Source organism: Oncorhynchus clarkii, chromosome 3 (genome assembly GCF_045791955.1).
Source record: "Oncorhynchus clarkii lewisi isolate Uvic-CL-2024 chromosome 3, UVic_Ocla_1.0, whole genome shotgun sequence".
NCBI lineage: Eukaryota > Metazoa > Chordata > Actinopteri > Salmoniformes > Salmonidae > Oncorhynchus > Oncorhynchus clarkii.
In genome coordinates this window covers 53951752-54076536 of record NC_092149.1, presented here as the reverse complement: position 1 = coordinate 54076536, position 124785 = coordinate 53951752, and the positions used below count along the sequence as shown (strand labels likewise).

The following is a 124785-nucleotide window of genomic DNA, read 5'->3' as shown; positions in this document are numbered from 1 at the left end:
ATATGGTTTATTCTAATCAGATTGATAGATTGCCCCATAGGCCTAACATTGGTGTGAACAAGTTGGTGAACTTCTGCCAAAGCCTGGACTTAATTGACATATGGAGAGTTAAAACCCCTGGAGAGAAACAATACACATGGAGTAATAGAGATCGTTCACTACATTCAAGAACTGATTATATATATATATTATATATACAGTGGGGCAAAAAAAGTATTTAGTCAGCCATCAATTGTGCAAGTTCTCCCACTTAAAAAGATGAGAGAATACTTATTTTCCACCATAATTTGCAAATAAATTCATAAAAAATAATTGTTCTCATTTTGTCTGTCATAGTTGAAATGTACCTATGATGAAAATTACAGGCCTCATCTTTTTAAGTGGGCTGACTAAATACTTTTTTGCCCCACTGTATATATATTATATTTGTAATAATGACAATTACAACAATACTGAATGAACAATGAACTATTTGTTCTATTTGGTCTCAAATAAATAATGAAACATGTTCAATTTGGTTTAAATAATGCAAAAACACAGTGTTGGTGAAGAAAGTGAAAGTGCAATATGTGCCATGTAAAAAAGCTAATGATTAAGTTCATTGCTCAGAACATATGGGGTGGCAGGTAGCCTGGTGGTTGGAGCGTTGGACTAGTAACTGAAAGGTTACAAGATCGAATCCCCGAGCTGACAAGGTAAAAAATCTGCCTTGTTCAGGGCAGAACGACAGTTAACCCCCTGTTCCTAGGCCATCATTGAAAATAAGAATTAGTTCTTAACTGACTTAATATATATGAAAGCTGGTTGTTCAATATTCCCAGTTGTAGGAGTTTTGAGGTGTCGACTATTTCTCTCTATACCATTTGTATTTCATATACCTTTGACTATTAGATTTTCTAATAGGCACTTTAGTATTACCAGTCTAATCTCAGGTGTTGATAGGTTTGAAGTCATAAACAGCGCTGTGATTCAAGCATTGCTAAGAGCTGCTGGAAACGCAGTAAAGTTTGAATGAATGCTTACGAGCCTGCTGCTGCCTACCACCACTCGCTATCAAATATCAAATCATAGACTTAATTATAAAAAATAAACACAGAAATACGAGCCTTTGGTCATTAATATGGTCAAATCCGGAAACTATCATTTCGTAAATAAAACGTTTCTTCTTTCAGTGAAATACGGAACCGTTCTGTATTTTATCGAACGAGTTGCAACCCTAAGTCTAAATATTGCTGTTACATTGCACAACCTTCAATGTTATGTCATAATTAAGTCAAATTCTGGCAAATTAGTTCACAACGAGCTAGGCGGCCCAAACTGTTGCATATACCCTGACTCTGCGTGCAATGAACGCAAGAGAAGTGACACAATTTCCCTAGTTAATATTGCCTGCTAACATGAATTTCTTTTAACTAAATATGCAGGTTTAAAAAAATATACTAATGTGTATTAATTTTAAGAAAGGCATTGATGTTTATGGTTAGGTACATTCGTGCAACGATTGCTTTTTTTCGCGAATGCGCTTTTGTTAAATAATCACCCGTTTGGCAAAGTAGGCTGTGATTTGATGATAAATTAACAGGCACCACATTGATTATATACAACGCAGGACAAGATAGTTAACCTAGTAATATCATCAACCATGTGTAGCTAACTAGTGATTATGTGAAGATTTTGGATTTTTGTTTTTTACAAGATAAGCTTAATGCTAGCTAGAAATTTACCATGGCTCCTTGCTGTACTCGCGTAACAGGTGGTCAGCCTGCCACGCAGTTTCTTCTTGGAATGCAATTTAATCGGCCATAATCTGCATCCAAAAATGACGAGTACCGATTGTTATGAATACTTGAAATCGGCCCTAATTCAGTCGTAATAATGTTCGTGTTGAGCCCAGCACTGTAGATGTAAAAATACTGCCTGCAGTCCTGACGGATCATGAAGTCATATGGCTGACTAGAAGAATGTGCAGTAATGGTAAGAAATACTCTGGTGGTTATTGGAAATTAAATAACTAATTGTTATTGCATGATGATTTAAAAAATATGATTAATAATCTAATTTCTGTTTACTGGAATATTTGCCACATCTAATGCAGAATATGGGAAATATTGGGAACTGCAGAAATGTAAAATTCGCTCAGCCTGTGTTACTTATGGAAAACATCTTTATTTAAGAAGGCGATGTGAGGTAGCCAAAATCTCTTAAAACAATTGCGGATATCACAGAGATTGAGCATCTTGAAATTTAATGATTTACAGAATCAACTAGATACATTTTATGAGGAAAAGGCTAGAGGAGCTTTCATAAAATCCAGAAAACAATAGTGTGAAAAAGGTGAAAAGAACAGTAGATACTTTTTTAAATTCGGAAAAGAGGAGAGGGGAACTCCACACACTTCGGAACCTTAAGATCCTCATGGGGTTACCGTCCCAGTGGTAACCCCATGAGGATGGGGTTACCACTGGGACGGCAGGTAGCCTAGTGGTTCGAGCATTGGGCCAGTAACCGAAAGGTTGCTAGATCGAATCCCCGAGCTGACAAGGTAAAAATATTTCGTAGGCCGTCATTGTAAATAAGAAATTGTTCTTACTTGCCTAGTTAAATAAATAAAAGGATAGGGACTTCACCACTAAGTGTTATGATAATCTCTACTCCTTAGATAACAATTTGAGTGACTCTAAGGATCACCTTGATTCTATAGAGGTTAGTGAAGAATTAAATCGGCCTTGTTATCCATTATAGACATCCAATATGGGGTTGCTCAATTAAAAAATAACAAATCTCCAGGTTGTGATGGATTAACCTCTGAATTCTACAAAACCTTCTCTAAAGAAATGGCACAATTTTTACTTGAAACCTTTTGAGGCTATAAAGAAGGAATAACTACCTGCCTCTCTGAAGCAAGGGGATATTACTCTTATACCTAAACCACACAAGGATCTCTTAAATATTGATAATTGCCGTCCAATCACACTCCTAAATAACGACTACAAAATTATAGCCTTAATCTTTGCGAAAAGTCTTGCTTGAAGGATCTGCTTGATGAATGTCAATCAGGGTTTATGAGCGCCATATATCTAATAACCTGAGGCTGGTGTTAGACTTGGTTGAGTATTGTGATCTATTGGATGACTTCCCTGTTATCTTATTTTGGGATTTTCAGAAAGAATTTGATACTGTAAGTCACAATTTTATCTTTGATTGTCTTAAGCATTTGAAGTTTGGTCATTTTTTTGTTGATGCTATTAGAACTTTGTATAATGGTGGCAATAGCTTTATCAAACTCTGTCATGGAACATCCTCAAGGATTAACATTTACAAAGGAATATGACAAGGTTGTCCAATCTCACCTTGTGCTCATTAGTTTATCAAAGTCAATTTGAAGGCATTACGTTCCAGGCCAGAGAGATCAAGATATCCCAACTGGCAGATGACACCTCACTTTTTTTGACAAATGTGTCACAAGCTAGATTAGCATTAGATATTGTGAAGCAGTTCTCCAAAATCTCAGGTTTGGTATTAAATCTTTCCAAATGTGAGATGTTTGTTCTGAAAGGAGCTGTCAACCCAGCAGATTGTAAACATCTCTGAAAAATATACTGTAACCGACCTCGGTGTAAAGATCACCAAAATTCTTAAGGCTGTGAATGATTTTAATTTGAACTCTAACTGAATCTGTCCCCCCAAAAAATGATCTTCATGGTTAGGGAGGGATTTAAGTCTTCGAAGCTGAGGGGCTATTTCGTGCATCCTATCTTTTTTCATCTATTGATATTCCCAAATCCACTTGCTGTACCTTAGATAGGCTATTGTACAAATTCATATGGAAAAACAAGCCACATAATCTCTTTTTATCTTATCACCAACAGGGTTTGGGATGGCGGTCTAAATGTCTTAGACCTCACTAAAAGGTACTTAAAAAATCCTCATATTTTCTGGAATATTATACCTCATTTTGTTTTTCAGAAGCTTGGAGGGCTTAATTTTTTTACTACAATGTCCCTATATTGTTGGTAAACTTCCTGTGAAACTGCTTTTCACAAGCAGGCTTTAATGTGCTGGGCTTTGCTGTATAACCACAACTTTTCACCTCAAATGTTTTATATGGAATAATGGTTCGATATTACATATTAACAAGATGTGATTTTACTGTAACTGGTTCTCAAAAAACATTGTTCTTGTCAGCCAATTAGTTAGTATTAGTGGGAATCTATTTACACAGAGAGAATTTATGAAAATATACAATTTTGAGGTTTCAAGCAAGGAATGACACTATTATAAAAGCTATACCTAGTAGGATAATATCTTTACTTCAGAATAATGCATATTTTGGAATATCTCCTATTGTAAGTGATATCCAGGTGAATGGCATAAGTTTACTATGTAAGAAATTCAAGAATCGTTTATTAAGGGATATTTTCTACAGGAAGTCTTTTCCCTCTTCAATATTTTGTTTAGCTTCATCTTTTGATGTAAACTGGCGCTGTGCTTGGCTCACTCCACACAAATTCATGGTGACCAATAAAGTAAAGAAGATCTTCTTTAAGATTATCCATAGATTCTATCTGTGTAATAGCTTGATTTATAAATATATACCTGATGTTACCAGTGAATTCAGTTTTTGTGAACTAGAAATTAAATCTATTTAACACTTCTGTCATTGTTTACAAGGTGAAGTGTTCTGGACTGATGTAAAAATATATATTGGCAACAAATTGCATACAACCAGTGAAATATCCATTTTTAAGATATTATTTTACTACACTGATTCCACAATTGAACGTGAGTATGTCATAAATCTCTATTTTATTATTAAAATTGTTCATACACAAATCAATTCATAAAGTAAAAGTCCCTTTTCTTAATTTTTTCTGATTTGGAAAACGATTTAGAATCATTAAAACGTATACAAAACAAAATGTAAATTTATTCGCTACATGTCTGTATTTGCATTGATATAATGTGGATTTGTAATTTTTATTCTCTTTCTTTGTTGAATCCCTCTGGCTGTTCTGTTTTGTGTTTTGCATGTTACTGTTTAATTAAAAAAATGATGAAAATAAAAATAAGATATCGAGTTGCAAGTGTGACAGTATAATTTTAGACCGTCACCTCGCGCGAACCAGAGACCCTCTGCACACATCAACAACAGTCACCCACGAAGCATCGTTACCCATCGCTCCACAAAAGCCGCGGCCCTTGCAGAGCAAGGGGAACTACTACTTCAAGGTCTCAGAGCAAGTGACGTCACCGATTGAAATGCTATTTAGCGAGCACCACCAAATCCACTTGGAATTCCAAGTAGGAAACTCGGACATATTTCTAGGGCTCCGACTCGTTTTTTCTCATTCTCATGCCGCGTTCTAGACAACTGAACTGGGCAAATCTCCTACTTCCAAATCCAGTGCGTTCAAAACAACGAGCTCCGATTGGGTAATTTTTATTTGAATGATCATCCAACTCGGGCCTCTATAGAGCTCCCATTTCTGACCTGATGTCATGATTTCACCTCATATTTTTCAGAGTTCCCAGTTGTTTTGAACGCAGCACCAGTTGTTGAAAGCACCATAAATCTACATACATCTCCCACATGAAATGGCATTTTAACCCTATATTTATATATAAACCCTGGATTGCTGATGCTATGTATTGGCCAACGACAGGCTTTGAAGCTACCGGTTGGTCATATTGGCACTCCTCAGAAAAGCAGTCCTCCATAGGAATGATTGGACATTAAAAAATGTCATGACAGGCCTGACGGAAACAGCAAATTTGGTATGCAATGGTATGTAAACTTTCTAAATGTCGACAAAACAAAATATGCTAGATAAGGTGGGATCTTTTTGTCAGTAAAAGGACTTGTGCGAAATGGTGATGGAAAGCCATTTTTTTTTGTGCAAATATTGATATAATAAACATATCGAAGTAAACTTGGAGTCACGCAATGGTATGTTGTGTGGTCCTCCCGCTATGACTCGGGAAAGCATGCAGTTTATTAGGCTACAGATAAACTTAAGTTCTAAACTTCACAAGGTGGTGGAAGTGCATGCGATTGATGCTCCTTTCCAATAAATATAGAGGGTCTTATTCTGCAGACGTGATGATCGATGCTTGGCTACTGTTTGACAAATAAAAATGACCTTGCTCTTTTGTCCATAATAATAATCTCATGTAGGCTATCCTACCTGCACTGTATCTGCAAGTTGTTGGCAGAGCGCACTTGCCAAGACCACATTCGCTATAAACGCAAAAACATTTTTGGGGACAAAACCATCAGTAGAGTTAAATGCGATGGAAATCCATTTAACTTGTATGTTTTATTCGGTACATTGGAATTTAACGGCAAAAGTTATTTATGTGCCCTATTCATCATGCACAGCCTTTTTCCTGCAACAGATCAATTTGATGGAAACATCTCTGGTGGGAAAATGGGCATATTGTTTTTAAAGGTCACGCGCAGTCATCCTGATTCCCAAGAAAAAAATAGCTTTGAAATGACCAAAACATAACCCTTAATATTTTGCTATTAAAATGCTCAGAATAGAAGAAATCGAACTATCAGGAAGCCTGAAAGAACAGGCTGAGTGGGTGGGAAACTTATATTCATGAGCTTGCCTTGACTGACAGCTCTTTGAAAACACCCTTGTGGTCATTGCCAGGTAACAAGGTAAACAATGGGCCACATATACCGTGCCTAAATAGTATGCCTCACCTCATTTTCTCTGCAAAATGCTCTCATGGTCAACAGAGATTACCATAGACTGTTGGATATGGCTGCCTCGCTTCTAGTTCTTAGGAAACTTTGCACAAGCATTTCGCAACATTCGCAATAACATCTTCTAACCATGTGTATGTGATCAATAAAATGTGATATCAGACAAACAGCAGTAATACACAATTGCACTCATCTCCTGTCCGAATGCTTGAAGAAAATAAGAAATAAGACACTCCTCAAGACAGCCTGCTTGGGTTTGCCAAAAGGCACCCAAAGCACCATAAGAAACAAGAGTCTGGTCTGATGAAACCAACATTGAATTCTTTGGCCTGAATGCCAAGCGTCATATCTGGAGGAAACCTGGCACCGTCCCTACGAGGAAGCATGTTAGTGGCAGTATCATGCTGCGGGGTTGTTTTTCAGCAGCAGCGACTGGGAGACTAGTCAGGATTGAGGGAAAGATGAACAGCGCAAAGTACAGAGATCTTTGATGAAATCTTGCTCCAGAGCGCTCAGAACCTCAGACTGGGGTTTAGGTTCACCTTCCAACAGGACAACAACCCTAAGCATACAGCCAAGACAACGCAGGAGTGGCTTCGGGATTCTCTGAATGTCCTTGAGTGGCCTAGCCAGAGCCTGGACTTGAACCTGATCGAACATCTCTGGAGAGACCTGAAAATAGCTCTGCAGCGTCACTCTCCATCCAACCTGACATAGGTTGAGAGGATCTGCAGAGAAGAATGGGAGTAACTCCCCAAATCCAGGTGTGCTAATATTGTTGCATCATAACCAAGACTCGAGGCTGCCAAAGGTGCTTCAACAAACTGAGTAAAGGGTCTGAATACTTAAATATTACATTAACATAAGTTTTTAATTTGTAATATATTTGCCTGGTTTTGCTTTGTCATTATGGGGTAGTGTATATTGAGGGGGGGGAAAAACAATTGAATCCAATTTAAAATAAGGCTGTAACAAAATGTGGGAAAAGTGGTCTGAATACTTTCCGAATCCACTGTATGGCAGCATTTTCCCATTAGCCAAGCTGTAACGTCAACTTCAGAGGCATCCATATCGGCATTACATTTAGATCTGCCAAAACCTTCGCTACTGGCTCTTCCCAATTTGTTGGCATTCCAATTCTTAGACAAAGCCATTTCAATTCCAACAAAATTCCAATCTAACTTTAAAGTAATTTACATTTCTCCTTTAAGCATGTACACCCGTTCTGCCAGTCACATTCTGTTAAATGTACCCAAAACACACACACACATCCCTGGGTCACTAATTTCAGTTTGCTGCAGCTAGCGACTGGAACAAGCTGCAACACACAAACTGGGCAGTTCTAAATCTCTTCATTCAGACTCCTCGCAGGAGGCCTTTTTCCAGGCCGTCGTTGTAAATAAGAGTTTCTACTTAACTGACTAGTCTGGTTAAATAAAATATGCTTTATACAATCCACAACACATGACAAAGGCAAATTGGTTGCAGATTTGGGATGCGGAGTTCTTAACATTGGTGCAGCAATGCTTGATGCAGGGTAAGAAAATAATACTCCACTATAACTTTTCAGTTTTATCTAACCTCTTGCCTTGTTCTTAGTTTGTTTGTTGGGTTTGACATTGACGATACACTGGAGATATTCCAAGACCTGATCCAGTGTAACATGCGTTTCCTGAGAGCCCATGGATATGCCAAGGAATATGACACCGTGATAATGAATGTTTGGTACCAAACACAACCAAGGCAAGTTCTCACTTCAAATATAAAATGTTGAGAAACCTTGATCGCTTTCTAAAATTTTTAAAAAATAAAATAAAGGTTTGGACATGCAGTTTGAGGACCGCTTTAACTATGGAAATGACAGTGGTATATTCCTGTCACAAAACATCAACACGAGATGTAAGTTGTCAGAACACTCAATTGTGGTGTATTACTCCATCAACTTCTGTCACAAGTGGTTGTCCAATTTCTCTTTTTGCAGAATTTCAGCACATACAGAAGAAAGCAAGTGACAAAAGAGTATAACTTGGAATAGCAGGTAACAAATCGATCCTGCCCATGTTTCTCTCCTTGACAGAGCTAAGATGTGACTTGCCCGCGTCCTACAAGTTCCACAAAAATCTACATCGTTAAGGGGCAATGTTAACAAAAGTCTGTCAATTTAAAAATCACATTTTATTGGCTATTCACAAAAGTAAATTAGGAAGGACCTAGATCTGGGCTTTAGGATTGAACAGTATACACGATTAAAATAATTGAGGAAAAATTTAATGGCACTGATTAACAACTTTCTATTGACATGCACGTCTTCGTACAGAGGTGACGAACAAGCATAATACACTCCTGTTGAAATGAAATTATGTTCAGACGCAGTCAACAAATTAAATCCATATTAAATAAGACAAACCCATTAAAAAAAAAAAAAAAATTATGTTCAGGGTAGAAATTTACCGTTTCCATTTGCATTACAAATTGTTTTCTAGGTTGACATCAAGGTGAACTGTCTACAGTTCTCTTGAAGCCTCCACTGGAATGGAATAAAGTTGTTCTATGTTTTCAGTTAGTTTCTTTTCAAATACAATATTTCATTGAGATGTGCAGTAGATATCATTTCTAAGAACCATTTGCAGTTTTGGCAACCTTTGCAGCTGGAGCATCAGCGTCTTTGCCCGCTCCTGCCAGTGCTCGCTTCTTTGGACTAGGAGGCGCTATTGGAGAAATGTAAGTTAAAAGGAAAACATTACATACTCAATTGTTTCAATGTTTATTTTCTCATTGAAGACTGGTAGAGACATTTGTCTCACCAGAATTCTAACATAACTGCTCTTACCGTCATCATTATCGCCATCATCAAATTTGGTCTTTCTGCCTTGGTAGTGTGATTTGCCATCACGTCCACCCCTGTCCCTTCGTCCTCCTCTCCCCCCTCTCCCACCTGATTTTCGGCCACCTGTAAAGAGCGAAAGGAAATGTTCCATCAGATCAGACAGGAAATATCACCCCCCCCCCCCCCCGGAAATCAGTTACCTCTGCCTCTTTGTTTGTTGAGAGATTCCTGTTGATCTTCAATTATCTTTTTCAGAGTTTCCCTCTCAGCATCTCCCTCCACCACCTCCCAAGTAACATCTTTGTCTTTAATTTTCAAGTTTCCTCCATTTGCTTCTTTGGCCTTATCAAAAGCTTCCTTAGCACTCACTCTGAAGAGGATGGTACCCTTTAAAATAATAATTGATCATTATTTCCTATGCCAACTTAATTTGTGTAATTGAAGGGTGGTTCAAATAGTTTATTACATTGCAATTCTTGCCTCTTTGGCACCCCTGATGAAATCAATCCATTTGATTTGACCATGACCTGAGAAAACCTCGTGAAAGTCCTCTCTTGAAACACTGTCAAGATTGCCTGAGAACTTCAGCAGGCATCCGGTCTGCTCGTCCAGAGATTTCTACAATGCAAAATAAAGCAGAGCACCACTAGTGAGCAACTTTAAACCTCCCTGATTTGGGAAGAAAAACAATACAGAAGGGTCCTGTTCAATAGGAACAAACAGGAGAAAAATAATCTTGAATTTGAGGGGGACTACACAAACTAGCCCAATAAGAACAGACGCCAGTTTCAAAATGTTTAGTCCAAATGAAGACGACCCCCTTCAAAACATACAATGATTTAGTATAGCACTTCCATAGATCTTACCATTTCCTCTTCCTCTGCATGTTTTTGTTTTTCGTCCTTGTCTCTATAAAAGTTAATTTTGCACAATTTACTTTACCATAAGACAAAAATAATATTATTAAGTGTCAGTAATGTGCTCACTGTTTAGCTTTAGCCTTTGCCTCCGCTTTGAACTGTTTTCTATCCTCTGCTTTCTTTGCATGGTAGTCCTCTCTGAAAACAAGAGCAGAGTTAATATACATTTTTCACCAGTATCAATAGGTCATCTTAGAGACGTGGCAATGGTAGCTAAGCCTCCACATACCTTGACAGTACAATCATTTCATTTTCTTTGAATGATTTGGTGTCTGTGCGTCCAAGGAACTGCTTTGATACTTCTTCAGTGTCGAAAGTCAGGAACACGGAGCCCTGAAAATGGATGGAGATGCTGTGTGTTTTTATTAAACATTTCCATCTTAACTGAGGAAAAAAATATCTCCTGCCACATTACCTTGAACTTCTTTTGCAAGTTTCGTCTCATCTGAATGTTTTCTATGACTCCTTTCCCTTTCAGCCACCCATCAATTTCATCAAGCGTCGTCTCCAATGGAAAACCTTTCTGGGAGATCATAGAACATGTTTGACACAGAGCTCCAAAACAGCTGCAAGATCTCAAATCAGTGGCATCTCAAATATTGGAAAACCCAACTTACAATGTACACAGATTTGTGTTTGAGGGCATCTTTGTACTCGTCATTCAGTTCTGGTAAAGGCTTGCTTGAAATTCTCCTGATTTTTGTTTTATCCTCACTCATTTCCAAAAGGCCAGTCTTGGATTTTTTCAGAGACTCAACAATTACGTTGGGATCAGTTGTCAAACATTTCAGTCTGAAAATAAAGGGGAGAGTTAGGAATCATGTTATAAGCAAGCAACTACACTAAAAAAACAAAATTTAAAAAACAATGTAGGCTGAATTAAGTCCCAAATTCCAATTGAGCAAATAAAAGTAAATTGCACAAACCTGTTAAACTTCAGCATAGTCTCCAGAGTCACCCAGCCATCATCGAGCTGCAACTGTTCTTTGAGGAACTTGTCTCTTGGAAGGTTGTGATCACCAAAGTAGTACTTTGAAGATCAAGAAAAACATGTCAATCAGGGATGACCAGCATTATCCAGGTTAGCTGTCATTATAAAACCACCAGCTTTGGTTATACAGCTACAGTAGAATACATTTTGCTATGACAATATACCTCAATCTGTCTTGCCACCTTCTTCTCAAGTTCAGACATAGCTTGATTTTCTGCCATGATGTGACTGGAAGAAAAAAAATTCAGACAATTACTAGATCAAAATGTGACAAATCAACAAGCAACAGTAACCAAATGGGAAATGCTTTAGATACAAGTACTAGCCATGTCAGCTAATTACACAACGGACATGTATGCGCAAGACGTATGCATTGAGAAAAGCTTTTGCTTAAGCTCCGAACACACCAGCAGTTTTTTGCGAGAAATAGTACGCAGCATCATATGGATATGTATTTTTTATTTAACTAGGCAAGTCAGTTATGCACGCAACAAAAGTTCAACATTCACATTGTGCTACCATTTCTGTCAAGCCCTCTACGCATAGTTTGACGCATACGTTCGATAAATCCAACATATGCACCACGCCCAACGCACTGCAACGCAAACGCAGCGTTTCATTGGACATTAATAATGTCATTCTGGTGTACCAAAATGCAACAACACTGTCGGTGTGATCGAAGCGTTACCCACGTTCACACTCCTGGCTAAAGACAGTCATGTTACCCAACCTCCCAATCATTATATAATGCCCATACTGTATGAAGTACTTTGGTTTACTAGTAGTTACAGTAACAGCCTCAATTCAAACAAGTACATGCCCTAAAAGGGCAGTTTACACCATGATGCAGTTTACAGTGAGTCCAACGCGTACTTACATCAAAGATGAACTTACACGGACAAGATAGTCAAGTGACAATTCTAACAATGGAAATACATGTCCTCAAATATGGGAGGCAGGCAGGCGGCGATATCAGTTGGGTCCATTCTAGCCAACGAGGGCAGATAGTTCTGCCTGTTGTTCACACGCCTCCGATATAAAGTCGTTTTTCAAAGTTGCCGAAATGCCACGTGCGACCACTTAGATCAGTGGATTATTAACAAACTAAACATTACGAAAATTATATTTGATCAAATATGCCTCGCGTAGTAAAATTACCAATTACATTTGTTGTTGACCAAATTCGACATTCATTGACCTCAACACAAAAATTATTCCTCACTTCGTTGTCTTATTTTCGTGGACCGATTTTAGGCAGAGTAGATGATCTCGCTTCGCCTCTTCCTCTCTGGCTACACGAACTGTGCTAACTCGTTAGCTTGCTAGCAATCAACTCCTTATTTTCTCCACATGCCTCAAAAATACAAGATAGGGCGGTTCTTTACCAAATAAAATGAATTGTATATGAATATCTACCGCTGTTAAATTGTAACAGATTTACTTACTGTGATAAATTGACCTGCTACCTGCAGAGATGCTGGTTCTTCAGAAGACTTTCTACCACACTACTAAATCAAGTTGGCAAGCAAGCACGTTCTACGGAGAATATTGAGGGCCAAAACAAATTGCTTTCTGCACTGCAGCCGGGGCTACAGCGCCGCCTGACTGCTGCGGAAGTATCTTATGGTCAAAGGTTTTGGTAAATATTGTATTTTTATTTACACGTGTTAATTGATTTGTTAGAAAATATTTGGACAGTAGGCAGAATTCACACATCACACTCTACGAAATCAATGAACATACAACCACCGCATCTATGTGCACCATCTTGTAAGATGGACGTTACATTTATCAAGTAAAATCGGGTGCATGAAGCGCATCAATCAGCCACAAAACAGTTGTTTTAGTTCATCATTTTTTTAAACATTCATCATTTTTTTTAACATTCAGAATCCGATGTCACCACATTTGAAAACGGATTAATTGTGCATACCCCAAACCCTAAGATTTAGATGTAAGGTTGATACCCACCTGGTGACATTTGTGCTTCAAGTGTAGAGATTTGTTTAAAAACTGTGCATTTGTGCATATCAGTGCTTTATCAGGTTAACCAGTATAAAAGTACACAAATGGTAGTGTTAAAGTGCATGAGAACCAGTGTTAGAAGCCATTCAATGTAAGTGGATTGAAAATGATGTGCTATTTTTGTAATATTAAACCAGCAGCAGTCATTTGTCACTGAACATTTGTTTTTGGCCAAATGGTTATAAAGATGCTCTAAATAATGTAACTTTTTGTATAAAGATTCTTAGCACCTGTCACACATGATCAGTATGGAACAAAGGACTTGTATCCATGGGATTTAGTTGAGGTTTGTTGTAAAAGTACATTCAAAGACACAACACACTGTAAATCCAAATGCAGCCCTGTGCTTTCTGGGCTGGGGGGGTTTCCCACAACCTCCCAGGTGTCCAGCTCCGGATCATACTTCTCAATGCTCTGCAGATACGTCCCCTTTGAATAGGAATATCCCCCAGTCACATACAGTGCCTTGCGAAAGTATTCGGCCCCCTTGAACTTTGCAACCTTTTGCCACATTTCAGGCTTCAAACATAAAGATATAAAACTGTATTTTTTTGTGAAGAATCAACAACAAGTGGGACACAATCATGAAGTGGAACAACATTTATTGGATATTTCAAACTTTTTTAACAATTCAAAAACTGAAAAATTGGGCGTGCAAAATTATTCAGCCCCTTTACTTTCAGTGCAGCAAACTCTCTCCAGAAGTTCAGTGGAGGATCTCTGAATGATCCAATGTTGACCTAAATGACTAATGATGATAAATACAATCCACCTGTGTGTAATCAAGTCTCCGTATAAATGCACCTGCACTGTGATAGTCTCAGAGGTCCGTTAAAAGCGCAGAGAGCATCATGAAGAACAAGGAACACACCAGGCAGGTCCGAGATACTGTTGTGAAGAAGTTTAAAGCCGGATTTGGATACAAAAAGATTTCCCAAGCTTTAAACATCCCAAGGAGCACTGTGCAAGCGATAATTTTGAAATGGAAGGAGTATCAGACCACTGCACATCTACCAAGACCTGGCCGTCCCTCTAAACTTTCAGCTCATACAAGGAGAAGACTGATCAGAGATGCAGCCAAGAGGCCCATGATCACTCTGGATGAACTGCAGAGATCTACAGCTGAGGTGGGAGACTCTGTACATAGGACAACAATCAGTCGTATATTGCACAAATCTGGCCTTTATGGAAGAGTGGCAAGAAGAAAGCCATTTCTTAAAGATATCCATAAAAAGTGTCGTTTAAAGTTTGCCACAAGCCACCTGGGAGACACACCAAACATGTGGAAGAAGGTGCTCTGGTCAGATGAAACCAAAATTGAACTTTTTGGCAACAATGCAAAACGTTATGTTTGGCGTAAAAGCAACACAGCTGAACACACCATCCCCACTGTCAAACATGGTGGTGGCAGCATCATGGTTTGGGCCTGCTTTTCTTCAGCAGGGACAGGGAAGATGGTTAAAATTGATGGGAAGATGGATGGAGACAAATACAGGACCATTCTGGAAGAAAACCTGATGGAGTCTGCAAAAGACCTGAGACTGGGACGAAGATTTGTCTTCCAACAAGACAATGATCCAAAACATAAAGCAAAATCTACAATGGAATGGTTCAAAAATAAACATATCCAGGTGTTAGAATGGCCAAGTCAAAGTCCAGACCTGAATCCAATCGAGAATCTGTGGAAAGAACTGAAAACTGCTGTTCACAAATGCTCTCCATCCAACCTCACTGAGCTCGAGCTGTTTTGCAAGGAGGAATGGGAAAACATTTCAGTCTCTTGATGTGCAAAACTGATAGAGACATACCCCAAGCGACTTACAGCTGTAATCGCAGCAAAAGGTGGCGCTACAAAGTACTAACTTAAAGGGGCTGAATAATTTTGCACGCCCAATTTTTCCGTTTTTGATTTGTTCAAAAAGTTTGAAATATCCAATAAATGTCGTTCCACTTCATGATTGTGTCCCACTTGTTGTTGATTCTTCACAAAAAAATACAGTTTTATATCTTTATGTTTGAAGCCTGAAATGTGGCAAAAGGTCGCAAAGTTCAAGGGGGCCGAATACTTTCGCAAGGCACTGTAGATGTAGACATTGATCACTACAGCACCACACTCCATCCTCTCCTTCATCATTGACAACTGCCTCCACACATCTCTCTCTGGATCTCATCCTAGTCTGTCCTCCCAAGTACAGCTTGTTGTTCAGAGAAACAGAGCACAGGCCATACTCTGAAAATATAAAGACAGATTTAGATTTCCTGACTAAATATATTCCATACAAATGAAAATATATGTCCATTTCCTTTGAAATGTGTCATACCTAGATGAGGAGTTATTGTGACAATGATCCACTCATTGATGTCTGGCTTGTAGGCCTGAATTTTTTCATAGGTGCTACCTCCTCTGGTTCCATAGTGGCCCCCGGTCACAAATATTGTGCCATTTACGACACAAGCAGTGGCATTTCCTACACCTTTCAAAGAGGAAGCCTTTTATCAAGAAGAGTGAACAGCGGAACACGGCAAAGCAATAATGATTTCATTAGTACTCAGTGAAATATTGTTCATGTTATTTAAATGTGCAGAATAACTTAAATCATTATTTATAGGTCAATGGCTGAGAATCAGTTGCCCAGACAACCATGTAAAACGGACAAATTCAAGACACAATGACAGTGCAATAGAGCAACACAGGCTTACATGTTCACCTAGGAGTCTTCTCATTGTAACAAACTCCTTTCTGTATAGTTGCTCTATTTATGTTTTCATACTTTGAATCATGTTGGCTGTAGGGAATCATTTATTTTTTAAGGGGTCATAGAATTCAGTCTCAAGTTGAAAAACTCCCCCTCTGTACCCTCCTATAGCATAGATACAGCCATGTCAAGCCACAGAACAGTGGTAGTATCTGGCAGTGATCATGGGGCATCCCTCTGTCCACTCATCGAAATCACCATTATAAATCCAAACTGTGTCGAGGGCTTCAATAGTCTGTTTTATAACCCCGTCACAAATATAGCTCTCATCTGGTCTGTCATACATTTTCCTTGTACCCATATGTTGCTTGTTGGATCCCATATGTGGACTTCAGAGTGGATGCCAATAGCTCCCTCCAATAACATACACACTTGACAGGTTTGTTCCTGCCTGTTGAAGTCTCTTTGCGGTTGGTCTTCAAAGCGTGGATAATAAATGACCTTACTTTTCCTTCATTGCCCAGTAAGCATGGTCTCTGTCCATCCAGGGCAGTCTTGAAGTGCATCTCATCCAGCTCAAGATGGATACAACGGAGTAGTTCCTGGATGTGATCAACGTGGTTAAGAAAGTCATGGGTGAGCCATTTGACCACAGCATCCAGGAGAACTTCATCGTTCCATACGTTGACTGAACTCAGCTTGTCGTAGTCCACCTCTAAGAACTTCTCCTGTTGTTGTATGAGCATTACCCTTCGCATTACCCTCCGTGCCTCCCACTCAGGGCAGATGTGCAGCACAGCAAAAGAGTGCATTCCCAGGCAGTTGTCCACATCCAGGAAGCGTATAAGGAAGTCCTTGCAAGCAGTCTTCAGAGTTTAACTGTAGGTCTGCTGCCTCCAGCAGGCTCTGTACATTTGTCTCAGTGATGCTCACCCTGGAAGTGTATACGTAGTTCACCAAAGCACTCAGAGGGTCATCATTAATCCAAGTCAGTTTGAAGAGGTTGTTTGACCGTGCCTTCATGTCAGCTGTGAACATGACTTTAAAAATAAGAGTGGTGAGCTGACAAAGCTGCCTTGTGACAGTGAAAGACTTGTCCTGTGGCCCATTGTAGGGTGATATGTGTGAATGTCACCTATGTAGAATTCTTTCAGCGCATCCAATAGCTCATTCGGCTGCCGCAAAAGTCATAAATATAGCTTTATTTTCCTCTGTCAGACATGATGGCTAGAAAATGAAGAGAACGTCAGCATTTACTTTTGGGGTGTTTATTTCTGGTGTCCCATTAATTCAACAAGCCTGAGAACAAAAAAAACTAAAGTCTTACAGCATTAAGGTTAAAAGGCACATATATATATATATATATATATATAAATAAAATAGTGTGACTGTACAGATGAACGCCTATATATATATATATATATATATATATATAGGCGTTCATCTGTAGTCACACTATTACAAAACATAGGCTAAAACATTAGGGCTATTTATATCTATCCACGCATGAGTAGGCTACGAGGACGGGAAATGAAGTGTCTCATGTCATAATCAGCAGCACACAACTTCATATTCCTAAATAATTCGATTCCAATCATTAATCTTCAACGCAACAGTCCCTCGTTCACGCGTACCTTTCCACCATATAATGGCACTTTCTGTACTAAACCGGCGCTGTGCTTTTGTTTGAGCGCTCTGACGAGGATTCGCAGTTACCTTAAATTAGCTCAGGACGGTGGCAGCATACCTGTCAGATTCTCTTCCCGCTCTTGTGTATCCTGCTCCATATTACTCCAGTCAGCTTCCCAGAAACTAAAGCCGTCTGCTTAGCTTTATTATTAGCATTCCAGTTATTTCCTGGACACGCATTCTCCTACCATGGAGAATGAGCCTAAACACAGCATCGATGCGCACAAGGAGACTCCAATACCACAAGTGAACCAAAAAACGATATGGTTGGCAGCCTATTTAAATTTAATTGACGATTCCCCCCCCACTGCAAATAACCACTTCCCATTGGCAGTTTTAGCCGAATATGGATTTAGATTGCATAGTCTAACACGAGATTGTAGTGGTGCCATGAACAAGCTCGACGTCAAACCTTGACTAACACCAATTGTGGTTTACAACCTCACTACAACGTAGAATCATCTAAGTGATGGAAATTTGACTTCAACCTTCACGGTTTAAAATGTTTTTGTTGTTTAAAAAAAATCTAAATTACTAAGAGGCTGGTAGTCTGTAACATAACATCTGCTGTCTTTATTGCACCCAAGGGAATACCAAATACTAGTAATAGACTAGTCACCATAGAAACCAAGGTTGCACAGCAAATGCATTCGAGTTTATTGGCAGGTTGAGAGGAGTTGTTTTTTGTTTCCCCATTTCAGCTACCCTCCTCCTGGTGTGTTTTCATTGAGAACATTTACCAAAAACAGACAAAAGGAGAATACAACAAAATAGAAACCAGTGTAATAATGTAACAATTTGATTATTTATTACATATAGCCAGCATCGCTACAATAGAAATGACAGAGGTGCATTTTTTGTAACTTCTACGTGTTTGTGTTGTAAACCAAGTATTGCAATGTTAAAACGCCAAGAAACCATTTTGATTAATTAAAATTTTAGACATTGGAATGCGCTACTGGTCCCTCAGCATTGTAACAATGCTCTCACTGCCATTTACACAGAGAGCTGTGCTGCTTCTTTCACCAAAGGTTTTAAAGCACCAAGGTCCTCCAAGAGAGAGGATAACCCCACACAATACCACTGATCTCCACTACGAGTTGCAGGGGCACTGAATGACTCCATTTCCACCCCTGCCGTGGCCAGCAAACCTGAGGAAAGAGTGGGAGAGAGCCTGTTTAAAATAAATTAAGTTATTCTGGTCATCTGCCATTTACAGCTGGAGAGAAGCTTGCTGTCAAGTGCTAGTTCAGTGTAAACACATCCTGATGTGAAAAGACAGAAAAAGTATGGGTTAAGACTGCATACTGAAAATTTGTATCATTCAAGTAGCGAGAAAGGGCTATACCTAGTGCTGCATAGAGGGATTATTACTCCTATGATTTCGATAAGTCAATCGTGAGGTTACAATGTCAAATTAATTTCTCACCGGTTACGGAGGGCAGGAGCTGAGGAGAAGCCGCGGCCTTTAAGAACAGCAGGTTGCCAGTGAGAGAGATAGGCTGTCGGAACACGCTGTGGTTCAGCTCCAACAAGACTGGTGCACCTCCCTGGACTGAACCAGTAGCTCTGTAGCTGGAGCCGTTGACAGAGATCTCAACCTCACATGCACCTTGAGTCAGACCCTCACTGTGATTTCTGGTTACCTGAGATTTAAAAACAGTCAATCTGATAAATAATCTTGTTACTCAAGACATTAATAAATTACTCTATTACACAAGTTATTAACAGAATATGGCCTTTAGCCAAGTGTCAATGCGGGCCATTTGACCTTGATTCCAGATTCCTTGGCCAGGGTCAGTGAATTGACCAGGTTGGGGCAACTCTTGGAAACATCAGTAAGTAATCCAACCATCACTGCTGAAGTCATGTAACCAGAGGAACCTTTCAAGCAGTCTCCTAGTTTGTGATAATAACAAAAAAGAAACCACGTTCAGTTTGATATACAAGATTATACCACAAGGGGGAGACAAACCAAAGAGCACAACACAACCGGCCCCTAATACCTGTATGCCAGAATGGCATCCAAAGTCTCCTTTCCCTTCCAATCACTGATCTGAGAAGACTGGTTATGAAATGTTGACAGGCTTTCCCGCAAAATTTTAATTTATCAAGCCTGTTCAGCAATTTCAGAAAAAAAATTAAGCAATTGAAGAATATAAGGACAGTCTAATGCCTTGCAGTGCTTACCTTGAGTTGTGATTTGGACTTGGCTGAAGGGCTGTTTAGAGGTGGTGCATGATTTCAGCACAACTCCTACGGCCTCTCCAAGTTTGATCCACTGGTGAGACCCAGGGGAGAATGTGCTTGCCAAAACCTGGGCATTCACCTGCACACATACACCACATGTAATGTGACCAATCAAATGTGGTTTGTGCTTCGTTAAGATAATCAAGATCTATTGTATTGAGCTGCATTGTTTTTCCCCTATGAAATTTCACAAGTAAGGCAACCAGTTTTACAACACTTCATGTGGAAAACTATTTGTGTTGCCAAGTATGACTCAATATTGAATATACATTCTTGCAATGAAACCATCAGAATACTTTGAACAATTGAGGGTTACATTGTTTTCAAGGTCAGAAAGCAGTTCTTTTTTTTTTTTAACTCTTGCAACAGTGAAACCATCAAAAGAAAGAACCCATTAGAATCAGTCACCGATAGGCATTTGCTTGACCGTAATAGAAAAGTGTAGAACTCACTGTCACGCCCTGATCGGTTTCACCCGTCTTTGTGATTGTCTGCACTCAACTCCAGGTGTCACCCGTCCCTGGTATTTATTTCAGTGTTCCCCGTTCATCTTCTCAAGCAGCGTGTTTTTCAGTGCTCTTTCGATTCGCTCTTTTGCTAGTCCTCCCGGTTTTTACCCTTGCCTGCCTTGACTCTGAACCCGCCTGCCTGACCATATAGCCTACCCTGACCTCGAGCCTGCCTGCCACTCTGTACCTCCTGGACTCTGACCTGGTTATGATCTTTTACCTGTCCATGACCGTTCTCTTGCCTGCCCCTTAGATTATAATAAATATCAGAGACTTGAACCATCTGCCTCCCGTGTCTACATCTGGGTCTCGCCCTGTGCCCTTATACTCACTGCTCCAACCAAGCCCTTGCCCATCACCATGTCCACAATCTGCAGAGCGATGTCCTGTCCACAGCGTGCCTGGGCCTCCTTTGTACTGGCACCCAAATGAGGACAGCTAATCACATTGGGATGGTTCACCAGGGCACGGTTCTTTGGGGGTTCCTGGGAAAGAATGGAATACCATGATGTTAGTGAATGTCAATACAGGGGTAGACAAGTAATACCAAAATGGAACTTAATGTTTGGGTGGTTTAAGTGATGTGATATTCTTGCCTCAACAAAAACATCAAGGCCAGCCCCTCCACACTGTCCAGACTCCAAAGCTCTGAGGAGAGCATCCTCATCGATGATGCCCCCGCGTGCACAGTTCACGACCTTTACACCTTTCTTGCACTTAGCAAATGAGGTGTCGTTCAGTAGTCCTAGGAGAAACAACTTTACCTCAAGTGGAAAAGCGCTTTTCACCCTCCAGTACCACAACCATGACACTTCTGTAAAACTCACCAGCTGTAGAAGGCATGAGGGGCGTGTGGACGGTGATGTAATCACACTGGGGCCACAGCTGTTCCAGGGACATCTGATCCACCCCCCAGGTAGCAGTCACCTCAGGAGGAGTGATTGGATCATAGCCGATGGTCTGTCGAAAGCAAATTCAGTTAGTATTTAGATGATAATACAACAGTAGGCAGCTTTGAAAGATTCTTTTTACTTTTCACAGGATTTTGAACTGACCTTCATGCCAAAGGACTGCATTCTGGTGGCAACTTCCTTTCCAATTCTTCCAAGTCCAACTATTCCAAGTATTTTGCCATACATCTCTGCACCCATGAACTGCGAAATCATTAACACAACTTTGATCCAGGTCCCTGAGGAGCGTGAGACTACACAGATTTAAAGATCAGATTTGATTAGTGATGACTGGCTGAACACTGGGGTAGACCACGCGACAGTAATTGCTTTGTGTGTCAAATTGAAACTGCTAATGAGGGAAACCAAAATACTCAACCTTTTTACGATCCCAGTTCCCTGCCTTCATGGACATAGCTGCTTGTGGCACATGTCTAGGAAGATAATGATTTTGAATGGAGTTAATCAAATTTTTCTGTAAATGTATGAGAAGGACAATGCATTCGGAAAGTACAGTGGGGCAAAAAAGTATTTAGTCAGCCACCAATTGTGCAAGTTCTCCCATTTAAAAAGATGAGGCCTGTAATTTTCATCATAGTGAACTATGACAGACAAAATTAGAAAAAAAATCCAGAAAATCACATTGTAGGATTTTTATGAATTTATTTGCAAATTAAGGTGGAAAATAAGTATTTGGTCAATACAAAAGTTTCTCAATACTTTGTTATATACCCTTTGTTGGCAATGACAGAGGTCAAACGTTTTCTGTAAGTCTTCACAAGGTTCACACACCTGCTGGTATTTTGGCCCATTCCTCCATGTAGATCTCCTCTAGAGCAGTGATGTTTTGGGGCTGTTGCTGGGCAACACAGACTTTCAACTCCCTCCAAAGATTTTCTATGGGGTTGAGATCTGGAGACTGGCTAGGCCACTCCAGGACCTTGAAATGCTTCTTACGAAGCCTCTCCTTCGTTGCCCGGGCGGTGTGTTTGGGATCATTGTCATGCTGAAAGACCCAGCCACGTTTCATCTTCAATGCCCTTGCTGATGGAAGGAGGGTTTCACTCAAAATCTCACGATACATGGCACCATTCATTCTTTCCTTTACACGGATCAGTCGTCCTGGTCCCTTTGCAGAAAAACAGCCCCAAAGCATGATGTTTCCACCCCCATGCTTCACAGTAGGTATGGTGTTCTTTGGATGCAATTCAGCATTCTTTGTCCTCCAAACACGACGAGTTGAGTTTTTACCAAAACGTTGTATTTTGGTTTCATCTGACCATACGACATTCTCCCAATCTTCTTCTGGATCATCCAAATGCTCTCTAGCAAACTTCAGACGGGCCTGGACATGTACTGGCTTAAGCAGGGGGACACGTCTGGCACTGCAGGATTTGAGTCCCTGGCAGCGTAGTGTGTTACTGATGGTAGGCTTTGTTACTTTAGTCCCAGCTCTCTGCAGGTCATTCACTAGGTCCCCCCGTGTGGTTCTGGGATTTTTTCTCACCGTTCTTGTGATCATTTTGACCCCATGGGGTGAGATCTTGCGTGGAGCCCCAGATCGAGTGAGATTATCAGTGGTCTTGTATGTCTTCCATTTCCTAATAATTGCTCCCACAGTTGATTTCTTCAAACCAAGCTGCTTACCTATTGCAGATTCAGTCTTCCCAGCCTGGTGTAGGTCTACAATTTTGTTTCTGGTGTCCTTTGACAGCTCTTTGGTCTTGGTCATAGTGGAGTTTGGAGTGTGACTGTTTGAGGTTTTGGACAGGTGTCTTTTATACTGATAACAAGTTCAAACAGGTGCCATTAATACAGGTAACGAGTGGAGGACAGAGGAGCCTCTTAAAGAAGAAGTTACAGGTCTGTGAGAGCCAGAAATCTTGCTTGTTTGTAGGTGACCAAATACTTATTTTCCACCATAATTTGCAAATAAATTCATTAAAAATCCTACAATGTGATTTTCTGGATTTTTTTTCTAATTTTGTCTGTCATAGTTGAAGTGTACCTATGATGAAAATTACAGGCCTCTTTTTAAGTGGGATAACTTTCACAATTGGTGGCTGACTAAATACTTTTTTGCCCCACTGTATACAGACCTCTTGACTTATTCCACGTTGTTACATTACAGCTTTTTTTACATGGATAGAACAAAATAATCCCTCAATCTACACACAATACTTCATATTGACAAAGCAAAAACAGGTTTTTAGAAATGTTAGCAAATTTAAATAAGTATGCAGACCCTTTACGCAGTACTTTGTTGAAGCACCTTTGACAGCTATTACAGCTTCAAGTATTGGTTATGACGCTACAAGCTTGGCACACCTGTATATGGAGAGTTTCTCCCATTCCTCTCTGCAGATCCTCTCAAGCTGTCAGGTTGGATGAGGAGCGTCGCAGCACAGCCATTTTCAGGTCTCTCCAGAGATGTTAGATCAGGTTCAAGTCCGGGCTCTGGCTGGGCCACTCAAGCTCATTCAGATACTTGCCCCGAAGCCACTCCTGTGTTGTCTTGGCTGTGTGCTTAGGGTCATTGTCCTGTTGGAAGGTGAACCTTCACCCCAGTCTGAGGTCCTGAGCAGGTTTATCATCAAGGAACCTTGTACTTTGCACCGTTCATCTTTCCCTCTAACCGGACTAGTCTCCTAGTCCCTGCCGCTGAAAAACATCCCCACAGCATGATGCTACCACCACAGTGCTTCAACGTAGGGATGGTGCCAGGTTTCCTCCAAATGAGACGCATGGCATTCAGGCAGAAATAGTTCAATCTTGGTTATATCAGACCAGAGAATCTTGTGGTCAGAGTCTTCAGGTGCCTTTTGGCAAATTCCAAGCGGGCTGTCATTTGCCTTCTGAGGAGTGCCTTCCGTCTGGCCACTCAACCGTAAAGGCCTGATTGGTGGAGTGTTGCAGAGATGGTTGTCCTTCTGGAAGGTTCTCCCATCTCCACAGAGGAACTCTGGAGCTCACTCAGAGTGACCATCGGGTTCTTGGTCAGCTCCCTGGCCCTTCTCCCCCAATTGTTCAGTTTGGCCAGGCAGCCAGCTCTAGGAAGTCTTGGTCATTCTAAACCTCTTCCATTTAAGAATGATGGAGGCCACTCTTCTTGGCCACCTTCAATGCTGCAGACATTTTTTGGTACCCTTACCCAGATGTGTGCCACGACACAATCAAGTCTCGGAGCTCTTCAAACAATTCCTTTGACCTCATGGTTTGGTTTTTGCTCTGACATATACTGTCAACTGTGGGACCTTTATCTAGGACAGGTGTGTAACTTTCCAAATCATGTCCAATCAGTTGAAGTTACCACTGGTGCACTCCAACCAAGTTGAAGAAACATCAAGGATTATCAATGGAAACACGATGCACCTGAGCTCAATTAAGTCTCATAGCAAAGGGTTTGAATACTTATGTAAATAAGGTATGTTTTTTATTTTTAATACATTAGCAAAAATGTCAACCTGTTTTCGGTGTCGTTTAGGGGTATTGTGTGTAGAAAGAAAAAAAGCTACATTTTTAGAATAAGGCTGTAATTTAACAAAATGTGGAAGGAGTCAAGGGGTCAGGATACTTTCTGTATAGTGCAATGAAATGCACAGAGGTATTCTGTTTTCATCTGTTGTAGTGTCTTACCTTGAGAGGCTCATCAAAAGGGTACATGTCAGCTCTGCAGCACTGATGGTGTTGCCACTTGGTGTGCTAAAAAAATATAAATTTACACAATAGTCTAATGTTTAGGGAAAAGCCAGATCTGTGGTGATTTGATTTTAAACAAAACTGCATTGAAACTACACACTGATGCATAAACTCATAATTTATTTTCAATTACACTTACTTCATGACAATGATGCCCTTTTTAGTGGCAGTATCTACATCTACGTTGTCAACGCCAGTCCCAGCTCTTCCAATGATTTGGAGGTTACCAGTAGCATTGATGACATCAGCTGTCACCTTTGTTGCAGATCTAACGACAAGGCCATCATAGTCCTGGAGAGGGAATGAACAGACAAAATGAATTGCATAGTGACATTGCATGACAATCGTCTGTTGTTCATTGGAGTAGTTTGAAGAAGTTATTTATGACCTTACAGTTGTAATTTGTGCATGCATCAAACTCATTGAAATTATTGATTTGGGCATTACATGGTGTCAGATTAGCAGCCTTTGGGCTGATGTAATTGATGTATAGTCCAACTTTTGAAAGTACTAGGTAGAAAAGATAAAAAACCCCGGTCTAAATGTGATCCTGGTGTTTAAATCGGCCAAACGAGGGAAATCTGTAAATCTCTGGCGCAGTTGCATCAGATTCCCAAGAAGGCGGTACTAATGATCGACACCAGATAGGAACGCACAAGCAAGACCTTGCTTTTATCATCTAAACTGCAACGGATTTAAATAATATACTGTTTTCTGAAACGCAGAAATCGTTGCGTGTTACTTCAGAGACACGAGGTTATTCAACCAATGACCAAACGCGATATACTTTTTCCGTATTATAAATTAGATACCAACTGTGAAATGGTTGTTGCACATTTTAGATAGACATTGTGCAACAAAAATGTAATGGATGCAAAATTAGGAAAATATGTAAACCCCTACCTTGATCTCTGCAATCAAGTCATCCTTACTCATGTTTTGCTTCTCCGTAACTTGGATTCCATTTTCTTGCAGGATCTTCTTACAACAAGGATCAACACTTTCACTGATTAAAATGCGTTTAATGGATATTGGGGCCATTTTTTCTGTTCTCAACAGCTACGGACAATTTCACAGATGGGGAACCTTTATGTAAACTGCTGGTAGACAGACACTGAGAAGTTCTCAATTCAGTTGGTTTTGAATGAACATTTCGGATAAGGACTGCCCCATTCAGTAAACCCGCCTCTTCTCATCTCCAGTTTCTGACGTGGATGCTGAAACAACGAGAGGCCATAGATAGAGAAGCATAGATAGGCTACAACAATGGTGGATGAATTAAGATGTCCCACTCAGGCCGTTTACTATTGAAAAAAATTGTCACAGTTCCTGTCTGCTTAAGGGGTGGCACCCATGCATTAGCAGCTGGGTCTGGTCTGCTTAGTTTATTTATATGAACCAGATTTAAACAGCGAGTGAAATGTCTCGCTTCATCTTCAGTCTTTGCTTTAACCACAGAAATGACTTTGATATAACTTGTCGGACCAGAAATACGATACAATCATCAACCGGCAATGTTGTACAGTAGTGATACAATTCTGCTGACTGAGTTTTAAATGAAAATGTTATTCGAAACTGAAGAACAATTTAATTTCTGTGCATGCCTCCCTTTCCTAAACGTGATATAAGCGTAGCTGATTTCTCAAGAATATGAGTTCAAATTTAGTGAGCCAGCTTTCAAAGTCTGTGCTAGTCTAATTGGGGTGTTTGAATGTGTTAAGCCAATCACATGACAGGCCCTTCCTTCTCTGTTCATTACCTCGAATAAAGCTCTAGAGTGAAACACCACGCCTACCTTTACCCAGTCTTTCTATGGCTATGCAGTTAGCCGATCTATGCACTTAGCCGAAATTATTTATCCTAGTGGTCTGTGTATTGTATTGAATGCATATCTAGCTATTTGAATTGTCTATACATGTAGGCAATCATATGAAATACAACGTAACCATCAACAGAAAAAAATAGAAATGACCTCTACAGAAATGTGTGAAACGTAAAACAAATGTAATTAATCTAGGAATTCCACAAGTCACATTTCTCCATCAAAAAAAGTGAAGAAAAACATTTGCCCCAACAGCCACAAGAAATAATAATCAAACGGAATAACATTACACCAAATAACATCTGAGTAGGCTCCAATTCAGAATCCAAAGCCATTCATATTACATCTGTATTGCATCCAGACAATCTTTGCTTTATTTTTCCGCGTAGAAATGACACCATCTGGTGGGAGACAATGGATTTTTTTACTTGACCGTGGTTCTTCGATCACTCGCATTCTGATTGGTCTCTGTGTGTTCCCAGGTCTCCGCTCTACGCAGCTGGTATCGGGCCGCAAAAGCGTTGCTAGGATACATTGCAACAAATGTGTCCATCGTTACTGGATACAGTCCTACAGAAAACATTCCGTCAAAGGCACTTTTTTTTTTTTACACAGCGACGTTGTAAAACTGTCTAGTGACAAGAAAAGTGCCATGCAACTTTCTGTGAGCTCTGAATGCTCTTTTTTAGATTCATACGATTGAAAACAAAATACATTCAGATCAAATGGAAACTGCGACTGTTGTCCGGTTTGGTCGAAGGAGTGGGTCCAGCAAAACAAGTGTGTTTGACTACTTGCATAGCCTATTCGTTTACTTGCTCTCTTGACGCATGTATGGGTTTGTAACGTCACTGTAGTGTAGCTAATATTGCATATTTTGCTCGATGTAAAAATGTTTAAGCAAGATCTATGCATAGCCTACCACAGCATAACATTGTTATACCATAAGCATTGTTGGTATTTTTTCCCATTTCATTTCTCCTATTATCAGCGCTAGCAGTTGAGGAAAAAAAAGCAATGCAACCACCAGATCTTCGACAAGTCACTGTTTTGCCCAAAGCCGAATGGCTCCGAATTCAAGGTAGTTTGAATCAAGGGAATAAATACAACGAGAGTCTAAAGGAAGCAACCAAACAACGAGAAGCTATGCACCTGAGGTCCAAGGAGGTGGTAAAATTCTGGTCTAACACAATAGCTGTAAGTATCTTTGTTGGTTTGTTTTTACCATAATGCATAATGGTAGTTATTATACATGTCTTACTCTGTGCATGTGCCCACAGGCAGCCTCAGGATCACAGTCTCATACAAAACATTAGGCTAAAAAAAATACAAGGAAAGGGGATATACCTAGACAGTTGTACAACTGAAAGCGTTCAACTGAAATGTGTCTTCCGCATTTAACCCAATCTCTCTACACAACCCACTTGAGTAAAATGTGCCATTCACTTCATAGGGACAAAGACAAAAGAAACTGGAGGCAAAGAGGATTCGGGAGGAACTTGAAGAAGATGAGAAGAAACAGATGGATATTGAGGAGGCTAAATATCAGGCGCAAAAGAGGAAAGATGCTATTGAAAAGGCCAAAACTCAACAGTACTACGAGACTGATCGTGTGAAAGGATTTCATGTTTGTATTTTTTACAAGTTAAAATTGTCTTCTGCAATAATTTTTTTCATCTGAAGACATGCTGTGTTCTTTATAATATGCATTTCTGAGTTAAATTGAATAAATGCAATATTGTTATTTCTTCCAGCGTGCACTCTTGCTGACAGAAGTCCTGAAGGAAAGGGAGGCCCAGATAGAACTGAAGCAGAGAAAGCAGGATACCTCCAAAGATGTGGACAAGGAAATCATGGCTATCATTAAGTGTAGAGAGGATGAAGCTTTGCAAAAGGAGCAGCAGAAAGCTTTGCAGAGGAAGCTTGACATCCAGGCCACAGCAGAAGACTTAAAACAGCAGTAAGTCTCACTGAAACCTAACAACCTGGCAGCAGTTATCGAATAGAATATCTATACCATCGACTACCATATACTCTACCATGGAGTCAAATTAATTTAAATGTAGTCCAAATAGAATAGACTGAATGCTCTCAATGGTTTAGTATGATGAATGGTCTCTTCCCCTTATTAGGGCAAAGGAACATGAGATGAATAGAGAACGGGAGAAACTGGAAAACAAGAAAGAGGCAGAGGAACTCCAGCGACTAAAAGAGCTTTTTCTGTGGGAGCAATGCATGCAGGAGCAAAAGAAAGAGGAGCAGAAGAGAAATACCATGAAAGCTCACATGGTAAGGTATTTGGATGTTATCAATGTTCAAATGTCTCACTCACTAAAGCAATATTACAAGATTTCATGGGGGTGTGTTAATTAATCCTGCATTTGTATTTAAAAAGGAGCATCTCTCTAACAGAGATATCATTAGAGCAATAGAGGCACAAAAGCAAGAGATGGAAGAGGAGCGCAGGAGGCTTTTTGCAAATGCAAAACAGAAAATGGTGAAGTTGAGGAAAGACAAAGAGGAAGAGATGTTCCGGTAAGTAGACATATTAGGAGAAAGTAAACAGTTCGATAAAACATTTGAAGTCCCACAATAAGAAATGAGTATAGCTGTGGCATCACTAGTCAACAGTAGTCTTACAATTCTGGAAGTCTCATGGACATAGATTTTCTAAACCGTTTTCCCCTCCTAAGAGAGGTCCAAATGCACAGGGGGGGGATCATGAATGAACTGGCTGCAAAACAGCAGGAGCAGACGGACAATGAGGAACTCATCGCCAAGGCTATTGCTCAACAGGATGCCAGACAGGCACAGCAGCAGAAGGAGAAAGATGACAAGAGGATGGCTATGCTGGACTCAATTGCCTCACACAGAGAAGCCATGGTATGGCATGTGCACCCTACCACAAGCAAAGAGACAATCGGAAGCTCAAAATATTATTCTCACAAAATTAAACTCAGAATTAATATTTATCAATGAATATGCCAGCCTATATGTGACAAAAAATGTCTTATCACAATGACACTGGCTTGGTTTTTTTCCCCAGAAAGAAGAACAGGAGCAGAAGGAAAGAGAACACAACGAGAGAGCTATTGACATGCTTTATGCCAAGAAAGAAGCAGACAGAATATTTATTGAAAAACAACACCTGAAGGCACTGAAAATGAAAGAGGATGGAAGAACTTTACAAGACGTCTACATTCATCAAATGGTGAGCTTGGATTTGATTTGCACTTTCCGTGATTACAATTCTTGATCATTTTTGGTATGTCAACTATTTTCGCAATGACACGTAGTGGAATGTGTCAGCAACAGCAACACTTCTAATGAAGCAACATAAGATTTCATTTAACATTTGAAATCTTGCTGTTTAGGCTGAAAAACGTGCCAAGGAACAGCACATAAGAAAGCAACAACAGGACTTTGAGACCAAAAATGCAGAGCTCATTGCTGTGGAGGAGAAGCAGTTCCAGCAGTATGCAAACAATGTGATCGATACAGCCACCGAGGCCAAGAGAAATATTCACCCACTCCGCAAAGCTGCCAGGGAGGGAATTGGAGGTGGTCTTGGCCCCATCTTTGGAGGAGTGAGGCCAAGTTACTTGGTTCAAGATGACACTGGTGTCCAGATGCCCAATTACGTCGGCAGTAGATCTCAGGACGTCAAAGAGCTGAATGAGACACGTGATATTCAGCAATCCAAGAAAAGACTTGGATTCACATGGTAAACGTCTGTTGAAAAGAGTAACATGGTCAGGTGAAGCATGATTAGAAAAACAATAAACCAATGGAATTCAGCATTTCCTAAGCATTTATGATATACCCCCTATTATGTCATTTATTTCACACTCAAAAAACCCACACTTGATAGGCAAGTACTTGACTGACCTAGTGGGATGATTGCAGTCTTTTCAGCGCTCAAAGATGATTCATCTCAGAAATATGGAAATGTAGAGTGTATAACTGTCTCTGAAATTAGATTTTTAGTTTTGTTATTTTACATAATATACATACACACAATTCAATTAAAACTAGTGCACAAATTGGGAAACTGCTGATAATTTCTAGCCTGGTCCTAGATCTGTACCTACATGACCAAGATAGTCAAGAGTTGGCTAAAGCACAGATCTGGGACCAGGACATATAGTGCAACGGTTTCATTTGAATACATAAGATTCACCCAGATTAAAATGTGACGTGTCAATGTTATCTTTATATCTATTGTATCAGTTGTCACTCTTCTGTGAAACATTATAATAAACAATCTATAGGCAATAAAACAAACATTTTAACCATATCCTTTTATTTTAAAACATGGTTCATTGGGGAATATTGAATTCGGCCCGTTTTTACAAAGCCAGTGGTTTTCATTTATAGTTTAAAGGAAAGTCATGCCCAGGAATTTAACACCTAGTATGAACTAACATGGAACTTCACAGCAATGTATTTACACATTGCTCTGGTGAGGAATTTTAAACATTTTGAAAGATGTAATGGGTGAAAATCAGAACATAAAATACTAACAAAAATGGATAGTTATACAAAACTAATTTGAGACTGAGGTCAAGATAAAAAGTTCTGGTTCCCTGAAACAGGTAAAAAAAAAAAAAGAACTAAACGGTATACGCATCTAACACCCCAATCATTTCACAAAATGTCTGCACTCTTACCTGTCTTTCAAGTCAAATTGAGCCTTCTGACATCTCCACTTAAATATCAGCATACTAAAAAGGAAAGTGTTTTTTTTTTTTTTTTTTTTACAAAACCATTTTATATGTTTCACTTACAGTATGTTCTGTCACAATGAGACTGTTGGTAATTTAAACAATCAAAATGTTGAAAATAACCATATGATTAGTCATACATGTAATATTACTTGAGTCAGGCATATAGCCCAGAAAGACAAACTCATCCCTTCCATTATAATTATCACAATGGAATCACGTCCCCTCAGTACGAGACCAGACTGAAAGAGAACATTTTTAATAAAACCTGACAAAAATGTTCCTTCCAACACTCACCTGTTCAGTCACTTCCTTACTCGACCATTAATAAACATTACATTCCCAACATTTGTCAAATTAGTCTGACAGCGGAAAAAAAATAACTAAAACATAAAATGGCTTTTAGCCGCTGTCAAAGCTTATGAAATCTTAATTTGTACAAATATTCCAGAATTGGATCTGTTGTGATATCTAACAAGTGTCTAAAATAGGTCTACAGCAGAACCTCACACATTATTAGGCATCAGCGCATTAATTTGTATGTTCAAGGATGGACAGGAATGAACATTTAGTGGACTAATCACTACCAGAACTGGACTTCTTTTTCTTGCTGTGGTTTTTATCCTTCTCTTGGCTCTTTGACTTTTGATTCCGCTCAGGGTTTTTCCCTGCATCTTTGGACTTGTGAGAGGACTCCTTTTCTGGGCTGCCATCCCTTTTCTTCTTGGAGATGGGGCTCTTTCTACTTCTGTCCTTCCCTTTATTCTCCGAGTTGCTGCTCTTGGACCGCCTTCGTCTGTGAGTGTCTTCACTGTCTTTGTTCTTCCTCTGATGAGATGAACCGTCTTTGCTATGGTCTCTATTGTTGCTCTTACTCCTGGAGCGCCTGCCTCTACGCGAGTCCCTGCTCTTATTCTTGTCTGGACTCCTTGTCCGTTCTCTGCTCTTGGATCTACCTCTCCTCTTGTCCTCCCTCTCTCTGTGGTGCTGTCTTTCCATGCTCTTACTGCGCTCCCTACCTCGCTCTCTGTCCCGTGCTTGCTCTTTGTCTCGAGATGAGGCAAGTCTCCCCCTGTCCCTGCTTCTGCTGTTAGATCGGTTTCGGTTCTTTCCAGAGTTCCTCTCCTTGCTTCTAGACTTTGTCCTCAGCTTCTCACCATTTCTTCCTTTTGTCTCCTTTCTGTTCTTAATGTCAGCCTCAGTGGGTTTAGCGCGTTCTTTACTTCTATCACAGTCATGAGTTCCAGACTCTGTGGCTCTCTCTTTATTTAGGTTTCTGTCCTTGCTTCTTGATCGGCCCCTCTTATCATCACTTTTGCCATGTTTCTGATCCCTCTCTCTGCTTTTGGACCTACAACTTTTCTCTTTGCTCCTACTGCGGCTTCGAGATTTGGCCTTCTTTGCCTTGTGTTTGTTATGCTTGTCTTCAGTTTTATTAGGGTCCTTTTCTTTGCTCTTGGATCTATGAGAGCGACCTTTCTTCTCCTTCTCTCTGTTTTGATTGGAGTTTTCAGCAGTGTTTTCATGCTTGGTTTCAGAAGTCTTCCTCCCTCTTCCTCTTGGAGCTTTGCCACTCTCATTCCTGCTCTCTGTCATGTCACCCCTACAACAAAAATACAGAGAAATGTCACCCCTACAGGAAACACAGAGTCCAAGTTAACTCTTTGAATAAAACTTAAATAACTGGCCCTTGGCTGATGATCCCTTTTGACAATAGGATAAATTAGGAAATACTTGAGAAGCCATGTAATTAGATCAGGCTGTTAAAGGTAAGATCAGGCTGTTAAAGGTAAAATCAGCTTATCAGTCCAGCACTGACCGTTCGAATATTAACAATAAAAACAGGTAAGACTTACTTGTCACCCTTGATCCAGCGGTCTCCACTGGATGCTCTTGGTGCCCTTTGTACACGCTGCATCTCCTGGCGCCAGTGTGGAGGAGTCTCGCTGCGTCGGAAACGATCCCTTGACCTTGACCTGGAGTGTGACGGAGTTCGGTACCGCTGCAAGTAAAAGATTAAATTGACATTCACTTTCTAGATCCTTGTTTTGCAGAAATGGTATGATAGTACTGTACTTGTTCTATAGTGCACTTACTCTTGGACCTCTGCCTTTAATCGTCCTGCCTGATCTTGTCATCAGAAGTCTCCTCTTATATGTTGACTGACAATTAAACATTCTGCAACAAAACAAAAATGTATCTAAATGAATATAGTTCCCAGTTGTAAAGGTTCAGAATGAAATGTTGTTCTGTCTTGTCCATGAACTCACCTCTCCCTAGGCTTTTCCCTCTCCCTAGCCTTTTCCCGCTCCTTTCCAGCCTCAGCCTCTTCTTTTTGCTGCTGAGGACTTCTCCTCATAAGGAACTTATTTTCTGGGATAGGAGGGATTTCCTCTGGTCGTACCGTAGACGTAACCTCTTCCTCTTTCTCATCACCACTGCCGGGCTCAGACCTACAGACATTACAGACCAGACTTCAAACCTATGCTTTAATGAAGGTGGTTGTGGGAGAACAATTAAAACAGTTCTCAGTACAAACCCTTTCTTATCTTTCTTCTTCTGTTTCTTGTCCTTCTTCTTGGACTCTTTCTTGTGCCTCTTCTTCCGTTTCTTGGATTCTTTATCAGAGTCACTCGCAGATTCAGAAGAGACGTCAGAACTGTCAGAGTCACTTGAGCTGTCGCTGCCACTGGAGATGGCCTTTTGTCTTCTCTTCTCTTCTTTTTTTGCTGTAAATAGTAGAGGACACTTAACCAGCGCTAAGGATACCTTTAAAAGCTTTGATCCTGGCGATAAGACAGTCCAAGACCTACAATCTAAAGCAATAACAAGCTTAAAACAACTTGCCAAATTTCTTTGAATCGTACAAACCTTTTGATTTTGGAATGAGCTCGCCACAGTTCATAACTTTCACCTCAGCGTATGGTCTACTGCCGGCATCTGTCTTTTGACTCTCCATTGTCTGAACGACCTCTTGTCCAGAGATCACTTGGCCAAAAACCACATGGACACTAGAATAAAATAAGCAAGTTATGACAGGTGATAACAACGAAGAACAGATCACCATTTATATAACATGCTCTTATTATGAAAATACAATTCAAGCAGATACAAATGGTCAACTAAGTTGCAATACTTGTCCAAATGTTATACTTACCCATCTAAGTGTGGTGTGGGTTTTGTTGTTCTGTAGACCAATAAAAAAAAAATGGAGCAGAAGATTAGAATGAGAGTAAAACATATTTTTGTAAGTTAGGTTCACTCAAGATGTTAAATTCATGAATGACCAACTTATTCTAGCTAGGCCAATTAAAAATTAAAACATTGATAGACTTACATGAAAAACTGTGATCCATTGGTATCTTTGCCCCTGTTTGCCATTGACAGGAGGTACTCCTTGTTATGTTTGACAGAGAAGCTTTCATCTGAGACACAGACATGACATTAGTTCTTGAGGATGGTTTTGATTAGAATATTTAACAAAATTATCTGTAAAATAGTCATACCTTCAAAGAATCCACCATAGATAGATTCCCCTCCCTTTCCATTGCCTGATTTACAGAAGGAATATAGATATTAGAATATCATCAACAACAACAAAAAAATTCCACTGTTGTCTTTGGTTAAGGCATATTTCATATACCTTCACTGAAGTCTCCTCCTTGAATCATGAAGTCCTTCACAATTCTGTGGAATAGGCATCCTTTGTAATGCAGAGGTTTTTGTGTACCTTTTCCAATTCCTTTCTCGCCTACACAGAAAGCAATGTTTAAGTCAAAACAGAGATGACAATATGTACAGAATCTAAATATGGTACACCAATGTCAGACCAAGGCAAGAAAAAGTAAATTACCTGTGCAGAGGCATCGAAAGTTCTCACATGTTTTGGGACAGACATCAGAAAACAATTCTACCACAACTCTGCCAACTGCAAAATAAACCATGTTCATGTCAGTGCATATTTTAGTAAAGCGTCTCTAAGCTACATTTCAGAGATATGATAAACGGGATGGTAAGACCAAATTAAAACCTAAGCCTTCTTACCCAGCACGTTACTGATGCCAATGTCAAAGAAGCAGCGTGGACGCTGAACCTTGATTCCCATGATCAAACTTCTATAGCTGAAACAAGTATTTTTTTTGCTGTTAGTTAGCTAGTTAGCGTAGGCCGCTAGTTGTTTACAAATGCAACCATAGTACCCATCTCTACAGGCTAATATAGCGTATTAGCCAATTCATTGGCAGAAAAACCAGGCTGCGCAAAATCTGGGCAAGATAAAGGAAAGAAAAACTAGCTAGCTTTATCAACATGAATGAATAACGTTAATATTTAGTTAGAGTAAACACAATACAAACTGAAATGTCCACGCTAACTAGCAAGCTTGCTAGGCAATGACTTGTGCTCATGCGAATTGTGGCCTGCTAGCTAACAGCAGTAGCTCGCTAACGTAATTAACTGTTTGATAGATTTCAGTCTTCCCTTTCATTCAACGTTATTTAAAATATACATAATGTACAATAGCGTAGACATTATAGAGTTGACCTACACAAATTAGCTCAGTTGGCCAATATCTCACGCTAGTTATTCTCAACAAGGTGAAATCGAGTTTCATTTGGCTACCGCTTCTTCCACAATGTTTTCTAAAGATGGCGCGACGGGAAACGTCAAAGCATTTTGGGTAAAAATATGCGCAGAAGACGACATTTCACACCTGCTGACAGTCTACTGGTACATCTGGCTGGATTTTGGGTGTTATGATGATTGCTTATAACACTAAAAACGTATAAAATATCATATTTTTCTTCAGTTACTGTTTATCTGCTGCTTGTGTAGAGTACATACAATATAGACTACTAGGGGAGAAAATGATTACATGTTATTTATATGAGGGACTTGATCATGGATTACGGTAAAAGGTAGTCACAGACACAACAAACAGATATTTCACCGGATGCAGTGGCTTCAATTTTATGTTACTTTGTAACTATAACATTGATAAGATATCTACAAAATGATCTGCTTTTTATAGACAAGTATTCTTAGCGTGGTCGTTAGCGTGGTCGTTAATATATAAACATAATTTCCCCCCACATAGGTATTTCATTTGAAACAATAAGGATATTTTGTATAGAAACAAGTTCAAAACAAGTTCAAATCCCCGAGCTGACAAGGTACAAATCTGTCGTTCTGCCCCTGAACAGGCAGTTAACCCACTGTTCCTAGGCCGTCATTGAAATTAAGAATTAGTTCTTAACTGACTTGCCTAGTTAAATAAAGGTAAAAAGAAAAATATTCAAAGGGATATTGTATTCATTCCTTTTGTCACACCTTACTGAAATACATTTGTCAATAATATCTGTTGGAAAAAAGTCTGGTTATTACCACACAAATACCTGCTTGTTAACAAGGTCAAGAGGTCTCTTTCAGAAAGATCCATAAGTATTGCCCTGCGAATCATTACCCGAAGAAACTCAAAAAAGACATTAACATTAACTGTACTTTTTGTGTTGAGCATCCAGAAACAGTTTAGCATTTATTTTGGCATTGTCTACATGTAAAGAAATTATGGAAAGATATTCATAGTTTTATATTTGTTAATATTCTTGATTACTTTTAATTTTTTTATGGAAGAATGTGCTGCTATAATAAGGAAAAATAAAAACAATTTTACCTCATGAATCTAATTGTGCTTATGGCAAAATGTAATATTCATCAATGTAAATGTAATAATAATAAAAAAACACTCTTCCGTATTTTCTATACGGAATTCGAGCAGTACATTAAGACCATTCTGCATTCTTCGAATAAGAAAGCTGCTAAAACAATCAAGATGTGTGTTTCTTTTAAATTTATGTATAATCTGTAATTTGTTGTACCACCTAGCATATGTTATCATTGTCTGTGTGTATACTTATTGTGTGTATACTGTTTAAAACAAAATAAATAAAATAAACACAATTTTAAAAAAATTAAATCACCGGATGCATAAATGTGAAGCTTCCGTTTGGCGTCTCAACAAAGTAGTGAGAGGGATAGTGGGAAGCCCAGTGGGATAAGCTGGAACGAGATGGTTTTGGCCTAAATTCGGCTAATTTCCTCACTGGTGAAACCTTTGATCTCAATGCAGTTTTCTGTTCCCAAAACTAGAATCTGTTAAGAACAGAGTGGACTAAGTTTTGCAGTCGTTACTCTTTGCCAAAAATTGCGTTGATTAGGAGTGCAAAGGCGAATTTAGTTATTGCGCACATGCATTTCAGAGTATGTGTTCCCTAACGAAACTATGCAAATTCACAATTTGATCAAACGGAAACGAAAATAGATTTACACCAGTTAACACTTGGAACACACCGACACTGCTTTTTTGTACACCATAATTACTTTAATTTCCAATGAAACGCTGCGTTTGCCTTGCAGCATTGCGTTGCAGTGCGAAACTGTAAACGGCTTAACAGAAATGGTAGCAGAAGGTGAATGTTGAACTTTTGTTGCATACATTTCCAGATGAAGCTGCATACTATTTTGCACAATAACGCTATCGGTGTGTTCGAAAAGTAACGCTTAAACGGCAAGATGTTTTCGTAACAGGACGGACGTTGACATTGTCCTCACGTGAATAGCATGACACACTTTTAATGTCAATGCTAAGGCTAGCCGACTAAACTTAACTCTATGAAGATACGATGAAGTTGGGCAGCGAATAGTGTGGGCGAATTGGAGCTCCGAAGTCATATTAAATTACGTGTTTATATTTAATAAACTATATTTTAGATAGAACAATGTCGTGTGTAATTTCGGGCTATTCTTTGGGTACTGAAATCAGTAGGTTTTGATAAAAACGTAATTTGATGTGACGTCTGTGCTCTAGTTCGCCCACACGAATGGCCTCTCAACTCTGTCGTAAATCGTGTCGTTGCGTTTAATCGTCTAAGTCAAAACCACGATTTTCCAATGATGAGGGATAAGAATTTGCCAAGAAAATTATTTTGTAATATTATAATTATACTGTATAGACATGCTGGTTAGATATGAATAAGGACACCATCACTGTCAGTCATGTTTTTGTGACATTGTTGCTGGATGCATGAATGAATGGTTTAGGTATGTACTTAATTTCACATTATTCGTTTTTTATGGAGATATGTATTTATCTTTGCTATCATTTGCATGATGCTCTCTTTTTATAGATGTTTCACCAAAGGAATATGCAGGCATTTCTCCTTCCCTGTGGATTCTAAGTTATGTTGGCCTGATCTTGGCAGTGGTTACTGTCTGAAGATGTGGCATTCCATTCTCACTTGAACTAGGCCCCATGGCCTTGTTTTGGCTCCAAGCTGTGACTGGGAGCTTCTACTTTTGCAGGTTTCTGCATGGGGGGTGCAGTGAACCGGGACCAGGTTCTAGAGCAGCTTGGCACCTGCTAAGGTGAAGACCAAGTGTTGGAGGTGGTGGGCAAGAACAAGGCTAAGCTGACTGTGAACCATGTTGGCTGTGCCATGGGCATGCTCTGGCAGTTCCAGTGAGAGAAGCAACAGATGCTGAGAACGTTTTGAGTTCTTTAAAAGCCACCCTGAGTTCCTGACTCTCCGGGTGCTGGCTGGGAACTAAATTGAGCTCGTGGATGATTTGACATTGGTGGACATGCTCTAAAATGTTCTCAGGTACAGATGTTGGCTAGGTGGGTATGCCTATATCAGTCCTGAAATGTTTTTTAAAAAACGTTTTCACATCAACCTTGTATCTTTGAAGGCTCAATGTGGAACCATATGATTATCTTGTTCATCATTTGGTCTCAGAGGCTTGGCTTAGATTATACAGGTAAAATATATATATATATTTGCCATTAAATACAGCAGAATCATTGAGGGGTGTGAGCTGGTGTACAGATGTAAATTCACTGTTTTGCAGATTTCTGATGTCTTCACTGTCTAAGTTTGCTGTCTGCCTAAGTGATCAACATCTGCAGAACAGTCCTCTGATGGGTCAGATCACTGACATTTTGAATAAAAAATTCTCCACAATTGATGATGTGAGGTACACAAAAAAGATCACTTCCAGTAATCTATAAGTCCTTGATATTACATAAAAATAATTATGGACATGTCTCTGCAGGATCCTCTACCAGTCACTCCATTTCTACAACTGTGACTTACCCTGGCTGCAAAACATAGTCTAGTGGAACTAGTGAACTCAAGCATAGACCCTTTCTCCTTCACCAAGCTGTTTGTTTCTCTTGGCCCTATGGCAGGGCAGAACACCAACTCATTGATAAGTAATTCTCTTTCAGGCTGGAGAGTACAACACTGCTTTAGGCAGAGGAGTTTAATGCCAGCGGGCCCTGGCTGTGGCAGAGACACTGGAGGAGATTCAGCGTAGAAACCTGCAGCTGATCCAAAGTCAGTTAATTCTCTGTTACAGCCTTGTCTGAAAGTTGCATTTAGACAATACAACTGAAGCAAGTTATCTCTTTACAGGATTGTGTCAGTAGTCCACAAGAACCTACATGTTTTCAAGCCCATTGAGATATCCAGGATCACACAAACCCTGATCCTGCTGCATTACCAGAGTCCAGAGCTCTTCACTAAATTAAGGAACATCCTAGTTCAGTGAGTGGTTATTCTAAAGATCTATCTCTGCCCACTATGATCCTGTATGACAGGTCACTCTTATTGCATACTATACAAAGTAGGCCTATACAACTTTTTCTCACTGCTACTTGCAGGACAGTGTCTACCCATATGAGGTGACCATGCTACCTGGACTCGACGAAGGCGTAATTTCATGGGTGGAGGCAGTGCTGCTCCAGTGTAATCTGAATGAACCTTTGCAATGGCTGTCGCTAAGTGGGTGAGCAATGACCCGTCCTACCGACACAACACTCCCAGCAAGTATGTGCGTCTGCTGCAGACACTGAACCGCTGCGTGCATGAGCGCCTGCGCAAGGCTGAGTGCCTGGACCTGATGTTGGAGGAGCTCAAGTACATGTCAGGGGAATGGTTTGAGGAGATTCTGCTGGAGGAGACCATGGTTACGCTCCGGAGGCTGGAGAAGCAGATATCTGGGCCAATGTGCCCGAGATGGCCCTTTTTCTGACCATGACTAGTCACCTCTGTACTCCATTAATGGACCGCGTAGCTAGCATGGCCATGGAGCACATCAACAAGGTACTTTGAGACATTACATTTTATTTCACATCAGGGAACACTGTTCTTTTGCCTGTATATATGTAGAGACGGATAGAATGAGTCCATACCAGAACAATGTTTTTCTTTTCAGTACTCAGCAACTTCATGCCACCGTGCTGCCCTTTGCTGTACTGAATTATAATCCAGCAAGGGTGGATGAGCTGTTTGACATCTGCATTCAGCACTTCATACCTCACATCAGTAAGTGATTGTGGTTTATGTTACATTTTTGTATTTGGAACTCATCAAAAGGGCCAGACAAATTGATTGATCTTCTTCCTCCAGGTCTCTTTGACCTCAATCTGCTGGTACTTGATCCCATCTGCTGCCTGTGGCTGATTTCTTCCCGGAGGACCTGATTCGAGAAATCGTCAACGTGGATTTCCTTGCCAAGCTGGATTCCCAGTTAGAAAATTTGTTATATAATTATATTAGAAATATCCCAATGAAGACAAAGCCAGCATCCTGTATCCCCTACTATCTGAAAACATCATTTTCAGATAAAGCTAAAGGGATAAGAGAACCTCTCTGTTATGTGGTAGCCCTGTCTGACGTGCAGGCGGATCCGCCTGTGTCTCACGGAGCTGAATCGGTCTGTGTGGTTGGAGTGTCCAGAGCGGATTGGTGTTAAACTCAAAAGGTAATCAAATGTGTCACCTGTTCTAGTTGTGAGCTGTATTTCTTCTGATCTCCCTAGACTTTGAATGTGTTCTGGACAGACACCACCAGGCAGTGGCCTACATTGAGCAGAGCCAGCTGCAGATATCTGACGGTGGGAAGGTCCGCTGGGGTTCTGACTCTGTAGGAAAGGAGAGGAGTGAGGTCCCTCCAGGGGCACAACGGTACAAAACTTGATTGGTTGATTTCAGAACTTTTGGTTGAAAAATTGTTGCTGATGTTCTGTTATCATGGGTAAACGCATTGAAAGGGTTTTCATAGGTACTGAACAAGGACTTTTTTTCTCCCTTTTTCACTTACTCAGTGTTACTGTGGACGTCTTGGATTCCAAATCATTCTACAAACCGTCTCGTCACATGAAAGGGGAAATCATGATGAGAAAGACATCTGGAGATTCTGGGACACCATGTTGTCCAGGTATGTGTGTGAAATGTCTGTCCTCAAAAGTGGAATTAATGTATATAACATTCTACATCACTGATTAATGGTAATGTCATTTAAACAGATCCCTCATTTTGAATGGAACTCTATGGAGCTCTCCACACTGGATGCATGGAAGGAATACCTTAGGAAGAAGATAGTTACTGAGCTTTCCTGAAGCACCTAGATGTTGGATCAATGACACGTGTTATATTGCTTTTGCTACTGATGTGAGAGACAAAGTCTGCCTTTGGAAATGTATATTTGCAGGCAGATCATTAACAATTGCTGTTATTGCCTACTCCGAATCCTAGAGTGGACATGCAGTTATCTCACCTCCTGCCAAGAGATTGTATCATATGAAGTGTAACGTTTGTCAAACAATAGTAAATGTGTGTAATAAGAAATAGCATTGTTTTTGTGGTATTGATACATCCAAATAATCTGTCCCACATAAATAAAATACAAAAAAGTTGTAGGGTGCAAACTGTTTCTTTACAAAGACAGGCAGGTTTAAAAGATTTCACTGAGTTAGTTCATATAAATTCATTAGGCCCTTATCTATGGTTTTCACATGACTTGGAATGCACAAAACTGCACATTATAGTGTGGACTTTTATTGTCCCCAGCACAAAGTGCACCTGTGTAATGATCATGCTGTTTAATCAGCTTTTTCATATGCCACACCTGTCAGGTGGATGGATTATCTTTGCAAAGGAGAAATGCTCACTAACAGGAATGTAAACTAATTTGTGCACAGCATTTGAGAAATAAGCTTTTTGTGCAAATGGAACATTTCTGGAACCTTTTATTTCAGCTCATGAAACATGGGACCAACACTTTACATGTTGTGTTTTTGTTCAGTATATTATGGTGCGTTCAAATCATGAAGGATCCCGATGAAAGTCAATCTAAATACATTGTTTTTGCAGTCCTCCATGTTACATCTAGACGGTACAGTACTTATTGTGTTCTTGTTCACAATTTGGGCATTTTGGCTACATTGAGACGCATAGACACACAGGAGGCCCCTGCGGCGTAACGCATCGCTTTGAGCATCCCGGTCCATTCTTTCTTATCCTCTTCATACCTGCCACAGGAGAAAAGAGAAGTTTGACGTTATGCCTTTGGCACAGAACAATAGTGGCAATGGCACCATTTCACCGTTAGACATTATCAAGGAGCTTTTAATATAGACCATCTCTAAAGATGGCGGCAGGGTACGTGGGATTGGATTCAATTTGGGTACTAGTTTACTTACTGCCAGATGTCAATGATTTCCGTTGGGGCAACTTTGTCGTCCTCCGTCGCCACAATGGTAAAGCCTCCAACTGCATACAGCAATCCTCCACTGCTGACCAGGTTTACTGAGCTCCTCTCCTGGGGGAAATCTGTGAAGGGCGCCCACCTGAAATGGGGATCATCGTTAATTGAATGGCTTTGTTACATTGTTGCTAATCATACCGACTTCAACGTCAATGCACATACTTGTTGGTTCCGAAGTCATATGCTTCAGATGCAGAAGTGAGACCATCTTCATTGACCCCTCCAGTCACCACAATCTTCCCATTGTGAACGACTGCCCCAAACATGGATCTTGCCATTTTCATTGCAGCCACCTCCTTCCACTCTGATTTCTTGTGGTTGTACGCAAACATTTTATCGATGGCTTTGCTTTGATAAAAACAAGGATGGAACATCACAATGAGGATTATAAAATGACACAAATGTAATTTTTACATCATGCCTCTACTATTGCATGCCTTTACTGTATTAGTATCAAACAATTAGACATGACAAGGTGTGTTTTGTACAAAGAGCAAGCTTACTTGTCATCCGTCTTCCCTCCGATACAGTACACCAACCCATTCTGGGAAACAACACTATGACCATGGATTTTCAGAGGTAGCTTTTTGCTCTCAGCCCATTTCATCTTCCTAGGGAACAGATAGAAAGGTTCAAGTGTGTTTCAGGCTCCTCAGTCATGTCGTGACAGGAAATAAGCATAGGAATATGAACTCGTCCTACTTACTCAACATCATAGCACATTACAGAGTCGAGAGATTCGTTGGACTGTAGATCTTTACCAGCTACAGCAAAGATGAGATTGTCAAATTCTCCCATACTGAACAGACATCTGGGAGAGGGCATAGGGGGCAGAGCTATCCAATCAGCAGCAAGGATGTCCAGCTGTAAAAAAACAACAACCAGATATTAGAAAGTTACAGTAATCAAGCTATTTCTGATGACAGAAAAGTTTGGTGGTTAAAGATCATCCCCTTGCTAAGTCATGGTGTTACAAACTGTGTTGATTTAAAGTTTGATCAGATGTGGCGAATGAAAACACAAAGCTTATTACCTGATAGAAGTAGCATTGTAACGGAGCATCTTTATCCTCTTCATCGACAAACAATCCTCCCAGGATGAAGAGATCGTTTTTCTTTGATGTCAGGCTGACATGGTTGCGTGGAATCTGCTCAGTCATTGCAGCAAGGAAGCATTCATTCTCAACGCCATCATAGGCCACTGCAGCAGTGTCGTTGATCATCAAGACGAGATCTTTGGCATACATACCAATTCTCTTGATATCATTCAGGTAACCAGGTAACCTGTTATCCTCTCCTTCTTTACTGTTGACTGCATCCTTCCCTGACTCTCCTGTCTTATTCTCAGGGAGTTTCCCAGCAAAGGCATCTTTGATCACTTTGGTTTTTTTGAGGAGCTCAGGGTCAGCCTTGACGATGTCATCCTTTTCCACTTTCTCATTGAAGTACTTCTCTGGGAGTAAACGGAAACGGATGCAGTCAAAGGCCTCTTCTAGAGTCTTGACGCGGTTCTCCTTGTCTTTTCGAATCCATTTCATCAGGGATTCAAACACCACCTCCTCCTTTTCTACATTGAGAGAGTCCGCTCCGATGACGGCAAAAAGCTCATGAGAGGCCAGCTCTAAGAAGTCTTCCTCCTTGGCCAGGGTTTCAAAACGATCTGCAATGTAGTCTCGACTTGCCAATGCCAGTCTGGGGCAGTTGAGCACCAGTGCCATTCTGAATATGGCCATACAGTTACCCGGGGACAGCTTCTTCTGTAGGAAATTCGCACACACTGTGAACACTGAGGGGATCTGGAAACGGTTTGCCACAGCAAAGATATCCTGCACATTGTCATCTGTGATGTCAATCTCTGCTGAATACATGTAATTCACAATCATCTCCATGATTGTGGGGTCCAAATTCTCCAGAACAACCTCCTTATCCATTTCTTTAGCATCGCCTGAGAAGTAAAACTCTCGGAAATAAGGACTACAGGCTGCCAAAATAAGTCTATGGCAGGGCAAGCTTCTGTCTCCCACTTTTAGAATGCAGTCAATAAACTTGTTCTCGTTCAGTAGCTCTTTCAGGCCATCCTGGAGCAGGGTGCTCTGAAACAGGCGCAAATCTTCCCTTACAGCTTTCGGATCCATGCTGAAAGAAACGCGACTTGACAAAGAACGTGGAGGATGCAGCTCTCAGCACACTGTCCCGACTGGACTGAGCAGTATAGAGCCCCAGGTCTGAAGACCCTACAATATAACTACGGCCCTCTAAATATATCCACTCACTACATTGAGGAAGAATTCAGGTTGGCCGCATCACACAGCTGTCACAGAGTGAAAGAAACAACTGTGGACCCTTGTCAGTGGTAGTTGGCAAACAATCATTGTTATATGACTACTTCACACACATTGCATTTGTAAATGACTGGTGCAGTTCTGTGCAGTGGGGAGCAAACATCCCCAAACTCAATTACAAGTGCAACTTGTATGAATCATTAGGATTTTCCTCTTTATCACTTACAAAATGATTTATGATTGTCCAGTTATTGTCACGATTAAAGTAAAATAGTATATAATAGTTCAAATAAAGATAGTGAACTACAGAGTACCCTGAAGCTGTTATTATACCTTTATTTATATCAATTACTATGATTCTTTTTAGTCCTGAAAATCTTTGGGGATTTATTTGTGTGCGACTCATTGAGCATGTTTTATTATTAAATGTGAGTATATTTCCGGAAGGACTGACCTTCCTCATAGGCAGGGTCAATGAGCAGCTGCAGATACAACAGTCTGTCCTCATGAACCATTTGTAAAATACTTGAGCTCCTCTGGCACGTTTGTTAATAGCCTTTAGATCATTGTCCAAAAAACAAATGACTCAGTTTTCCCCACCTGCCACTGGATTATGTCTTCAACTCATTTCAAAAACCCAGTTAAGACATTCTGAAAACTAAGAAAGGTCAGAAAATTGCATACTTTACTTAAATAGTTGAATTATTACATCTAAACAACAACACAATTCATCTATTTTCTTTTACAATTTCTATTTAATTGAACAAATAAAAACGTACACAAACACTACACTTATGTAGAATTTTTTACATTTATGGCACACTATTTTTCTTACATGTTGCCCATACATGCATCAGGTCTACGTCTTTATTATATACATCAGACCTATGAGTAAATATACAAATATTTTGTACTTTTTATAAACAACCGTCTGGCTAAAACCAACACTTTTACTGAACCGTTGATTAATGTGCACTGTCCCTGTAAAAAATACAACTCTAACTCAAACTTAAACTGTAGTGTGTCAATTATGTAATTTAAAAGAAAGGATGGATTTGAGGAACTATGTTCACCTAACTCGCCTATCAACGTTCATGGTTCAGCCCATAACTTCCCACAGTCCTTGAAGTGTGAACCCCTCCTTCAACTTCCCAACTGCAATTCCCAGCTCCTCGGAAAACACAGGTTCCCGGTCTTGTTGCTTATTACCATCAGAAAAGTAAGCCTTAGAAGCAAACAATAGAAATCAGTCATGACAATGGCCTTAATAGGAGGTTATGTGTTCAAACCGTTTGACAAAGTACACCTCAGTCTGTATAAACACGATAGGCACTAGGCAACATAAAGCCATGTTTGCGGTATGTTGTGTAACATGACTTAGCAACCTGCTATTTTCAGAGTGTGAAAACAAATAACGGATTCCCAGAGGAGGGATGACAGTCTAAGCACACACAGTGAAAGCATCAGTCTGCTCATTCGGCTCAATTTCCACATCATCAAGGGGGGGGGGGGGGGAGGCTGGTCCACCGTCAGCTCCTCCAGTGGCTGAGGCTGGAATTATTGTTGGGAGAGAGAGAAAAGTTGAAGGGGAATCGCGCCACACAAATTCATAATTCAATGTCTTGTTAAAACATGGCAAAGCCATAACGCATTGAACAGTTTTTGTGATGAGAAAAAGTGTGGCACAGTATAATATAGAATGACCTTTTTCCTCCATCTCATAGTCCACTCCAAAGATGGAGTGAGTTGATCTCCTTAACTGCATCTTGAAGCTTTTACCATTGGGTCGATCTTAAATCAAAGCACATATCCTCCAGTCTCCAAACAAAACAAAAAAAGATGTACTCAGGAGTATGCCACAACAGTAAATGGCATGCAAAAGCCAAGTTATTTTCTCTGTATTTTCTGTCATCTTTTAAAGCTGATACTACATAGATATACTATATATGCTTTTAAACTACTAGTTCTACATGTAATTCTATGGTACACAGTAAGTCAAATGCTACCGGTTACATTTGAAATGATCCCAATTACCCGCTGAGAGCTTTGCATCACTAAAGCTAGGCCAAACTTTGAGTCTCTTATTCTGATGGAAAGCTACAGAGAAGAGAGGTGACAATAAGGAAAATAGTTGATCACTTTCAATACCTCAAAAGGTAATTTGTTCGGCTGGACACGCCAGCTGGTTTTTCGATTACTTCATTTGTTTACGACACGTACAATTTGAAGGTAGGGAATGCTGACGTTGAGGCTCTCGTTCATATTGGCATGCCAAACAATCTGAACATTAGTGATGAAAAAGGTCCCCAGATTACCCTACAAGATACAATTCAGGACAGTTAGTTTCCTTGTAAAGGCATGAAACCCTTTTTTACTTCAAAATACTTCCTGGAGGATTAACTAGCTAGAGTAATTGATTTGTACCCGGTCACTGGATAAATTCCACACCCCGTTGATTTTGTCATACACTCCTTCTCGGGGCAAAAGCCTCTGTTGTTTATTTTGAATGAGAGCTCCTCCCAGCTTCAGGTCACGGTAAGCCCTAGAACAGAGGGATATGGACAATTAGTTGACGAGACATTCAATTAAACTCGGCAGTAGCTTGACTGAATCATATATCATGACATAATCTGGAAAAGTGTCACAACTTTCACAAGTTTAATTTCTCGTTTTCTAGGTATAAATATCTGTGAACAGAAATGACCGATGTAAATAGTCTTGGACTCCCTGGATCCACATGGGTGAACATGGACTCAAATCTTGTATTGTTAGTCTTTGTCAAGATATACAGTGCTTCAGTCTGGCCTCTCAATTTCTGAAAATTAAAATTCTTCATAATGGTGGCGACGTCTGTTTACCTATATAGTCAATTGATAGACAGACCAATATACTTACAGAGTTAGCTGTCCTTGTTGTGATGTCAATGATGGAGGAGTATCCAACTGCAATGAAACACAAAGAACATCAATGTCCCTCCGTGTTGTTAGATTGTTTTTAAGTTGGGGAAACAATACTTGCTATTACTAATGATTTTCTTTGTGTTCCACTGTGGTGCCATGATAATCCAAAAGAGGGCAGTATTCATTGAGATGAGAATAATAAGGTTATCCCTTTGCAGAGTGGATTCCTCTCTAGCCATGTCAAGGAAAGAGAAATAGATGTATGTAGGTAGCTAGGTCTAGGTGTACACACACAAATTGACTCTTGGCAGAGCCAAAGAATGTCAGATTTGTTACCAAGAGCCTCCCTGCAGGTAAGGGATCCTGAGTGGCGCAGCGGTCTAAGGCACTGCATCACAGTGTTAGAGGTGTCACTACAGATCTGGGTTCGATCCTGTATCACAACTGGGCCGTGATTGGGAGCCGCATAGGACGGTGCACAATTGGCCCAGCGTCGTCCGGGTTTGGCCGGAGTAGGCCATCATTGTAAATAAGAATTTGTTCTTAACTGACTTGCCTAGTTAAATTAAAATAATAAAAAGGAGTAAGTTCTGTATATTAGTGCAGAGGTGGGCCCATAACCACACGTTCGCTGGTTCAAGTCCCACCTAGTCCGGCTGTTTACTTTTGCGGCCTCAATTGCTACATTGATGTCAACCCAGATTTAAAAAATACTACAGTACTTACTATATAATACTGTATAATACTATACTACACACTATAGTATCCCTCAATCATGTGTAGTACTTATTATATAATGTTGAAGTATACTATAGTAAATACTATGGTAATGTCTGCAAAAACACTCGTTTTTACAACAGTATTCATTTAGCATATGCCCTGCCCATTCCCCCCACCCATATCCCAATTTGTGCCACCCTTCAGTGAGAAACCTACATTACTGTTTCATTGCGATTCAATGGTGAAGGTACATAAAGATGTAGCAATTCAGATATAATGTCATTATTTTTAGCACTACCCAAAATATTCTTAAACTACGCCGTTTGGTGAGACACAGACCTGTTGGCGAGCGGGTAGGTAGGTAACAACACATCCGCCACGCCGAACCTCAACACAGGGGCCCCTTAGGGGTGCGTGCTCAGTCCACTCCTGTACTCCCTGTTCACTCATGACTGCACAGCCAGGCACGACTCAAACACCATCATAAAGTTTGCAGATGACACAACAGTAGTAGGCCTGGTCACCGACAACGATGAGACAGCCTATAGGAAGGAGGTCAGAGACCTGGTCAAGTGCTGCCAGGACAACAACCTCTCCCTCAACGTGATCAGGACAAAGGAGATGATTGTGGATTACAGGAAAAGGAGGACCAAGCACACCCCCATTCTCATCGAGGGGGCTGTAGTGGAACAGGTTGAGAGCTTCAAGTTCCTTGGGGTCCACATCACCAACAAAGTAAAATGGTCCAAGCACACCAAGACAGTCGTGAAGAGGGAACGACAAAACCTATTCTCCCTCAGGAGACTGAATAGATTTGGCATGGGTCCTCAGATCCTCAAAAGGTTCTACAGCTGCACCATTGAGAGCATCCTGACAGGTTGCATCACTGCCTGGTATGGCAACTGCTCGGCCTCCGACCGCAAGGCACTACAGAGGGTAATGCGTAAGGCCCAGTACATCACTGGGGCCAAGCTTCCTGCCATGCAGGACCTCTATACCAGGCGGTGTCAGAGGAAGGCCATAAAAATTGTCAAAAACTCCAACCACCCTGGTCATAGACTGTTCTCTCTGCTATCGCACCGCAAGTGGTACCGGAGCGCCAAGTCTAGGTCCAAGAGGCTTCTTAACAGCTTCTACCCCCAAGCCATTAGACTCCTGAACATCTAGTCAAATGGAAACCCAGACTATTTGCATTGCCCCCCCCCCCCCCCCTTTAACACTGCTGCTACTCTATGTTATTATCTATGCATAGTCACTTTAATATCTCTACCTACATGTACATATTACCTCAATTACCTCGACTAACCGGTGCCCCGCACATTGACTCTGTACCGGTACTGTCACGTCTGCTCCCGCTTTAATTACTTGTTCCTTTTATTTCTTATTCATATTTTTTAAACAGCATTGTTGGTTCAGGACTTGTAAGTAAGTATTTCACTGTAAGGTCTGCACCTGTTGTGTTGGGCTCATGTGACTAATACATTTTGATTTGAGCGCAAGTTTACGGAGACCCAGTTTATCCTTTTGATATTGAGTGTTTGCCTGATAAAGTCGTGCTAGGATATATGAATTATCCTGTGAGAGCGTCTGTTCCAAATCCGCTATGATGTTTCAGGTGCCAAGGTTATGGTCATGTAGCAGCAGTGTGTAAGATGCAGAGGTGTGCAGGAGGGCAGGAGACAAAGAAGTGTGTAGTTTTGGAGGAAAAAGTAGTGTTTCAAATGTGAGGGAGCCTATGTTGCTGGGGATCAGAAATGTCCTGTGTGACTGAGACAAGATGAGGTTGCCAGGGTCGAGCAGCGCAGAAAGTGTCTTAAGCTGAGGCAGTGAGGAAGTAGAGGATAATGGGCCAGAGGTGAGGGATCATGAGAGGAGACTAGTAAGTAGTAGGCTAGGACTGATTAGCCAGGGCTGAGTGACCGGAACAGTTTCCAAATCAAATCAAATTGTATTTGTCACATACACATGGTTAGCAGATGTTAATGCGAGTGTAGCGAAATGCTTGTGCTTCTAGTTCCGACAATGCAGTAATAACCAACGAGTAATCGAACCTAACAATTTCACAACAACTACATTATACACACAAGTGTAAAGGGTTGAAGAATATGTACATAAACATATATGAATGAGTGAAGATACAGAACAGCATAGGCAAGATGCAGTAGATGGTATCGAGTACAGTATATACATATGAGATGAGTAATGTAGGGTATGTAAACATATTAAGTGGTATTGTTTAAAGTGGCTAGTGATACATTTTTTACATCAATTTTTACATTATTAAAGTGGCTGGAGTTGAGTCAGTATGTTGGCAGCAGCCACTCAATGTTAGTGGTGGTTGTTTAATTGTCTGATGGCCTTGAGATAGAAGCTGTTTTTCAGTCTCTCGGTCCCAGCTTTGATGCACCTGTACTGACCTCGCCTTCTGGATGATAGTGGTGTGAATAGGCAGTGGCTCGGGTGGTTGTTGTCCTTGATGATCTTTATGGCCTTCCTGTGACATCGGGTGGTGTAGGTGTCCTGGAGGGCAGGTAGTTTGCCCCCGGTGATGCGTTGTGCAGACCTCACGACCCTCTGGAGAGCCTTACGGTTGTGGGCGGAGAAGTTGCCGTACCAGGCGGTGATACAGCCCGACAGGATGCTCTTGATTGTGTATCTGTAGAAGTTTGTGAGTGCTTTTGGTGACAAGCCGAATTTCTTCAGCCTCCTGAGTTTGAAGAGGCGCTGCTGCGCCTTCTTTACCACGCTGTCTGTGTGGGTGGACCAATTCAGTTTGTCTGTGATGTGTACGCCGAGGAACTTAAAACGTTCTACTCTCTCTACCACTGTCCCGTCGATGTGGATAGGGGGGTGCTCCCTCTGCTGTTTCCTGAAGTCCACGATCATCTCCTTTGTTTTGTTGACGTTGAGTGTGAGGTTATTTTCCTGACACCACACTCCAAGGGCCCTCACCACCTCCCTGTAGGCCGTCTCGTCGTTGTTGGTAATCAAGCCTACCACTGTAGTGTTGTCTGCAAACTTGATGATTGAGTTGGAGGCGTGCATGGCCACGCAGTTGTGGGTGAACAGGGAGTACAGGAGAGGGCTCAGAACGCGCCCTTGTGGGGCCCCAGTGTTGAGAATCAGCGAAGTGGAGATGTTGTTACCTACCCTCACCACCTGGGGGCGGCCCGTCAGGAAGTCCAGTACCCAGTTGCACAGGGCGGGGTCGAGACCCAGGGTCTTTTTGGAGGGTACTATGGTGTTAAATGCTGAGCTGTAGTCGATGAACAGCATTCTCACATATGTCCAGATGGGTTAGGGCAGTGTGCAGTGTGGTTGCGATTGCGTCGTCTGTGGACCTATTGGGGCGGTAAGCAAATTGGAGTGGGTCTAGGGTGTCAGGTAGGGTGGAGGTGATATGGTCCTTGACTAGTCTCTCAAAGCACTACATGATGACGGAAGTGAATGCTACGGGGCGGTAGTCGTTTAGCTCAGTTACCTTAGCTTTCTTTGGAACAGGAACAATGGTGGCCCTCTTGAAGCATGTGGGAACAGCAGACTGGGATAAGGATTGATTGAATATGTCCATAAACACACCAGCCAGCTGGTCTGCGCATGCTCTGAGGGGATGCCGTCTGGGCCTGCAACCTTGCGAGGGTTAACACGTTTAAATGTTTTTCTCACATCGGCTGCAGTGAAGGATAGTCCGCAGGTTTTGGTAGCGGGCCGTGTCAGTGGCACTGTATTGTCCTCAAAGCGAGCAAAGAAGTTGTTTAGTCTGTCTGGGAGCAAGACACCTCTTGTGTCTGAGCCGTTGAATTGTGACTCTACTTTGTCTCTATACTGATGCTTAGCTTGTTTGATTGCCTTGCAGAGGGAATAGCTACACTGTTTGTATTCGGTCATGTTTCCGGTCACCTTGCCCTAATTAAAAGCAGTGGTTCGCGCTTTCAGTTATGTGCGAATGCTTCCATCAATCCACGGTTTCTGGTTTGGGAATGTTTTAATAGTTGCTGTCATCGCCGATGCACTTGCAAATAAACTCGCTCACCGAATCAGCATATTCGTGCGGAACATATCCCAGTCCACTTGATCGAAGCAGTCTTGAAGCGTGGAATCAGATTGGTCGGACCAGCGTTGAACAGACCTGAGCCAGGAGCTTCCTGTTTTAGTTTTTTTCTATTGGCAGGAAGCAACAAAATGGAGCCGTGATCAGCTTTTCCGAAAGGAGGGCGGTTGAGGGCCTTATATTGACTGACGCGGACCCGAACAGTTTGTTTTTTAGCAAGGTTGGTTGCTTGGTGTTCATCGCTATGGTAATGACCTGTACAGCAAAGATGGAAAGGAAGTCACAGAAGCTAAAAGTAGTAGTTGCAGCAGCATAAACGTTATTGGGAGAGAAAGATTTTACTGCAGAAGAGTTGCAGGTGTTGAAGGAAAGAGTGCCATACTCCCAGGCCGGTGGCCAGGTGTAGGAACGGTTAGGGCAAAGTAGTGGGATAAGGGGGGTGTTTTGGTATTATGATTGCAGGGTTATGGGTGGTGTAATGTAACATTTTCCTATTCCCTTTTCACTTTAGTTTCGTCACAATGTGGCAGAGCTGCCAACTCTCATGCAATGGCGGTGAGACACACGCATTTGACCTTATATCTCACGCATTGAAAAGTACTGCTTTTATTTTTCTAACTATTCAACTGTGCTCCAAGTCGTTTTGAAATCGGAGCATCTGCGCCTGCAATTTAACATCATGAGCAGAACATCTATCATTGTCCTGTCTTACCACACAGCACTGTGAACCGTGGCACATTTGAAGGATATGATTGGTCTAGTTATGTAAAGGATCAAGGGGATTGGATGCATGTTTTAAAGAAACGCCCATCAAGATTAGAGTGGAGCTGAATGGAGAGAGACGTTCTCCGCCAAGTTTCTAAAACTGTAAAAAGAGCAGCACTGTAGACCTGTTTTATCTACAATGTTGTCAACAAAATTAGGTTGCTGTCCCTATTGCAGAATGCAGCCTTTTTACAGCATGTATTAAAGTCGATATAATCCACACTTGCCCCTCCTTTGGTGATTGGCATTTAGCCTGTGACAACAAAAAGACAGAAGACAGACAGACCTGCACTAGAGTAAGTTTTAGCAGGGAAGTTTGGTAGGGTGACGTGATTTGTAACTATGAAAAATAATTTTGTCAAACAGATTATGAACCCAAAAGTGTCATTTGATTCTAGAGGAGGGACAATAAGTAGAAAATGATTTGGGTTGAGTGTAGGGGCAGATTTATGTCATGTAGTCTTCAGGAGATTTTATAAGTTATTTATTTAGTCTGATCAGTGGAACAATTCTCATTCTTAACAATTTGGCTAAAATATATGGTAATTACTGTGCTTGTCAGCAAGAACAAAAATATTATTCCCCACACTTACTATATTATTCTACTTTTTCCCAATTTGAAATCAGATAGTGACCCTGTTGGTTATCTATGAACATTTGAACATCTTGGCCATGTTCTGTTATAATCTCCACCCGGCACAGAGAGAAGAGGACTGGCCACCCCTCATAGCCTGGTTCCTCTCTAGGTTTCTTCCTAGGCTCTGGCCTTTCTAGGGAGTTTTTCCTAGCCACCGTGTTTCTACACCTGCATTGCTTGCTGTTTGGGGTTTCAGGCTGGGTTTCTGTACAGCACTTTGTGACATTAGCTGATGGAAGAAGGGCTTTATAAATACATTTGATTGATAGGCTATGTATCTTTGCAGCCATTCACAGACAGTTTTGAATAAGTCATACAAATAATCTTTGGATATTAAATGCTCCAGGAATCAAATATAATTGTTGGCATTTTAGTATTTAGTAGAGGGACACACGACTCATAAACACATCATATTTTGTCTGTGTAGAGTACGATGATGGCAAGCGTATTCAACTAGTAGACATAAACCCTCTGAATATTGATATTCTTTAGATTTTTTTTGAAATGTGGGTGATTTTGAGAAATTAATTGTTAGAACGAGAACATTTTCAAACACCCAGAACTTGGGAAACATAGATCAGGGGTGGCCTACCCTTCTGGAGAACTAGCAGGATTTTCTTCCTGCTCTATTTTAAAGAGATAGTTCACCCAAATTACAAAATAGAAAATGTTTGTGTCCTTACCTTGAAAGCAATTTATGGACAAGCAGACTGCAATCTATGATTTGGTTTCCGACTGCCATCAACCAATAATATTACAATTTGATGTAGTGGTGACACTCCCCGGCATGTGTCGCATACAACTTTCCACCTGAAAACAGAGATCAATCCCTGCTCCCAACCTTCCCACTGTTTCTAGCATTTGCCTGTCTCCCTATCCCATTTCATTTCTGTGTGAATAAAATGTCATACTTCCTAAAAAAAATGTTTAAAAAATATTAGCATACTTTACATTTCATTCCCCCCAAAATCTCAAAGTGATAAAGCTGTCGAATTTTGAGTGTTCATTTAATATTCAAAGCATCCTGAATGCACCTCCTTCTTTACACTGGTCATAGGCCTAAGCCATGTTAAAATATGAAGAATTGCAGGAAATTAGCTTTAAAACAGTAAAATCTTCCTGGGGGGGGGGGGACCCCCAGTTCCCTGTCTAGGATTTGTGCCAGGGGGCAATGAAATTCACATAGCAAATCTCACGCCAAGCTTTTTTCAAAAGTTGGCAGCCCTGATGTGGAATGCACATTCCGAACTGAGAATGGCATCAACACGCCAAAAGCATAGACGGAAATTCACAGGAAGAATAGGCAATATTGCCAAGCAATTGCTGGCAAAGGAGTGGGCTGAGACACTAGAGAAATGAGCACATGGACATATGATTTAGATTTCATATGCAGCATATATTAATTTAACTCAATTCACCCATTTATTTACTCATCTCCTATAGCTTGTTGTTGCCTGTTGACTGCCACATCTGTACTGGAATTTATTAGCTAACAAAGACAGTGAATGTTCCTGAGTGGCCGAAGTACAGTTTTGTCTTAAAGATGCGCTATGCAGAAATCTCTCCGCCATTTCCTGGTTGTTAAAATTTGAATAGTTCGGCTAATTTCAGTTTATGTGACGAAACAAGCAAGTACAGCCTTGACTCATTACACTACTCGCCATGTGTCAAGGCAGAGTGAATTTACGAACACACCGAAGATGGAGCTGCCGATTAAGATTCCCCAGATTATAAAAATGTGCTTATTTTCAATGTAAAATGGTTGCAGCAACCATTGCTGACAACATTGCCTCTCAAAATGTCCAGTGTATCAAGGCTTTTACATTTTTTAAAGTATTGACTGCATAAGGTTAGCGACTCGGAGTCAGAAGTTCATTTAAAAAACTAGCTAGACTACTGTACTAAATCTGCGCACAATTCCGTGGATGAAATCCTCGTCGTGAAGTTGAGGTACTTGGCTACTACTGTATACCCCTTGTATGAGTGTACTGTCTTAACACATGACGAGTAGTGTATAATGTGTCAAGGCAAGTTAATATAAGTTTAGGTAAGGAATTTTGTGGCAATCGCTAACTACATTAACGTTGTTACTGTAGTATATGGAGCTATACACATTTAATCATAGTCCGTAACTCCCTTGTGTTTAACAGCTAATCAGAATCACTCGAGGTTGAAGGTCAAGGGGATATGCAAATTAGCTGTCTTGCCGTTTGAAGTGTGCCTGCGTACAGAGTGTTAATCGTTACCATGCTTCCTTTATAAAGCTGAAAGTAATAGTACAATATAGAAAAGGAAACTGCGTTTATTCTGGGTAGATAGCAAACACGTGTTCCCCTTATAATGCTTTTCTAGGCCATTGTGTGTCATCAGCACTGCAAATGCAGTATCATCAGGTGGACTTCATTGTAGTATGTTAATTTGGCAACTCCACCTGTTCATCTGACAGTGAAGTAATAAAGTAACACACACCACATTCAACGTTTTATTAATAAAAACAAATACAAAAATCATCAATCATCAAGCCAGTCAACAACAAAAAATGTGGTCATTGATTTCAAATGAGCTTTTTTCATCAACAGTGATGTGCAATTTCCAATCATCACATTTTCCAAAACGTTTTGGAAGAATAATGCTTAGTAAATTGCATACTGTCACTTATAGTCCTGCCACCTGGCCTATATCACCAAAATGGAATATCATTAAACAAACAATAAAAATAATGACCACACCTACTTAATTTAGTTTGCTTAATTCATTTTTTAAATTCAAAACATATACTACAAAAATGAGGAATTCTATAGTTCTCTATTCCGATATTAAAATACAATATTCAGTGTAGAACAGCATAATGTGCTTGGCTCAGTGGTTTGAGAATTTACATTGTGTGATGTTTACTCATGTAAAACTGAAATGGCAAAATCCGGGTTTGAACCTATCCTCTCTGTTCAGAACAGCCTAAGTCCGAAGGTAATGTTGAGTAACATTGAGGCATTGAATGGATTTGTTAATTCTGCAAAATAACGAGAGTAAGGTAGGACCACTTTTCTAATGTAGTAAAATAACATAGCACCCTTATATTTTCTTCAAATTCAGACTTCCTCAAATAAAGTCATCATAAAGACTTGTTCATTAAGGAAGGTGTTGTTCAGATAGTAAAAAATCTGAAAATTAAGGCAACTTCATGAAATCTTGAAGTGGTCTGTCCCCCATTCTTTGCACGAGAGCGAGAGAGAGATGCAATGTTGAGTTTTTTTCCCCAGAGAGAGATGCAAAGTGGAGTTTTTCACCAATGATAAATGCCTTTTTAAAAATATATTTAGATAACAGTAGTAGACTATTACATGTTAAATATTAAAATTGTCTCCTCCACTTTGGTTGGTTTCCATGGAATATTGTACAGATGAGTTGATTGATCATCTGCCTGTTTTAACCAGCTGTGGAAAATAGAGGGAAGAGCATGTCAAAAAGAATGCCAGAAAATACAGCTTAAGATCACCACAAGCTGTGGGACATACCTGTCCTAGATAGAACACAGATCTTCTTGCATTCATCCTCGGTCTCAAAGCGGTTGGCATTTCCTTCACAGCCACCATACCAGAACTGTGCACATGAATTGGCCTGTTTGTCATAATACCACCGGATTTTATACTCCCGACAGGTGCCTTGGTCCAAACTCAGCTTACAGCGGGAATCAAGCTGGACAGACTCTGACAGAACGACATAGAAGGAGAATAATGACATTCAATGCATTCGAAAAGTTAAGACAGAAATGACCCAGTTTCTTTATATAATTCATACAGTATTTAGAGATGATGTGACTTTTGATCTAGTTGTGAACATGTTGTAGTAGGAGGTCCTAACCTTGGGGGAAAATATTATTAGGAATTGATACCGGCCGAAATTGGCCTGAGCTGGTGGATGAAGCTGAACCCAATGTTCCGGAGGATGATGATGCTGATCCTGATGATGACGATGAAACAGTTGTGTTGGAGTGAGATCTTTCCCTTGCAGGGAGGATGGATACTGTCTTGTTAACTACAGCCACAATACCTCCTCGCACATGGGTCCTTATGTCTAAATCTTCACCCTCCTCATCATCCTCCACCTGGATGAATACACACACACACATAGATTAGTTAGACAATAACTCAACGTCTTTACTGCTAAAATGGAATTAATTGACGAACAGAGCAAGGACTATGACTATTACAAAGCAATCATTCAACTGCTCCTCTATAAAAACCCAATGAGAGTTACTCTTTATGATATAAATCTGTCCTGTAAAGGATTACATGGACCTGCAATGGGAGTGGTCCAGCGTTGAGGGGCAGGGCAAAGGTATCTCCACGGCCTCTGATGTAACTCTGGGAACTGGTGCGTCTGCTAGGATTTAGGATAGGATCCTCATGATAGGTGTTTCCATAGCTGCTGTCCACATAGCCGTTATTCCCAAGGCCGTTATTCCCATAGGCTTCCGGTACATATCTGTGGTTCCCATAGCCATTGTTCACATTGGTTCCAAAGCCATTAGCGATGCGATTCATCACAAGGGCTCCATTCTCATCCTCACAGAACTGGCTAACAAGTTTTGACTCCAGAGCTGAAAGACAGAAGAAGAGAAATGACAACCTCCGTTAAAGTGTATGATATCTCTAAGTCAGTTGTGATTACATAATACAAAGCCGATGTATAGTAATGTGTGATACTATGCACATTTTCCATATATTTTTTCCTGTCATTTAGCAGACACTCATCCAGAGCAACTTACAATTAGTGCATTCATCTTAAGACAGCTAGGTGAGACGTATGAGCGTGTTAGTCACCTGGTAGAGTGTTGAAGTCGTCGATGAGGTACATATGTTCATTGTCAGGGTCCGAGGCGATCAGATTGAGCTCACGGAGGAACTCGGCCTGGGTTGTATCTGAGGTGTTAACAATCCCCAGGGCATACATCTCAATGTTGGCAGCATGGGCCTCCCTCACAGCAATGTCTAGCTTCACAGGCTCTCGTTTGTCTGTCTTTCCATCTGTGATGACAATGGCCACCTTCCTGACTCCAGTACGGGCACTGTAGAAGGCTTCTTGGGTAGCCTTCCGGATGGCAGTGCCAGTGTAGGTGCCCTCACCCATGTAGGGCATTTTCCTGATGGCCTCCTTAACATCCTGCTTGGTCATGTAGCGTGCCAGGTTGAACTCCAGTTTGACATCCAGACTGTACAGGACCAGTCCAATTCTGGTGGTGTTACGTCCAACAGTGGTACGGTCTACCAACGCTGTGACAAAGTCCTTGATAATTTCAAAGTTTTCCGGACCAACACTCTCTGAGCTGTCAATGACGAATACAAGTTCCATTGGCATCTCCTTGCACTTCACTCCACATCCTGAAAGCATGAGAGAGATGCTGAATAGCTACTGACATGATTTCATCTCTGCTTCATGTTTTATCTTGGATTTGTTACTATCACGGTTAAACAGTCTTACCACAGATTTCCTTGATCAATTTAATGATGTCTTCTCTCTGGAAGTGACAGGAGTGTGAGTTACATTCATTTATTATATATTTCTTCTATATCACAGCATCAATGATGTAGTATGCAAAGTTTGGGAACTTACTGTAAGGCCGGCTTCACCTTTTATTCCTGGTCTCCCCTGAGACACAAGAAAACATTTCAATTCATGGATTGATCATATACCATGACCTTGAAATGTTGTAAAATATGACATGACTCACAGACTCTCCATGAACCCCATGATCTCCCAGATCTCCCTTTCCGCCCTTATTTCCTCTCTCCCCCTGCAAGCCACGGTCGCCCTGGAGTGAAGAGGCAGGAGGACTGCTGTTAGAGACAAGGTCTCTGCATCCATCAGTAAACGAGTTCCATGAGGTTAAGCACAAATCTTACCTTAGCTCCTGGGAATCCTTCCCCTGAGGGTCCCCTTGGCCCTGTCACACCCTGAGACCCCTGCCCACCCTAAAAACAAAAGATGAACCATAAATCAAAACAAGACCCATAGGGTGGTCATTTAAAAAGGTCAGATACCTGGAAAAGTGCTAGAACACACTGAAGGGCATAGGTCAGGAATGTACTTCGTTAATTAACATACCTTGGGGCCCTGCAGACCTTCTCCTGGTGGCCCTGTTGGACCAAGGGGTCCTGGCCTTCCAATGTTACCCTGGAAACCAATGATGCTAGTGTTATAGGAGGGGACAGACATACTACAGACTTGAATCAGTGAAGTTGACTAAGTTGGGCATTGCCATTACAGCTGGACTACTGATATGTGATAAGGTACACTACATGACCAAAAGTATGTGGACACTCTTCAAACATCTCATTCCAAAATCATGGGCATTAATATTGAGTGTGTTCCCTGTTTGCCTGCACTCTTCTGTGAAGGCTTTCCACTAGATGTTGGAACATTGCTGCAGGGACTTGCTTCCATTCAGCCACAAGAGCATTAGTTAGGCACTGATGTTGGGCAATTAGGCCTAGCTCGCAGTCGGGGGTTCCAATTCATCCCAAAGGTGTTTGATGGGGGAGAGCTCAGGGCTCTGTGCAGGCCAGCCAAGTTCTTCCACACTGATCTCGGTATGGACCTCGCTTTGTGCACAGGGACATTGTCATGCTGAAACAGGAAAGGGCCTTCCCAAAACTGTTGCCAACAAGATTGGAAGCACAGAATCGTCTAGAACGTCATTGTATACTGTAGCATTAAGATTTCCTTTCACTGGAACTAAGGGGCCTAGCCCCAATCATGAAAAACAGCCCCATACCATTATTCCTCCTTCACCAAACTTTACAGTTGGCACCATGCATTTGGGTAGGTTGCGTTTTCCTAGCATCCGCCAAACCCAGATTCGTCCGTCCGACTGCCAGATGGTGAAAATGTTTTAATTACTCCAGAGAACGCTTCCACTGCTCCAATGGCGGCGAGCTTTACACAACTCAAGTCGACGCTTGGCATTGCGCATGGTGATCTTAGGCTTGTGTGTGGCTGCTCGACCACGGAAACTGATTTCATGAAGCTCCTGACAAACAGTTCTTGTGCTGATGCTGCTTCCAGAGGCAGTTTGGAACTCGGTAGTGAGTGTTGCAACCGAGCACAGACAATTTTTACGGATTGCCTGCTTCAGCACTCGCCGGTCCCGTTCTGTGAGCTTGTGCGGCCTACCACTTCGCGGCTGAGACGCTGTTGCTCCTAGACGTTTCCACTTCACAATAACAGCACTTACAGTTGACCAGGGCAGCTCTAGCAGGGCAGAAATTTGACCAACTGACTTGTTGGAAAGGTGGCATCCTATGACGGTGCCACGTTGAAAGTCACTGAGCTCTTCAGTAAGGCCATTGTACTGCCAATGTTTGTATATAGAGATCTCATGGATTTCTGCTCAATTTTATACACCTGACAGCAACGGGTGTGGCTGAAATAACCGAATCCACAAATTTGAAAGGGTGTTCACATACTTTTGTATATATAGTGTATGTCACTCATTACACTCACTATGACCTCTGTCTACATAAGGAATCTCTATTTGTGTCAGAGGTTAATATTAGTTTCATACCGGTGGTCCTTGCACACCCTCTCCCATTGGGCCTGGCAAACCTGGCAATCCTCTGAAGCCAATGTCTCCCTGGGACAGACATATTTACAAACACAAACAATACACATGTCATATTCCCATGCACTAGGTTGTAGGAGATTTACATGCATAGAGGATTTAGGGCCAGATAAATAACAAGTACCTTAGGTCCTGGGATGCCAACGCCCTCAGGGCCCTGCTCTCCCTGTAGACCCGGAAGACCTGGAGGACCCTAAACGAGGAACAGGGGACAACCCAAACTTCATGAGAGACTGAGTTTGACCAAACGGCACCAATCTGCAATTAGGACATGAAGATTCATGAGTTTGTAGGTTGGTTTGTTGGTACGACTCACCACTGGTCCAGGGAAACCTTCACCTTTGGGCCCAAATTGACCTGGTGGACCAGAATTACCGCGGTCGCCCTGGTAAGACATCATTCAAACAATGAGCATATCATACAGGTCTAGGACCTTCATTTGAGACTTTTCTAACAGCAGGAAAATAATCCTGCAGCAACAGGAAATGTGAATTATTGTGTGGATTATAATTAATTTACATTTTTTGTAGGGATTGATAAATTTTTGTGTTAGGGCAAATCAAGTATGACATTTTAAAGTAGAAACTACAAACTTTAGAAGCCTTTTTAAACCTTGATTACACTACAAGTTTGCATTTGGGCGGCAGGTCGCTTAGCGGTTATAGCCTTGGGCCAGGAACTGAAAGGTCGCCAATTTGAATCCCTGAGCCGACAAGGTGAAAAATCTGTTGATGTGCCCTTAAGCAAGGCACTTAACCCTAATAGCTTCAGGGTCGCCGTCGATAATGGCAGACCCTGACCCCACTCTCAGAGGGTGTCTCATGGAGAGTTGGGATATGCAAAAAACACATTTCTAATTCACACATGCGTATTAATACACACTTGTACATGTGTGAAAAAGGACAAATATAAGCACACATCGTTATTATTTCCTGCACGAACAGGGTGATCAAAGATCCTACACCTGTATGTCTCATGGTTACTTTCACCACAGTTTTTTGTGATTTATTTATTGGTAACTGCAACACTTACCTTTGGCCCAGGCAGCCCATAGCCTGTCTCTCCAATAGGCCCAGACGAACCAGGAGGGCCTAGATCACCCTGAGACAGAGGGCGAGATAGGGAAATGCTGTTTATCAGCCAGGATCTGATGATGCATGGCAATGACCTGTGTGTAGCAGTGTTTCTTATGTACATTACTTGACAAGAACAGCATAGAGAAACAGGGTGTTAATAGATGTGTATTTCTTACCTTAGGACCTGCAATGGCCCGTCCCGGTAGTCCTGACATGCCCAGTCGGCCTGGTGTGCCAGGCTCTCCCTGAAAGAAGAATGGGCAATAATTTCCCTTGAACTCTAGATACACTACATGACCAAACGCATGTGGACACCTGCTCATTGAACATCTAATTTCAAAATCATGGGCATTAATATGGAGTTGGTCCCCCCATTTGCGGCTATAACAGCCTCCACTCTTCTGGGAAGTCTTTCCACTAGACGTCGGAACATTGCTGCGGGGACTTGCTTCCATTCAGCCACAAGAGCATCAGTGAGGTCGGGGACTGATGTTAGGCCTGTTTGATGGAGTTGAGGTCAGGGCTCTGTGCAGGCCAGTCAAGTTCTTCCACACTGATCTCAACATACCAGCATGCTCAGAATCGTCTAGAATGTCATTGTATGCTGTAGCGTTAAGATTTCCCTTCACTGGAACTAAGGGGCCTAGCCCCAGACCATTATTCCTCCTCCACCAAACTTTACAGTTGGCACTATGCATTCTCCTGGCATCCACTAAACCCAGATTCGTCCGCTGGACTGACAGATGGTGAAGCGTAATTCATCACTCCAGAGAACACGTTTCCACTGCTCCAGAGTCCAATGGTGGCAAGCTTTACACCACTCCAGTCGACGCCTTGCATCGCACATGATGATCTTAGGCTTTTGTGTCTGCTCGGCCACGGAAACCCATTTCATGAAGCTCCCGACAAACAGCTTTTGTGCTGACGTTGCTTCCAGAGGCAGTTTGGAACTCGGTAGTGAGTGATGCAACCGAGGACAGACAATTTTACTTGCTTCAGCACTCGCCGTTCCCATTCAGTGAGATTGTGTGGCCTACCACTTCACGGCATAGCCATTGTTGCTACGTTTCCACTTCAAAATAACAGCACTTACAGTTGAATGGTGCAGCTCTAGCTGACTTGTTGGAAAGGTGGCATCCAATGACGGTGCCACGTTGAAAGTCGCTGAGCTCTTCAGTAAGGCCATTCTACTGCCAATATTTGTCTATGGAGATAGCATGGCTGTGTGCTCAATTTTATACACTAGTCAGCAATGGGTGTTGCTGAAATAGCCGAATCCACTAATTTGAAGGGGTGTCCACATACTTTTGTATATACACTACCATATACACTACCAAAAGTTTGGAGTCACTTAGAAATGTCCTTGTTTTTGAAAGAAAAGCAAACTTTTTGTCCATTAAAATAACATAAAATTGATCAGAAATACAGTGTAGACATTGATAATGTTGTAAATGACTGTTGTAGCTGGAAACGGCTGATTTTTAATGGATTCTCTACATAGGCGTACAGAGGCCCATTGTCAGCAACCATCACTCCTGTGTCCCAATGGCACGTTGTGTTAGCTAATCCAAGTTTATCATTTTAAAAGGCTAAATGATCGTTAGAAAACCATTTTTACAGTTATGTTAGCACAGCTGAAAACTGTTGTGCTGATTAAAGAAGCAATAAAACTAGCCTTCTTTAGACTAGTTGAGTATCTGGAGCATCAGCATTTGTGGGTTCCGATTACAGGCTCCAAATGGCCAGAAACAAAGCACTTTCTTCTGAAACTCATCAGTCTATTCTTGTTATGAGAAATTAAGGCTATTCCATGTGAGAAATTGCCAAGAAACTGAAGATCTCGTACAACACTGTGTACTACTCCCTTCACAGAACAGCACAAACTGTCTCTAACCAGAATAGAAAGAGAAGTGGGAGGCCCCGGTGCACAACTGAGTAAGAGAACAAGTACATTAGAGTGTCTAGTTTGAGAAACAGACACCTCACAAGTCCTCAACTGGCAGCTTCATTAAATAGTACTCGCAAAACACCAGTCTCAACGTCAACAGTGAAGAGGCAACTCCGGGATGCTGTTCTTCTAGGCAGAGTTCCTCTTTCCAGTGTCTGTGTTCTTTTGCCCATCTTAATCTTTTCTTTTTATTGGCCAGTCTGAGATATGGCTTTTTCTTTGCGACTCTGCCAAGAAGGCCAGCATCCCGGAGTCACCTCTTCACTGTTGACGTTGAGACTGGTGTTTTGCAAGTACTATTTAATGAAGCTGCCAGTTGAGGACTTGTGAAAAACAGAGATTAAATGTATTTGGCTAAGGTGTATGTAAACTTCCGACTTCCTCTACAGATATTCCATAAAAAAGCAGCCGTTTCCAGCTACAATAGCCATTTACAACATTAACAATGTCTACACTGTATTTCTGATCAATTTGATGTTATTTTAATGGACAAAAATGTGTTTTTCTTTCCAAAACAAGGACATTTCTAAGTGATCCCAAACTTCTGAATGGTAGTGTATATTGTGCACTCCCTTTATCCATGCACTCCTTACAGCCTGCAGAGACATTCCTTATACCCCAGGACACTTCAACGGGTGAAAATATAGAACAAATAAGGACTCTGTGTTTGTATTGATCTGAGCATTTATTAACAGGACATAAACATTTATCATCGATTAATTCATTGCAGACACAAGGTGCTCCTTTTAACCTTATTTTCTCAGATAGTCACCCATTGAAGTGTCAGTGTTAGGAATGTTTTTTGGACATTTAAGTCTCTCACTTGAGCACTTAATTCCCTTTTTTGTTCAAGCTGGGCTGAAGCACGTTTGGGTACACGCTCTTTCTGTGAAGATGTTCGGGCTATCTATGTAATCATCTAGAGCAGGGCTCTCCAACCCTGTTCCTGAAGAGATACTGTCCTGTAAGTTTTTCGCTCCAACCCTTATCTAGCGCAGCTGATTCTAATAATTAGCTGGTTGATAAGCTGAATCAGCTGCGTTTCAACTGGGGTTGGATTGAAAACCTACAGGAGGGTAACTCTCCACGAACAGGGTTGGAGAGCCCAGATCTAGAGTATTTTGGTTGAACTCAAACAAAAATAATTAAGATATGTTTACTAAATACAATCTGTAAAATAGATTACTATACTGGTTGAACAATTAAGATTTGTCAAACTCAGAATGAAACCCCAGTTGTCAATAACAATACACCTGCCCTGTAGTGATCAGACCGTGTTCGGTCTCAGACAGTGTTATTGTGTTATTCTCACCTTTGCCCCTGAGGGTCCGGTCATGCCAGAAGGTCCATGTAATCCACGGATGCCCCTCTGACCCTGATCTCCCTGGGAGGGGTGGAGCACACAGAATTTACGTGACCCCCTCTTGGTGCTTACAGGTTAGTATGACAGAAGGGTAAGGATGTGAAACCTACCTTTTCGCCCTGGATGCCGATCCCTGCTGCACCCTCAGAACCTCTGAGGCCAGCGATACCAAACTCACCCTGGCAGAGGGGGCAGAAACAAACCCTTTCACATTGGCACATTCCCTTTTGTTGTGGTATACTGTATCTATAGATCTATATTGTATCTATAGAAGTGGTGTAAAGGTGAAATAACACACCTTCTGTCCAGGAGCCCCGTCCTCTCCTGGAAGACCAGGTAAGCCAGCCAGGCCATATGCACCAGGCTCACCCTGAAAAAGAAACAAATAGCTTTTTAAAATACTCAGTGGTCAGTTTATTAGGTATGCTCATCTAGTACGGTGTCGGACTACCTTTGCCTACAGAACATCCTGAATTGGTATCAAGGGATATAATGTGTGCTAGGAAAACATTCCCCACACCATCCTATACTGTTGACACTGGTCAGGATGGGGTCATGGACTCATGCTGCTTATTCCGAATCCTGACTATGCCAACAGCATGACGCAACAGGAACCGGGATTGGTCAGACCAGGCAATGTTTTTCCACTTCTGCTCACTGGAGTCGCTTCTTCATGTTTTTAGCTGATTGGAGTGGAACCTGCTGTGGTCGCAATAGACCATCCGTGACAAGGACCGATGAGTTGTGTGTTCTGAAATGTCGTTCTGCACACCACTGTTGTACTGCACCATTATTTGCCTGTTTGCCTGTTTTGACTCTTAGTTTGTAGGATTTTTGCCATTCTCCTTCGACCTCTCATCAATAAGCTGTTTTCACCCACAGGACTGCCAATGACTGGATGTTTTTTGTTTGTCACACCATTGACAGTAAACCGTAGACACTGTCACATGTGAAAAGCCCAGGAGGCTGGCCGTTTCTGAGATACTGGAACCGGCGCATCTGGCACTGACAAACATACCATGCTCAAAGACTGCATTGAAAAGACGGACGCAATCAGGCTACAGAAAGCGGATACAGTGGGCGAGGTCTTCAGCACTCCTCCCACAAGTCTCCAGAAAACTTCTGTTTTGGGACCTTTTCATTATAACGTTGGACGAAATACATTCATAGTGTGTGAGGAACGTGTTTGCTTGACTCATAAATTCTAGTCTTCTATCTAATACTTAGAAAAAATATTTCTTATTTGGCTAGAGTTATGCTAACCCGTTTTCTTGCTTGCTGGCAAGATACACAGGTTAGCTGGCTTGTTAGCTGCAGTAGTTAGCTACTGGCATCAATTTTTGTTATGTTATTTTCATATTTTCCCTATTCCACTGTTTGTAGAATGCATTCTGGCATTTGAATATAGTGCAGGAAAAGGGAATCCAGACACTGTGGACACGGTAGACACATTTAAACATAGGTGTACACGCATGATGCACTCGGAATTCCATGATCAGAACTTTATGACCAGAATATTAAAAGCAGCATGAACTGTCAAGTCTAGATATTGCCAAAGTTGCTTAGGTCACAAGTTTTTGCCCATTCTAATGTTCAGTCGGTGTACCTAATAAACTGTCTGCTGAGCGATCACCAGGCTAATTTGAGGAGGCATTTCTTTACTATTTGGAAGAGGGTGTATAAAGTATTTGTCTTACCTTTGGCCCTGGCTCACCAACACCTCTTTCCCCTGTAACTCCAAGCTCTCCTGGTAAACCTTGATCGCCCTGGAAGTAAGAAAATGGAAAGTAGCATTTGAAGAAATCCCTACAGTGACTGTACGTACATAACCCAACCAGAAGCCATGGATTACAGGCAAAATCCTCACTGAGCTAAAGGGTAGAGCTGCCGCTTTCAAGGAGCTGGACTCTAACCCGGAAGCTTATAAGAAATCCTGCTATGCCCCCGACAAACCATCAAATAGGCAAAGCATCAATACAAGACTAAGATTGAATCGTACTACTCTGGCTCCTACGCGTTTTGGATGTGGCAGGGCTTGCAAACTATTACAGACTAAAAGGGAAGCACAGCCGCGACCTGCCCAGTGACACAAGCTTAACAGGCGAGCTAAATTACTTTTATGCTCGCTTCGAGACAAGCAACGCTGAAACATGCATGAAAGCATCTGCTGTTCAGGATGACTGTGTGATCACACTCTCCGTAGCCGATGTGAGTAAGACCTTTAAACCGGTCAACCTTCACAAGACGGATTACCAGGATGTGTACTCTGAGTGTGCACTGACCAACTGGCAAGTGTCTTCACTGACATTTTCAACCGGTCCCTGACTGAGTCTGCAATGCTAACATGTTTCAAGCAGACCACCATAGTCCATGTGCCAAAGAACACTAAGGTAACCTGCCTAAATGACTACCGACTCATAGCACTCATGTCTGTAGCCATAAAGTGCTTTGAAAGGCTGGTCTGAGCTCACATCAACACCATTGTCCCAGAAAACCTAGACCCGCTTCAAATTGCTTACTGCCCCAACAGATCCACAGATGATGCAATCTCTATTGCACTCCACACTGCCCTTTCCCACCTGGACAAAAGGAACATCTATGTGAGAATGCTATTCATTTACTACAGCTCAGCGATCAACACCAGTGCCCTCAAAGCTCATCACTAAGCTAAGGACTCTGGGACTAAACACCTCCCTCTGCAATTGGATCCTGGACTTTCCGACGGGCCACCCCCAGGTGGTAAGGGTAGGTAACAACACATCTGCCAAGCTGAACCTCAACAGCCTATAGGAAGGAGGTCAGAGACCTGGCCGTGTGGTGCCAGGATAACAAACTCTCCCTGAATGTGATCAAGAGAAAAGACATGATTGTGGACTACAGGAAAAGGAGGACCGAGCACGCCCCCATTCTCATCTACGGGGCTGTTTTGGAACAGGTTGATAGCTTCAAGTTCCTTGGTGTCCACATCACCAACAAAATATCATGGTCCAAACACACCAAGACAGTCGTGAAGAGGGAATGACAAATCCTATTCTCCCTCAGGAGACTGAAAAGATTTGGCATGGGTCCTCAGATCCTCAAATGTTCTACAGCTGCACCATCAAGATCAATCTGACAGTTTGCATCACTGCCTGGTATGGCAACTGCTCGGCCTCCGACCACAAGGCACTACAGAGGGGAGTGCGTACGGCCCAGTACATCCCTGGGGCCAAGCTTCCTGCCATCCAGGACCTCTATACCAAGCGGTGTCAGAGAAAGGCCCTAAAAATTGTCAAAGACTCCAGCCACCCTAGTCATAGACTGTTCTCTCTGCTACCGCACGGCAAGCGGTACTGGAGTGCCAAGTCTAGGTCCAAAAGGCTTCTTAACAGCTTCTACCCCCAAGCCATAAGACTACTGAACAGCTTATCAAATGGCTACCCAGACTATTTGCATTCCCCCCCTCTTTTACACTGCTGCTACTCTCTGTTTATTATCTATGCATAGTCACTTTAAATCTACCTACATGTACATATTATCTCAATTACCTCAACTAACCTGTGCCCCTGCACATGGACTCTGTACCGGTACAGTATATAGCCTCGCTACTGTTATTTCACTGCCGTTCGTTAATTATTTGTTATTTACTCATTTATTTTTTAATTAACACTTATTTTTCTTAAAACTGCATTGTTTTTTAAGGGCTTGTAAGTAAGCATTTCACTGTAAGGTGGTTGTATTTGACAAATACAATTTGATTTGACATTATCTAGGCATAACACCAACCTTAGGTCCAGGTAAGCCCTCTCCTTGTGTCCCTCTGCCGCCAGGTGGACCCCTGGGACCCTCCACTCCCTGAGGAATAACAATCACAATCACGTGTGTGTGTGTGTGTGTGTGTGTGTGTGTGTGTGTGTGTGTGTGTGTGTGTGTGTGTGCGGTGGCGACTTGTCCCACCTGTTTTGAGCCCCACATTTTTACCCCTCCCTCCCGTTTTGCATGTTATCTTGGCATTAATACCTGTAACATATCGGTTTGCAAACAATATAACAAAAGAACAAATCATTGACTTAAAATAAAGCCGCATGCAAACATGGTCTCTTTTTTTGCTTTCTTGAGTTAAGAAAGTGTATGTTGGTAGCCGTTAGTAGCCCATGAGACTCACCCTAATAATTTGGTCAATTTTCCTCTCATTAATTTTGCCTACTGTTCTGACTTGGTGGTGCACATGTAGACTATAACCTGTTTTAGAGAAATGTAATCATCGAATATTGTAAGAGCTTTCATTGTCTGCTTAAATGTCCCCTTTATTTATCCAATGGTTTTGACTTGGTGTACAGGCACAACACCGTAAGAACGGCCCATGTTCTGAATTCAGTCACTGTACATTTCAAAAGTGCTGAACAAATAGTTATATTGACTACGTCCGTCCTAGCTCGCTCATTAATGTCTTAATCGAAATTACGATTTGCCTCTTATCCTCTGGTCGTTACTTATGTCATAGTTTGTACATCTCAATTGTCAGTAATAACCAGATTTGTTTAAGCAAGTCAGCCATATCAGCTAGATTTTTTTTAAAGGCAGAGTCAGAATGAACTGTGTCGCTGCCAGACAAGGCACTATTGATAGCCAGGTGTAGTAGTGGTAAGTTGTTGGGGCTGCTGTTGGGACTCTGCTGTTGGGACAGCTTTACGTAAGCCCTACCAGTTTGTGGGCACCGTTTGTCACGGTTATAGCGCAATTAATCTATTGTTTAGTGTTGTGCTGTGTAGTGCCTTTGCCGGCATGTATCCCTCAATTGTTTTGGCCCACCAAAATGTACATGCTAAAATCGCCACTGTTTGTATGTGATGTACATGCAAGTGTAGATTTACAGTTGAAGTCAGAAGTTTACATACACCTTAGCCAAATACATTTAAACTCCTGACATTTAATCCTAGTAAAAATTACCTGTCTTAGGTCAGTTAGGATCACCACTTTATTTTAAGAATGGGAAATGTCAGAATAATAGTAGAGAGAATTATTTATTTGAGCTTTTATTTCTTTCATCACATTCCCAGTGGGACAGAAGTTTACATACACTCAATTAGTATTTGGTAGCATTGCCTTTAAATTGTTTAACTTGAGTCAAACGTTTCAGGTAGCCTTCCACTAGCTTCCCACAATAAGTTGGGTGAATTTTGGCCCATTCCTCCTTACAGAACTGGTGTAACGGAGTCAGATATGCTCGCATACGATTTTTAGGTTCTGCCCACAAATGTTCTATAGGATTGAGGTTAGGGCTTTGTGATGGCCACTCTAATACCTTGACTTTGTTGTCCTTAAGCCATTTTGCTACAACTTTTGAAGTATGCTTGGGGTCATTGTCCATTTGGAAGACCCATTTGCAACCAAGCTTTAACTTACTGACTGATGTTTTGAGATGTTGCTTCAATATATCCACAATTTCCTTCATGATGCCATCTATTTTGTGAAGTGCACCAGTCCCTCCTGCAGCAAAGCACCCCCACAACATGATGCTGCCACCCCGGTGCTCCACGGTTGGGATGGTGTTCTTCAGCTTGCAAGCCTCCCCCTTTTACCTCCAAACATAACGATGGTCATTATGGCCAAACAGTTCTATCTTTGTTTTGTCAGACCAGAGGACATTGCTCCAAAAAGTACGATTTTTGTCTAGAAGTGCAGTTGCAAACCATAGTCTGGCTTTTTTTATTGCGGTTTTGGAGCAGTGGCTTCTTCCTTGCTGAGTGGCCTTTTAGGTTATGTCGATATAGGACTTGTTTTTCTGTGGATATAAATACTTTTGTACTGGTTTCCTCCAGCATCTTCACAAGGTCACAAGGTATGATGGCTGCATGGTCTCATGGTGTTTATACTTGCGTACTATTGTTTGTACAGATGAACGAGGTCCGCAATTGTTTTTTTCTGAAGTCTTGGCTGATTTCTTTTGATTTTCCCATGATGTCAAGCAAAGAGGCACTGAGTTTGAAGGTAGGCATTGAAATACATCCACAGTTACACCTCAAATTGACTCAAATGATGTAAATTAGCCTATCAGAAGCTTCTAAAGCCATGACATCATTTTCTGGAATTTTCCAAGCTGTTTAAAGGCACAGTGAACTTTGTGTATGTACATGTCTGACCCACTGGAATTGTGATACAGTGAATTATAAGTGAAATAATCTGTCTGTAAACAATTGTTGGAAAATTTACTTGTGTCATGCACAAACTAGATGTCCTAACCGACTTGCCAAAACTATAGTTTGTTCACAAGAAATTTGTGGAGTGGTTGAAAAACTAGTTTTAATGACTCCAACCTAAGTGCATGTAAACTTCAACTGTAAGTTACTTTTGTCACTCAACTTACCTTCTCCCCCTGGATGCCCGCTCCTGTAAGTCCAACAAGTCCTGGATGACCTGGAGGCCCGAACTCACCCTGAGATCAAACATAGAATCGGTTGAGGGTCAAGGTTGGTATTTAACCCTTTATGAGCATATTGGCCTATCCCACTAGGTACAGACTTCAATTTAACGTCTATTCCACTTTGGTTCAACGTCATTTTGTTGAAATGACATGGAAACAATGTTAATTCAACCAGTGTGTGCCCAATGGGATACAGTGCCTTGCAAAAGTATTCACCCCCCTTGGCGTTTTTCCTATTTTGTTTCATTACAACCTGTAATTTAAATGGATTTTTATTTGGATTTCATGGAATGGACATACACAAAATAGTCCAAATTGGTGAAGTGAAAAAAATAACTTATTTAAAAAAATTATTACAAAAAATAAAAACGGAAAAGTGGTGCGTGCATATGTATTCACCAACTTTGCTATGAAGCCCTTAAATAAGATCTGGTGTAACCGATTACCCTCAGATGTCCCATAATTAGTTAAATAAAGTTCACATGTGTGCAATCTAAGTGTGCAATCTAAGTGTCACATGATCTGTCACATGATCTCAGTATGTATATATGTAAATGTATACATACAGTATATTTTTACATTTACATATACATACACCTGTTCTGATTGGTCCCAGAGTCTGCAACACCACCAAGCAAGCGGCACTATGAAGACCAAGGAGCTCTCTAAACAGGTCAGGGACAAAGTTGTGGAGAAGTACAGATCAGGGTTGGGTTATAAATAAAATATCTGAAACTTTGAACATCCCACGGAGCACCATTTATTCCATTATTAAAAAATTGAAAGAATATGGCACCACAACAAACCTGCCAAGAGAGGGCCGCCCACCAAAACTCAGACCAGGCAAGGAGGGCATTCATCAGAGAGGCAACAAAGAGACCAAAGATGACCCCGAAGGAGCTGTAAAGCTCCACAGCGGAGATTGGAGTATCTGTCCATAGGACCATTTTAAACTGTACACTCCACAGTGCTGGGCTTTACAGAAGAGTGGCCAGACAAAAAGCCATTGCTTCTAGAAAATAATAAGCAAACACGTTTGGTGTTCTCCAAAAGGCATGTGGGAGAATCCCAAAACATATGGAAGGGCCTCCCGGGTGGTGCAGTGGTTAAGGGCGCTGTACTGCAGCGCCAGCTGTGCCATCAGAGTCCCTGGGTTTGCGCCCAGGCTCTGTCGTAACCGGCCGCGACCGGGAGGTCCGTGGGGCGACGCGCAATTGGCCTAGCCTAGCGGGTTAGGGAGGGATTGGTCGGTAGGGATCTCCTTGTCTCATCGCGCACTAGCGACTCCTGTGGTGGGCCGTGCGCGCTAGCCAAGGTTGCCAGGTGCACGGTGTAGCCTCCGACACATTGGTGCGGCTGGCTTCCAGGTTGGATGCGCGCTGTTTTAAGAAGCAGTACGGCTGGTTGGGTTGTGTATCGGAGGACGCATGACATTCAGCCTTCGTCTCTCCCGAGCCCGTACGGGAGTTGTAGCAATGAGACAAGATAGTAGCTACTACAACAATTGGATACCACGAAATTGGGGAGAAAAAGGGGTAAAATTCAAAAAAAAAAAAAAAAAAAAAAAAAAACGTATGGTCAGATGAGATTAAAATTGAGCTTTTTGGCCATCAAGGAAAATGTCTGGTGCAAACCCGACACCTCTTATCACCCCGAGAACACCATCCTCACAGTGAAGCATGGTGGTGGCAGCATCATGCTGTGGGGATGTTTTTCCATCGGCAGGGACTGGGAAACTGGTCAGAATTGAAGGAATGATGGATGGCGCTAAATACAGGGAAATTCTTGAGGGGAAACCTGCTTCAGTCTTCCAGAGATATGAGACTGCGACGGAGGTACACCTTTCAGCAGGACAATGACTCTAAGCATACTGCTAAAGCAACACTTCAGTGGTTTAAGAGGAAAAATGTAAATGTATTGGAATGGCCTAGTCAAAGCCCAGACCTCAATCTAATTGAGAATCTGTGGTATGACTTAAAGATTGCTGTACACCAGCGGAACTCATCCAACTTGAAGGAGCTGGAGCAGTTTTGCCTTGAAGAATGGGTCCCAGTGGCTAGATGTGCCAAGCTTATAGAGACATATCCCAAGAGACTTGCAGCTGTAATTGCTGAAAAAGGTGGCTCTACAAAGTATTGACTTTGTGGGGGGTGAATAGTTATGCACGCTCAGGTTCAGTTTTTTTGTCTTATTTCTTGCTTGTTTCACAATAAAAAATATTTTGTATCTTCAAAGTGGTAGGGTCGTTGTATAAATGAAATGATACAAACCCCACAAAAATAAATTGTAATTCCAGGTTGTAAGACAACAAAGTAGGAAAAATGCCAAGGGGGTTGAATATCTGCATGAGTGCCTTCCTGAAATGCGATGTGCAGTACATATCTTGTTTCTGACTCCAGAGGGCTAAATTCTGTAACCACCAATAAATGTGCTTGAAAACCTTTGCTTCTAACATCATAACATGGTTGTTTATTGAATCCTACAACAGGTGGTGCAAAAATAATACCACCTTCAACTTTGAACTTTTCCACAGTAACTAGAGATTTAACACCCTCCCAGCTGGCCCTTCTTTCTCAATGGAGCATTCCAAGGAGACACCTGCTGACTAGGACATTCAGGCTTGTTTATGCACTTCACTAGGTATTTTGTTGGGTAGACATGACATGTTTGTGTGGATGGCATTCATTACTGACGTATTCACAGCCCACCTTTTCTCCTTTGATTCCTGCACCCGTCTGTCCTCTCGGCCCCCTCGGTCCGTCCAGCCCCCGGTCTCCCTGCAAAACAAAGACAAGTCATCATCCTTCTCTCCCAGTCACACATCCAGCTCCCACTGGCTCACACATTCACAGAACTATCCTCATTGTTCTCAGTCAATAGCGTAGTAAGGACTGGGCGGGTTAAGTTAGCACCTGTCTCTGTCTTGTGAGTAGTATGACATGGTCCAATGTGAGTGTAGTTATGTTATTCCCAAATCTTTAATTCATGTTAGAATCTGTTTATGTTATCCCTCCGATGAGTGTTGCTTGCCCTTCTCAAACTAAACAGAAAATAATGAAATGCAGACACAGACAATAACATATTAGTTGTTGTGGGGGTTGGCCCATTCTATAGAACTGCCCTGACCCATTTTGGGGTGAGGTACTTTCCCATAAGTGCCAATGGGTCTGGCACAGTTCTGACAGATGTTTGGTTGCCTCAGGACATTTTCTGTGTTTACCCTCCTTTTTCAGGATCTGCCTACTACCAAATGTATGTGCATCAACCACTCAAACTCTCAACAGTGCCATTATGTAATTTGCTTTCAGGTTCTGACTTGAATTAGGAAAAAGTTTACTACACAGACATATGTGTTAATGCTCATGTCTCTAGATGTTATGATGACAATATAACTCAAATGAAACCCACGATGAACTCCAAGTGCTGTCATGTTTTCATGTGTTCCATTTTGTGCTTGCTTGCCATTCTTAAATCTCATGTAAATCCAGGCCCTCTCCATGTGTATGTAATGTTTGAACAGTCTACATATAAAATATTGTATACGGTGCATTCGGAATGTATTCAGACTCCTTGACTTTTTCCTAATTTTGTTATTTTACAGCCTTATTCTAAAATTGATTAAAATGTCCCCCCCCCCCCCTCATCAATCTACACACAATATCCCACAATGACAAAGCCAAAGGTTTTTGCACATTTCTGAAAATAAAAAAATAAATATCACATTTTCAAAAGTATTCAGACCCTAGTACTTTGTTGAAGCACTTTTGGCAGTAATTACAGCCTTGAGTCTTCTTGGTTATGACTCAACAAGCTTGGCACACCTGTATATGGGGCGGCAGGGTAGCCTAGTGGTTAGAGTGTTGGACTAGAAACCGGAAGGTTGCAAGTTCAAACCCCCGAGCTGACAAGGTACAAATCTGTCGTTCTGCCCCTGAACAGGCAGTTAAGCCAGTTAGCCGTCATTGAAAATAATAATTAATTCTTAACTGACTTGCCTGGTTAGGTAAAAGGTCAAATTCAAAATCTGGGGAGTTTCTCCCATTCTTCTCTGTCAGGTTGGATGGGAAGCGCCGCTGCACAGCTATTTTCAGGTCTCTCCAGATCTGTTAGATCAGGTTCAAGTCCGGGCTCTGGCTGAGCTCATTCAGCTCATTCAGAGACTTGTCTCGAAGCTGTTGTCTTGGCTGTTGTCCTATTTGAAGGAACTCTGTACTTTGCACCGTTCATCTTTCCCTTAATCCTGACTAGTCTCCCAGTCCTTGCCACTGAAAAAGATCCCCACAACATGATGCTGCCACCACCATGCTTCACCTTAGGGATGGTGCCAGGTTTTCTTCAGAGGTGCATTCAGGCCAAAGAGTTCAATCTGTATTAAAGCTAAATTATTTAGCTTTAATGTTGCTTCCAGAATTGTTGCTACCGGTAATCCCAGAAAAGATGCTGTGGGCTAACACAAATATCACTGGAAACAATGGAATCGTATCCCCAAAGTGACCGTAAGTACATATCCCAACCAGCAGGCATGGATTACAAAGAGTTCAATCTTGGTTTCATCAGACCAGAGACTCTTGTTTCTCATGGTCTGAGAGTCCTTTAGGTGCCTTTTGGCAAACTCCAAGCAGGCTGTCATGTGCCTTTTACTGAGGAGTGGCTTCTGTCTGGTCACTCTATCATAAAGGCCTGATTGGTGGAGTGCTGCAGCGATGGTTGTCCTTCCGGAAGGTTCTCCCATCTCCACAGAGGAACTCTGGAGCTCTGTCAGAGTTACCTTTGGGTTCTTGGTCACCTCCCTGACCAAGGCCCTTCTCCCCCAACTGTTCAGTTTGCCGGGCGGCCAGCTCTAGGAAGTGTCTTGGTGGTTCCAAACTTCTTCAATTTAAGAATGATGGAGGCCACTTTGTTCTTGGGGACTTTCAATGCAGCAGACATTTTCTAGTACCCTTCCCCAGATCTGTTCCTCAACACAATCCTCTCGGAGCTCTACAGACAATTCCTTCGACCTCATGGCTTGGTTTTTTCTCAGACATGCACTGTCAACTGTTAGACCTTACGGTATAAACAGGTGTGTGCCTTTCCAAATCATGTCCAATCAATTTAATTTACCACAGGTGGACTCCAATCAAGTTGTAAAAACATCAAGGATGATCAATGGAAACAGGATGCACCTGAACTCAGTTTCATAGCAAAGGGTCTGAACACTTATGTAAATAAGGTATTTCTGTTTCTAAAAAACTATTTTTGCTTTATCATTATTGTGTATTGTGTAGAATGAAAAATAATGTAATAGATTTTATAATAAGGCTGTAACGTAACAAAATGTGGAAAAGGGAAGGGGTCTGAATACTTTCTGAATGCACTGTATGTCACTCCACAAGTTGTGACATGGAGTAATGACATTGTTTTTATAGGGTTTGCTCATGCACAGCAACATGAATGGTAACACTTGATTGAGCACTTGAGCTTTGAGTAGACTGCTTTGGAGAAGGGCAGAGCCTGACTTTGACAGTTGCAGCCAATGTGTTGAAGAATAAATAAGTGAAGAATCTGTCAGATTACACAATCTGCCAGTTGTGCTTTCATGTGTATGTAATGCCTTGTCTGTTTCCAATGTCAAATATGGCCTAAAAGATGGGCATCTTCAACAGCCAAGATACTGGTAGAATCAAGAGGTTGAGAAGCCATCTTTTTAATAGCAGGTTTACGTCCGTTTCTGCTATTATTGTATTAAAGCTAAATTATTTAGCTTTAATGTTGCTTCCAGAATTGTTGCTACCGGTAATCCCAGAAAAGATGCTGTGGGCTAACACAAATATCACTGGAAACAATGGAATCGTATCCCCAAAGTGACCGTAAGTACATATCCCAACCAGCAGGCATGGATTACATGCAACATCCGCAACCGAGCTAAAGGTTAGAGCTGCCGCTTTCAAGGAGCGGGACACTAATCTCATATCAAATCAACGTTTATTTGTCACGTGCGCCGAATACAACAGGTGTAGTAGACCTTACAGTGAAATGCTTACTTACAGGCTCTAACCAATAGTGCGGAAAAAAAGGTATGTGTGTGTGTGTAGGTAAGTAAAGAAATAAAACAACAGTAAAAAGTCATTTGAAAATAAGAGTAGCAAGGCTATTTACAGACACCGGTTAGTCAGGCTTATTGAGGTAGTACGTACATGTGGGTCTGGTTAAAGTGACTATGCATATACAGTGCCTTGCGAAAGTATTCGGCCCCCTTGAACTTTGCGACTTTTTGCCACATTTCAGGCTTCAAACATAAAGATATAAAACTGTATTTTTTTGTGAAGAATCAACAACAAGTGGGACACAATCATGAAGTGGAACGACATTTATTGGATATTTCAAACTTTTTGAACAAATCAAAAACGGAAAAATTGGGCGTGCAAAATTATTCAGCCCCTTTAAGTTAATACTTTGTAGCGCCACCTTTTGCTGCGATTACAGCTGTAAGTCGCTTGGGGTATGTCTCTATCAGTTTTGCACATCAAGAGACTGAAATTTTTTCCCATTCCTCCTTGCAAAACAGCTCGAGCTCAGTGAGGTTGGATGGAGAGCATTTGTGAACAGCAGTTTTCAGTTCTTTCCACAGATTCTCGATTGGATTCAGGTCTGGACTTTGACTTGGCCATTCTAACACCTGGATATGTTTATTTTTGAACCATTCCATTGTAGATTTTGCTTTATGTTTTGGATCATTGTCTTGTTGGAAGACAAATCTTCGTCCCAGTCTCAGGTCTTTTGCAGACTCCATCAGGTTTTCTTCCAGAATGGTCCTGTATTTGGCTCCATCCATCTTCCCATCAATTTTAACCATCTTCCCTGTCCCTGCTGAAGAAAAGCAGGCCCAAACCATGATGCTGCCACCACCATGTTTGACAGTGGGGATGGTGTGTTCAGCTGTGTTGCTTTTACGCCAAACATAACGTTTTGCATTGTTGCCAAAAAGTTCCATTTTGGTTTCATCTGACCAGAGCACCTTCTTCCACATGTTTGGTGTGTCTCCCAGGTGGCTTGTGGCAAACTTTAAACAACACTTTTTATGGATATCTTTAAGAAATGGCTTTCTTCTTGCCACTCTTCCATAAAGGCCAGATTTGTGCAATATACGACTGATTGTTGTCCTATGGACAGAGTCTCCCACCTCAGCTGTAGATCTCTGCAGTTCATCCAGAGTGATCATGGGCCTCTTGGCTGCATCTCTGATCAGTCTTCTCCTTGTATGAGCTGAAAGTTTAGAGGGACAGCCAGGTCTTGGTAGATGTGCAGTGGTCTGATACTCCTTCCATTTCAAAATTATCGCTTGCACAGTGCTCCTTGGGATGTTTAAAGCTTGGGAAATCTTTTTGTATCCAAATCCGGTTTTAAACTTATTCACAACAGTATTTCGGACCTGCCTGGTGTGTTCCTTGTTCTTCATGATGCTCTCTGCGCTTTTAACGGACCTCTGAGACTATCACAGTGCAGGTGCATTTATACGGAGACTTGATTACACACAGGTGGATTGTATTTATCATCATTAGTCATTTAGGTCAACATTGGATCATTCAGAGATCCTCACTGAACTTCTGGAGAGAGTTTGCTGCACTGAAAGTAAAGGGGCTGAATAATTTTGCACGCCCAATTTTTCAGTTTTTGATTTGTTAAAAAAGTTGTGATGATTGTGTCCCACTTGTTGTTGATTCTTCACAAAAAAATACAGTTTTATATCTTTATGTTTAAAGCCTGAAATGTGGCAAAAGGTCGCAAAGTTCAAGGGGGCCGAATACTTTCGCAAGGCACTGTATGATGAACAGAGAGTAGCAGTAGCGTAAAAAGAGGGGTTGGCGGGTGGTGAGACACAATGCAGATAGCCCGGTTAGCCAATGTGCGGGAGCCAATTGAGGTAGTATATACATGAATGTATAGTTAAAGTGACTATGCATATAAGATAAACAGAGAGTAGCAGCAGCATAAAAGAGGGGTAGGGGGGGGCACACAATGCAAATAGTCCAAGTAACCATTTGGTTGCCTGTTCAGGAGTCTTATGGCTTGGGGGTAAAAACTGTTGAGAAGCCTTTTTGTCCTAGACTTGGCACTTCGGTACCGCTTGCCATGCGGTAGTAGAGAGAACAGTCTATGACTGGGGTGGCTGGGGTCTTTGACTATTTTCAGGGCCTTCCTCTGACACCGCCTGGTGTAGAGGTCCTGGATGGCAGGCAGCTTTGCCCCAGTGATGTACTGGGCCGTACACACTACCCTCTGAAGTGCCTTGCTGTCGGAGGCCGAGCAATTGCCATACCAGGCAGTGATGCAACCTTTTGAGGATCTCAGGACCCATGCCAAATCTTTTTAGTTTCATGAGGGGGAATAGGCTTTGTCGTGCCCTCTTCACGACTGTCTTGGTGTGTTTGGACCATGATACTTTGTTGGTGATGTGGACAGCATGGAACTTGAAACTCTCGACCCGCTCCACTACAGCCCCGTCGATGTGAAAGGGGGCATATTCAGCCCTCTTTTTCCTGTAGTCCACAATCATCTCCTTAGTCTTGGTTACGTTGAGGGATAGGTTGTTATTCTGGCACCACCCGGCCAGGTCTCTGAGCTCCTCCCTATAGGATGTCTCATCGTTGTCAGTGATCAGGCCTACCACTGTTGTGTCGACAGAACTTAATGATGGTGTTGGAGTTGTGGCTGGCCATGCAGTCATGGGTGAACAAGGAGTACAGGGGGGGAGAACACAACAACGCCTTTTCCCCCTTGGGAGTCTGAAAAGATTTGGCATGGGTCCCCAGAACCTCAAAAAGTTCTACAGCTGCACCATTGAGAGCATCCTGCTGTATCACCGCCTACAGAAGGTAGTGCGTAAAGCCCGGTACATCATTGGGGCCAAGCTTACTGCCATCCAGGACCTACATTATATACCAGGCGGTGTCAGAGGAAGGCCCCAAAAATTGTCAAAGACCCCTGTCACCCAAGTCATAGACTGTTCTCTCTGCTACCGCAAGTCTAGGACCTAAAGGCTCATTAACAGCTTCTTCCCACAAGCCATAAGACTGCTGAACAATTCATCAAATGGCCACCCGGAGTATTTGCATTTGACATTTTCTTAACTCTATTTTCTTAAAATGACATTGTTCGTTAAGGGTGTTAAGTAAGCATTTCACAGTAAGGTCTACCTACACCTGTCGTACTCGGCGCATGTGACAAATAGAATTTGATTTGATTCCAGCTGTACCCAGATAATTTCTCTATTGTATTCATACCTTTGGTCCAGGGAGCCCCTCGCCATGGGGTCCTTTCTCCCCTTGAACACCTTGTGGCCCTTGAGGCCCCTGTAAAATAAATCTGCATAATTTTTTTTCCCACATTGGGTCAGATGATACTGTCTTTGAAGTTGTCATCCCAGCTCACATTTCCTACTGTGATATACAGTATTACTCAAAGTTTTTTTTAAATCAGTCTGGTTGTCAATGAAACCAAACTACGTAATGCAGTATGCTACAGTAAAATGCTAGTAGAGTTTCTGTCCACTCACTGGCTGGCCATGTTCACCCAGCCCTGGTGGACCAGGGGGGCCGAGTCTTCCCTGGAATCCCAGATCACCCTAGAAAGAAGACATGGCGAGATGGAACAGGTAACATAAAACAATTAATTAGTTAGACAAAAGCAATAATAGAAAAAAAACGTACCTTTGGTCCAGGAAGTCCAATACCAGTTTCTCCCTGAATTCCGGGTGGCCCAGTTAGACCGCGGTCACCCTATGATAACCAACACGAGAGACACATAAAAGTTAGCAACAAACAAAGTTAGCAGCATAACACAGACCCACTCTAAAGAACAAGGGAGTGGGTTATCGAAGATAACCACGACACCAATAATTGCTTCTAATACTTCTAATGCTTCTAATGTCCTTGAACCGATGATTTGAAAATCGCACACAAAATAAGTTATAAGGATAATTTAGTTGCTAATGCAGTCTGCAGTACCAGGATCGGCCTTCCGATTGAGTTACTCAATTAGAGGGGGCAACACTGAGCTAGCCTGTAAAGTGACTTCCGGGTGTAGCTCAAACTGGCATGTCGCCATGAGACACCATCTTAACCGACTTAATTTGGCTTCAATGCGCTACTTTATCTTCACATAGACATGAATGGTGTCACATGATCGATGGCTTTGATCATTCATTTATACAGTCAATGGTTACAGAAAAAGGGCAGTCCAAAGCTCAAATGCTGTCTACGCAGATCAGACAACCTTTAAACATCCAGTTGTTTTACATTTACATTCAGATGAATGTTAATTGACATCCCACAGAAACATCGCCCTTTGATCTCTCTTACTCAGATACAGTTGAAATCTGAAGTTTACAATTAATTGACATAATTCAAGTCACTTGGAGGTCTACCTGTGGATGTATTTCAAGGCCTACCCTCCAATTGTGGGAAAATCTAAAGAAATCAGCCAAAAATTGTAGACCTCCACAAGTCTGGTTCATCCTTGGGAGCAATTTCCAAACGCCTGAATGTACCACGTTCATCTGTACAAACAATAGTACGCAAGTATAAACACCATGGGACCACGCAGCCGTCATACCGCTCAGGAAGGAGACGTGTTCTGTCTCCTAGAGATGAACGTACTTTGGTGTAAAAAGTCTAAATCAATCCCAGAACAACAGCAAAGGACCTTGTGAAGATGTTGGAGGAATAGGTACAAAACTCTCTATATCCACAGTAAAATTAGTCCAATATCGACATAACCTGAAAGGCTGCTCAGCAAGGAAGAAGCCACTGCTCCAAAACCGCCATAAAAAAGCCAGACTAAGGTTTGCAACTGCACATGGGGACAAAGATCATACTTTTTGGAGAAATGTCCTCTGGTCTGATGAAACAAAAATATAAATGTTTGGCCATAATGACCATCGTAATGTTTGGAGGACAAAGGGGAAGGCTTGCAAGCTGAAGAACACCATCTCAACCGTGAAGCACGGGGGTGGCAGCATCATGTTGTGGGGGTGCTTTGGTGCAGGATGGCCTGGTGCACTTCACAAAATAGATGGCATCATGAGACAGGAAAATGATGTGGATATATTGAAGCAACATCTCAAGACATCAGTCAGGAAGTTAAAGCTTGGTCGCAAATGGGTCTTCCAAATAGACAATGACCCCAAGCATACTTCCAAAGTTGTGGCAAAATGGCTTAAGGACAACAAAGTCAAGGTATTGGAGTGATCATCACAAAGCCCTGACCTCAATCCCATAGAAGATTTGTGGACAGAACTGAAAAAGCGTGTGTGAGCAAGGAGGCCTACAAACCTGACTCAGTTACACCAGCTCTGTCAGGAGGAATGGGTAAAAATTCACCCAACGTATTGTGGGTAGCTTGTGGAAGGCTACCCGAAACGTTTGACCCAAGTTAAACCATTTAAAGGCAATGCTACCAAATACTAATTGAGTGTATGTAAACTTCTGACACACTGGGAATGTGATGAAAGAAATAAAAGCTGAAATAAATAATTATCTCTACTATTATTTTGACATTTCACATTCTTAAAATAAAGTGGTGATCCTAACTGACCTAAGACAGGTAATCTTTAATAGGATTAAATGTCAGGAATTGTGAAAAACTGAGTTTAAAGGTATTTGGCTAAGGTGTATGTAAACCTCCAACTTGAACTGTATATATTGATATAATATCAATTATATTCTTCCTAAATTTGACTTATAAACAAAGCCTAGTATTGCTCAGAAAATACTTGCACATAGACTATTTTTGAAGTTGATGAGAAAATGCTCATAACAGAACTTCTGATCTCAAAGGTAATTACTCAAATGTGTTATAAATCAAGCAGACCCACTGGGTGCACACTGGTTGAATCAACAGTAATTTCATGTAATTTGTCAATGTATTGTGACGTGGAATCAACGTGGAAAAGACAAAAAAGTAAATATACTAGTACTGTTTTCATCTAATTCCAACCAGCTTTGTAAACATTTGTAGGGGCCAAAAAGTTGCCCACCTTTCCATGTACAGTGCAGTTCAGACAATAGCTCATCCACCAGAGTTGTAAACATTGAAATTAAGGTAAAAGTTCAACTTAAATACATTGACTTAACCTGACTAACAGGTTGCTACATCAATCTAATTTCAGCATAATCATCAGAACTATGTATACTTTGAAATTGAGTTGAAAATAAAGAAAACTGGTGGTGGAAATGATGTTGGATTTGATTAGACATATTTTATTTGACCTTGTTCAATGTTGAAAAAGAAGAGGCCCACGTCTGCCACTTTAGAGCCAGGCCCATCCAATCAGATTGAGCAAAAAAATATGAATAAATAAAAATATGAAAGAAATTAAATAAAAATGAATGGTAAGTATTGTAATATTTTTTTATGTTGGAGTCACTTTTATTGTAAATTAGAATATAATATGTTTTTTTAACACTTGTACATTAATGTGGATGCTACCATGATAATGGATAATCCTGAATGTGTGAGAAAGATACAAAGGGTCAAAGATCATACACCCAAGACATGCTACCTGTTATTGGTAATGGTAATGGTAAAAGTTGGAGGTATGATCTTTGACCCTATGTAACTTTCCCACTCATCAATATCCACAATTCATTCACATAATCATGGTAGCATCCACATTAATGCAGAAGTATTTCGAAACATATTATATTCTTATTTACAATAAAAGTGACTCCAAAATGACTATACATTATACACCATTAATTTATAATGGGTACAAACTAATCTGAAACCCAACCAAAACGAACTGCAAATGTATCCAACAAGTGTGTAGAGTTACAAGCTTGATGTAGTCATTGTGGAAAATGGGACCAAATACTAAACTTTTGACTACTTTATTTATAAGAATCTTTAGAGGTGTCAATAATTTTGACCCCTACCTTTGAGGGGGAAAAAAAACTTGTTAAACAAAATCTATTTCTCTGAGTAATTGTATTAGTATAACATATTATAATTTCCCAGTTCTTTGAGCATGCAATATATTGTAGCTCACTATTTGAATTATTTTATACAGTTATAGTTGCTCATCTTTATCAAGGGTGACAATTTCGGACCCCCTATATTGAAATAAAATGTGAAGCTAACCTGAACAACGTTGACTCCTACTGGTATATGAGGCGTAATGCACTTCAGTGAGAACAAGTCTACCATCCATATGTCTACCTCTATTTACCCTGCTTGACTGTGGAAACAAGCTGTGTTCGATTCAGCTGAGCTATAATCTCAACACATTTAGACATTAATCAGTTTCCATACTCGTTTGCGTAGACTACCTAAATAACATTGAATTGTTGAAAGTAACTAACATTTCTTACACATTTATGTGAAAGTAAATTCGAAGTGAGGTTGGGTTTATGTAGGCTACATTGACATCTAATTTTCCCAAAGGATAATTACAACTTGAAGCTAGGTATACTATCATTCGTCCATGGTTAATTGGATCTTTACAAGTAGTTACCATAAGACTACATAAAGACGATTCCAAATTCATGATATTAATAATAAGCTTTTATCTTTGGATATTGTCTTGTATATATATATATATATATATGTTATTCATAATATACAGTATATAGACTATGCAAGCAGAATAATCTCTCCTTCAATTATTGCTATTAGGTTTCAATCAATTAATGATTGAAATGTTGGATTCACGTCTCCATCTCAACCAAAAATCTAAGTTAAAGAATAGCACTAAATCAAATCAAACTTTGAATACACTCCAAATAAAGTTTGATTTGATTTAGTCATATTCTTAAACGTTTGGTTGAGATGAAGACGTGAATCCAACATACTGTATTAATAACTTGTAGATGACATTTTAAATCAACCAACCATCCTGCATATACAGGACAATATCCAAAGGTAAAACTGTACAGTATTATTAATATCATGAATTTAGCATCCTATTTATAGGGTTAACGGTAACTACTTCTAAACTTTCAAAGATCCAATCAACCATGGATGAATGATAGTATATCTAGCTACATGTTGAAATTATGGTGTACTTTGTTTGGCAAATCATTTGGGCAATGTAGCCTACATAAACGCAAACCTCACTCCGAATGACTTTCAACTATTCAATGTTATTTAGGTAGTCTACGCAAATGAGTCTGGAATCAATGTCTAAATGTGTTGAAATGATAGCTCAGAGGAAACGAACACAGCTTGATTGCTAAGCAGGGTACAGAGGTAGGCATCTGGATGGTGGACTTATTATCAATGAAGTGCATTAGCCCTCATATATCAGTAGGAATCACTGCTCAGGCAGAAATTGTTGGACTATGGCTTTATGTTTTATTTCAATATACCTCTTTATTTAGGTTGATAGCATGATGTTGAAACTACGCCACTGATTTAAACATGCCATTTTACTATCAACATTTGAAACGATGTCAAATAAAATATGTCTAATCAAATTTAAAATTGTACAATTTAAAACACTCAATAATTTTCAACATATACATAGTTCTGATGACTGTGTTGAAATTAGATTGATGTAACAACCTGTTAGTTAGGTTAAGTCAATTTATTTAAGTTGAACTTTTACCTTAATTTCAATGTTTACAACTCTGGTGGAAATGTGGTGAAAACAGTACTGGTGGATGAGCTATTGTCTGAACTGAACTGTACATGGAAAAGTGGGCAACTATTTGGCCCCTACAAATTAAAACAAGTCAGGACACATCCTAAGGCCAGGCATTTTCTCAGTTGAGTTTCCGACTCAAAGTAGTCAAAAACACACAGTCTCAAAACAATAAAGAGCTGTTTTACTGGAGGCAATGGTTCACTGCAGAGTTTGGAGTAATTATGAGCTTCACTCATGACTTAGGATATATTTAATCCTAAATGAGAAATAGCAAAGAAGTGGAGCCTGTCAAGAAGAAAGCTGAGATAACCACTTAAAAAGTTTTCCCAAAGCAAGGCAGATATCTCACAATTTTCATTGCATATCTCCATACCAACGGAAAAATCGCATTTGACCTCTTAAAGCAGGTTTACATTTTCCGTCATTAATCTTTCTGGCAGCTCTGCAGAATGATCACTAGCTGGCACAGCACAGCCACAAAGTCATACAATTTCAAACCTAACCCTAACCCCAAACACATTACTAACCTTAATGCCTAACCCTAACCTTAAATGAAGACCAAACAGCACATTTTTGTTTTCATACATTTTTACAAAATAGCCAATTTTGACTTTGCAGCTGGCCCATTTAGTGAAAATCGATCAGTTCTGCCTCCAGGACAAGAATCATGACAATAAACGTCAACCTGCTCTTTTAAATGCTCAACACCTTACATACTTAAAACATATTCCTAATAACAGGGTAGACTTTAAACATTAATACTCCATAATTCATTCACTTTTGAAACATTGTATTTGATGGTGGTGCTGATTCAATTAGTAAGAGATAAGTCACTTCTTGTCAGCAAATGATGTGACCTATCCACTCTGCTGCTAAGATCTCATCTGTCAGAAACCTCAATACATACACTCAACACGTACAGTATAGCCTACTCATATTATGGGAGCAAAACATATATCTTAGACATTCTAAGTGTTTACCCTTTTGTTCATATTATCTCTTTCCAACAGACAGGCATGTTCTCACATGGAGAGAGAACATTTTACTTTTCATAGCTGTTATTAAGTGCCTTGACAATCCCTATAAAGGACTGGTAAGGAAGTTGACAATGCTCTAGGCAGTTCCTAGTGTATATTTAGAAACAGGACCCCTGCCATTAACTAAACCTGTATATGGTTGTGAAAAATAACATTAATCCCCACGCTGCTGAACTAATGAAGGTGAAGGCACAATGGCACTGGGCCAATATCTTCCATAGGTGCCTTTTAGGGTTGACACATGCCCCTCGACTCCCAGGTAGTAGAATGGGTGTCAGGAATCTGTCTTTTAAAGTTCTAGTAAAAGGAAGTGTACAGGTAACAGCAGATGTGTGTGATGAGTTAAGTATGAAGTGTCTTCTTTACTAACCTTCTTTCCTTGAGGGCCCTCAGGTCCCATGTCACCCTGTGGTCCGGGTAAACCCTTGGGAGGAACAAAGAACACTCCTTAACAAGGGTACATGTGCTGCTGCTACTGTGCTGGAGGACACCATTCACATCTAGATATAAAGTGAAGGTTACCCAGATACTGATGCTGGGAAGAGCTAAAGAGTTTACAGCAGCCTGGTCACATAGACTAGACGTAACATAGTAAGGGTAAATCCGGGACACTCAAATTAGTATGATACTGTATGTTATGTTTGGTATGATTACATAAGACAGAAGGTTACTTAAGGCAAAAACAAAAGTAGGGTGGTTGGTCAAGTGGAAGGGTGGACAGGGAGGCGTATAACGTGAACGTCTAGCAACTCAACTTTAGCGTTTTAGCATCTACTTACAATTTTTGTTAGCTACTTTGCAACTACTTAGCATGTTAGCTAACCCTTCCCCCTAACCTGAACCCTTTAAACCTAACCCCTAACCCTTAGCCTAGCTAAAGTTAGCTACCTAGCTAACATTAGCATTAGACACCTAGCCACTTAGCTAACATTAGTGACAACAAATTGGAATTCGTAACATATCCTACATTTTGCAAATGTTCTAATTATTTTCTTAACAAAGCATACGAAATGGACATCCACAAATGAATACATACCATACCATACCAAACATAACATATCATACTATTTGGAGTGTACCGGATTTACATTCACTCTGTTCTGTCTACTCCTGAATCCAATCCTGTTTGATTACAGCCATTATCAACTACATTGTGTGTGTGCGTGGGAGGGGAAGGGAAGGGAGCACGGAGTGAGTATGTATGTGCTTATAAAGGAGTTTCACAAAAGGATAACACTTTGATCTGAATATGTGAATTTTCAAGGTACATGTCGCTGTTGTCTACCCACCTGGAGACCTCTGACACCTCTGGAGCCCATTGGACCCTCAGGACCCTGGGAGTGGACAGTCAATGAAACAGTAAAGAAAGGTACTGTATACATCAGCCTGTAATACGACCAAAATAACAAAAGCATGACACAAGAGAGCAGACAAATTTGATTCTTCATACATACCCTGTCTCCTTTAATTCCTGGAATGCCACACTCGCCCCTGTCACCCTGTGTAATGGAAATCAAAAGCGATACGTCATATGAAATGAATATGTACTGTAGCTTCAGAATAACAGAGATATTAATGGCAACTTGAATGACATACCATCTCTCCTTTGTAACCAGGTTTTCCCTGAAAATAAACACAGTATAATAGGTTAGAACGTGAGCAACAGTCGTACAGACACTGAGTATACCAAAGACTAGGAACACCCTCCTAATATTGAGTTGCACCCCACCGTTTTGCCCTCAGAACAGCTTCAATTTGTCAGGACACGGACTCTACAAGGTGTTGAAAACGTTCCACAGGGATGCTGGCCCATGTTGACTCCAATGCTTCCCATAGTTGTGTGAAGTTGGGTGGATGTCCTTTGGGTTGTGGACCATCCTTGATACACACGGGAAACTGTTAAGCGTGAAAAATCCAGCAGCGTTGCAGTTCTTGACACAAACCCGGTGCGCCTGGCACGTACAACCATACCCCGTTCAAAGGCACTTGAATCTTTTGTCTTGCCCATTCACCCTCTGAATGGCACACATACACAATCCATGTCTCAATTGTCTCAAGGCTTAAAAATCCTTCTTTAACCTGTCTCCTCCCCTTCATTTACACTGATTGAAATGGATTTAACAAGTGACATCAATAAGGGTTCATAGCTTTCACCTGGATTCACCTGGTCAGTCGATGTCGCGGAAAGAGCAGTAGTTCTTAATGTTTTGTATACTGTTTGTACATTGATAAATGCTTAGTCAACATACAGCTAGCTATATTATGTTAATTTGAGCTAGGTTGCCGCAGCAACAGGAAATGTGAATTATTATTCTGATTATAATTTTTTGACATTTTTGTAGCGGTTGATACATTTTTCGTAAGGGAATATTACAAACTTCAGAAACCTTTTTAAACCTCATATACACTACACATTTTAAATTTGATGCATTGCAGGACATTTCTCCTCAAACAGGGTGATCAAATTAAAATCCTACATTTGTATCTATAGATGTCTGGATATCTGCAAATGTAAATGAAAATGTCATTAAAAAAAAACCTTGTGTTTAAGTGTATCACTCACCTCTCCGCCGTCCCGACCTGGAAGTCCACTTAGTCCTCCCTCTCCCTAAAAGGAAAGGAGAACAGGGCATCTGTATTATTTACACAGTACACACAGTAGCTATTTGATTTAGATTTCTCATATTAGGAATATATGTCTATACAAGCAAGGTAAGTGGAAATGTGCTGTATATTGCATCTTAGGGAGACATCAGGAACACAACAGGTATGTTCATCAACGAAATAATTCAACAGAATCATAACAAATCAAAGACCTTCAATCCTTTAAGACCAGGGGCTCCATCATCTCCTGGGCGACCCTTCTTCCCCTGTGGAATGAAGGAACAACATGAGGTTCATTTAACTCACTTTAAAACAAAACATGTTTGACGGAAGGCCACTCCATTGCAAATGATCTGCAGCGAGTCAGTTAAGTGATGATGCCCAAGAAGATGGTGTTTGGAGGATATATTGGCACGGTGTCACTTTAATACAACGGGTTACCAACATATTTACATTTGAATTAAAAATGTTATTTTGATGAATTTCTTCATACTATTTCATTCTTCCACAAGATGTAGTCCTGACACAAATCTAGGGTTGCTAGAGATGCAACCTAGTCGTTCAGTCTTTTTGTTCTGTATCTATGGACGCGACCCAGTCGATCAGTCTTTTTGTTCTGTATCTAGAGACGCGACCCAGTTGTTCAGTCGTTCATTCTAAATGTTCCATTGCCATACTGGCTGGCAATGTTCTTATCCCTAGCTTGCTAGCTAGCCAACTACGGGTAACTTAAAGTCATGGCAAACAGTGCAGCCAGAATAACAGCAAAGTAGCAGCATTTGCTTAAGCTGTTTTCTAGTGACATTTATTTGGATACATCCATAACAATAAGCTGATGAGATGCGATTTCGCCTGGCATAGAAAATATATCTATAAAAATTATTCTAGCTGAATAGTGATTTTGACTGGCTGAGAAACGCTGTCTGCCTTTCTGTCTTGTCCCGACACGTTCATTACTATGGGACAGCAGGAGATTTGAATATTGAAACAATGCTACAAATGTTGGAGAGACAGACAGCAAGGTTTATACAAATCTCCAATGTTGAAAACTAAATGTTCGTCTAAAAGAAATGTGAGATAATGTCTGGATGCTTTTTATAGTGGAGATCGAGATTTTAACCAATCAGCATTCAGGATTAGACCCACCCGTTGTATAATGAAAGATTAATCATATCTGGCTACAGAAGTAGAGAAAAGTGAAAGTGAAGCATAGTTTCCCTGAGGGCGTCAGCGTTGTTGCAGGTGGTAAAAGGACCTGAGGTCACAAGGGAGGTGGGTTTGTGTTTGTGTGTGTATGTCAAGGATGGACATGTTGCTGCTTGACCAAAAGGTGAGAGGTCAGGCACCTGGACAGCGTGTGGTGGTTGCCATTCGCAGCTTATCGTCGGTTTGTGGCCGTTAAACTGAAGAGAGTAATTATGAGAGCCTTTAAGTCTCAGTGTAAAAATGTAAGGAATCTCTCTGTAGAGAAAGCCCCTGGTTAATGACCATGCAACTGTCTGTCAGCACAAGACTGTCAGACTCTGAGGATCCTGACATTAACATGGCTGTCATCCATCCAGAGAGGGGCCTCTAGTCTGGTCCGATGATGTGGAAGATCACGCACCTAGTGTCACAGTTTAAGCCCTCTCCAACATTCTCCATCTCTGACTAGCTGACAATGGAACTAGTAAGTGTTATTTACGATGGCAAAGGTCCTGTTTTTATGGGAGTAAAGGCCTTCATAGGCTGCCCCTGGTTTCCATGGGGGACATCTTATGTGGGAAGGGAAACGTCCAATAACTTGCCGGGACCGGCAACGCAAATTAGCAACTGAGGTTTATTGGAAGTATTCATTGTTTTTCTCAATCTATTTTGTCCTGCAGCATTTGGAGTATTTTCAGAAGTAAGAAAGACAGCTTGCTCTGTGCACAGGGGGTACCTCGACTAAACCAACCAATTACCTCTGATATCAGAACTATGTTAGCTTCCTCTTTACAACATTCAGCACTTCAGGAACAAACAACTTTATTTTATTTTAAAGGAGAAGTGAAGAAGTTTTGTGATTGGGGAGTGTTTGGAAAGGACAGTGAAAGTACTTACAGTTGGACCACTGAGCCCTCTCTCGCCCTTCTCACAGGCACATCGTTGGGCCAGGGGACACTTCAAAAAGGCAGGATAAGGTTTCAGAATCAACATGTAACTGTACAGTATATGACAATGCAGTGTCCCTGAACTTAATTATGTATTGGTTGAATGAGGATAGCATTTCAATTGCATCAAAATGTAATATTACCTACCCCCTTGTCAGCCAGGTCAGTCTGGATAGAGAGAAATAAAACAGTGACAACCATTAGAGACAATCATACACCATCCGAAACATACATACAGAAATCATGTACATTTCCAACTATACTGAACAAAAATATAAACACAACATGCAATCATTTCAACGATTTTACTGAGTTACAGTTCATATAAGGAAATCAGACAATTGAAATAAATTCATTAGGCCCTAATTTATGGATTTCATATGACTGGGCAGGGGCACAGCCAATCAGAATGAGTTTTTCCCCACAAAGGGGCTTTATTACAGACAGAAATACTCCTCAGTTTCATCAGCTGTCCTGGTGGCTGGTTTCAGATGATCCCGCAGGTGAAGAAGCTGGATGTGGAGGTCCTGGGTTGGCGTGATTACACGTGGTCTGCGATTGTGAGGCCGGTTAGACATACTGCCAAATTTTCTAAAACGACGTTGTAGGCGGCTTATGGTAGAGAAATAAACAATAAATTATCTGGCAACAGCTCTGGTCAACATTCCTGAAGTCAGCATGCCAATTGCACGCTCCCTCAAAACTTGAGACATCTGTGGCATTGAGTTGTGTGAAAAAGATGCACATTTGAGTGGCCTTCTATTGTCTCCAGCACAAGGTGCACCTGTGTAATGATGATGCTCTTTAATCAGCTTCTTGATATGCAAACCTGTCTGGTGGATGGATTATCTTGGCAATGGAGAAATGCTCACTAACAGGGATGTAAACAAAATTTAAGAGAAGCTTATAGTGCATATGGAATATTTCTGGGATCTTTTATTTCAGCTCAGGACCAACAATTTACATGTTGCATTTAAATATTTTTGTTCAATATAGATTAAAAAGACAGGACTTGTAAACTCTAGCATATTGTATCATATTTCTGACTCCCCTTGTCACACACCATTTAAACCTCTAATCTTCTCATCTAGACTCTGAAAAGCCTGCTGTGTGAGTACAAGTGACTGTGGGGAGTTATCTGAATGATGGTTTCGTGCCAAGCTCTGTTTTGCTATGTTGCCACTTGAAAGAAATCAGTGAGTAGACATTCCATTGTAATACCCACGAGCCAAACGTAAACCACGTTCTGATAAAAAAGAAGGCTAAGAATATCACTGAAAGTATCACTGAAAGAACCTGTCTGCTTCCACTCACATCCATCCACAAGAAACCTGTGGCATAGCAGATTCAAAGTAAAGCCCATGGGATATGCACTCATAACATGCAGATGGTAAGGAGCCAAGACTATTGAAAAAATGTAAGACAGCTGAACAAAAAATACAAAATCCATGGCTGTCATCGATAGCCATTTATTATTTTGCATTTGTATAGCTACAAATTGTGGAATGTCAGTCATTCAGGCTCCATCCAGCCTGTATCCTTCTTTAAAAAACCTTCCTGAGAGGATTTTGGTTACAATATCCAAGATATCCCTAATTCAACTTTGATTACATCTAAATCACAACTGTATCATTGCATCATTATTACACCCTATATTGTGTTTCTGAGCCCTCCCTCCCCTTCATCCCTCCTCTCCTCCTTCCCATTTTCCACCTCTTCAGTCTAATTAACATGCTGCTCTGCCAGAGGCTGTCCCCCAAATGGCACCCTACTCCCTTTATCGTTGACTCCTTGTGATCAGGGCCCATGGGGCTCTAGTCAAAGGTAGCACACTATGTGGCTAATAGGGTGCCATTTGGGACGCACACAGAGAGAAGCACTGACCTCAACTTAAGCAGTGACTCAAAATAGAATCCAAGTAGTGCCTTTGCTGCTGTTCGATGGCCACCCCGAGCAGGCGCTGCATCCCACATTCTCTCTTTCTCTCCCTATATTGCTTTCTCTTGTCATCTCCACTTCCTCCCTCTCCCTCTATTGCTCATGATCTCTCTCTGTCTCTCTCGGGAGTTGTTGGTGTGCGGGTTGTGAGAGGGTTTGCTGTCCTTTTTGTGTGTGCTTATTTCTATATATGCAAGGCAGATCATACTCACAATTTCCGTGAGGACTTTCTCCACAATATCAGTATCCTGTAGATTGTGGAGGTATCGGGAAGCAGGAGAGCTGGCCAGCAAACGGAGCTGGGCCACATTGGCTGGCTCATTGGCTGCACGGGTGATGCCCACCGTGAAGAACTTCACCCCCTGGTTCTTGGCGTCGGCGGCAGCTGAGAAGATGTCTGGGTTCCTGGGGTGGGAGATGCCGTCACTGAGTAGGACGGCCACCTTGATGCTGCCTGGGCTGGACTCCTCCAGGTACATCTTAGTCATGTTGGTGATCGCGTAGGTGGTGTAGGTGCCGTGACCGATGTATAAAATGGGGGTGATGTGGGACTTGAAGTTGTCAGTGCCTCTCCACTGCTTAAAGGTCTGCTCGATGATGACGTGACTGCTGTACTGCAGCAGGGCCACCTTCCAGCTCAGACTGCGCCCGGTCTGCAGACGGACAGCCTGGAGCTTGTCCACCACATCCATGGCAAAGTGCTTCTCCTGCTCATGGTTCTCCTTGGCACTCTCAGAGCTGTCAAGCAGAAAGGAAAGCTCCAGACCGCAGTCCTCATCTAAAATGGCTGTGTTCATGTGCAGAGCTGTCAGACACACAATTGCGAGTAAGCAATTAACATCCCATCATGCTTAGGGTCATGTATAAAAATTCCCAGTTTCCCATTATTTTGACTACCATGACTAGAGGAAGACTTTCAGTGACTTTGAAAGAGTCTCAAAGGAGCATAGGGGGTTTAAAGCGTGTGTGTGTGTGTGTGTGTATATATATAAATAAATGTTAAAAAAATATATAATAAATAAATAAATAGGTCACCAGATCTCAACCCAATTGAACAGTTTTGGGAGATTCTGGAGTGTCGTCTGAGACAGCTCTTCCACCACCATCAACAAAACATCATATTATGGAATTTATCATGGACAAATACTGACGCACCGTTCCAATAGAGTTCCAGACACTTATAGAATTTATGTGAAGGCGCATTGAAGCTGTACTGGCGGCTTGTGGTGGCCCAAAGCCCTACTAAGACACGTTATGTTGGTGTTTCCTTTATTTTTGCAGTTACCTGTAGGTGCACTTCAACTAAAGACTGTTCTCTATCTTGCCTCATTTTTAAATGACTTGGAAATGCAATCATTCAAAGTTATGACAGTCAAGTGAAAATGTCTATGAAGCCAAAAACCCTATCTGAAATAAACCCTTTATCTTTATATTACATCTCTCACAAGGGCAGAAACACCAAGCTAAATCATGTTCATATGTTCTAAAAAATGCCGTAGGATATCAACACCTTGGGAATATAGCAGGTACAGTATACCACAGGACATCCACTGATAAGATAGATATCTATCTACTGTCTGTACCTGTGTTAACCAAATGTAAAAACTTTAGCATTTGATTTTATGATGTACGCTCAACCTCTTGTTTAGCTGGAATCTGATTTCTATTGGATTAAAGAATTATGGTCACAGAAATGTGACATTATAAGACATCTGTGATCTCACTGTTTAAGCACCGTCTAAAATGAGCAACTTTTGCAATGAGCAACTGTACTATTAAAAAGAGGATGTCTTTTCTCATACCTTGTCTGTTATGTTTTTGCCCATCAGGTGCAGTGGCTGCGGCTGCAGCTCGCAGCTGGGCCCCCCTGCCTCTGGGTCTCTTGTTCATTGTTCTCTCCTCATAGTAGTCCTGAGACCAGACACCCAACAGGCCTGCTACAAACAGGAGCCATGTCACTGTAGGGAACATCATTGTCCCTCCTGCAATAATAATGTTTGGAATTTTTATTTATTTAAAGAACCTTCTACATGATGACTTCATGTTCGATGACGACGTCATGATTGGCAAACAATGTAGAGTATTTGAAAATTGATATTTGTGCACAAGATTAGCGCACAACAAGTCCTCAGATTAATCTACTGCACTAGTTTTTCATCTGAAACCATAAGATTTGTTAATTTCCCCCTCCCCCATTTTTATCATTTTTGAAATCACACACCCTCCCTCTATTATATATTTTTAACATGCATATAGGCAGATTGTCCTTTTACTGAGCAAAACTTGTAGACTCACAATCCAAAACCCTTTTTTTGCGTGCTGCAGATCCAGGTATCCTTGCGCCCCACTAAGTGCAATGTTCCAAAATGCTGGGGTTGTGCCTTTTAGCGAGAGAAGAACAGCAGTGATGGAAGATTCTAGTTAGTTCCCAGAGTGTGTAGCAGCAATAGCAACAATGATAGCCATCCTGAGGCACAGTGTGTCTGTGAGCCTCTGAGCCTCTCCCTACTCCTTCATAAAAGAGGAGGGAACACCAGATCCCGCAAGACCCCGCCAAGGCTCTGGTTCCTGCTCGGCCCTCAGGGCAAGGGCAGACTGGGGTTGGGTTTCAGCACTTAAAAGGTTGTGTAGAGATGATAAAGATGCCTCCAAGCATCTTATATATGGTTGATATGGTTGTGTAAAGTCATCATTTTTATGAGTGGTGTATATGGGTCACTAACCTGAGTAAATCTATTATTTTCATCCCTGAAATTTAACTCCATCCCTCCCATCTGTATTTGACTAAATAAGAGGAAAATGGATAAGGGAGGAAGTGTTGTTGTCTTAAAGACCAATAACTTTCCCTCTTACATACCACAGGATCCTACCGTGGTTGTCATGTGATCAGAGTTTAGTGCATTGGGCTCATCTGGTGTTCCTCATTGTGTGTGGGGAATGCTTTGTCCTGTGGTAATTGATGAGTTAATGACTCTGCCTCAATCAGTCTTACATTTGTTCGCAAGAGGTTTGCAAGTAGTTTCCATACATGGAACAGCTATTCATAGTTACTTCAAATCAAATCCAATTGTATTTGTCACACACACACACACACTTATTTTCCACCATCATTTGCAAATAAATTAATTAAAAATCCTACAATGGGATTTTCTGGATTTTTTTTTATCTCATTTTGTCTGTCATAGTTGAAGTGTACCTATGATGAAAATTACAGGCCTCTCTCATCTTTTTAAGTGGGAGAACTTGCACAATTGGTGGCTGACTAAATACTTTTTTGCCCCACTGTACATATGAGTAATGCAAAATATGTAAACATGAGGAGTGCCAGACATACATACCTGTGTATTTAAAAAAAAAAAAAAAAAAAACTTTGGGGTTGTATCTGTTCTTGCTGATTTTGCTGTTGGTCAGAATACTCAAGCTTCCACACTCAGATGACTTCTTCAGTTCAGTGCAGCTAAGCTTTGTGTAATGAGCCGTAGGGAACTAGGGATATGTGAACAATAGTTAATAGCAGGCAGGCTGAAGTGAACATATTGCATATATTGAGGTTGGGAGGCATGGATATACACTGAGTATTCCAAAGATTAGGAACACCCTACTAATATTGAGTTGAAGCCCATGTAGACTCCTACGCTTTCCACAGTTGTCTCAAGTTGGCTGGATGTCATTTGGGTGGTGGACCATTCTTTCAAAAATCCTTCTTTAACCTGTCCCCTCCCCTTCGTCTACACTGATTGAAGTGAATTAAACAAGTGACATCAATAAGGGCTCATAACTTTCACCTGGATTCACCTGGTCAGTCTATGTCATGGAAAGAGCAGGTGTCCTTAATGTTTTGTACAGTCAAAACAAGGTTCCTATTCTGCTGTAAAAGTGTATACCTTGGAGCAAATATATCCCTCAATGACAGACACACAATACATTTATATCTGATGCATCTGACATGAATTGAACTATTTATAGTGTCTCTGTGTGTGCTTAAAGTTCTGTGTGACAATGTGAGCAAGAGTGGTAGTAACACGAAGGGCCAAACAGATCCATTTCGATCACAATTCGTTTTAACTCAGGTATCATCACGGTAGAAAAGCAGTTGTTAACCTGATGAAGTGCTGCTTGATCTTCCGGAATCCTTTAAAGAGATTACTATCTGACTGCACTCTGCTGCTGGCTGGCCCCTGACCTTTGTACCGGTATGGTGCGAGTGGTGGCTGGTCCTGTGCAGACTGGTTGGGAATAATACAACTCTACGCCAGCTGTGCTCTGGGTGACGAGACGTTTTATTCCGGACCTGCAGGCGGCAAGTAATCAGAGGAGAACTGACACTCAAGAATGTTGCGCTGAATAATGGCTTGGTTAACTCTACTCCCAAACCTTCTTTGCACTGACAAGAGAGAAAGATTGAGATGACAACCCTTTCAATGTATCTTACCGGTATATAATGTTAAAAAAAAACGCGCGCCTGTGAAACCTTGTTGATTCTATCCGATGCATTGTTTATCTTGAACCTTTGGCTCCCTTAGTTCAAATGCCTAAGGAACAAACCTGTGCCAACTCTGGCAAGATGTTAAAGCAGCTGACTGAGCAGTGAGTCACTTCTCTTGTTAGTAAGCATATATGAATTTGAGAGCAGGGTAATAACATAATTATGAAGGGACCAATCAGTGAGCACGGTTATGATGATGTCATTATGAAGGGACCAATCAGAGAGCAGGGTTATGACGATATTAGGAAGGGACCAATTAGAGAGCAGGGTTTGGTTATGACCATGTCATTTTGAAGGGAACAATCAGAGGTCATTATGTTGATGTCGTTATCGATCAGTCACACATTTTGGTGGGGATGTTGCCATACCAAAAGGTTCCATGCATAAGTGATATTACTTGAGTAGCTGATGTCAGGAGAGCCTGGGTTACACATTCCCATTGTTGTCCAATAATGGCAGAAGTTTGGTAGCCTATACTCACTCATTTTGGGGTAGTTTGGTTGCCTATATTTACCCACTATTCCAGACCAGAGGTAGCCTGTTCTCTCTACTCTGAACTAATATTACGAGAGCATACAGTTGGGCAACACATTGCCATTGTCCAATAATGGCAGGCGTTTGGTTGTCTCAGCCTGCCTATAGCATGTGGTGCCCAGGCCTGCTGCAATATTTACCTGGATGATGACGCCTGCAGTTTGTAGTTGACCTTCAAAACCAATCAGTCCTAATTACCTACAGGTGTGAATGAGTGACTGAATGGGCAGTGTGGAGTTAAGTCATTTGTTTTGGGCTAGATAGAAATAATATGCTGCAGTTCAAGGGCATGCCAGAGAAATGTCTGACAATGCCGGACTCAGCTGGGCCTTAACCCTGCTTACTGTATAACTGAATTCAATAGGAGAAAAACCGTGAATAGCGAGCCAGTCCAGGCTTACATCATATTTGGGGGGATTTTGTGCACTCATATTGCTCGCTTGTAGTGGTTAGTTTGAGAATTTGCATGCTTCTTCCTTTTTTGGTAATCTGCACTTTTCCCATCTCCCCAGCAGGTGCCCGTGGTGGGGGCAGGGATGGCGTGTTGGGGCCTGGCTCCAACTCTCTGGGGACGCAGGGCGGATACCGTGTCTGGTGGTCGGCTAGACAGCAGCATTTTAAATATCTGAAACAATATTACAACTTGTGAAAAGTTTAAAGCTGTAATAAAATTGACTTTGCATATTTTTCTAAAACTGCCTCATTTGGTGATTTGTACAAGGGAAACTAATAGGCCATTCTAAGGTTGAGGTCCTTCTCATTAAACAAAAAGGTGGTGTAGTCTACTTAGTGGCCCTATAAAGTTAGGTGACCGGCATTAAACTCATGCCCAAAAGCCAGTTTTGGGCAGCGCCATTGAAGACTTTCACCATTTCAAAGTAGTTAACTGGGTGGGACTTCCTATGGCAGTGTTTCCTACCTATTTTCTGTCATCTGGTGCGAACTGAAACATAACAGTATGCCAGTGGAAGGCAGAACAGTAGTGGATGGCCAAACTGGTTTGACTACTATAATGTAGGCCTACCTTGATGTGACTTCTGTTAACTTACATCATGAAGGATTAGAAAATATCCCAAATGTGGGATTTTGGTAATAGAATGACAAGGCACTAGGCCAGGGTTTCCCTAACTCAGTCCTCTGGACCCCAAGGTGTGTACATATTGTTTTTTGTCCTAGCACTACACAGATTATTCAAATAATCAACTAATCATCAAGCTTTGATAATTTGAATCAGCTGTGTAGTCAAGGCAAAAACCAAAACATGCACCCCTTGAGGTCCAGAGGACTGAGTTAATGTCACCAAGATAAAGTTCTGGTAGCTTTGAAATTGGCCACTAGTAGGAGCTTGCACATATTGTCTCATAACCAGATGACTTGATTGAACAGTAAACAGAACATTTATTTGAAAAAAGGTTATAGGGGGCACACAGAGGGAAAGAAATTGTCTCTACCAGCTGACTCATTCCAGCCTCTCATCTGAAGAGGAAACAGAACATAAATTAATTCAAATCAACACAATGCATACAAAACAGAATAGTGTACGTTTGGCTGTGTCAAATTTGTCAAATGTACTATGACAACGTTAATTTGATGAATAGATCAGTGAAATGACAGTGGGCTTACAGTACCTGCCCAGTTCATCAAAATGCATGAATCAATGGCACCTTGATAGTTATTGGGCTCTTCTTTATTCCACTTGTGGTAATCAAATTTGGAGCCATCCGTCCAGAACCATTGCCTGTCCTGTGGGGGAGAATTGTAGTCTCAGCAGCAAAGAAATCCCACATTCACATTGTTATTTGGTATGCTTGCAGGAAGCAAGAACTTCTAAAATCCAATAGGCATTTTCTTTCTTCCACCACACATTGTAAACCATAAAAGCTACCCACAACTTAAATGTGCAGACTGGCACTGTTGCGTGAAAAAAACATTGATACTACCTATACTTTTCACATTACAACCATCTGTATAAATCCCAAAGCATTTCAATGGGTGTAGTCTTGAATGTTAAGTTTTACACCACTTGACCAAGAAAAACCATTCAAACTTTAGAAACTTGCAGACTGGTCTGGAATGAATTTCACTTAATGCTAACATGCTGGTGCAGCAGGTAGCCTAGTGGTTAGAGCGTTGGGCCAGTAACCGAGAGGTTGCTGGATCAGTTAACCCACTGTTCACCGGTAGTCATTGTAAATAAAGAATAGCTTCTTAACCGACTTGCCTAGTTAAATTGGTTGCTTGTATACAGCTTTGATACCATTTAAACTGTAACCATTTGAAAAGCTTGAGGCACATTTGGATTCACCACTGCTCTTTATCTGTTGAAAGGGATAATGTTTGATTTAGGAAATTAAGTCTTACTAAGAGTCAGATGAACGCATAGATACCATTTAGGTCTTTAGCATGCTAGCTGTTCCTGTAGACTTCGTCATTGAGCAAATGCTAGGTAGCAATGGCTCCAGAAACGACCTTATTTCAAACCGTACGCAGAGAGAAGTGGTATACGAGTTCATAAAAACTAAAAAAATAAAGTTACCTAGACCCCAGCCTCTGGAATAGCCTGCCAGAACCTGAATTTGACACCTTTTCAGCCTCAGTTTGTTACTTTGTTTATCCTGTGTTGTGTAGTAAATATTTGTTTTTAATTTCATCGTAAAAAAATAAAGTGAAGCACATCTTATTCATGTCTGAAATATAAAAGCTTGATTTGATTTATTCAAATATGACATTTGGTACCTTTGTACCATCTAGAGGAACAGCTTCATATCCTCAATCCAGGCAGCAGGTAAATCCCTATCCGTGTTCACCACCACAGCCTGCAGATGTTGGTAATCTGCATAGCTGTGCACAGATGCCAGGTTTGCTCCTAGGGACACACAATGTAGCTAGAGAAAGAGGTAAACAGGGACAAAGTAGAGTCATAATGGAAGTATTAGTCAGCGGTCTGAGAATGTCTTCTGGTCTCAATCAAATATTAGTCATCGTAACTAAGGCTCTTTTAATCATGCTCCTACAGATATTGCGTCTGTCTTAACCCATGGCCTGTGGGTTCCAATATACAAGAGGTCTGATTGCACACAAAAGTATTCCAAGCTTATAGAAATGTCAATTTCAGTGTTTTACATGAAGCACCGGTTAAATAAAAGCAAAAAGCACCTTTAAGGTAAAGTCAAACTAAATAAGCGAGTGGATTTCAATTGAACTTTCCCTTTAGTTTAAGTCACAGTAGATGGTAAGCAGGATACCTCTGCATCAGGCCAGTTCCTTTCAGTCTCGACAAACAGGAAGCAGTGTGATCCAAATCGTAACCAGTCTTTTGGGCATGGTCTCCTTGCTGCCCTTCTCACCATGATCTTTTCCTCTGCCCCTGGAAGAACAGACAGGAATTCAAATGGACGAGTCAGAAATGTTCACAAACTGCCTCCGCATACTTATCTCAATAAGTAGAAGCATCTACATAGTAATAGTGCAGATTAATCTGACATGTTTCATCATTTTACACAGCTCTGGATTCTCACATGGCCTTTTCCAGCAACTATAGTGGAATTGTAACCAGGCCAAATTCAAAACCAAGAGGAGTTTGTTCAGTGTTTTCTTCCAGCAAATTCACTGAAACAAGAACTAGCAGAAATAAAGTTTAGGGTAGGCCTCATCACCGGAATTACAAAAAATATTTTATATACTGCTGCACCACTCAGAGCAAAGGCAGCACAGCGCAGCAGAGAAATGGTTGACGTCACCAGCAAAGTCAATAGTGAGCGTACGGATTGTGGGAGAGGGAATTAATAGTAAGTTCTGAAGAGCCTGTTTAGCTCGAGCATGAGAAGTTTTATACTTTTCCCCCCCAGATTTTCCTTGCAATATCTGCAGACAACAGTAGCTTTAAGGACTAGTTACAACCGCACTATTGTCTTCACACAAAAATCCAGTACACGACACACCCCTAGTGCGCAGTTCACAAATAAACCCTTCTCCATGTGTCACAGGCTTGCAGTAATGACGTGCAAAAAAATGCAATTGGCACCCTAGTCATGAAATATTAGTTTAATATTAACAATAATTATATTAATTTAGACAAAAATCATGAATAATGAAGTTGTCTTACAAGTGTATATGGTTAAGCATAATTTTATGTACTTTCATGTACTTTACCTTTTCAAATAAAGGTGCAGTTCAGATATGAATGTCTGTGAGATTCTTTTTCAGTCATATTCAAAACCAGGAGTATCAAATTCAACCGTGTTTACCAATCCTGGTCTTGGGACATCAATGGTTACACATTGTAACTATGCAATAGACTAGAAACATGAATAACTAGTTAAAGGCCGATTTGTAATTCATATATACTTAAATATAATTTTTAAAAACAGTACACTACACTTCCTATGCATCATGTAAATACTAAAACCGGTTCATCTCAATATCTTATTTCCTTCATCTACATTGATCTGATAAACACAGGATAGGTGTAGTATTTCATCACGAGAGGCTTCATTTCAACCAGTAGAGAATGTGAAACTCTTTATTGAAAGAAGTTAATTAACCAAGGGTTATAAATACATAATAAATGCATTGTAAATATTATAATTGTAATATATTATAAATACAAATTCAATCTGTACTTCAATGCACATTTGGTGTGCATTATAAAAACAGAGGAAGAAAGAGGAGGTGGTGAGAGAGGTGTAAAAGACAGAAAGGGAAAGAGGTAAGAACAGAGGAGCAGGGAAGACAGCATATGATTAATGAATCACAGTGCTACCCTAATATTCTCTCAGTTCATCACAATTACATAATAGCACCTCTAGTGGTGTCTCCTAACCAACCTTGGGCTCCAGTCAGCCCGAAGGTTATCTTAAGAGTGAGTGAGGTGGCGATGATGGGACTGGAGGTTGGCATCCTCTCTCACATCAAAACATACCTGCAGACGAGAGACAGATGGCGAGAGAGAGATAGCAGGTTTAAGCCTTGTGTTTTTGTTTTTATTCCAACACTGTCAGTCATCATAATCATCAGGAGGTGAAATGCAAAACTGACCTTGGATCACTAACTCTGGGACAACTACATCTCTGTCTGTATTTCAATGGAAAGCATCTCTTTAATAATACTTCCTGTTGAGCCGACCAAGTGACCTCTCACGTCTGATCATGCTGTGCCCTCTATGTAGCCAGTTCAGATGCGGGAGGGGTTCACCGACACAGCTGACATAACATAGAGGATTTAGGGAGAAGGGGTGGAGAGGGATGACGTGAAGGAGAGAGACTGTTATTGAAAAAATAAGGTACTTAAAGAGACAGTGTTCAAAATGAATTTGTGTGTGTGGCCTCACCTGGTGTCCACACCAAGTGGCTGCAGAGTACTTTGTTCTGAAGAACATGCACAGACACACAAGGACAAACAATAATAATGTAGTTATAGAGATACTGAAGTGTCTTACTATTCTCCATGGTTGGCCCTCTTGCCACTTCTTTGAAGGTGGAAGGAGCCACAGTTATACACCTGAGCCTGCTTACTGCACAACACAATCAATCAGATTGGTACATGAGTGTGTAGGTGTGGGTTATAGGGTGACTAATTGTTCACTTTTTTTCCAATATAGGTGACTTAAAATAGCCTGTTTTGTTTTGGTACAAACATCACACCCTTACCTAAACAGCACCCTCACCTGAGAAGTAGAAATCAATGGGAGAGAAACTGGTAATTGAATAACTGCAGTTGACATAGCTAAGTAAATGGAAGAATACTCTCATTGCAATGTGGATGGCTTATAAAGAGCCGTTGGTTGTGCATAGTATAGTCTATGGTGTTGCCAGGGAACTGCACACGGAATGGCTCTCTTTCTGCGTTGTTGGACCTCATCCTTGAAACATCCTTCAGAGCAGCAGACTTCTCATCTGGCACATGGCGGCGAACTGCAGAACCCCTCCTGGTCCTCGTGTCCATCCTAATGAAGTTATGCAGGACACAGAGGTAGCCTTCCCTCAGGAGGAATTCCCAGATGGCCCTGGTCACCCAACCTTGTAGTGACCTACACGGTAACTGTATTCAAACGTTTTGCAATCTCCAGTTACAAGGTATCTGTAGGAATGTAGAAGATAATGTCATTATTAGACTTTTACATCACCAGGTCATTGTGGATTACTAAAGTATAATATTCCTTATAACAAATCATGATAACATTAAGCATGTAAAAAATGAAATAAAAGTAACAAATAATTAAAGAGCAGCAGTAAAATAACAGTAGCGAGGCTATATACAGGGGGTACCAGTGCACAGTCAATGTGCGGGGGTACAGGTTAGTCGAGGTAATTGAGGTAATATGTACATGTAGGTAGAATAGACAATAAACAGAGTAGCAGCAGAGTAAAAAAGGGGGGGCAATGATACATAGTATGGGTAGCCATTTAATAAGTTGTTCAGGAGTCTTATGACTTGGGGGTAGAAGCTGTTAAGAAGCCTTTTGGACCTAGACTTGGCGCTCTGGTACCGCTTGCCGTGCGGTAGCAGAGAGCAGTCTATGACTAGGGTGGCTGGAGTCTTTGACAATTTTTAAGGCCTTCCTCATACACCGCCTGGTATAGAGGTCCTGGATGGCAGGAAGCTTGGCCCCAGTGATGTACTGAGCCGTACGCACTACCCTCTGTAGTGCCTTGCGGTCGGAGGCCGAGCAGTTGCCATACCAGGCAGTGATGCAACCAGTCAGGATGCTCTCGATGGTGCAGTTGTAGACATTTTTTAGGATCTGAGGACCCATGTCAAATCTTTTCAGTCTCCTGAGGGGGAATAGGCTTTGTCGTGCCCTCTTCACGACTGTCTTGGTGTGTTTGGACCATGATAATTTGTTGGTGATATGGACACCAAGGAACTTGAAGCATATAACCTGCTCCACTACAGCCCCGTCAATGAGAATGGGGGTGTGCTCGGTCCTCCTTTTCCTGTAGACCACAATCATCTCCTTTGTCTTGATCACATTGAGGGAGAGGTTGTTATCTTGGCACCACACGGCCAGGTCTCTGACCTCCTACCTGTAGGCTTCATCGTTGTCAGTGATCAGGCCTACCACTGTCGTGTCGTCGGCAAACTTGATGGTGTTGGAGTCGTGCCTGGCCATGCAGTCATGGGTGAACAGGGAGTACAGAAGGGGGACTGAGCATGCACCCCTGAGGGCCCCCCGTGTTGAGGATGAGGGTGTCAGATGTGTTGTTATCTACCCTTACCACCTGGGGCCGACCTGTCGGGAAGTCTATGAACCAGTTGCAGAGGGAGTTGTTTAGTCCCAGGGTCCTTAACTTAGTGATGAACTTTAAGGGCAATATGGTGTTGAACGCTGAGCTCTAGTCAATGAATATCATTCTCACATAGGTGTTCCTTTTGTCCAGGTGGGAAAGGGCAGTGTTTAGTGCAATAGAGATGGTATCATCTGTGGATATGTTGGGGCGGTATGCAAATTACATGGGTCTAAGGTTTCTGGGACAATGGTGTTGATGTGAGCCCAGACCAGCCTTTCAAAGCACTTCATGGCTACAGACGTGAGTGCTAAGGGTCGGTAGTCATTTAGGCAGGTTACCATCGTGTTCTTGGGCACAGGGACTATGGTGGTCTGCTTGAAACATGTTGATATTGCAGACTCTGTCAGGGACAGGTTGAAAATGTCAGTGAAGACACTTGCCAGTTGGTCAGCGCATGCTTTGAGTACACGTCCTGGTAATCCATCTGGCCCCGTGGCCTTGTGAATGTTGACCTGTTTAAAGGTCTTACTCACATCGGCTACGGAGAACGTGATCACACAGTCGTCCGGAACAGCTGATGCTCTCATGCATGCTTCCGTGTTGCTTGCCTTTAAGCGAGCATGGAAGTGATTTAGCTCATCTGGTAGGCTTGTGCCACTGAGCAGCTCGCGGCTGTGCTTCCCTTTGTAGTCTGTAATAGTTTGCAAGCCCTGCCACGTCCGATGAGCGTCCAGGCAGGTGTAGTACGATTCAATCTATGCCTGTATTGATGCTTTGCCTGTTTGATGGTTTGTCGGAGGGCATAGCGGGATTTTGTATAAGCGTCCGGACAGGCTTTCACAGCTCTTTGTATCTGAGGACAGAAAATCTCACAAGAAATAGGCTTCATTATACTCAAATTAGACCGAACTTAATATTATGTTACTATTATTTCCGTCCTCACTTCGAGGGACTGGAACTACACAAAAGTACATGCCCTATTCAGAATAGCCTACTCTCTTACTTTGACAGTTGGGGTTGCTATCCTTTCACCCTCCTCCATGGCTGTTAGCTAGCTACCTACAAATGCATTTGGAGTTTGTTTTTTACAGTGATATGAAGTGATATGAAGTTAGGTAGCTGGTGATATTTAATTCACTTAGCTAGCTATCTGTACAGTATGTAAAGTTGTTCTAGATAGCCAGCTAGCTACTGTACGTTAGCAGCTCATTTGAGTTAACCTGCACTGTAGCTAGTTAGCTAATAATACATATATATTTTTTTACATTTTCGAAATGTATTTACTTACTTGAATAGGTTCTCCCAGCCATGTGGACGATTGGAAACAGGGCAGCAAAGTATGTTTGTCACCAGTGCATTTTAGGGCATATTTGTTATGGTGCGTGAATGAGGACCCAAAAGCGAATTAACAAAACAGAGTTACTTTAATGACGAAACACACGTAGGCTCAGATGGACAGGCAGATTCCGACAGGACAGGACAAGGTTAGATGAACAGGCAGATTCCGACAGGACAGGACAAGGTTGCAGCAAACACGACGATAGTCTGGTTCAGGCATGAGTAACACAAACGAGAATCCGACAAAGACAGGAACAAAAACAGAGAGAGATATAGAGGACTAATCAGAGGGAAAAAGGGAACAGGTGGGAAAAGGGGTGACGAGGTAGTTAGGAGGAGACAAGGAACAGCTGGGGGAAAGAGGGGGAGAAAAGGTAACCTAATAACGACCAGCAGAGGGAGACAGGGTGAAGGGAAAGGACAGAAACAAGACACAACATGACAATACATGACAGTACCCCCCCACTCACCGAGCGCCTCCTGGCGCACTCGAGGAGGAAACCTGGCGGCAACGGAGGAAATCATCGATCAGCGCACGGTCCAGCACGTCCCGAGAGGGAACCCAACTCCTCTCCTCAGGACCGTACCCCTCCCAATCTACTAGGTACTGATGACCACGGCCCCGAGGACGCATGTCCAAAATCCTACGGACCCTGTAGATGGGTGCGCCCTCGACAAGGATGGGGGGGGGGGGGGGGGAAGACGAGCGGGGGCGCGAAGAACGGGCTTGACACAGGAGACATGGAAGACCGGGTGGACGCGACGAAGATATCGCGGAAGAAGAAGTCGAACTGCGACAGGATTGATGATCTGGGAAATACGGAACGGACCAATGAACCGCGGGGTCAACTTGCGAGAAGCGGTCTTAAGGGGAAGGTTCTGAGTGGAGAGCCAAACTCTCTGACCGCGACAATATCTAGGACTCTTAGTTCTATGCTTATTAGCAGCCCTCACAGTCTGCGCCCTATAACGGCAAAGTGCAGACCTGACCCTCTTCCAGGTGCGCTCGCAACGTTGGACAAAAGCCTGAGCGGAGGGAACGCTGGACTCGGCGAACTGAGATGAGAACAGCGGAGGCTGGTACCCGAGGCTACTCTGAAAAGGAGATAGCCCGGTCGCAGACGAAGGAAGCGAGTTGTGGGCGTATTCTGCCCAGGGGAGCTGTTCTGACCAAGACGCAGGGTTGCGAAAAGAAAGACTGCGTAAGATGCGACCAATAGTCTGATTGGCCCGTTCTGCTTGACCGTTAGACTGGGGGTGAAAGCCGGAAGAGAGACTGACGGAAGCCCCAATCAAACGGCAAAACTCCCTCCAAAATTGAGACGTGAATTGCGGACCTCTGTCCGAAACGACGTCTGACGGAAGGCCATGAATTCTGAAAACATTCTCGATGATGATTTGTGCCGTCTCTTTAGCAGAAGGAAGCTTAGCAAGGGGAATAAAATGAGCCGCCTTAGAGAACCTGTCGACAACCGTAAGAATAACAGTCTTCCCCGCTGACGAAGGCAGTCCGGTGACAAAATCTAAGGCGATGTGAGACCACGGTCGAGAGGGAATGGGAAGCGGCCTGAGACGGCCGGCAGGAGGGGAGTTACCGGACTTAGTCTGCGCGCAGACCGAACAAGCAGCCACGAAGCGACGCGTGTCATGCTCCCGGGTGGGCCACCAAAAACGCTGGCGAATGGAAGCAAGCGTACCCCGAACGCCAGGGTGGCCGGCTAACTTGGCAGAGTGAGCCCACTGAAGAACGGCCAGACGAGTAGGAACGGGAACGAAAAGAAGGTTCCTGGGACAAGCGCGCGGCGACGGAGTTTGAGTGAGTGCTTGCTTTACCTGCCTCTCAATTCCCCAGACAGTCAACCCGACAACACGCCCCTCAGGGAGAATCCCCTCGGGGTCAGTGGAGGCTACTGAAGAACTGAAGAGACGAGATAAAGCATCAGGCTTGGTGTTCTTAGAGCCCGGACGATAAGAAATCACGAACTCGAAACGAGCGAAAAACAGCGCCCAGCGCGCCTGACGCGCATTAAGTCGTTTGGCAGAACGGATGTACTCAAGGTTCCTATGGTCAGTCCAAACGACAAAAGGAACGGTCGCCCCCTCCAACCACTGTCGCCATTCGCCTAGGGCTAAGCGGATGGCGAGCAGTTCGCGGTTTCCCACATCATAGTTACGTTCCGACGGCGACAGGCGATGAGAAAAATACGCGCAAGGGTGGACCTTGTCGTCAGAGAGGGAGCGCTGAGAAAGAATGGCTCCCACGCCCACCTCTGACGCGTCAACCTCGACCACGAACTGTCTAGAGACGTCAGGTGTAACAAGGATAGGAGCGGATGTAAAACGATTCTTGAGGAGATCAAAAGCTCCCTGGGCGGAAACGGACCACTTAAAGCACGTCTTGACAGAAGTAAGGGCTGTGAGAGGAGCTGCCACCTGACCGAAATTACGGATGAAACGACGATAGAAGTTCGCGAAGCCGAGAAAGCGCTGCAGCTCGACGCGTGACTTAGGGACGGGCCAATCAATGACAGCCTGGACCTTAGCGGGATCCATCTTAATGCCTTCAGCGGAAATAACAGAACCGAGAAATGTGACGGAGGAGGCATGAAAAGTGCACTTCTCAGCCTTCACAAAAAGACAATTCTCTAAAAGGCGCTGGAGGACACGTCGAACGTGCTGAACATGAATCTGGAGTGACGGTGAAAAAATCAGGATATCGTCAAGGTAAACGAAAACAAAGATGTTCAGCATGTCTCTCAGGACATCATTGACTAATGCCTGAAAGACAGCTGGAGCGTTAGCGAGGCCGAAAGGAAGAACCCGGTATTCAAAGTGCCCTAACGGAGTGTTAAACGCCGTCTTCCACTCGTCCCCCTCCCTGATGCGCACGAGATGGTAAGCGTTACGAAGGTCCAACTTAGTGAAAAACCTGGCTCCCTGCAGGATCTCGAAGGCTGAAGACATAAGAGGAAGCGGATAACGATTCTTCACTGTTATGTCATTCAGCCCTCGATAATCTATGCAGGGGCGCAGGGACCCGTCCTTCTTCTTAACAAAAAAAAACCCCGCTCCGGCGGGAGAGGAGGAGGGGACTATGGTACCGGCGGCAAGAGCTACAGACAAATAATCTTCGAGAGCCTTACGTTCGGGAGCCGACAGAGAGTATAGTCTACCCCGGGGGGGAGTGGTTCCCGGAAGGAGATCAATACTACAATCATACGACCGGTGTGGAGGAAGAGAGGTGGCCCTGGACCGACTGAACACCGTGCGCAGATCGTGATATTCCTCCGGCACCCCTGTCAAATCACCAGGCTCCTCCTGTGAAGAAGAGACAGAGGAAACAGGAGGGATAGCAGACATTAAACATTTCACATGACAAGAGACGTTCCAGGAGAGGATAGAATTACTAGACCAATTAATAGAAGGATTATGACAAACTAGCCAGGGATGGCCCAAAACAACAGGTGTAAAAGGTGAACGAAAAATTAAAAAAGAAATGGTTTAGCTATGATTACCAGAGACAGTGAGGGTTAAAGGTAGCGTCTCACGCTGAATCCTGGGGAGAGGACTACCATCCAAGGCGAACAAGGCCGTGGGCTCCCTTAACTGTCTGAGAGGAATGTCATGTTCCCGAGCCCAGGTCTCGTCCATAAAACAGCCCTCCGCCCCAGAGTCTATTAAGGCACTGCAGGAAGCTGACGAACCGGTCCAGCGTAGATGGACCGACAAGGTAGTGCAGGATCTTGAAGGAGAGACAGGAGTAGTAGCGCTCACCAGTAGCCCTCCGCTTACTGATGAGCTCTGGCTTTTACTGGACATGAAGTGACAAAATGACCAGCAGAACCGCAATAGAGACAGAGGCGGTTGGTGATTCTCCGTTCCCTCTCCTTAGTCGAGATGTGGATACCTCCCAGCTGCATAGGCTCAGCACCCGAGCCGGCAGAGGAAGATGGTAGTGATGCGGAGAGGGGGGCAACGGAGAACGCGAGCTCCTTTCCACGAGCTCGGTGACGAAGATCAACCCGTCGCTCAATGCGAATAGCGAGTTCAATCAAGGAATCCACGCTGGAAGGAACCTCCCGGGAGAGAATCTCATCCTTTACCTCTGCGCGGAGACCCTCCAGAAAACGAGCGAGCAAAGCCGGCTCGTTCCAGCCACTGGAGGCAGCAAGAGTGCGAAACTCAATAGAGTAGTCTGTTATGGATCGATTACCTTGACATAGGGAAGACAGGGCCCTGGAAGCCTCCTCCCCAAAAACAGATCGATCAAAAACCCGTATCATCTCCTCCTTAAAGTCCTGATACTGGTTAGTACACTCAGCCCTTGCCTCCCAGATTGCCGTGCCCCACTCACGAGCCCGTCCAGTAAGGAGAGATATGACGTAGGCGACACGAGCAGTGCTCCTGGAGTAAGTGTTGGGCTGGAGAGAAAACACAATATCACACTGGGTGAGGAACGAGCGGCATTCAGTGGGCTCCCCAGAGTAACACGGCGGGTTATTGATTCTGGGCTCCGGAGATTCGAAAGCCCTGGAAGTGGCCAGTGGATCGAGGCGGAGATGGTGAACCTGTTCTGTGAGGTTGGAGACTTGGGTGGCCAGGGTCTCAACGGCATGTCGAGCAGCAGACAATTCCTGCTCGTGTCTGCCTAGCATCGCTCCCTGGATCTCGACGGCAGAGTGGAGAGGATCCGAAGTCGCTGGGTCCATTCTTGGTCGGATTCTTCTGTTATGGTGCGTGAATGAGGACCCAAAAGCGAATTAACAAAACAGAGTTACTTTAATGACGAAACACACGTAGGCTCAGATGGACAGGCAGATTCCGACAGGACAGGACAAGGTTAGATGAACAGGCAGATTCCGACAGGACAGGACAAGGTTGCAGCAAACACGACGATAGTCTGGTTCAGGCATGAGTAACACAAACGAGAATCCGACAAAGACAGGAACAAAAACAGAGAGAGATATAGAGGACTAATCAGAGGGAAAAAGGGAACAGGTGGGAAAAGGGGTGACGAGGTAGTTAGGAGGAGACAAGGAACAGCTGGGGGAAAGAGGGGGAGAAAAGGTAACCTAATAACGACCAGCAGAGGGAGACAGGGTGAAGGGAAAGGACAGAAACAAGACACAACATGACAATACATGACAATATTAGCATTTACCTATGAATCAATTCATAAAATGGAGAGTGGATTAAACTATTTATCCATTTAATAACCAGACCTTCATACAAACTTGCTATGCTGAATTCTTGACGCACAATCGAACGTGTTGCTATATGCTGCCACCACAGCCACAAGTGAGCCACTCTTGGCGGCCTAAGCGGCACTCGGCAATTTACCGTGGGCTAGTGTGCTTTTATTTATTTCTTGTTTTATTATATACATTTTTTTAACTAGGCAAGTCAGATAAGAAATAATTCATGTTTTACAATGACGGGCAAACCCTCCCCTAACCCGGACAACGCTGGGCCAATGGTGCGCCGCCCTATCAGACTCCAGATCACCGCTGGTTGTGATACAGCCTGGGATCGAACCAGGGTCTGTAGTGATGCCTCTAGTACTGAGATGCAGTGCCTTAGACCGCTGTGCCACTCGTACATGAGCCTTAACGCATCACCATGCACCTCAAATTTTGTAACAATGCGGAGAGCTCTGTATAGCTCCGCATTAACATGATTGGTTGACAGTAGGTGAGGGCGGAAGGTCCTGTATAAACACAAACTCACTTCCTTGACAACTTCCTTCACAACAGCTCTGCGCTGTTCAGCGAAGTGCAAGAAGTATGAATGCCCTGACTTCTGCAGAGGACATATCACCACAAATGCTGCATGGCCAATGCAGACAGCAGAATGACCATACAGTATATCTGTCAATTTGCAGTGTAGAAATTATTTACAACTATGTTCCGTCTCTTTCTCTCTTACTTTCTCTCTCTCTCGCGCTCGACTTGATGAAGGAACCAAACAGAAGAAAGTCCTGCCCAAGAGAATCAAACAGAAGAAAAACAAAAAGTCCTGCCCAAGAATGCACTGCTAAAATATAACAAGTAAAACGATTTTAAAAATGTACCTTCTGTAGTAGCCTATATTTAAAAATTTGGCCTAAAAATAGAGGTACATTGGTTATTTAGTTGAATTCTTTAGGAGCGGGCTTGCCCCATTACTGTAATTTGAGCACATGGGTTACTGCTCAGTGATGTTACATGTATACATGTGTCTGTGTTAGTTTTAATTGGTGAGTAATTCCCCAGTATTCTGCACCTTTTGATAGTTGTTTTTTCAATTTTGATTGTCATGGTTTAAACTGTAAAATAAACAGATTTAATTGTTAATATATACATTGCGTTCTGTAAATTGATGAATGTGTTTCAACAGACAGTTTCTCCTATGGTAACAATAATGAATGTGGCCTTAACTGCTTTGTTTATGTGTTTATTATGTGTTTATTTCATGTTTATTTACAAAGGTGCCTTTATTTTCAAATGGAGCACTATAAGCCCTAATTTCACCTATGCACTGACACGGTTTTCCACTACACAGCTTTAACATTGGTTACATTACTGTAGCTACGTTGGTATACTTTAAACAACATAACATTGGGCATTAGAATACAAACCTCCGTGGCCTAATTCATTGTCATAGAGTAGATTTACTGAGATGTCACTGTGATTGACTCCCCCAAGTGTTCATAGAAGGTATTACTGAAGTCTGTCAACCACAGGAACATGTACATAATGTAGTTAGTGTGGAGAAAATAACATATGTATGATTCACACAAACACACATGGTACGTTCTATCCTCGTGGGGACCTACAATTAATTTTCATAAAAAATCCTATTTTCCCTAACCCCTAAACCCAACCCTTACCATAACCTTAACCTGTAACCCAAACCCTAAACCTAACCTTACCCTAACTTTAACCCTAAACCTAACCCCTAAGCTTAAAATAGCTTTTGTCCTCAAGGGACGTGGGAAATGTCCCCACAAGGGAGAATTTTCCTTGTTTAACTATCTTAGTGAGGTGCCCCCCCGGAGAGCCCTGCAGTTGCGGGCGGTGCAGTTGCCGTACCAGGCGGTGATACAGCCCGACAGGATGCTCTCAATTGTGCATCTGTAAAAGTTTGTGATGGTTTTAGGTGCCAAACCAAATTTCTTCAGCCTCCTGAGGTTGAAGAGGCACTGTTGCGCCTTCTTCACCACACTGTCTGTGTGGGTGGACCATCTGTGTGGGTGGACCGTTTGTCAGTGATGTGTACGCCAAGGAACTTGAAGCTTTCCCCGTTCTCCACTGCGGTCCCGTCGATGTGGATGGGGGGGTGCTCCCTCTGCTGTTTCTTGAAGTCCATGATCATCTCCTTTGTTTTGTTGACGTTGAGTGAGAGGTTATTTTTCTGGCACCACACTCCAAGTGCCCTCTCCTCCTCCCTGTAGGCTGTCTGGTCATTGCTGGTAATCAAGCCTACTACTGTTGATGATTGAGTTGGAGGCGTGCTTGGCCACGCAGTCATGGGTGAACAGGGAGTACAGGAGGGGGCTGAGCACGCACCCTTGTGGGGCCCCTGTGTTGAGGATCAGCAAAGTGGAGGTGTTGTTACCTACCTTCACCACCTGGGGGCGGCCTGACAGGAAGTCCAGGACCCAGTTGCACCGGGCGGCATTCAGACTCAGGGCCTCAAGCTTAATGATGAGCTTGGAGGGCACTATGGTGTTGAATGCTGAGCTATAGTCAATGAACAGAATTCTTACATAGGTATTCCTCTTGTCCAGATGCGATAGGGCAGTGTGATGGCTATTGCATCGTCTGTGGATCTATTGGGGCGGTAAGCAAATGGAAGTGGGTCAATGGTGACAGGTAAGGTAGATGCAATAACTGCATCGACCTAAAGGCTAGAGCCGCCACTTTCAAGGAGCGGGACATTAATCCGGATGCTATAAGAAATACCGCTATGCCCTCGGACAAACCATCAAACAAGCAAAGTGTCAATACAGGACTAAGATTGAATCCTACTACGCCAGCTCTGATGCTCGTCGGATGTGGCAGGGCTTGAAAACTATTACGGACTACAAAGCCTGCAAGCCTACCAGACGAGCTAAATGCCTTTTATGCTCGCTTCGAGGCAATCAACACTAAAGCATGTATGAGAGCACAAGCTGTTCTGGACGACTGTGTGATTACTCTCTCGGTAACCGATGTGAGCAAGACCTATAAACAGGTCAACATTCAAAAAGCCGCGGGGCCAGACGAATTACCAGGACGTGTACTCAAAGCATGTGCTGACCAACTGGCAAGTGTCTTCACTGACATTTTCAACCTCTCCCTGATTGAGGCTGTAATACCTACATGTTTCAAGCAGACCACCATAGTCCCTGTGCCCAAGGAAGCGAAGGTAACCTGCCTAAATGATTAACGCCCCGTAGCACTCACGTCGGTAGCCTTGAAGTGCTTTGAAAGGCTGGTCATGGCTCACATCAACAGCATCCTCCCGGATACACTAGACCCACTCCACTTTGCATACCGCCTCAACATATTCACAGATGACACAATCTCAATAAAACTCCACACTGCCCTTTTCCACGTAGATAAAAGGAACACCTATGTGAGAATGACTACAGCTCAGCATTCAAGACCATAGTGCCCACAAAGCTCATCACTAAGCTAAGTACCCTGGGACTTCCTGAAGGGCCAGCCCCCAGGTGGTAAGGGTAGACAACAACACGTCTGCCACGCCTTGGGATTGCTCTGTTTGGATAACCATAGGTGAAAGTGTCATGACAGTTCATCTATTATGTTGTACTCTCATATCAAGGGTTAAATTTGTACATTGCCAGTTCTGCAAAAGACTGACATAAGTGCATGTGATACCAAAGTGCCTCCTTGAGTAACATTGTTGAGACAGTCACCATTTTGTACATTGGTGTCAGAAGTGGGATAGCGATACACCCAAGCCTTGATGAGCTGGATGACATCATGAAGCAGCTGGTGAGAAGCAGCTGGTGAAAAAAGACTGCGGAAGAAAAGGCGGAGCTGAGCCTCGGTGGGAAGTGGCCCCCGCACCTCTCCCACATGGACGTGGGGGAACAGGCAAGTCGGCCAAGATGACTGCATCCAAGAGTTGAATTTCCTCAGTCAAGTGGGAGCATGCCTAGATGTTGGAACGTGGAAACTCCAGATGAAAGAATCTGTGATGGGACTTCGGAGCAGAGGAAGAAGACAACGGCAGCCGCAGGTGACCCGGCAGGAATTGGTGACAGACAGCCTCACAAAGATCCTTCCCCCTGCAGCTAAACCCCCCCCCCCCCCAAAGAGGTGAGTGTGCCCCAGCAGGTGACCAGTGGCACAGTGGACGTACCTTCGGAAGTTACCCGGAAAGCTATGCGGGAACTAGGGTAGAGGTGTTCGGAAGGGCTGGAGCCTGAGCAGTGGGATAAGTTGGAAACAGACCTATCCTTTTGCAGCCTCATTGCTTGCTACTTGCGAAGCGAGAATTAGCGGAGCAGAAGATCCGGAAGATGGTGTGGTCGAGGTTCATTGAACCAGCCAACAGCCTTTGGGCGGCCCCTGTAGTCCTTGTCAAGAAGAAAGACAGCTCCCTTTCTGCACAAAGATGTTGCACTGAACTACATCACAGCGTCACGGTGGTTCAGTTCCCTCTACCTCCGCATAGGTTATTGGCAAGTGGAGCTTGCCACTGAAGCCAGGCAGAAGACCGCCTTCTCGATTGGACAAGGACTGTGGCAGTTCACTGTGATGTCCTTTCGGGCTTAGCAATGCTCCGCCAACCTTCAAGCGTCTTATGGAGCGAAAGAGTGCTGGCCACAATCCCCCGCAACAAGTGTGTGGTCTACCTCGACGACCTCCTTGTGCATGCACTAGACTTCCATTGATCTCTGGCAAATCTGCGTGAGGTTCTACTTGCCATCAGTCAGGTAGGACTCAAGCTCCACCCCAAGAAGTGTCACCTACTGCAGTGGGAGGTCAGGTTCCTAGGCCATGTCGTAGGGGCAGACATAGTCGCAAATTATCCAGCCAAGGTTGCAGCGATTCAGCACTAGCCGACACCCAAGGACCTCTCTGAGTTGAGAAGCTTCGTTGGCCTAGCTTCTTCTTGTCATGGAAAATGTTATTGTCTGAAGAGATAGCCTTGAATTGTACACAGCATCTCCTCTCACTTTATCTTGGTTCGTGCAGGGGACTGTTACCTCCTCCTCAGACCAATTGCCAGTACTCCCAGAACATTGCTCTGGGAACGAAAAGGAGTATCTAAGTTTCAAGGTCCCAGCTTTGAGAGAAGCCTCGTGAGGTATCAGTCAGTCACATGCAGGAACCAATGTTAATAATGAATAATGAATCATGTAAATCATGCTTGGATTGAGGATGTGACCCTCTCCAGCCGTGATAATAAAGAGTGATTCATTTAATAATTACTTCAGGTGTCCCTGGTGTTGAATTTCTACCACGATTTTGGCCTCAACGAACAGGATGTTTGATCTTCTCGACGTGATCCATCAGTGAATGTCTGAGAGGGAACACCAGTGGCGCATTCTTGGGAAATTCCTGTCTCACTAAAAGAGGACAAAGAAATACTCCACCACTGCAAAGAAATTTAAATCGTGGTGACCAGATGGGTGCAGTTTTTACAGCTATAAAGGCTGGTTTCCTCAAACACACAGACTGGCAGAAAATCCATTCCACCAAACAGGGAACTGATGATAAAAATGAGTGACTACATGGAAAGAGATGGTCAAAACAAAAAGAGAAAGTTGAGATAACTATGGATATACAGAGTAGAAGACTTCGTAACAGCTGGAGTGTTGCTGACGGATACTAAGGTGAGACTGTATGAAGTCCCTGGCTCTGTTCTCCATTGTAGCTTATCAAAAGCTCCTGGAACAGAATGAAAAGATGTGGGTGTTTGGATGAAGAAAGTGATGGAAGCAACTCATTGGGTGGCCTGGTGTAACACTCGTCGTTGGAAGGAGGTGAGGACCAAAGCGCAGCGTGGTAAGTGTTGATCATATATTTATTAAACCGAGAACACTAAACAAAATAACAAAGGAGAAACTAAATGAAACAGTTCTGAAAGGTGACATACACATAACAGAAAAGAATCACCCACAACTCAAAGGTGAAACCAGGCTACCTAAGTATGGTTCTCAATCAGGGACAACAATTGACAGCTGCCTCTGATTGAGAACCACACCAGACCAAACACAGAAATCCCAAATTATAGAAAAAAGAACAAAGGCTGCCCACCCCAACTCACGCCCTGACCATACTAAAACAAAGACCAAACAAAGGAACTAAGGTCAGAACATGACACCTGGGAAGGAGAGGGAATGTGGTCAGCTTCAACATCAACTTTCTATTCCTCATACCGGGCTCATGCAATGACAATACCAAGAAAATAACCAATTCCTGTTTAAACCATGTCTGTGCTATTAATCAAAGACCGTCATTGGACGCATGAAAGGAGCTGCACCAGTTGTGGTCGTTCCAAGAACAGCTCATTTGACACCTGCGAGACTGCTAGACTGTCAGAACATGTCCCATGTTACTCTGAAACTATGTACAATTCTTAACCCTTTAACTCTTCTCTACAGCAGATGCCGATGAAGACCGTAACTGTGACTTAGCTATTGAAGTTGACTCTAGTCCTAGGTTGGACTTGAGAGACACCCCGTTAGACAATCCGGACGTTGAGTTTTTTGTGGATAGGTCCACCACCTGAGTGCTAGACTCCCCTCACACTTATCTGCACAGGCTGCAGAACTATTTGGCTTGACTAGAGCTTGTATTTTGGAAAAGGACAGTTTATATTTACACTGATATGCGTTTGGTGTAGTGCATGATTTTGGAACATTGTGGAAGAATAAATGTATTTTTTATCTCCCCTGAAAAACAAACTGCACACAGTAATCTCTCACACAGTTTTGTCTCTGTCCAACTCCTATCTATTTCTATAATCAAGTGTCAGAAACATTCTTCCCCTTCAGATAACATAATTTTTGTATAACATAATTTCTCCGCAATTTCGTCATATCCAATTGGTAGTTACAGTCTTGTCCCATTGCTGCAACTCCCGCACGGACTCGGGAGAGGCAAAGGTTGAGAGTCGTGCATCCTCCGAAACAACCCCGCCAAGCCGCACTGCTTCTTGACACAATGCATGCTTAACACGGAAGCCAGGTGCACCAATGTGTCGGAGGAAAGGCTGTACACCTGCCGACCAAGTCAGCGTGCATGCGCCCGGCTCGCCACAGGAGTCGCTAGAGCGTGATGGGACAAGGACATCCCTGTTGGGCAAACCCTCCCCTAACCCGGAAGACACTGGGCCAATTGTGCGTTGCCTCATGGATTTCCCAATCGCGGTATTGAACCAGGATCTGTAGTAACGCAGCTAGCACTGCAAGGCAGTGCCTTCGACCACAGCTCCACTCGGAGGCCCCTACAGATAACATTTATCTGGGGAACGCTAAGGCTGACTGCGCAGCTAAATTAGATGATTAATCTTCAGTTTCCCCCCTCCTACAGTTGGCAGCAGATCCTGCCTCCACTAAGCCTTTCTCTGCTAAGGACATCAGCAACGGCTGATGCATCAGAAAAGGACGCCTCGGCTGTATGGCTGGATGAGTGGAGTAGACTATCCATGCCCCGTTGTACTTTCCAATTCCTTGCCAAATTGTTACATGGTCAAAACCATGTGTCAAAAGGAGGGATGGTGGGTCTTGTAAATAATATTGGTGTACAGTAGGTTTTACTGTGTTTGCAGAACATTTCTGCAAGAAATTTTTGATTTGCATGACTAACAATGTTGGATGTGGCATTTCAGTATCCCCTGCGTCCCATGTGCTGACTGGCCGTCCCATGAGGATGACTAATACACCTTTCCCCCAGAACAGGTTGTCCCTGCAAGGAATGGAGGAAGACATGGTTGAGTATTGTGTCACCCTTAACAATGTTAACCTGGCAGGTGGAGCTGAGCACTATTTGAACCCGGATGATTTTGTGGTGGTCAAAGACTTCAGGAGAGAGAGTTGGAAGGACCCCCGTTGGAGAGGGCCGTACCAGTTCTTCTGACCACCTCCACTGTGGAAACCTGACAAACGGTGAGATCTGTCCTAAGCCAAAGGGACCAATGCAGGCCCGGAATAGTGGCCCAGAATTAGATGGTCATCGGAGAAGGACAGCCCAGCTGGGCCCTCATAACAGAGGACTGATGGAATGGCCACTATCACGTTTTCTGATGAGTATGACTGTCTAAAGGGTCTAAAATAAAATAAAGCCTCAGACAAAGATTGGTACATTTTCTATGCTTTTAAATCAGCTTCCAAAGCAAAACATCATCGCCATGTTAAACCAGTGGCTTCGTCAAGAAATAAATTCAATTAATCAGCCACAATAGGGACGCCCCTCGGGGGAAACAACATATTTGATACAGCAATGCCCACAGGTAAAAGGAGACCAATCTGGTCCAAACATTATGGTAAACATAAAGAGGAAGGAAATTCCTATGTTGGTAGATACAGGTGCTTAATTAAACCCTTATAGGATTTCCTCCACCCTGGTAATACATTTTGAAACAAAACCCATGCCCTATTCCATAGGACCAATGAATGTTGAAAATTATTTTCTCTATTCACCCAGCCAACCATGTAACTTGTTAGGTAGAGACTTGTTAACTAAAGCTAATGCTACAATTTATTTTATCCCAGATATCCCAAATGATGAGATATTAAACCACTGAGTAAGCAGGAAAATTGAACCACTCCCCCAGGAGGAGTGGAGGTCTGACACAGTTTCCCAGTCTATCCTGTGTCAGGTGCCAGACTCATTACCTTAAAAAGGAAGCTCCCTCCAAAGTTTCTCTCCCCTTCTGAATTGGCTGATGTATTTTTTAATTTCGGGACATTACATATTCATCTCAAAATAATAGACATTTAATGAGTGTGAAGCAGAAAGTGAATATCCAACAGAAATGTGTAATAAATATTAAGAGTAACATTGTTAGGGTATGCTTAAATGCAAAAAAAAAGGCCTTTGAATAAGGAGAAAGTTATCATATTTGTTTTGTTTGTTTTTAAACCTTACAATGGGGTAGAAGCGGAACATTGCTTGAGAGTGATCCATGTGTATTAGCAGTAATGATTGAGAGGGGTTTTCCTACTGGAAAGAGTAGAAGGGTCCTAGATGAAGGAAACTGATATGGAGAATAGTGAAAGTAACAAAGACAGTGATAAAGAAAGTCAAGTGGAAAGATTAATGGTACTCATAATCTATCAGTTGATGTCAAATTGAATGTGTGTTGACAGTATGTGAATAGTAATATTAGTGGCTTTCAGTTAGAATTCTAAAAATGCAACATCTTAGTCATTTGAAGAAGCTAAGGTTTTAATTCAAGGTCACATGATGAACATAGGGATTGAACCTTGGGATTGATATTATATTTGAGGCTGCCATCTGGTGTTTGGGTTAAAGATAAGCATGATGTGGACTAATAGATAAGCCACCAGTGAAAGTGAGTGGTACTCACTGAACTCAGGCTGTAAGGGACACAGGTATGAATAATTGAATAAGATACGTTTTTGACCATTTCCAATTATTATTTCTCAATTCGATAGGTTGAATATACCAGTGATTTAAATAAGAAGGTAATGTCATCTAAAACAAGAATCTGTTTCCATTACGTGGAACACTGCCCAGAATTGGAGTAGATCCAAGTAAATTCTTTAGTACTGAAAATTGAGCTGATAAGTCAGCACCAATTTTTTTTAGGCCCTAGCGGATTTGTTAAACAACAGGTTTAATATCTTGACTAGTTGATGACCCAGGGACAGTTAGCACAGAACATATGTCATTGCAACCCAATTGTGGTAAGAGCCATGAAAACAATGGTTAAACATTAATTTCTTTACCTCTGAGTCTACAGATCCCTTGTGTATGTGGGTATTTTAGATTGTACAACCCAGAGTGAAGGGTTTGAAGTGCAGCACCGGGCTGGTTGTCTCTACACAAACGCTGATGAGTTATCTCGCCGCCTTGTGAAGAGGAAGACTGAAAAAAAGGGAAGGCTCCTGCCCACAGTCTGCCTGGAACAGAGTCTCACCCCTGTGCCCAGAAGCCAAGGCCTCCTACTCCCAGTGGGACAACCTTGCCATTCACAATGGGGTACTGTTTCGAAGATGGAGGGAACCAACACACAACTCGTGGTGTGGCAGCGGCTTGTGCCTCATTCCATGCATGCCCATGCCATCAAAGCTGTCCATGGGTCAGTGGGGGCAGGTCACTTTGGGTACACAAAGACCCTCCAACGCCTCCAAAGGAAACTCTACTGGGCTGGCTCCCACCAAGACACAGAACAGTATGTGCATGCCTACGACACCTGTACTGCCCTGAAGGACCAACTGGACACTCCCATGCCCATTGCAGCAATATCAGGTGGGTCCTTTCCCCATGACAAAGGCAGGCAATCGACATGCATGTGTGGCCATGGACTATTTTACCAAGTGGCCAGAAGCGTATGTGGTCCCCAAAGTCTGTGAGAAGCTCAACAAAGTCTGTGAGAAGCTGGGGCTGCGCAAGACAAGGACCACCCCCTGTATCCCAAAAACAAAGGGCTCTTTGAATGGTTTAATTGGACTACGGTGATACAGCTGGCCACACTCACCTCCAACCAC

General features: G+C 42.1%; 6 protein-coding genes and 4 pseudogenes across 6 annotated transcripts; 3 read left to right on the top strand and 7 right to left on the bottom strand.

Moving 5' to 3' along the window:
- Positions 1-8869: 8869 nt before the first annotated feature.
- Positions 8870-13015, bottom strand: LOC139397920 (lupus La protein homolog B-like). The gene is made up of 12 exons (XM_071144264.1): positions 12899-13015; positions 11618-11681; positions 11389-11492; positions 11080-11254; positions 10878-10985; positions 10692-10795; positions 10529-10600; positions 10409-10451; positions 10023-10160; positions 9743-9929; positions 9546-9665; positions 8870-9423 (listed from the first exon to the last, which is right to left on the bottom strand). Exons 2-12 carry the CDS (start codon positions 11672-11674, stop codon positions 9329-9331), a joined length of 1203 nt encoding a protein of 400 aa, XP_071000365.1. The 5' UTR covers positions 11675-11681; positions 12899-13015; the 3' UTR covers positions 8870-9328.
- Positions 13016-13701: 686 nt separating this feature from the next.
- Positions 13702-18859, bottom strand: LOC139385690 (kelch-like protein 23; annotated as a pseudogene).
- Positions 18650-26432, bottom strand: LOC139406022 (phosphoglycerate dehydrogenase). The gene is made up of 12 exons (XM_071148485.1): positions 26175-26432; positions 25411-25562; positions 25209-25274; positions 21952-22006; positions 21678-21776; positions 21450-21582; positions 21219-21367; positions 20955-21107; positions 20054-20192; positions 19635-19762; positions 19293-19509; positions 18650-19014 (listed from the first exon to the last, which is right to left on the bottom strand). Exons 1-12 carry the CDS (start codon positions 26310-26312, stop codon positions 18860-18862), a joined length of 1584 nt encoding a protein of 527 aa, XP_071004586.1. The 5' UTR covers positions 26313-26432; the 3' UTR covers positions 18650-18859.
- A 1321-nt stretch (positions 26433-27753) lies between these two features.
- Positions 27754-31008, top strand: LOC139398301 (cilia and flagella associated protein 210). Its single transcript, XM_071144359.1, has 9 exons — positions 27754-27873; positions 28085-28290; positions 28547-28720; positions 28848-29053; positions 29226-29382; positions 29489-29628; positions 29787-29976; positions 30140-30304; positions 30468-31008. Exons 1-9 carry the CDS (start codon positions 27819-27821, stop codon positions 30819-30821), a joined length of 1647 nt encoding a protein of 548 aa, XP_071000460.1. The 5' UTR covers positions 27754-27818; the 3' UTR covers positions 30822-31008.
- A 371-nt stretch (positions 31009-31379) lies between these two features.
- LOC139398275 (peptidyl-prolyl cis-trans isomerase G-like) lies at positions 31380-36483 on the bottom strand. The gene is made up of 13 exons (XM_071144348.1): positions 36364-36483; positions 35862-35938; positions 35671-35745; positions 35461-35568; positions 35324-35368; positions 35155-35242; positions 34975-35004; positions 34689-34828; positions 34357-34546; positions 34088-34270; positions 33914-33995; positions 33674-33819; positions 31380-33420 (listed from the first exon to the last, which is right to left on the bottom strand). The coding sequence occupies exons 2-13, from the start codon at positions 35920-35922 to the stop codon at positions 32394-32396; spliced, it is 2175 nt and encodes a 724-aa protein (XP_071000449.1). The 5' UTR covers positions 35923-35938; positions 36364-36483; the 3' UTR covers positions 31380-32393.
- A 1392-nt stretch (positions 36484-37875) lies between these two features.
- LOC139398324 (FAST kinase domain-containing protein 1, mitochondrial-like) lies at positions 37876-40779 on the top strand (annotated as a pseudogene).
- Positions 40780-41674: 895 nt separating this feature from the next.
- LOC139385682 (FAST kinase domain-containing protein 1, mitochondrial-like) lies at positions 41675-42534 on the top strand (annotated as a pseudogene).
- Positions 42535-42892: 358 nt separating this feature from the next.
- LOC139398291 (kelch-like protein 41a) lies at positions 42893-45669 on the bottom strand. The gene is made up of 6 exons (XM_071144351.1): positions 44457-45669; positions 44130-44287; positions 43927-44034; positions 43586-43771; positions 43359-43505; positions 42893-43187 (listed from the first exon to the last, which is right to left on the bottom strand). Exons 1-6 carry the CDS (start codon positions 45555-45557, stop codon positions 43076-43078), a joined length of 1812 nt encoding a protein of 603 aa, XP_071000452.1. The 5' UTR covers positions 45558-45669; the 3' UTR covers positions 42893-43075.
- Positions 45670-46803: 1134 nt separating this feature from the next.
- Positions 46804-49125, bottom strand: LOC139385675 (BBSome complex member BBS5-like; annotated as a pseudogene).
- Positions 49126-57432: 8307 nt separating this feature from the next.
- On the bottom strand, positions 57433-97496 carry LOC139406021 (collagen alpha-1(XXVIII) chain-like). The gene is made up of 35 exons (XM_071148484.1): positions 97325-97496; positions 95735-96309; positions 93732-93752; positions 93535-93594; positions 91665-91718; positions 91412-91456; positions 90445-90471; positions 90303-90347; positions 90138-90182; positions 89219-89272; positions 82878-82946; positions 82724-82792; positions 82452-82520; positions 75897-75965; positions 73132-73200; positions 70551-70619; positions 68483-68551; positions 67084-67155; positions 66896-66964; positions 66735-66806; positions 63651-63719; positions 63431-63499; positions 62715-62783; positions 62523-62591; positions 62342-62410; positions 60883-60951; positions 60681-60749; positions 60509-60589; positions 60391-60426; positions 60259-60295; positions 59601-60158; positions 59076-59377; positions 58639-58882; positions 58293-58484; positions 57433-58211 (listed from the first exon to the last, which is right to left on the bottom strand). The coding sequence occupies exons 1-35, from the start codon at positions 97494-97496 to the stop codon at positions 58204-58206; spliced, it is 3735 nt and encodes a 1244-aa protein (XP_071004585.1). The 3' UTR covers positions 57433-58203.
- Positions 97497-124785: the final 27289 nt, after the last annotated feature.

Bases quoted from the DNA above. Each gene is read 5' to 3' on its own strand.
- LOC139397920 (XM_071144264.1), bottom strand. From the start codon at position 11,674: ATGGCAGAAAATCAAGCTATGTCTGAACTTGAGAAGAAGGTGGCAAGA. The intron at 11,255-11,388 runs GTTTGTGCAATT...CTTTATTTTCAG, and splicing joins ACTATGCTGAAGTTTAACAG to ACTGAAATGTTTGACAACTG. The intron at 9,666-9,742 runs GTAACTGATTTC...CGCTCTTTACAG, and splicing joins CAACAAACAAAGAGGCAGAG to GTGGCCGAAAATCAGGTGGG.
- LOC139406022 (XM_071148485.1), bottom strand. From the start codon at position 26,312: ATGGCCCCAATATCCATTAAACGCATTTTAATCAGTGAAAGTGTTGAT. The intron at 21,777-21,951 runs GTTGAGTATTTT...ATGATTTCGCAG, and splicing joins GGAACTGGGATCGTAAAAAG to TTCATGGGTGCAGAGATGTA. The intron at 21,368-21,449 runs GTGAGTTTTACA...TGTTTCTCCTAG, and splicing joins CCTCATGCCTTCTACAGCTG to GACTACTGAACGACACCTCA.
- LOC139398301 (XM_071144359.1), top strand. From the start codon at position 27,819: ATGGAAACTGCGACTGTTGTCCGGTTTGGTCGAAGGAGTGGGTCCAGC. The intron at 27,874-28,084 runs GTGTGTTTGACT...TCCTATTATCAG, and splicing joins GAGTGGGTCCAGCAAAACAA to CGCTAGCAGTTGAGGAAAAA. The intron at 29,977-30,139 runs GTATGGCATGTG...TTTTTTCCCCAG, and splicing joins CCTCACACAGAGAAGCCATG to AAAGAAGAACAGGAGCAGAA.
- LOC139398275 (XM_071144348.1), bottom strand. From the start codon at position 35,922: ATGGGAATCAAGGTTCAGCGTCCACGCTGCTTCTTTGACATTGGCATC. The intron at 35,243-35,323 runs GTATGACTATTT...TCTGTGTCTCAG, and splicing joins CTATGGTGGATTCTTTGAAG to ATGAAAGCTTCTCTGTCAAA. The intron at 35,005-35,154 runs GTAAGTCTATCA...ATTGGTCTACAG, and splicing joins AATGGATCACAGTTTTTCAT to AACAACAAAACCCACACCAC.
- LOC139398291 (XM_071144351.1), bottom strand. From the start codon at position 45,557: ATGGATCCGAAAGCTGTAAGGGAAGATTTGCGCCTGTTTCAGAGCACC. The intron at 43,772-43,926 runs GTAAGCTTGCTC...TTTTTATCAAAG, and splicing joins GGAGGGAAGACGGATGACAA to CAAAGCCATCGATAAAATGT. The intron at 43,188-43,358 runs GTAAGTAAACTA...CTCCTGTGGCAG, and splicing joins GAAATCATTGACATCTGGCA to GTATGAAGAGGATAAGAAAG.
- LOC139406021 (XM_071148484.1), bottom strand. From the start codon at position 97,496: ATGATGTTCCCTACAGTGACATGGCTCCTGTTTGTAGCAGGCCTGTTG. The intron at 96,310-97,324 runs GTATGAGAAAAG...ACATGAACACAG, and splicing joins GCAAAAACATAACAGACAAG to CCATTTTAGATGAGGACTGC. The intron at 82,793-82,877 runs GTACGTTTTTTT...TCTTCTTTCTAG, and splicing joins TTGGACTTCCTGGACCAAAG to GGTGATCTGGGATTCCAGGG.